Source organism: Hemibagrus wyckioides, linkage group LG01 (assembly GCF_019097595.1).
Source record: "Hemibagrus wyckioides isolate EC202008001 linkage group LG01, SWU_Hwy_1.0, whole genome shotgun sequence".
Classification (NCBI taxonomy): domain Eukaryota; kingdom Metazoa; phylum Chordata; class Actinopteri; order Siluriformes; family Bagridae; genus Hemibagrus; species Hemibagrus wyckioides.
Window position 1 is genome coordinate 18,382,789 of NC_080710.1, and position 144,179 is coordinate 18,526,967.

The 144,179-nt window shown below is 36.7% G+C and overlaps 6 protein-coding genes and 1 long non-coding RNA gene across 13 annotated transcripts; 2 read left to right on the forward strand and 5 right to left on the reverse strand.

Moving 5' to 3' along the window:
* Positions 1-3,446: 3,446 nt before the first annotated feature.
* LOC131345305 (glycoprotein endo-alpha-1,2-mannosidase-like protein) lies at positions 3,447-13,947 on the forward strand. Its single transcript, XM_058378170.1, has 4 exons — positions 3,447-4,517; positions 5,347-5,456; positions 9,930-10,006; positions 10,178-13,947. The coding sequence occupies exons 1-4, from the start codon at positions 4,019-4,021 to the stop codon at positions 10,812-10,814; spliced, it is 1,323 nt and encodes a 440-aa protein (XP_058234153.1). The 5' UTR covers positions 3,447-4,018; the 3' UTR covers positions 10,815-13,947.
* A 1,111-nt stretch (positions 13,948-15,058) lies between these two features.
* On the reverse strand, positions 15,059-19,219 carry yrdc (yrdC N(6)-threonylcarbamoyltransferase domain containing). The gene is made up of 6 exons (XM_058397917.1): positions 19,000-19,219; positions 17,521-17,716; positions 17,318-17,432; positions 17,097-17,216; positions 16,686-16,816; positions 15,059-15,663 (listed from the first exon to the last, which is right to left on the reverse strand). Exons 1-6 carry the CDS (start codon positions 19,142-19,144, stop codon positions 15,597-15,599), a joined length of 774 nt encoding a protein of 257 aa, XP_058253900.1. The 5' UTR covers positions 19,145-19,219; the 3' UTR covers positions 15,059-15,596.
* A 1,253-nt stretch (positions 19,220-20,472) lies between these two features.
* LOC131351110 (uncharacterized) lies at positions 20,473-21,725 on the forward strand. The gene is made up of 4 exons (XR_009204339.1): positions 20,473-20,491; positions 20,563-20,606; positions 21,403-21,513; positions 21,589-21,725. It is a non-coding gene; the product is annotated as an uncharacterized LOC131351110 (long non-coding RNA).
* Positions 21,726-21,788: 63 nt separating this feature from the next.
* Positions 21,789-36,091, reverse strand: mtf1 (metal-regulatory transcription factor 1). Its single transcript, XM_058386320.1, has 11 exons — positions 35,934-36,091; positions 34,077-34,596; positions 29,477-29,715; positions 28,430-28,561; positions 28,136-28,209; positions 27,778-27,911; positions 27,274-27,351; positions 26,746-26,848; positions 26,078-26,646; positions 25,688-25,745; positions 21,789-25,516 (listed from the first exon to the last, which is right to left on the reverse strand). The coding sequence occupies exons 2-11, from the start codon at positions 34,542-34,544 to the stop codon at positions 25,107-25,109; spliced, it is 2,265 nt and encodes a 754-aa protein (XP_058242303.1). The 5' UTR covers positions 34,545-34,596; positions 35,934-36,091; the 3' UTR covers positions 21,789-25,106.
* A 193-nt stretch (positions 36,092-36,284) lies between these two features.
* Positions 36,285-55,582, reverse strand: inpp5b (inositol polyphosphate-5-phosphatase B). Of its 5 annotated transcripts, none has more exons than XM_058386280.1 (23): positions 55,277-55,582; positions 54,077-54,156; positions 53,158-53,255; positions 52,628-52,657; positions 52,033-52,143; positions 48,800-48,916; positions 44,912-44,993; positions 42,933-43,103; positions 42,507-42,608; positions 42,251-42,365; positions 41,923-42,039; positions 41,527-41,714; positions 41,317-41,428; positions 41,090-41,199; positions 40,832-40,967; positions 40,640-40,750; positions 40,371-40,536; positions 39,476-39,711; positions 39,114-39,221; positions 38,789-38,873; positions 38,560-38,687; positions 38,298-38,409; positions 36,285-37,163 (listed from the first exon to the last, which is right to left on the reverse strand). In XM_058386280.1, exons 1-23 carry the CDS (start codon positions 55,331-55,333, stop codon positions 37,054-37,056), a joined length of 2,682 nt encoding a protein of 893 aa, XP_058242263.1. In that variant the 5' UTR covers positions 55,334-55,582; the 3' UTR covers positions 36,285-37,053. The 5 variants fall into 5 exon arrangements, with proteins under 5 accessions (XP_058242263.1, XP_058242254.1, XP_058242271.1 ...); XM_058386271.1 differs by having other exon boundaries at positions 42,933-43,106; positions 55,277-55,581; XM_058386288.1 differs by lacking the exons at positions 52,033-52,143; positions 52,628-52,657; positions 53,158-53,255; positions 54,077-54,156; positions 55,277-55,582 and adding an exon at positions 51,101-51,125 and having other exon boundaries at positions 42,933-43,106.
* Positions 55,583-57,157: 1,575 nt separating this feature from the next.
* LOC131356827 (keratin-associated protein 10-1) lies at positions 57,158-62,061 on the reverse strand. Of its 2 annotated transcripts, none has more exons than XM_058396121.1 (9): positions 61,913-62,061; positions 60,390-60,448; positions 59,833-60,003; positions 59,629-59,654; positions 59,430-59,528; positions 59,108-59,264; positions 58,894-58,973; positions 58,713-58,808; positions 57,158-58,458 (listed from the first exon to the last, which is right to left on the reverse strand). In XM_058396121.1, the coding sequence occupies exons 2-9, from the start codon at positions 60,421-60,423 to the stop codon at positions 58,198-58,200; spliced, it is 924 nt and encodes a 307-aa protein (XP_058252104.1). In that variant the 5' UTR covers positions 60,424-60,448; positions 61,913-62,061; the 3' UTR covers positions 57,158-58,197. The 2 variants fall into 2 exon arrangements, with proteins under 2 accessions (XP_058252104.1, XP_058252050.1); XM_058396067.1 differs by having other exon boundaries at positions 59,833-60,006.
* An 8,202-nt stretch (positions 62,062-70,263) lies between these two features.
* Positions 70,264-79,334, reverse strand: LOC131361425 (ribonuclease ZC3H12A). Of its 2 annotated transcripts, none has more exons than XM_058402513.1 (6): positions 79,177-79,334; positions 78,152-78,586; positions 77,481-77,620; positions 74,032-74,266; positions 73,659-73,765; positions 70,264-73,450 (listed from the first exon to the last, which is right to left on the reverse strand). In XM_058402513.1, the coding sequence occupies exons 2-6, from the start codon at positions 78,490-78,492 to the stop codon at positions 72,456-72,458; spliced, it is 1,818 nt and encodes a 605-aa protein (XP_058258496.1). In that variant the 5' UTR covers positions 78,493-78,586; positions 79,177-79,334; the 3' UTR covers positions 70,264-72,455. The 2 variants fall into 2 exon arrangements, with proteins under 2 accessions (XP_058258496.1, XP_058258487.1); XM_058402504.1 differs by having other exon boundaries at positions 79,058-79,226.
* Between the last annotated feature and the right edge of the window lie 64,845 nt (positions 79,335-144,179).

Here is a 144,179-nt window from a genome sequence, read left to right on the forward strand (position 1 = left end):
CTGTTGCACATCATGGTTCAAATAATGACAAATGACAGAAAATGAATAATTTGATATGCCTAAATGTACTGTTAAAAGGAAATGACTGAAAAAAAAATGTGTTAGGAAATCCAGAGGTGTTTCTTTTACAGGATAAACTAGTCTTTGCAAGGCTATCAATTTAAATGTAAATTTTAAAATAATAATATGAGTATTTCAGTATAAATGTTTTTCACATAATAATAATTAAATTATTATTATTATTATTATTATTATTAGTAGTAATAGTAGTAGTAGTAGCAGTAGTAATAATAATAATAATAATAATAATAATAATAATAATAATAATAATAATAATAATAATAATAATAAAGAGAAAGAAGAAGAAGACGAAGAATCCCTATTATATTGTGTGGAATGACCTTGTGTGGAACTCCAGTGATAATTCGTTTACTTGTTTTTTTGACTCTTTGCTGTATAAAGGAAAAAGGGTCCTCCTATAGCATTTCCCATAACGTCACCTCTTCCTGAATAACTTGTTGGTAAAGAAGAACAAAATAGCTGTCACAAAGCATCAGACCGACAGCATATACAAATAATGGGAGGCATTTAAATCCACAATTTCACAATTGTGTCACATTTGTTTGGATGCCAAGAAATTCCTGCATATACCAGATGAGGAGATGTCCCCTTTTAGATTACTTTTTGCTAATCTTCAGTGTAAAAGACCTATTTCCTACAAAGTACTGATAAGGTGTAGATGAAAGCGGCAGGCATCCTGCACCCTGCACCCTTCCCCCTTTCCAAACTCAAGTAGATCATCAATATTAAACCTGATTTCATCTGCATGTCAATTTATCAAGCCTTTGTTTCCAAGGTGATGCAGCGAAGTAGCACCCAATCAATAAGCCCTAGCTCTACAGCACACACACACGCGCGCGCACGCACACAGGCACCACAGTCATTTTACTGTTTTTGTGCTAACAGCTTTCAAACTAACATGCTAAAACCCATTAAATAGTGGGAAAACGAGGAGTGAAAGACCGATGAGTGTACAACTAACCCAACTTTAACCACAGTGATTTTATCCCTTTTAAATAAAACTACATAATTTACTAAATTTAATGTATTATTAAAACATTTTTACTTATTCCCTCTTACTGATTTAGAGAGATACAGGCAGAGAGCAGTGATTCCTGTGTAAGGCAGTCAGGGACAAATTCTAAGAGAATGGCCTGGGCCCCTCCACCCCCCTCCCCCAGTGTTCCAACAGAATAGTATATACTCACCTTAAGGAGCAATGCCTGTCTTTATTGTATCATCTTCAATTGTAGACAGTGAATTAAATTTTCAGGGAGAAATTTGGCCCTTTGACTCTGAGTAGTTACAATAAGAGTGACTTTGCATGGATACTCTGGGCTAGGAGCTGTCCTTGAATTAGATAGGTAACTAAATACAATTGTGCTACAGAAACCAAATATATACATATATAGAAATTTACTCAGTGTCCATAGATTGTGTGCTCTATATGTCTCTAACTATGGCCCTTGAGGCCAAATCTCACTAAATGCTGCCTATGTTAACATGAGAGGTTGCCTTAGCAAATTCTTATCAAGTTCAGATTATATGCCCAGAGAACATACAAATTACCATGTGGTACGTGGATTTAGAGTAATCATTTTCTGACTTTCATGGACATGTGTGTATATATATATATATATACATGTATATATACATATATAATTAGATTATATATGATTATTGGTCATGAGTCAAGATTTTCACATTTCTCCTAACATGTTGTAAATGAAAGGCAGTGATATGTGCCTTCTTTGTTTTATTGTAGAAAGCCATAGATTATAATGAAATGTTCACATTTAATGAAGGCCTCACTTGTTAGAGCAAGGATTACTAACACTGAAAAAAGGGTAATTTCTCCCAATTGTGTAAAATACTTTACAGCATTCCTCAGAGAGTTATTTAACCATTCTCTATAATGCCATATTAAATATCTTCTATATAGAAACAACTGCATCAATCAAGCACTAACCAAAGACACTTAGCTAGATGAATGGCTGACATTTATTGCCCTATAGTTATAGCACTGTGTGTTAAGTTAATCAGACCTTGATTGTGTTATAACTTTATGACTCCCTTTTCCACTATGCTGTGTGGTTATTGGGAGAGTTCATCCACCTTCTGTAGTGCCATTCTAATAAGTGGACATTTCAAGTACACTCTGTTTGTAGGTTACATTTTTTGTGTGCTTGATCATGTTTTTTTTCCTGAAGTGATGACGCTTACAGTTATGCTACTGCTAATCAGTGCATCTGCAGTGCCTAATGAAGATGCTGAAGCAGGATGACAGACCCTGGAGGCTTTTTTTTCTGCATCTGCTCAAACAAGTATGAGAGAATAATATAGGATCCTGTAGGATCATGCTACCGAAACATTATAACACAGTATAAAATGTGTAGAAAAGGAGAGCACTGGACATCTATTGAATTAGCCAATAATAGCACATTTTTATTGACAACATGAAATAATGAATTTGACACAGAATATTCAAGAAAAGACAAGTTTTGCTTAATTACTTTATTCATTATATGTTCAACAGCTTTATTCTGGTTAGGGTCATGGTGGATACTGAGTGTGATGCATATATACACCCTGAATGGGACATCACAGGGCACATTGCACATGCATTTTCGCACCTATAGGAGCAATTTAACATGGCCAATGCAGGAATGGGAGGAAAGAAGAGAAAATGGAAGAAACCCACATGCAAAACTCAACACAAACTTTTATCCTGGAGCTGTAAAACAGCATCTCTAGCTGCTCAGCCAATGTGCTTTCAGGCATAGAATTTTTTTTTCTTTACAATGGTCTAGGAGTATACTCTATATTCCAATGTATCCCTGATTCCAACACACCAGTCTTGAACCTGAAAAGCAGTGGAGACATACTTGAAGTCCAGTGGTATGTTGAACCTTCTTTAACCTTCAATTTTTTGAAGTTTTATCATTTTGTAGTGTATGTCATAATTAGAAATGTGTATGTCTAAACATAGTATGCACCGCTTAAATTTAGTTTCCAAATGATGGGTCCTAGAGTTAATTTATTAATTCCTTTATTTATTCATTCATTCATCATTAACCGCGTTATCCGGGTAAGTGTCATGGTGCGTGGTGTTACTAACTGACCACATTTCAATGTTTCTTAATTTTGGTCTCTGGATAGGCAATCAATCCATTACACCGACCTCTGCTCTGACAAACATCAGCTCAACCTCCGAACACGTTCTTTCAGCGTTTCCATAGATATAATAGAGTGAGGGATAAAATGTTCCGTGCACATCTTCAGTACATTGCGCTGACCTTTACGTTAAATGAACCGGAGGAAACACCGCCCCCTAGGCGCGCGCACCCTTTTAAAGAAACTTCAGCGGCACGCGGTGAGCGCGCACGGAATATGCAGCGACAGTGAAATGATGTCCAACTGCTAGTGCTGGCAGACTGCTCGGATAATATACTGGGTGGGAAAGCTCTGTATACACAGCCGTTACGCCTCTGTGGTTCAGCTTTGTCATTTATGGTGATCGTTTCTGTGCAGCCAGCACAACACCTTCATTGGAGTGCAGGTTTTACCGGATATGGGACTAAAGTGTGGAGACACAACCTTTGAAATTGTGCTTTGGCTTTAATACTCATCAGAGACCATCACAGTTTAGGTGTTTATTTTTCTTTCTCATATTGAGCTGTTTTGCCTGTGGAAGTAGCCATCAGAGTATTAGCCTCAAGTATGGATCAGCAGTAACGCAATCTTTGAACTATACTCCGCAACCATGTAGAGGTTTTCATTATGCAGTTCTGTTGTGTCCACAGATAGCCTAATGCCCATGTTAAAGTGCTGTTCGGCTGAGCAAGTTTCATCACGCTGATGAGGTCGTTTGTGTTCATTTACGCGTAGTTATCGCCCTCGGAATAAACTGTCGCCTGCTCATTTTCTGATTTTCTTTTCACGTGCTTTTTCTGAAAACATGGCTCGACTACGGAGAAGATCTTGCGTTCTTCTTATTCTCTTCGCGCTCTTCGTGCTTGGGACTCTGATGGGATTAAGGACTCTGAAGCCGAGTGATGGCTTCTCGGATCTGGACGTTTTGCCCATCAAGGGGGCGAAAGTTGACAGGCACGTCGTTGTCAGCGATGTCCTGTCATCGGCCGGTCAGGAACGCGTTGTAGCAAGTAACGCAAAACCAGCCGGCTCAAACCCAACCACTGACAGAGGTGTATCCTACGACGTCCATATATTTTACTACACCTGGTATGGGAACCCGCAGACGGATGAGAGATACTTGCATTGGGACCATGTTCTGGTGCCACACTGGGACCCTAAAATCGCTGCCAGTTATCCGAGAGGAAGGCATGTTCCCCCTGAAGACATCGGCTCGAGTTTTTATCCTGAACTGGGGCCGTATAGCTCCAGGGATCCGGAAGTGCTGGAGTCTCACATGGAGCAAATTAGCACGGCAGGGGCAGGTACCAGTCATCAAGCAACTTAAATCTTTATTCACATTATTCTTTAAGTAAGCATGCTATAGGGCTAAGTCACCATAGCGAGAGTTATGTTATTGGCTATGCACGTTTGCAGAATGCTATTGACTGCATACCGGAAGTTCGGTGTTTTTCTTAATAAGACAGCAACGGGAGGTTCTAAGAACTAGACGGAACTTTTCTAAGAAGTAAACATTTCCCCAGAGTCTTGCCAAAAGAATATTTGTTTATCTGCTCAACAGCTCTCAGTCTTATAGGCTACATGAGGTTTTCTTAATCTTGCATTATTCAAAGAAATTTAGGATTTACGATATAACAAGTTCACCTCATTACCAAACTACGTTCCACTAGCAGTAAAACATTCAGCACCAAATAGTGGACAGCTCCACATTTCTGGCTTTCTAGTATAATATAGAGCATTACTGCGACAAGTCACACAACACCTAATTAACATATTTATCAACACTATTTAAATCACGCTGCTGATGCAAATACAACTAAACTATATTAAAAATATCATTAATACAACACCATTAATATGATCATATTGTTAATCCACAGTCATTATTTTTGATGACATGGTTATAATAATTTAATTTAGGTGCCTTTTGTTTAATTTAGTGGGTCCATGGGTAATGTTTCAGTGCCTGAACACATGCGTAATGGTACTTGTGGGTCCTGTGACACATGAAATATGCCAAAACATTCACAATTAAATCTATTTTAATTACATTTAATTAAAGGAATTTGTAATTACACTTTTTTGGCATGAGTGTTGGTGTGCATTGTAAAGTGAACCTACATTATCTCTAAGGTGTGGTGGTGCTGTCCTGGTATCCTCTGGGTTTGGCTGATGATCATGGGGAGCCTTCTGAAGATTTGGTACCATGGATCCTGGATGCTGCACTAAGGCACAATTTAAAAGTAAGCATGTCATTTTCAATTAGCATGTATAGCTGCATTGTTCACACCTTAATTGCGTGCACATTAGAAAGTACTGTATATGGCAAGAAGTTACTAAAAGTGCTGTGTAATGTGCGTGTGTTTGCATTAGTGGCGTAATGAGTAGTATAGGGGCTGAGGAACTGCTGTGGTTAACTGTTATAGTGATGACTTTCAATAAGCAGATGTTCTCCCTTTCCTCCTGCTATTATATAAAGCCCCTCATCAAACTTTTACCCTTTGTGGTCTGTGGGTTGGGTTACTCTCCTTCGTAATCCTACCCATGTAACATCAGAATTCTCCTGCTAATTAAGAGTGGCTGAAGCAGCTCTTAGAAATAGTAGATTGTAGATGGCATGGTAAAATGTTCAGTCCATCATCAATTATTATGATCACAAGTTCAGTGAATAGTTCACTGAAAAATCTGATGACAATTCTCCCATTTCTAATTTGTCTAAACCTAGCCGAAGGGATTATTTAAGTGCATTTTAGCAGCTAAGAGTTGAATATGAGATGAATAGCAAAAATGTATGTATTTATATATCTGTACATTATTACAAGTGCTATGTATTATTTGCTCATAATGAGCAGCTAGCTAGGCAGCCTAAGAATAACATCTAAGAGTAAATGATGAGAGAGATATGTGTAACAGCAGCTCTCCACCTGAGCCCTATCAATAATGCACAGTGTGTGTTTGCTCAGTGCCTGCTCATTTTAGCACTCCCCATCAACTTGTTGAGACTTTGTGGTCTTTCACTGTAAAGTCAATTGATATATTTCATGGAAAAGATATCTTGATAAGAAATGGCTGTGAGTATGCAAGTAGTCCACAGTTAAAAATTTTGTAAGAAATATTCTATAGGACAAAAGTAAGCAGAGAATTTGTAGTTTAAAATATTCAACAATGAAGCTATATTTCCAAAACAGTAATACACCTAAACATTATTGACACCTAAACTAAGTAAAGCTTTTTTATCTTGAATTATTTTGTAGTATATTCTTACCTCAGACATTGTATTCAGTAATGTGGGAATAGGTTTTATGCTCTTGCCATAAATATTGTGCAGTTGTAAACAATTTGGTTACTCTTTGGTCACATCTCCTAGTTAATTTATGCCTTTTCTTTCAAATAAGAAGAAATCAGAGAATAATGGCATTGTCTCACAGAGCATGATTTATTCATTAGTTAGCTACCTTAATAAAACAAGTGTTAAAGAGACAGCTTGGCCTAAACAAACCATCGGTTGAGCCATTTAATTACTTTGTGCACATTCTGTCAGACTCTGTCAGTTAGATGTTATAAAATATATTTAGCACTTATATGCTAGTTCTTTTGTTTTTGCGATAAACGCGTCATCCTCTAAGTTCAAGATTTAAATACCTGGAAATAAATGCTAATCTAATGTCTCATGATCAACTTTTGATCTCAAATGCAAATGTCTTCAGTGTATAGCAAAAGCAAAAGAATGAGCTTGCCATTCCAATACTTTTGAAGGGCACTATAAGTACAAACTTGACTTTTGCTGCCATCATTGTTTTATATGCCTCACATTTACTAGGTAGGATCTTTTGTTCCGTTGCAGAAAATGTGCCTAATATTATCTGTTAACTACCTTAATAATTATGGTGACTGGTGTACCTAATTGTCCCTAGCTTTCTGTTATGAGCTATGTTTTTAAATATCTCAAATACTGTTAGAATTTATGACTTCAGATTTTTGTGATGTAAGCTTAGTAGAACTTAAAAATGGCTTTTTCTTTTAATCAATCATCAAAAGCCACTCTCAGCATAAAGGCTGAATTTATCTTATAAATCAGAAACATACTACAATTATCTGAAGAAAGTTCAATTTTGATTAAAAATGCTGTGCAAACAATTTTTTTTATTGCAGTCTACTGTTCTTCTTTTATACCTGAAAAAAACATCTGTATGTACAGTGCTATTTATTGCTTGGACTACTTTTTGCCTTGACTTTGCAAGATGGCTAGAGCAATCATTACATTTAACCGAGAATATTACAACAGCACAAAGATATTCTAATACAGAGTAAAATGTCTGGACATGCATGAAGTAGGCTTTACTTTAAAATCATTATACATATAGTCATTTGCCATTATCTACTGATTCAACACCAGGTAAGTGAGTGTAGTTCCACCCCCTCCAAAGTCCCGTACTCATTAATTTAACGTGTCAGACTAAAAATGGTCGTGGCCTGCATCACCTCAATCCATTAGTACCTTTCAGCTGCAGTTTTATGATGACATAAGGGACTTTATATGTCTAATCTGGAAAGCTACAGGGACTGTAAATCATACTCTTATTTCTTTTACTGTATCTGGTTGGCCCCAGAATATCTATTATCTGCATATAAACTGATCTTCCAGTAGCACATACACATTGGCTACATAGACAATAAAGCATTAAAAAAGACACTTTACTCTGGGAGATTCTTTAGGTTGATCTGTAATCTGACATTCATTTCTATTAACAACTATTAACCATTATGGCAATTTTAGACAGACACATTTTTTGGCAGATGGGGAAAATCTGCCAGAGTAAGTTGTGAGAAAAATTAAACTTCAAGACTGTGAGAAGGAAAAATTATGTAAATGGACTGTTGTTTCACTGGTTCTGTGAAATATTGATGTTCATCATGTTAATGGCTATGTTCATTACTTTGCGGAGCTTCTCCCATGCTGTTTCTCTCATGCTGTCTTATTATTATATAATCATATTTTAAGTGATCTAAACCAAGGGTCATCAATCTTATTGGCAGTCTTTTCTCCATCCTTCAGCCACACTAGACCTTTATGATTAAGATTGAAGACCCTGATCTAAACCTATGCTCTTTATTCAGCTGACTCATTGGCCTGGTCTGATGAATCTCAATTTCTACCGAGGCATACAGATGGTAGGGTCCGAATTTGGCACCAACAACATGAATCCACGGACCAACATGCAGGCCTAATGGTATAATTGTAGTAAAATGGTGTACGCATATGTTTTCTTGGCACACTTATTAATACCGGTCAATGTGCAACCCTTTGTGGTCACAATTTACTCATCTTCTAATGACTACTTCCAGCATGATAATGCACTTTGTCTCAAAGCAAAAATCATCTTGTTTCAGGAACCTGACAATTATTCATTCAGTGACATTTCCAGGTAGTGCTCTAAATGTCTGTATATCTAACTGTATTTAAACCCAAAGTCGGTTTAAATTGAGCCTAAAACAAAAGGTGTTTTCTTTTGGTAATCTCACCAGTGGAAATACAAGAAAACATTTATTTAAAAAACACAGATACACAAATACCACCTCTGTCAGCATGGTCTGTAACTTGTGGCTCTGAGAAATCAGCTCCATCACTCAAGAGATGCGTGTGGGACTGTTTGAAAAGCTGTTCACAGGTTAATATTTTTGCATGTACCTGGACACAATAGTTTCTACTGATTTTATGTTTCTATTCCTAAAATATAAAATTTGAGGTTTTTATCTGTATTGTAGGCGGCATGGTGGCTTAGTGGCTTAGTGGTTAGCACGTTTGCCTCACACCTCCAGCATCCAGGGTTTGAGTCTCGCTCCTGCTTACTGTGTGTGGAGTTTGCATGTCCTGGTGCTCCGGTTTCCTCCCACAGTCCAAAGACATGCTACTAGGCTGATTGGAATCTCTAAATTGCCCGTAGTGTGTGAATGAGTGTGTGTGCACCCTGTGATGGGTTGGCACTCCGTCCAGGGTGTTTGATGCTTGATGACGCCTGAGGCACAGGTTCCCTGTGACCCGAGGGTAGATCGGATAAGTGGTACAGACAATGAAATGAATCTATGTTGCACCCACATAAAACTAAAAACCTCCTGTGGTTATCCCAGTCCAGACACTTTTGTATACTTGGCAAAAAAAAGCAAAAACAGCAGCAATAGTGCATATCTCACTTAGAATCTGCTTTGAATACACTATCTGTCCAGTCTGAATAACGTATTCATTTCCAAAAAATTACCTTATAGCTCTTGTTAAAGCTCTTTGTAATACAACACAAAGAACCTGAAAACAAAGCCAAATTCTTAATGGTATAGCTGCATGAGTACATTTGTGCCTGGTGCAAGGCTTTCAGTTTCAATTAAAATTTGAAGAGGTTAAGCCCTTTGTTCAGAAGGAAAGACACATCTTTCTTTGTTAATTCTGAACATTTTGTACAGCTACGATTATGAACATTTCAGATGTGAGGTCTTTTAACTTTACACAGTTTGGTTACCTTGGTGATTTTTGAATGCCTTTTTGAATGTAACTGCACTCACCAAGGACACCAAGCCTGCTGCACGAACATCTAAGCACATTACATTTGCTCTGTGTTTGCTTTTGTATTGAAAGGAAGAAGAATTAATCAGACGATTAAGGAGGTCTTGCAATACATTACTAAAGGAACTTGCTTGCCAGGGTTCACTGTGTACTTTTCCAGGTGGCGTTTCATATCCAGGCCTATAAAGGAAGGACTGATCATAGCTTACACAACAACGTCAAATACATCATCGACAGGTTGGTTTTAATTTTGACATATCTTACATAAATATTTACCTAGTTTGCATTGTACTTTGTAACATTGTGCAAGAAACCATTGACATTTAAAAGTAAAGCATAAAGCATAAAAATGTAACAGTTTGCTCATGTTGGTTACTGGGGTAAATTAAACGCAGTATGTGCATTTAGGTATGGAGATCATGGGGCTTTTTACCGCTTCAGCATCAGCAATGGGAAAGTGCTGCCTCTTTTCTATATCTATGACTCTTACCTGACTCCTACTGAGGCTTGGGCAGAGCTACTAACCTCCACAGGCTCTCACAGTCTGCGTGGAACCCAATACGATGGTGTCTTCATTGCACTCATTGTGGATGAGAAACACAAGCATGACATCCTTGCCGGAGGATTTGATGGGATGTATACATATTTTGCATCCAACGGATTCTCCTATGGCTCTTCTCATCAAAACTGGAAGGGCCTCAAGACCTTTTGTGATGGCAACAATCTGCTCTTTGTGCCAAGTGTGGGCCCTGGCTACATTGACACCAGTATACGGCCCTGGAACAACCACAACACTCGCAACAGAGTGAACGGCAGATATTATGAAACTGGTCTACAAGCAGCATTGACCGTGAGGCCTGAGATAGTTTCCATCACTTCCTTCAACGAGTGGCACGAGGGCACACAGATTGAGAGGGCGGTACCTAAAAAGACCATCAGGCGGGTGTACCTGGACTACCAGCCGCACGAGCCCGATCTCTATCTAGAACTAACCAGGACATGGGTTGAGCAGTTTCGTAAAGAGAAAGAGCGATGGCTTGTTTGACATGGATTTGTTTGAAATAGTTTGGAACAGACCTTTTGTTTTGGTGTAGGATGCTGTATATAGGCATGATAAATAAGAAACTTCAAAACATTTTTACCAGTCACATAAGCCCAGTTAGCTCATCTTTAGTAACTACATTTCCCAGTAACCCTTATGATGAAAAGAATGGCATGGCAAGTTTCAAAAGTGTACCATCTACCTGTTACAGCCCAGAGATCTTTAAAAGAAATAATCTTATTCCAGAATGTTACATATATTATCATTACATGTGCTGAACCTATGTGACCCAGAAAAGAATGCCTTGATGGTCTTTCATACACTGAATGAATAACATTGATCTGCACAAAAAAATGAATTCAAAGCTCACAATTCAAGAACATTTTATTTATGAGCTTATTACTAAACAGCTATTTTATTAGCTGTTTATTTGCAGGAGGATTTGTTGCATTTAGCAAAATGTAAGGACAGACAGGGAACAAAAATCAGCCCTTTAAATTTGCTTTATATTGGCCATCTACATTTGTCCAGAACACTGACTCACTGTGTAAGAACTGTACACCTGCTCATTTATGCAGTCAGACAACCATGTGGCAGAAACACAATGCAAAAAAATAGCACAGGCACAGGTCAAAAGCTCCGGTTTATGTTCACATTAAATATTGGAATGAAGAAAAAGTGGCATGGTTTTTGGTGCTAGATGGGCTGGTTTGAGTATTTCAGAAATGGTTGATCTGGTATTTTCACACACAACAGTCTATAGTTTAAACAGAATTGTGAAAAAAAATAAAATAATACAAAGTTCTGTGGAAATGCCTTGTTGATAAGAGAGGTCAGAGAAAAGTGCTTAAAACTTCTGAAATCACATTTTCTTCTTCATTCATTTTTGCTGTGAACATTAACTAAAGATTTTGAGCTCTATCTGTAAGATTGTTTTTTGCATTGTAGTGCTGCCAAACAAAACAAAATCTGACTAGATAACTGCATGAGCGTGAAGTGTATTTAGATCATTTTTGTATACTTCAGTAATGCCTTTAATAAAGCATTAATGTGATTGGTAAACACTTTCTTCTGACTGCCAAATGATTTTAAAGACACAAAAAGTTAGCAATACAACCAGAAATTCAGAAAGACCCACCAAAATATTTGGTGTACCAATAAGCAGTATGTGTGTGTTGTTTGTAGTAAAGTGCAGAGCAAAGCCATGGAGGTGCTACAAATTTCACTGTAGTATCAAAGGTTCATGAGAATTCCTTTGAACAGCTAATCATCTTTGCTAGCAGAAAAGTAACTTGATATAGTTTAGTCAGTGACGGGCCGCCAGGGCCAGCAAGGCCTTCTCTGCTGGCCTAAACAGCAGTGATCTGAATCACTGACTTTAATATATTTTTCCATGAATTTGTATTAAATTATTCCCAATAGTCTATTCTCTACATTTCATAGCTCTTGGTTGCGCTGCTTCCAGTAGTGTATATTTATGATGAGAGTTTTTACAGTTTTTCATATTTCAGCCAGTGGCTGACATCATGTGTTACCAGGGTGAAACAAATCTGCCTTAATGCCTTCAGAATCTATAGTGCAGGTGCCCGTAGCTTAAAATAAGTGGCAATGAAATTGTTACATTAACCAATCAGATTTCGAGTTTGCGTAACTGGGGCCATCTAGCAGGCATACGATTATGTCAGCAATTTCCCGTCCTTTGACTGGATAATTGGAGTAGTCAGAGGCAGGGAACTGCACAAACTAAGTAAAATATACACTACTCACAAAAAGTTAAGGATATTCGGCTTTCAGATGAAATTTCAGGATGCACCTAAAATGCACTATAACCTTTACAGGTGAACTTAATTTGACCTTCTCTACACTTTTGAATGCACATGTCCAACTGTTCAGTGTTTCAGTACTTTTTGCATAACTTGCTGTTCTTTAACAAGGTGCTTAATGGCAAAATTCACAACTGGTGTTTGATCCATGAATCAACCAATAAATTTTCTGGTTCAATTAGAATTGATATTTAAACAGTTCTCTTCATCATGCTGTTCACATTTTGACATCATGAGACCAAGACCACACCTAACAACTGATCAACAGTACCTCGCCATTGCAAGGCTTCAAACAGGATGTTCTCGGAGGGAAGTGGCCACTGAGCTTAGAGTGTCACAGAGTGTCATCAGCAGGTTGCGACAGAGATACAGAGAGACTGGAAGAGTCACAGAAAGGTATAGAAGTGGACGTCCTTTGGCCACATCCCACGTTGATGGCTGCTTCATTGTGAGCAGTGCCCTGCGGAACCGGATGATGAATGCCACTCAACTCCAGGCACATTTAAGGGAGGTGAGAGGCACCCAAGAGTTACGTCAGATCATTCAAAACCATTTACATCAGCGTGGTCTGCGTGCTAGACGACCTGCAAGGGTACCTGACCACACCACCAGGCACAGGCGTCATCGTCTTGCATGGGCCAAGGAGCATTTATGCTGGACGAGGGAGCAGTGGGCCTCAGTGCTGTTCTATGATGAAAGTCGATTCATGTTGAGCAGAAATGATGGCTGTCAACGATGTTGGAGACGTCAAGGAAAGCGCTATGCATCAGCCACTGTTGTCACCGGACGACAGTCTGGGCAGGTGTGTCTACTCAATACAGAGCTGCCCCACATCTTGTGACTGGTACAGTGACAAGCCAATACTAGCTGAATAACATCATTAATCCAGTCATTGTGCCCCTGCATGAACAACACAGGCCTAATTTCAGTTTCATGGACGACAATGCTCCAGCTCATCGAAGTCGCATCATTAGGGAACGGCTGCTGGAGGCTGGGGTACCTCAAATGGAGTGACCTGCACTTTCTCCAGACCTGAATCTTATAGAAATCCTATGGGATCAGCTGAGTCGCCGTGTAGAGGCTCGTAACCCTGCACCCCGGAACCTCAATGATCTGAGGGCCGCCCTTCAAGAAGAGTGGAATGCCATGCCTCAGCAGACAATAAGTTGACTCATGAACAGCATCGTTGTCAAGCTGTAATTGATGGTCAAGGGCACATGACAAATTATTGAGACATTGACATTTTTTGTTGTGGTATACCCACCACTGTTGTTGGCTTTTCTTTCAATAAATTGTTTGAGATGAGGAAATCACCATGGCATGCTTTACTTAAATGCCCTACTTTCATGATATATCACTGTAGTGTGAACTTTTTACATTTTCCATAAATTTCACCCAAAAGCCAAATATCCTTAACTTTTTGTGAGTAGTGTATATATATTTTAACTCACAATGGCTGACAGAGAAGAAAAAATCAATTTGGTCGCAGACATCCTTACAAATGCATTTTCAAGGCAGACTGTAATAAAATTGACTATTCCTTGTGAGTTGTGAAATACTGTAGCCTAATTTCTTTTTTACTTTGCTTTTTACCGGTTGATTAGTATCTATTGCCGTGGCATCATAATGATGGTATAGAGGTGGATTAATTCAGGAAGGACACCAGTGAAGGCCTAGGTGTGAAATGCACGGCCCACCAATGAGTTTAATAAATTGTCAGACAAAACACTGTAAAATGCACAACACAAACCAACTTTAATTTAAAAAAAACATTTAAAAACTCCTCAGTCTTTTCAGATATCTGAACAAGATTATGGCACCTGCTTTGCTGAACTATTTATTTATTTTTATACTTAGCTGCATCTACCAGCAAAGCTTTTCTTGCACTTTCTCTCCACCACCATTTTGCTATCACTCCATCCCTGTCTACAAGGGAAGAGGCGACATTCAATCCAACCTCTTCTTACGTCCTGCTGAAAGGGAGAACGTTTGGTAAGGACAGTATATTTGATATGTTGTATAGGATTTACTTCCTTGTGCTCTGGAAGACCAGGGCAGTTACCTTCAGATGAAGCAACAAGAAGACTACAAAACAGTGGAAGTAGATTTCAAGGATATCAAGAAATTGCATTTTACAAATCTTTTTAATCTGCACCATCCAATCTAAGCAGTCTTACGACTTCCCATGTAAAGTCAAGGCCATGAGGTGACTAATTTGTGTATTCAGCAAGGAAATGCTCCACTCTCCAGGGAAACAGCCTTTAACCTTTAATCCTTCAATTAATCACAGAAACACACTGTTAGGTTAGTATCTGTCCTTTCCACGTAGCACAGCTTTTATTCCCCCTTAAGTAAAATCAAGGTGAATGTATTGAATCCATAGAGCCAGTTTTCTTCTTCTATAAAATCATTCATAAAGATTGGTACATACATAAAAAATATGATTTTATTTGTATTCATTTTCATTTATATTGTGAAATGGCACCAAAGATCATTTTCAATATAATGCACAGAATTATTGAATCATCTTTGGTCCTCAGTGCAACTTAGTACAACGATAACTGTACCATCAACTTTAAAATAAACCTGTATTTGCATCTTCAAGATATAAATCCACTAACCATTGAAAGTAACAATAAAAAGTTCAAATAAGTCAAAAGGAAAAAAAAACATTAAGTAAAACATTTCCCAATTTTAAAATTAGCACTTTACTGTTAAGTGTTTAACTGAGTGTTCAGTGACCTGTATTTGAAGTCTGAGAAAATGATCACTATATTCCAAGCTAATAAATTGTTTGAGACCCAAAATGTCACCCTTAAACTGTAAAAAAAATCAGACAAGAGAAAGATATCACATAAACAAGACTATTCTAACCATACATATATTTAGCTAACAAATAAATTAAAATCCAGAAAGTTGTTTGTGCGTTTTAGCGGGATAATAGTAGATCACTTCATGTTTATTAATTGGAAGAATCCTCCAGTAACGCATATTTCTTCTCAAGTATAGCAACTGTGGCTAAACAGGCACTGTAAGAAAAGAGGAGATTTTGGGAGAAGGTTTATAAATAACCAAAAGCAACATATAAATATAAATGAGCAGTTATATGAGAAGTTATAGTTGGGAAGGACAAATCATAAATTTATTAGCTACCCGACAGGGCAAGTAAAAATTCCAGCATGATGCACAGTGAAATGTTTTAGTTTTTCCAGAAATCTAATTGATTAGGATAAAATGTTGTAGCTAACATAATGCAACAATGTTTCGTTAGCTAGTTAACCGTGTATAATAAAGGAAATTAATGGGATTTATCACTTGATAAATTCTAATTTAGCACTTTATGTTTGTGTCATCAGTCACATAGTGACATCCAATACGTCGGCTATGAGCTGTGTCTAGCTTCTTCATTTTCTCGCACTACATTTCACTGTGACGAGACAGTAGTGAGTGGAGCAGTTACACCTTCAATGGTTTTCCTGAAAGCTAAATTCGGCATATTTGGCTCGTGTTCGGTATCAAAATGCCGACAAACTGTATTCCTCTGCATCAGTTTTTCTCTTCTTCGATATTTGGGGTTATTTGTAGATTTTTTCAACTTGTGAGAAAACCGTTTTAGTTAAAAATCACTGCAATCTAGTGGCAGGATGTGCTCATTTTGCAGGTCACAAATAGACTTGCATTGTGGGAGATGTATTTTCTGGTTATAGTACACTGTAAAGTAGCATGGTCTTTTTTCAAGTAAATCAAATGCCTTTTAAGCTCTCGCAGGCCACATAAAATCAGATCATGGACTGAGTTTAACACGGGTAAATTAGAGTATTAAGTTTAAACACACTAATTGAAAATAAGTCACATGGTTTAGATATTAACTCTAGGTCTTGATGCTTCACTGGATAACTATAAATAACTATGAAATGATTATGAAGAACTAATAGCCCAGATATGAAATCTGCTTGTCTCAGGCACCCGTGCTGGTGATTTGTCCACCAGTGAGCCTGCTTTTGGTAGCAGTAATAAAGTTACTCTAGATGATTTATGGCAGGATGCTTACCAGCCAGGTCTTATAATGCGATATCTGCCAGGCACTGAGAGGTCCACAACTGTTGAGCCCAGTCGACTTTGATCTGCTATTGGGCCACCGTCCACTACAATGGCTAGTTTTGGCCACAGATCCTCAAACTCCTAGGAAGCAAAATCATAAAAATAAATAAATAAATAATAAAATTATCACCACACGCAACCATACATAGTACAGCATGCAGTTAAATTCCAGGACATGTCTGCATAAAATAAAAACAAACTAAGAATAGAATTACAATAAAAAATACAATTTAACTATACAGGTAGAAAAAATATTGAAAATATAAAAATTATTTATAAATGCGGATGAGTGGCAGATCAGTAAAAAGCAGAACCATGTGAGATTTGCTTAGAAAGTGAAAACAAATGCAGCTTTACTCACATTAACTTCAAGAGTGCTGGACTGTGTACTGATATTTGCACTGGTTAGAGCAAGTGGCTCATCACACAGCTGACACAAGCGTCTCATGAAGTGGTGGTCTGGGATGCGGACACCGACAAGCTATAGGGAGTAACACATCCGAGAGAAAATTAAAAACCCAAAACGTTATCACGTGCACCTGTTAACATTTATTACAGACATAACTGTGACAGTAGACTCACCTTAGTAAATGGATTGAGGTCTGCATTTAGTGTTTCAGACCTTTCAAGAACTAGAGTGACTGGTCCAGGAAGGAGATCATTCAGCAGCTCTTTTTTTACAGTCACTTTACAATACCTTAAAAGCAAAAACAAGCTCAGGATGTTGCAGTAATTTACACATGACAATGGATGCAACATAAAAAAAAAAATCACAGAAAACTCACTTGTATATGTCTTGTACTTCTCCAACACAAATGGCTAAAGGCTTATTGCCATTTCTGCCCTTGATATCATACACCCTCTTGATAGCTTCTGAATTCTGAGCCAGGCAAGCCAGGCCATAGATCGTGTCAGTGGGAACAGCAATGACCTTGCCTTCTTTTAGAGCCTGTAGTGTAGACTGGAGGATTTGTGTTCTATCTGTGTTTGAAAGAAAAAAGGAAAAAAAAAAATTATATATATATGAATTGAACCAGAGAAGCTTGTATAATTTGCATACACCTAGTCTCATAAGTACCATGTGCTGTTTTTTTTGGTGTTTTTTTTACAACTTTGAATAGCTTAACATAACAGCAGATAATTCATGAATATCATAAATATCTCTCTCTCACATAACACATCTGACACGACTAATGAGTTGTGCAATGGTCTGATAAGCTGGCTACACAAAAAAAAAGAAAAGAAAAAAAAAAAAAAAAGACCTAGTCCAGTATCAGTGCCTGACCTCACAAATGCTCTTCTAGTGGAATAGTCAAGTGGAATAGTCTCCTAAACCTTGCAGAAAGCCTTCCCAGAAGAGCTGAAGCTGCTGCAAAGGGCGGGCCAACTCCATATTCATGTGCATGTAAAGGCAGATGTCCCCGTTTTGGAATGACTTGCAGTCTCCACTCTAATCATCCCAAAGGTGTTCTATCAGGTTGAGGTCAGGTGCAGGCCACTCAAGTTCCTCCATTCCTCCTCGCTCATCTATGTCTTTATGGACCTTGTTTTATGCACTGGTGTGCAGTCATGTTGGAACAGGAAGGGGTTCTGTTCCCATAAAGTTGGAAGCATGAAATTGACAAAAATGTCTTGGTATGTTGAAGCATTAAGAGTTCCTTTTACTGGAACTAAGGGGCCAAGCCCAACCCCTGAATTCAATGATTTGGAGGGGTGTCCCAAAACTTTTGGTAATACAGTGCATCTGAGCTGAGTCTCTGCTGTAACTTCATCAACTTTGGCTGTTTCTGCTTTAAGGAAATTAGAAAGACAGTGCCATGTCGTTGAAAATGATTCCTTTTGTTTTAAGCACCAACAACGACATATGGTTGTCATCTCAATATTGCGTCATCTCTTTCTTCTATTAAACGCCACAGTAACTACACGCGAGCGTCCACATGTGACGTCAGCGCGGCACATGACACCTCATTTCTCAAAGGAATAACAGCAAACAACAAAAACACCAGACTCGGTCACACAGAGCAAGGGTTTCAGTATATTTACTGTTTAGGAGTGGACTTTTCCCATTAATTACTGTAGCCAACAGCACGTTATCCTCTTATTTAACCAACAAACCGAGTTATAAAGCGATGACACGCCCATTTAAACGGGTTTAAGGGTATAAACACGTGTGAAATTGAATTATTTACTTATAAAGTTGTTTAATCAGCTGCTTACACACACAAACGTTACCGAAGTTGCATCATGCTCCCGGCTGAACTCACCTGGCGTGTGTCTGCCCTGCGCCGGCGGTAATAAGCGCAGCACTGAGGTCTTCGGCTCCTTACACATGCCTCTGATTCTCACTGGATTATGAAGAGAGAGCTGTGAGGACAAGATCAAGGTGCGAGCAAGTGAACATACATTCATAGACAAACACGTCTCAACAATCTACAGCATGGTCCACAACTCAACCGGGAAGCATGAACTAGCGCGGCATGGAAATTTCAAAATAAAAGTCCTTTCTATATTAAAAGTTTCAAGCGAACGTTTATTAAACTACTACCACCTCATTCATTCAACATATAACTTCATTTGTACACATTTATAAAAAAAAAGAAAAAAAGAAGCAAACTGTAAAGAGTCAAAACTCATTAAATAAACGCAATAAAATCGAAGTATTAAGCAAAATATTATAGACGAGATAAAATAGTTTTTATTTAAATAGTATTTATTTCTTTTCCTGGATAAATTCTTGAAACTTCGTTTCAAATCATTTTACAATTTACTGACACTTTCTTATATACACGCTGCCACCTAGTGGCCGAATCTGGTATTACTACTCCGTCTCGTTGACGTCACACGCACGCACATTGTTTGCAGTTGAGAACGATAAACAATGTCCTTGTTATCGTTTACATTTTCTTTCCAAATCACCATAATAACCTAATAACTAATCATTTTTTCTATACCACAAAATGCATTAAAAACATGAAATATCCGTTATGAACTCACGACAGTCCAGGTGAAAATGTGAAGGTATATTTCAGAGCCTGTGTCTATAGGCAGGACTGCAACGTGATGTTCATATAAATGCTAGCTCCCAAAAGGAGCATTATAGTTTTTAAAAGGTTTTGGTATACGTGCTTATGTATCTATAACGCCTGGCAAGATTTCTTTGTGTCATTTCAAGTGATCAATTTAATACAAATGTACCCAATTAAGTAGTTTTGATGCTAAGGAAACTGCGCGTAATTCAAAGCAGGCTTGCGGTTTTGAATAGAGCCATAAATCATTTCTAAACCTTCAGCAGTCCTAACAGAGGTATGCTGTGGCTGGCCTTGTCGCGTCTTTATGTTAACTAACTTCACAGATTTAAAGTGGACTTTAAGTAACTTTTACTTGCCCTAGAGTTGTGAGCTGCTTGTTTACATGGCTTCCACAACAGCGTCACTGAACCTAATATATATATATATATATATATATATATATATATATATATATATATATATATAAACAAACTTACTTTTAAATGATTTGGTGGAAGAGGGGAAAGACATTAACTTTTCAAAGAGCTCAGAAGTTCCTGGTTAGACATGTTCAGGTTTATAAATAATGACCTGCGATAATAAGGCACTCACTGACAGACTAGCCTTGACACGTGCAGCCGGTTAACTACATCAGGGTGACGTAATTAAAGTTAATTAACTTAGCATAATTATATAATTAAACTCAAGAGTAATTTCTCATTTAGAAGTGGGATGGAGTCGCGTGCAGGTGAGCAACAGGATGTGTTTTTTTTTTTTTAATAACAAACAAACTTTACAAAATGACTTAAATTATTACAGATGAACCAAAAGGCAGAGAGCTGACAGACTCTGCTGAAGTTCAGGTGAGTTCCTCTGTTAACAAGGATATACACTATATTGCTGAAAGTTTTGGGACATCCTCCAAATTAATCCTCCCCTTAGTTCCAGTAAAGGAACTCTTAATGCTTCAGCATACTGAGACATTTTTGACAATTTCCTGCTCCCAACTTTGTGGGACCAGTTTGGGGATGACCCCTTCCTGTTCCAGGCACCAGTGCACAAAGCAAGGACTATAAAGATGAGTGAGTTTGGTGTGGAGGAACGTCAGAGTCCTGACCTCAACTCCATAGAACATCTTTGGGATGAATTTGAGCAGAGCCTCTGAGCCAGACCAAAACTTGGACGTCTGCTTTTACATGCACATGAATGTAATATGGAGATGGCCCGCCCTTTCCAGCTATAACCGCTTCAACTCTTCTGGGAAGGCTTTCCACAAGGTTTAGGAGTGTGTTTATGGGAATTTTTGACCACTTCATTAGAAGTGCATTTGTGAGGTCAGGCACTGATATTGGATGAGAAGGCTCCACTCTAATTCATCCCAAAGGTCAGGACTCCAACTCACTCATCCATGTCTTTATGGCGTTTACTTTGTGCACTGGTGTGCAGTCATGTTGAAACAGGAAGGGGTCATCCCCAAACTGTTCCTGCAAAGTTGGGAGCATGAAACCGTCTAAAACAGCTTGGTATGCTGAAGTATTAAGAGTTCCTTTCACTGGAACTATGGGGCCGGGGCCAAGCCCAACCCCTGAATTCAATGATTTGGTGTCCCAAAACGTTTGGTGATATAGTGTGTACTGAAAGTCTAACTGTATTTTTCAGTTTTCAGATGATGCTGAGGCTTTAGATACAATGGTAGTGTCTGTAGAAGAGAAGATTGCTGTGTGTGATGCAATCCTTCAGGATCTGTTAGCTGTTCAGAGAATTATAAAGGTAACTTATGCCCCAGTCTGTACGAATGTCCTCTGACTGCATGACCCAGCTGACTATTTGAATGTTATTTTGCAGGAAAAAGGTCTTTGTGATGCAGCATTTCAGGAACAAAAGAATCAAGCTGATCTTGCACTATGAATATATTTAAGTTAAAACTTGAACTTTTCTAAACAACTAATAAAATGATGTGAAAGGATGTGCAAATAATGGAGACAAGTCTGTGAAGATTTCGCTGATATATTGCTTAATTTAGTTCAAAAAGTTAGTACTTTGCCATAATACTTTATACAAAACAAGCATATGAGAGCATTTTCACATTATACATTCCTTAAAAATACAGATCCTATATAATTTGTCCTCACACTTTGGGTATCAAAAGCAGTCTGTTGGAAGCATTTTTGTCTCCCCATCTCGCCACCATTGCAATGTTGTTCTGATGGTTTTTTTTTTATTTATTTATTTATTTTACAACCCACTGCATGCTACAATGTTCTGCTTTATCCTTGAACACATTGTGTATAAAGTTCACAATCTGAACAAATTGAGATTTGGGAAGCATGAATTAAATGACAGAGAAATGAAAGATGAACTTGGCCTTTTATTGTAACTGACCTGTTCATAATGTGAAATAACTGATTTCACAATTATATCATAGTTTAGTGATTTGTTGACTCAGTTAATTCCAGCATGGAGGAAAAAAAAGTTCAAACTTTAACCAAAATTAAAAGGGAGAAAAAAACAAAACTGGACAATTACAATTCTTACAACAGAATTGCATTACTACATAAAAGTGGACATTTTTCCCCCTTTGGATAATGTGCATTAATGTTGGGGCACACCAAACTTTCAGTGGAAGGACAACTATTAAAAGATTACAATGCCCATACACAAGTCAATCATATTTAAATAACAAAAAAAAAAAAACTAAATATAGCTGTTGACTACCGTAGGCCTCCATTAGAGACCAGATATTACAGCTCCCAGTAGCAAGGCTCGTGTAGTATATTTACATATTAATTGCAATTTGACAGAGTTGATTTGCGCTAGTGGTAACTTGCATAACAACTAAATACTGAAGCAAGGTGTTCTTTCACTCAGTATTTACAAAGGTAGCTGAAGCTCGGTTGAGGGATCTGGGTTCATAAAATACACGAACATTTATTTTTTTTTTGCATAGATAATTCTACAATGGTTTGGCCAAAATTAGTACTCATTCTGCCTCGACTAAGTTTACAAAACAGTAAGGGAAACAAAAGTATTTATGAGTACAACACAAAATCCTTGATGATTTCAACAGTTCCTGTGTTATTGGACCCCATTTGATTAGTAAGAGCAGCCTTTTCAATACACACACCATTTAAAACTGTACAATCAAATGTTTTCATTCTTCCAAATATAATGTGAACCCTAAAGTCTGTTATAGGATAAACGGTCACATCAACATGCAAAGATCTGAATTTGCATCAATAGCTCTAGGCTCTTCAAAAAACGTAATGAAAAGTCAAACGGTCTGTGTTTGACTGTGACTAATAAGTAGCTGAAAAAATCTCCTTATAAATCAAATTTAAGTGACATCTAGCCAAATTTCTCATTCTTAATGTCATGTAATGAGAAGTATTTTGTCAATTTGTGGCAAAGCAAGTCCTTAAATTTTTTTATTTTTTTTTAAAAAGATGATTTAGCAGCCCAAAAGCTACTCCGTATCAAAACTGTAAGGCAGTTTCCTGAATGTGGGTAATAGAAATACAGTAGCCATTCCATGCCACAGTGCACATGTTTGTGTATTTCCTGTACTAACCCAGGTTCCCCTGCCCCAGAAGAAAGAAAAAAAAATACATTCCAAAATCTACTGCATTGTGAAGTGGTGACGGGTGGGTTGCAAAGGAAATGGGCAGTGCAGTGTCATGTCCTCCACGTCAAACCCAAAGTGTGATTACCCCACATAGTTCTATACAAAAATACAAATACAATCTAAGGGCTTAAACATTTTGTAATTTCAAATACACAACATTTACATTATAATAAACTCATTAAAACCTCTACAGCAGTGGTGTATAAACTGGCTTACTGGTGCAGGGAAGTTAACTAGACGTTCTCTTGATTATCTAAACCTTGGCTTGATAAAGTGCAACAAGCATGTAGTACACAACAGCTCGAGCACTTACAGTTCTGCTGCCATTTTTATGTATTTTCAGGGACAGACTGTATACCTCTGCTTTGATTTTTTTTTTTTTTTTATATCCCTGAGCAGGCCACAACAGTGAGACTTACATGGGTCTAAATAAAGGAAGAAAGGTCAGAGGCTGAAATCAATTCAGTAACAACAAAGCAGCAACAAGGTTGGGCAACTCCAGCTGCATTACCCTGCCTGACCTGCAAACCAAAGGCAAGAAGAGAAAAATTTCTTTCTTTACCTTTGGTGGTTGACTCCACCAAAAAATAACATATGAAGAAAATAACTTGGTCCACCAAGTTAGAGTAGGCTATTTTATCGAAAATATGTACTGCATTGATCTAATGATAGAAATTATTTTAATAAATTAACATCTAAAAATTAAATAAATGTTACAGCCAGCCAACCACAAATAGCTATCATTTACACTTAAAAGCAAGTTATTTCTGTTGACAGAATCTGCTTCAAGATTACATTAGAATCACATTTCATGGGCTACTGTAGTCATTCTAAATAAATTACACATAAAATACTTTTCATATCACATGTTATGTTCTGGATTTGAATGACCGCAGTCTGAAAGGGCTTTACTCTCCATATGCCAATTACGATTACCTGCAGTACATTCTGGTGAATCACATGTGAACATTTTATTTTGTTAATTTCAGTGTGACTGGTCAACAAGTCTAATTTGTCTTGGTGAATAGTTTCTCAGTGCATTGAGTTCTTGTGACTGGCCTGTATATCTGTACCTTATAAAAAATTTCCTATTCTACTCAAAACTAAACTAAGTAACACGATTCATACTAACAAAATGTTACCATCTGAATAATTAAGATTTATAATATTGCTTGTGTTTTGTAAAATTAAAAAAGTTAGTAGATAGTAATTATGATTCTTTGCATTTTTTTTAACCCCAGCCACATGTCCAAATGGTTTTGTTTTTGTCCTTATACTCTTTCCCTGGTATGTTACAGAGACTGTTACAGCAGTCTGAACAGACCATAGCACATCATGAGGATGTCTGGAAGGACTCTTATTATACAGTGCAAACGGTAAAACAACTTCAAAGAAATGGTTACTTACAAAACTCTATTTTCAGTGGGGACATTTCCATAATCTGAAAGTGCACAAATAGCACAGATCTGAAATAATCAGAGTGCATTGTGAGTAAAATACTAGCTAAAGTTTCACGTATTAAGCAGCCCATGTCCGGAAGATCATGTTTTATAGAACAGGAAAGAACAAAGCTGATCATAGATCATCCTTCTTACACTGAGAAGTCTGACACACATGACCCCAGTTTACACAAGATACCCATATGGATCAGACTGAAACTGCATACTGTTAGAAATAATGGTGCCCATTGAAAGAAATAAACGCAAAGAAAAGGCTGAGGGGGTTTGACCCTCAACTTCCCCTAGCTGGTGGTGTTGCTGTTGCCCTCACCCATGGAGAACTCATCAGTGACCATCAGCAGTGCCTCGATGTTGGCGGTGGTTTCAGGGCTAAGCAGGTCCACTACATCCACACTGGCCAGGCTGTCTGAGGGAGCGCTGGATACCAGCGCCTCACTGTGGAAAGTCTGAGTGGAGCCAGATGAAAGCGGAGCGCTCACCTTGGTGGAACAGCACTCTGGAACAGCATGTGTAGCTGAAGGTGTTGGAGGTGGTGGAGAAATGTCTTTAGGCTCCTGCTGTGAGGAGGAAGTGTTCTGACTGGAGCTCCTTTCTTTAGCTGAATCTCTGCAGGCACATTGACACTGGCATGCCTCCTCCTGCTTAATGATGATGACGGGGAGACTAAGGCCAATCTGCTGCACAGGGTTCCCTGAGGCAGAACAAACAACTGACTCATCTCACACACACACACAGGGTGCCTACTTCTCTTCTGCAAGCATGCATTTCCATCCTCATAAAAACCTTATAATGTGGCTTAACACTTGCATAACACCGCAATGCACAAGTAAAACATCAACATCAGATGCACATTTGATCATACCTGAATGTCCTCCTACAGGTATGGCTGTTGTGAAGAAGACCTTTTCCACTTTTGGACCCTAAGTAGAAAGAAGACATGAGAATACTCAGAATAAAATAAATTACCCCCACCCACGGTAGACTTAGATCAGTCAGATCCTATTATTGCAAATGAAGAAAAGAAAAATTGTGATTTTAGTGACTGTAGACAGGTATTTTCCATTATTGTCAGGGTGAAATTCTTAAAGCTTTGAATTTGTGGCACTGTGCATGTTTTTCTGAACTGGAACATGCCAAAATTGTCTATAATAACTGCAAATAAAAACTACATAAAAGGCAGAGAAAAGGCATTGTATAAGCATGTCATGTCAACAGGAATTCCAATTAATCAAAGTCTTGACTTGGTTCTGACCTGCTGTTCAGGATTGTGCTGTGCATTGGCAGCACTGCTGAGAATCCACTGCAGATTCTGGTCAGACATGACAAGGCTGGGCTGCAGGAGGCTTTGCGTGGGTGCGATGGTGATGGTGGGTGTGGGCGCCAGACTGGCACTGCCTGCTAAAGGCACTGTGTGCGTTACTACTGCAGCTGCTCCTGTGCTGATGGCTGATGTAGGACTTGAGACGCTGGCCACTGTCGAGACAGAGACTGGTAAGGAGCTGGAAGGTGCCGTGGGCACCGCTGGGCTGTAGTGTTGGTTGGCAGCAGGCGCAGCTTGAGTGGGCACTTCTGGTGTTTGTAGTGAGGTATGGAGGAAAGAGGGGAAAGTGGTAGACTGTGGAGATGTATGTGTGGAGCTGTTGGTGGATGATGCCTGACAAGAGGTGGACCCAGGCTGTGTGGAGTTCTCTGGAACAGGAGTGGTAAGAGAGCTAGAAGAAGAGGAGGATGAAGGCATCTGAGAGAAGGGTAGGAGAGTGGATGAATCAGCCACTGCAGCCGGTGGTGGAGTCTCTAAACCAAAAGCCTCCACTAGGTTGTCTATAAGGGTAGAAAAAAGGAGTAAGATTATTATTTCATGCTTGAACATATTGTAACATGAGAACCTGTGTAACATATTGTAAATTGAGAGGCACTTACCTGATGAATGAGGGTCATCTTGACTAGCATTGTTTTCAGGGCTCTGTAACATCAACTCGAATATCTTCACAGGAGTGATATTATTCAGATCCAAGTTCTGAGACTGTAATATGGACATAGTGGAGTGTGACATTCACAAAGCACAAAAAACTGATGGAAAATGCTGGCAAGACATTATTACAATAAAACAATTACATTAGTGTTAAGAGGTACATTTAGACATTGACAGTTGGGAGTATGGTAATTTTATTTAATACTTTATTACAGACCAATAATTCAATACTGACAGAAGTTAAAATATCCTCAATTTAGTCAAATGTATCAAGTGTTTATTATGTAAAATAAAAACTGAATAAATATATAGTTATTAAAATAATTTCTAGAAATCTATTACCAATTTCAAGCTTGAAATAGTCTGTTATATTAGCAGATATTTGTTGTTAATTTTAAACATTTATTTCTACAAAGATTTTCATATCTTTACAGAAAAAACTTTATAGAATGGAAAAAAAACTGTCAAGCACTCACATTGTTGAAACTTTCTCGAAACTCAGACTCTGTGGAAAGGAGGCTCAAATCACTGAGGCACAGAGAATGATTTCCATCCTGTAAAAGAACATTCATCAAAACTCATGAAAAACACCAAAGTATTAAATGACATTGTATTTTTTATTTACATATTTTATCTATAAAGAAACATTTTACACTTGGTGAGACTATAACAATCCAAATCATTCTTACAAAAATATTTGGACTTTACTTTCTTTTTGTGCCAACAATGGCCAAAAGATCAAGTGTAGTAAATAATCAAATAAATTATTGTTTGGATCTCAGTTATGTTACTGTGGAAAAATTCCAGCCATTGAAATTAGGCAATATTCATTTTCTAAAGTCTTAACTCATGCACACAGAGTGCTTTTAAAATACATGAAAGAATATCACTGCGTCAAGTGTGCCTTCTGGTGTGGTCAACAAATTTTAAACAAGGAAACTGGAAATTTGCTGACTTCGCAACAAAACCATGTGACCCACCTCTGACAGAGGATGGCTGAGGCTAATTGGGTATGTAGGGCCTTTATCATGGCCCCGAATGTGACTCTTCAGACTGTACTGTGAACTAAACGTCTTCTCACAGCCATCACTAGGGCAGAAAAAAGGCTTCTCTCCTGGTTGGGAAGAAGGCACAGATTATAATAAGGTATTTAACTGCACAAAATATATAGTTTAGTTAGTTTAAAAAATGAATAATTAAAGAAAATGTAACCTAATATTAAGATTGTGACAGATTGACAGGTCAAAAGACCATGAAAAGTATAATTTAGTGAGTGGGCTGATGAGTGGCAGCCCATTTCCCTTATGCAAAGTCAAATGACCAAACACTCTATCTTACCAGTGTGTGTCCGCACATGTGTTTTCAGGTGGTGACTAGCAGCAAAAGCTTTACCACATCCATCATGGTCACACCTGAAGTAATGGTGAAATTTGTATATTGATGACTAGATATATACTTCCTAAGCTCTTGTTTAAATTATGCACACTCGAATGAACAATGTTTATTTCCATCATCTTAGACAGAAAAACCAGACAGACATCAGTCTGCAGGGATATTGCAAAGTGAATGTCAGACAGACATATTTCTTTTACACAGAAGAGTCTGTAAACCCAATGTGACAAAGTAACTCACCGAAACGGCTTCTCTCCTGTGTGAGTACGAATGTGCTTTCTCAGGTCACTGAGAGTGGTAAAGTACTTCGTGCATCCTTCTGATTCACAGTTAAATGTTTTTCCTGTGTGAAGCCGCTGGTGTGCTTTCAGCCTGATGTGAGAAAGTAAGAAGACACAAGATGTTCAACAAAATTAAACAAGTAAATATTGAACACATGATTTCATAGAATGAACTTCTAGAAATTAAAATACTTGATTTAAGACAACAGTTTTAATCTGAAAACTAATCAAATTAATGAAAGATTAAATCAAGTAAATTATGCAAAGTCTTTAGTTCTTTAAAAACAAACAACCAAAAAACCCACTAAACTTTCAATGATGAGCCATATCATTTTTGCACCATGGAACTTCCTAGTGTGAAGTCAGGATAACAAAACTTATTTGGCCACAGCTGTCTGTAGCCTTCTCTGTGACCTTGGCCTCTGTGTTACACAAGATGACTCTCTGACAGTATGAGGCCACCAGAGTCATGTCACCTCCTCTGTCTAAATGTACTACAAGAGAGTTACAACATGCAGCTGTCCCATAGCAAATGTTCTATCCATGATATGAGTCAAGGACACATAAACCCATGCTTAGGGGATTTGATTTTGATTCAGTGTGCCAGGGGGATTTTTTTTTATTGACATAATGCATTTTTGATTTTATTTCCATATCATTTTCATGCATCATGAAATGACCTTCTAAGGTCTGATTTCTGGAGAAATGTGTTCCATGCATGCTCTATTTACGTTTCTACATATTTTAAAGTATGTAACAAACTGTTAATTGACTATGAAAATGAGGTATTATCAGAATCATAATTCTCTGTAGATGAATCTAAAGTGGTACCCTATAGTGCACTAAACAAGTTCTACATGTCAAAAAGATGAAAACTACACTACAACGTGGTGAGCATACATGCTTAATGGCACACTGCCTCTTTGAAACTAGCAATGTTTGGCTACGCAAAACAAACAAACAGGCATTAAAAAGCGTAGAGTTTTTCTCCTGAAATGATCCTCACCTGTATAGCGTGTTGAAGGCTTTTTCACAACCTTGTACATCACACTCAAAAGGTTTTTCTTTAGTATGCACTCGAACATGGATCTTTAGGCTGTAGGAGGTCAGGAAGGCTTTACCACAGCCCTGCTGGTTACAAACAAAGGTGTATTCACCACGGTGTGTTTTCTGATGTGTGCGCAGGTTTCCCGCTGTGCTGTAGGTGCGTGTACAGCCCTCAAAAGTGCACTGGTACCTCTTTACCTGCATAGATACCATTAGGAATATTGTTTAATTTTTTTAAATAAGTTAATATATATATATATATATATATATATATATATATATATATATATATATATATATATATATATATATATATATATATATATATATATATTTAAGTTTATATATATTTAAGTTTATATATATATATATATATATATATATAATCTCTCAGACAAAACTATACTATCTAATCTAATTAAAGTTTGAAAAAAAAATACACAACATTTTTATGGTTTCTTTCACACTGTGCAGACCTTCATGAAGTCAGACACTGGCAAGAACAACAATGGTGGTGATGTAAATCAGCATGAAAGCATGCCAGGCTTTAGCTCCCACAGTAACAACAAAACAGCATACAAACAGCTCTTTAGCTGCTGTCTATGCATAATGTATTACAGATGAGGACACTAATTTGCCTTGATGTCATAGTCTATGACAGGACTTTGAGAATGTTTCAGTTTTCAAATATGATTCACATTTTTAAAATGTTTAATCACTCAAATGCAAAAAAAAGTACATTTATTTTTTAAGATTTTAAGATATTTGAGGATTGAAATACCTACTTTGGGTAACCTGCCACAAGTCTATGCAGTAGTGTGCATATAGCATTATGCTGTACTCCATTACAGTGAACATACACAGTGAAAGGCTTTCAGTCTAACTGAATCACATTAATCACAATGTAAAATCTAGCTAAATTAGTTTACTGATAAATTGCACAATGTTGCCACCTTTTTCTTTATTCAAGAAATAAACATCATAAAATTGTTTTCAAATGTTTTTATGTGATAGGAGTGTATAGTTTAGCACTATTTCCAATGTTCACTATGCTGCAGTATAAAATAATATACTGCACAAATTCCTGCTAAATATTTAACCTAATTAAAAGGAACAGATTTGGCAGCTCTATCCATAGTAGAGGCATCCACTGTTACCACAACTACTAATGTGGATATCCAAGCAAACATGTCTACAGTGCACAAAGAGAAAAACAAGTTTGGTCACTTGTTATCTGTAAAGTGTAACAAGATCTAAAAATAATTGCGCTCACACACATTCCACTTTAACTGTGTTTTATTTAGGCTGCATAGCATTCACATGATGGTGTTCACCTAAAATATACTTCAGTGAAACCTCTTATCTTCCTCTCCTGTTGAATCAAATCAGCTGCATGGGAGCATTCTGGATACCATTTAAAAGTGGCAGGGGATTCAATCTTTTGCATATGAAATGATCGGTAGGCAAGAAAAGCAAGAGGTTTCACACTGTAGGATTTTGCTAAAAACCTTTAGAGCTAAAAACCAATTGAATATAATGGTTTAGCCTACTGTTTGAATGAAACCTAATGGTTGCTTAATATTTCTGACTAGATTAACACATTGTGCAAAGGTCAAACATCCCTATCCTGAAATCATTTAAATGTAAGGTTATATGCTGGTTATTGTTTCAGTGTATTAATAAATAAAACTACAATCAATCATCAATCTTTCAATCTTTTCTAAGGGTTTCTAATTAGTTAATGCAAGGGTACCAACAATTTTGTCCACATGTGTACTTATCTGGTAAGCTAAATCAGATGTGTTCTAGCTCATGGTACAATAACTACTAATAACTATAGTACTAATTGAAATACTGCATGCTCTTACAACAACCCAAAGCAAATCTTGTCATTACAAAGTTATTATTATTATTATTATTATTATTATTATTATTATTATTATTATAAGTGGGTTATAAACAATTTGTAATCTTGCATAAACATGACAGAGCTAAATATTTATTTTAAAGATTTTTGTATCTTTGGCACAAAAAGCTGATGTGGTTTATGTTGTCTAATCTTATTTTATTACAAAAATAAAATGTATAATTAATAAGCCAAATACTGGTCCTTAGGGATAAGGTCAGAATAAACAAATGAGAAAAGACAATCTAGAGTTTAAAGGTTGATGCGATTATGCTAGGCAAATTAAAACTGCACTATGTTTATATTTGTATGGCTAAACACAAAAAATTTCCCTCCATATTCACACCAAGACACCAGAAGCCTGTTTTTCACACCGAATGCAAACCATACAGGGCTTAAAGTGCACTTCATTTCATCATCAGTCATCATTGGTTATTTTAACCTAGAGATTTCCTACACAACTAAGCAGTAATACTCATAAGACTGTATTTTACTACTTCTTTTTGTTAGGAAATCAGATCCTGATACCAAATGTAATGCTTCAGAACACAGCCTCTGTTTTTGTCTGGCCTGGATCAAGCTTTGTATCATTTGTAAATGGGTGGTGAGGTGCAACCCATCTCTGCCTACACAGTGACAGCCTGAGCAAAGCGGCTTGTGTGTTACACAAATCTCATGGGCTGGGAACACAATGCAGCGGCCCATTTGCATGTCCCTGTGATGCAAATAAAAGGTAGGTGCTGATGACATCCACAGCATCAGATACGCTAAAAATACTTAAACATGGTAGTTATCTTCAACAACTCCACAGTTAAGGAAGGTAAATAAATAAATAAATAAATAGATAGTGTATTTTCCACATGTCTAAGAGCAAATGTTAAAGTTCTCTAAAGCGAAAGGAAATTTGCACATTACACACTACCATCAAAATCCATGTCAACGTTCTAATTGTTATAATTATTAGATTCTAACAACGTGATGATCTGTTTTTTTTTGTGTGTGTTTTTTTCTTCAATTTTATAAAACACCATTTTAGTCTGTTTCTCCTTCACGGGGAACACTACACAGCATGTAGACTCAACATTTCTATTCAATGACATCTGTCTTTTTTCTTAGAAGAAACATTTTTCCATATCTGATGTTTTACTGAAAGAAAAGACATCCTGTTTCGGAATATATCTGATCCAAAATGTCCTTGACAAGGAAATGTTTACCAATGTACTATTTGAGTAAATAATCTTTGTCAGTCAGAAAAAGGGAACAGAATGCGGCAGGAAATAACTACTTTGTATGTAGAGAATTTGAATGAGACCTTTATGGTTTTAGGAAATACTTTGATTTTTATACAAAATGAAGACCATTAGCTCATTTCATGTTCCAGTATAAATTTGATTTATTTTCTGAATTTACATCTATAGATCATTTTATAGGCATTGCACTTAACCTTTATAATTTTGTGTTTTGAATATGGCTTTGTCTAATTTTGAATTGTTTGATGCTTTGCAATTTATTGAATTGATTAAAAAAAAGTTGGAGAACCCCTTATTTAGTACATATATAAGAGGGCTAAGTTTACATTTACATTCATGGCATTTGTCAGTCCAAGTTATTAATTAGAGGAGGTCATAAAAACCCCTTTGCTGATGCTTCCAAAAAGAATAAACAAATCTTAATCTCAAGGGAAATGTAGTGCTCTACTGAAAGACGGCTGGTTGATCAGTGCTGCAACTTTGCTCTCAGATTTTAGCTGACTCTGAAAGACAAGAGGGCTGGTAGGGCGGCACCAGCTGTGAGAGCAAGAGATGTTAGGAAAACAATCCATCACACGCAGCCACAGGGAAGTGAGGCCATGTGTGAATGAAACATCTCTCATTCCTAACTTTCTCTGCACGTGTTAAGAAAAAGGTCAATGAATATTAACGGGGTAATCAACAGAGGTTTTCTAAGTTGCAAAATCCAGGACAACTCTGGACACTTGCCTTAAACACTTGCTTGATTTGTTTCATAAAGAATCCAGTCTACGTTAGGAATTAAGGAAAAATAACGTGCAGATTAGTTGCAGGTTTACTTTCCTAATCATGTTTCAGAATACCTGTCAAAGTTGTACTGAAATATGCTAAATAACTTAATTTTCCTTTAACATCCACTTCCTGTTCTGGTACAGTTATTGCATTGAATTGTTATCTCAGCATTGAAATCTGTCTATCAGATGTTTCAGTACAACTAGAGTAGATTTTTTTGTAGTGATTTTGCCACTGATGTAATCAAGGTGTAGCCAGACATCTTACAATGGTGTGGCCGGAAAAGACCTAATGACATCATTGGGATGGCATTTCAGGGTGGGGCAAACATGTGTGTTAACTAGCTAAGCTTGTTTGTTCCTATCTGCTAGACAATAAAAGAAGTAAATTCATAGACAGTGAGATTTACTTCTTGTTCAGTTTTAGATCACATGACCTCAGTAACCACACTGATTACTAGTACTTTTAATGATATCGTCTTACTGTGTAGGGCAGATGGGCGGCCACTATGTTGGCAGTAGCCACCCCTTAGCTATGCTCAGGGCTATAATACAACAAATCTTTGTGAACAACGTGAAAGCAAAGCACTCTGACAAGATTTCTGACACTCTAGTTTGCTTAAAGGTTCGTACCTCTCTCTGCTTGGTCTCTGGGCACTCAGAGTGCAGCGTCAGAGTGGCTCCTTCAATGTTGCGGGGCATGGGAGTGGACCCAGGATTGATAATGAACTGGATCTGATCGGCTGAGATGGTGTGGTGGACATAGCCCTGCGCCATGCTGTCTGGGTCAGCCATGAAGGCCAGCGTCCCCTCCTCATCTCCATCACCATTGGCCAAAAACGCCACACTATCGTCGTCTTGGCCACAGTGGCCATCCTCTTCCCCTTCCTCATCCAGATGTATAGGGTCCTGTTCGATAAGTACAGTGGTGCGATCGTACACCCTTGCCGAAGATGATGAAGGCTTGGCAATCAGCATGTCCTCTTTGTCGGAATCAGCCATTTTGCACTCATCATAGTCCTCTCTGCCCAGTTTGTCGACATCGTCCTCGTCCTCTTCAAAGAACATGTCTGTCTCAGTTTGAGGGCCATTCTCGCCCATGATCCCGACAAAGCTGCTTGGCCCTATACACCGGTCCAAGTGCGTAGGTTGCCTAAAAAACCAACCAGATGTTCACTGATCAATAAAAAGTGAATATAACTGGCTCATGCTTACTTAGCATGCAAATACTTAAAACCCTTAAATGCAGATCTTACAGGAAAATCCAGAAACATAAAAACATGATCTAACCAAGCTAAAAAAAAAATATACATGGCGCATTTTAGAAAACACCACAATTTTGAAATTAGCTCAAGGCGAAAAATGTAAAAACGAATTCAGGAGGCACAAACTGCTTCGAAAACAAACAGTGCGAATGTGTCGGTGTAATGAGAAACCAGCTGAGGGACAGCTTGGACATCCCCGCCATGTTACAGCTGCATAAAAGACTGTAAACAAATAGCAATATTTTGCATTATAAGCATGTTCATGAGTCATGTCCCCTAAAAATAACCAACTGAACACATTCTCTCACACTCGAAAGTTATGGCATAAGTTATGCAGCCAACATTTCTATGAGCATTTCACACTTTACAACTATTATTTAATGCGCACAAAAATATTTTAGAAACTTCACCCAGTTTTAGAGCCGGTTTTTAGTGCTTTCTGGAACTTTCCCTGTGTGTGTCTCTGTGTAGTGACAGCGCTACCGTTTAGCGCTGCTCATTATCTACAACTGCAATGACAGACTAGGTCACTGAAATATTGCTGTCTTGTGTTCCGGGAAAATTAAAAACTTCACTTTGTTTAGTACATGATCACATATAACCCAGGACTGCCAGGTACTTCAACAGTCACAACAACCAGCTCTATATCGGAGCTATAAACCAGCTGCTTAGCTCAACTAGCTAACCTGGTAGCTAAGCTAATATGTATTACAGTGTTGTCATGTTACATTGTGCACGACTGCATAATTCAGCAACACGAACACCACCGACGTTTAAACGCGGCAGGCTGAAATATTTGGACCTCATGAGGGTGCTTAGACAAAAGATAAATATTAGCAAGCTAGCTATTTGCTAATTCTGAGGCTCATTCAGAAACTGATATGATAAGCAGCTAGCTTGTTTTGACAGTGGGTGTGAGCATTAGGACCGCTACCTAGCTAAATTAGCCTGGCTACAGTTTCTGGGACATATGACCCGAGGTAAGATTTTTGCAGCACGCTACTAGAGCAAACAGAACATTACGACAAACCATCATAAGCACACCATTAGTAAGGGCTAGCTAAGTGGCTAACGCTAGCTCTGTAAAGCTCTGAATACTAGGCAGCTGGGTGAGCGGCTAACGACGGGTCAACATGGTGCGAGAACAAGACCAGCCACACAAACAACAAACACCATGCACCTGCGGTAATATACACGTCCAAGAGGAACCGCTACTCAAGCTTACCTGTTTCAAATAGACGCCAAATGCTTGTATAATTGTGTTTACTGGCACTTTCTTCTCTTCCCCTCCCCACCATGATTGAACAACGTCAAATTCCAGTTCCTCATCCCGAAGCATCCTGGGAAGTGAATGTTTAGCGCTCTGCCTCCTCACCACTCAGCACTCAGAGAAGCTTCAACGCCCACTCAAGACATCCACAGAGCTTCTGCCCTGCTTCTTCTTAAAGCTTTTCACATTTTGTGTCCAAGTATGTAACAGTAAATAAATCTTTCAAAATATGGAGATAAAAGCTCCTACATTACAATTAGCACAATTTTCAAAATCAGCACAAAAAACAAAACAGGACACTTATAATTCAGTGCTTCTATTTTTTTTTTTTAATATAAAAATGCTTTGTATTTACATCAAAATACAAACATTTACTCTTTAAATAATGACTTCTATGATCCAGCTGCCTTACAAGAGTGAAATCTACACAAGTTTTGTACTTGCCTCAAATTTACCAAGTCAGCAAAAAAATGTTTGGTGTCCATAACCTGAAATATTGCACTGCAGCTACAACAATGCTGTTATATAGTGTATTGTACAAGCTGTAGACATTGAAGGCAAAAATATGTGACATGGTTTATCTTTCCTAAACTGTTTAAAACTGAGGCTAAGGGATCGGTGTTCCAAATGCGTGTTTAGTTCAACATGTCCTTGGCTGCATGAAGTTGATAAGTAATGAAATAATCTTGATGATGAATTGTTCAGTCACTTTCTAATACTAAGATTCTACATGATTTGGAAGAACTTGAAACCTATGATGAGTTTACATAATGATAAAAAGTGCCATTACTCAGCAATTTTAGCATCATATCTATAATGCAAACTCTGTACCCCAAACATGTCTTGGCTGATTGAATAATTTTGACACAAGTGGAACATGTGCATAAAAACTTATTTTCCCCCAAACCATTACTTTTATAATAAAATAATGTTGTCTTTTAATATGCTCATTAAAATCCTCTAATTCAAATGGCAGCAGTTTAACACAATCAGGATGATAAACAAGTTAGACAAATTATAGCTACAAAACTTTAGTCAAATACTGTGCAGCAAAATAAGTAGATGGTGATGTATATTAGTGTGATTCCTGGACCAGAAAATGCTGGAAAAACTCCTTTGCTTTTCTTTTCTCCAAAATGTCTTGTTTTGTGGGGGACCTTAGCATTAAGGCAGCAAATATTGTGGCTGTAAACAAAACAGAAATAATATATTTTATGTTGTTCAAACACATCAGTTCAATATGAAAGGATTCACACAATGTATGTAAACTTGCAGTTGTCAGTTTCAGGTAGGTAGGTAGATAGATAGATTTTATTAATCCCATGAGGAAAATTCTTGTGTTACAGCAGCTTAGTCAGGTACAAGATACAACACACGCAAAAATATAAAATGTAAAATTATATATAAAGATATATATTGAATATAAGACAAAGAAGGAGAACTTAAATATAGAATACAATAAGTTAAATGTAGTAGTTCAGATATGAAACACAGTTGTTGATTTAACAATATTTACATCACAGTACACCTATGCAATCTGGCAGTAGATGATAAATACGAAGTTCCTTGAGAGTCTAGAAAAAAGTGTTAATGGTTGCAGTAGAGCAATGTGAAAGTGTTGTCACCGGTCACACAGTTACTCCTAGAAAGGGTTTTTTTGTAACTAAAATAACTTGGCTGTAAAAGGTTATAGTTTATTAGTATTTGCAATGCATAGTCTGAGTAAGCAGATGATGTCTAAAGACACACTGTTCAAGCCAATCAATACAGTTACTTAATTTTACAACACGTAACATAGATCAATAGGTCTTAGCAATCTAAAAGGCTTGTATTGGTGCATTGAGAGTAGTATTCTAATGTGCAAATGTGCTTAGATGAGAACATTACATATGCTCGCTGGAGCCCTGATCAGCTAATCATTATTTAAACAATCTCAATTTAATTGAGAACCCATTATAATATTCTTTTAATCTAGCATTCTGCTTTGAACTAAATAGTAAACAATAGTTAGCATTACTGCACTTAGAAAGGTCCATGTTGTTCAGGACAGAGCTCTTGAGTCAGCCATTCATTTATAAAATGAATATAATATAAAAAAAACCAACAACCCACAACTGCATATATTGTATATCCACACACATTTCAGATTTTTGTCTAATGTGTTAATATTTATTTGAAACCACTATATTTAATACACAAACACATGCATCATGTCATGTATACAATTCATGAAAATAATCTTTCAGTTCTGCTTTTCTCCAAAATGGCGATGTTCTAAGAATATAAAGAAAACTAGAAGTGAAATTGTGTTTGACCTACCTAAAATGTTGCTGTCCAGCCGATTGTGTGCAGAGTTTTTCAACAACTCCCGGAGAAATGCCGTTAAATAGTTAAAAACATTTTTATGGCACTGAGGTAACAAAGAAATAATCTAGAAACAGAAAAAAAATAGACTTTAGCTGGAGTAAGTCTTTATGTACAAATTCTAAACACAATCCACAGAATCTCTTTTCAACATATGTGCTCAAAACAATAAAAGCATCTGCATCTACATAGATTATTTTCTTAAAGAGACACAAACCTGTTTACATTGGCTGTTGCTATAACAGCAGTCCAGGCATTGTTGGTACATAGAGTAAGGGATCACTGGTTCAGGAAGGGCATCAAGGAACAGAAGCAGAGCTTCAGCCACAGAGTGATTACTTCCAGCTAGTTATTTAGTCAAGGGTACGTACAAAATATAAGTAAAACATTTGCTACACAGAATTTAATCAAAGATCATCATTATAAGCCAAAGGTGTAAAGGATACGGAGAGTGTCAAGTGAGCCTGTGTCTAAGCAATCCCTGATTTCCTCAAATTCACTGCGTAGTCCTGGCTGCTGAAAGATATCTTCCTTCAGTAGAAACACAGATAGCAACAAGTTACAATCTATTTTCACTAATAGTGTTATAAGCAAAAAAGCAGCATTCAGTTTTCTTTACTAGCCAGCATTGAGTTTTTGCTGAATTTCACCATTCTTTCTTTAATGGACTTGCTGGCAGATATGCAAGCATGTGCTCTCTCTCTCTCTCTCTCTCTCTCTCTCTCTCTCTCTCACATACACTCTCACACACAATAAGGCAGGCATCCTGACCTGTTTGCTGGCATTACGGTAGAGGTGGTCCACCATCATCCATATTTCTTTTGGAATGTCTAAAGCTTTTTCAGTGTCTGGGCTGCTCGTCTCTCTGGGTAATGAGTTCTTTCATAGAAAACACAAAATTATCAATCCAGGGTTACATACAATTACTCTTGACATTCTCCTCATATTTGCATGGCTAGGACAAGAGTGCTTTCACACTCCATCAATCTAATTGTTTACTAACATTCACTAATTTTTTTTTTACTCAAAAAAGTGACAAAGCAGAAAAATAACATTTTTGGGAATTTGGTTAACAGTTTAGGTTTTAAAAAACATTTGGATAAGCTTAGTATGACATGTCCTGTGTAACTCACTAGCTTATGGATGGTTTCCAGAGGCATGTCCTGGATGGGTTCCCTTAACTGGCAGAGCATGTGGATGGGTGAGCCGAAACAGCTTGGCAGGTAGGAGCCAGTAATGGAGATAAAGTAATCTTTGCCCCTCTCCAGGTGCAGCACAAGAATGTCCTCAAGCTGCTGCTGGCCTGAGTTCAACTCCGGAGCAGTAGAACGATTCACAAACACCTCCAGGTCAATGTCCACACTGGCCCCTACAGCCAGAAAAGAAGCTCTAAATCTCTAATAGCCACCACTTCTAATATTTAAGAGCCAGGATTACAGCTTAAAGTTTTAGTAAACTATGGTGTTAGAAGAGAAACATTTTAAATAGCCAAAAACAGATGTATTAAATGGCCTAATAAAACCATAAAGCCCTCCTTACTCATTTTCATAATTAGCTGCCTGCTATTATCCATAATGTAAAGAATTTACTAGCAACTTCCAAAAAAAGAACAATTGTTTTTATCCTCTGGTAGGATAGATGAGTAGACTTGGGGAAGATTACATTATATTTACCGCTGTACACTGGAAAAAAAAACTTTATACAAATAAGTGCCTACTACAATTACTGTAGCCAATTAGATAACTGCTTGTTCTTAATTCGATAGATAGATAGATAGATAGATAGATAGATAGATAGATAGATAGATAGATAGATAGATAGATAGATAGATAGACAGACAGACAGACAGACAGACAGACAGACAGATAGATAGATAGATAGATAGATATACAGAATCTTCACAGAAATGCTCAGCAGTGTCAAAATGTGACAACAAAATCTGAATCTACCATTATTTCAGACCACCATTATATGCAGGAATTACTTTGCAGTTATGAATTATAAACCACAATTGAGAAGTGTGCTTACCTTGGGCCACAAAGCCCTTGGGGGGGTTGGCTGTGAGCCAGGGCTTGCAGTAGGCTGGCTCATCTAGCTTCTGTATGAACTCAAACTGACATGGTACCTGTCCATCATTGTAAAGTGTCAGAGTTTGTGCTTGATGCTGCATGAATTTCACATTGCTAAAGTGGAACTGGAGGAAACATTGGAGGAAGCAAAAAATGTGTTACAGGACAATATTAGGAATATATCCAGAAACTATAAATTCATTACCACTCTCTAGGTTATACTCTTACCACATGCTGTGCCAGAGAAACTGATGGAATGCACTCATTCTCCAGCTTGTCCAGAGACCGCACAATATCCTCAAATGTCCTTTTATAGATTTCTTCATTTACTACTTTGATCTATAAAGCACATTGGTCAATTTTATTCACAACCACAAGTGTCCAAAGAAGACAAACTAAAGGCTAGGTTGCCTCTCTCACCCCTATTTTCAGCAGGGAGCTGACAGGCTTGTGGTCACTGTTTCTCACGTTCATATGACTCTGATAATTCAGCTGGGTTATGTTCTTCCCTCTCCACAGAATACGATCACACCAAGCTGGGACCCGACACTTCTCACTGAGTTTATATATGCACACAGACAGATACACTCACCTAAAGCAGTTTCTCTTGATAAAGGTTATGATAAATACAACAGAAAACACCAACTGATATAAAATCCAGATCAGATGTACTCTTACCTAGAGTCCCATTCGTCTGAGCCAGTATCATACTTGTATGTTGGTTGGAAATTGATCTCACCTTCCATGAAGCCAACAAACACAGCTTCCTCATCCATTTGCCTCTTCAACTAAATCATGCAGGCATGCACACACACACACACACACACACACACACACACACACACACTGAAAACACAACTGAGAATGTGATGTACTCACAAAAGTCTTTAGGCATTATCATTTACCTGATCATGATTGTGAAGTGTTTCAAAATCCCCTTTCAATATCAGATTCTTTACTTCGTCAACCTCAAGGTCACTTAATCGATAATTCAAATCACCAACCCACAGGACAATACTGCAGACAGAACAGAGGAAAGCCATATTATTTACAACCATATCAGGTGTGCTTAAGTGAATCTTAGGCTAAAAATAATTGGTGATGGTGAAAGTTACCTGTGCTTCATGATGGTGAGTGGAGGAAGTGTCAGGTCAAGCTGTCTGAAGAACATCCTGCTGCAAATGTCCTTGTAGTCCTGATTCCTTCTCTCGTACTCCTCTATATGAGCTGCCAGATGGGAGTTGACCACACAGATGTCTGAATTGTGAAATCTGAAGCTAACTGCTACAGCCCCTTTATTACCCTGAAAACATGGATAAAGCTTGATTGAGTACAAACAATACAAAAATTGAATTATGCTATCCTACTGTGGTGTTCTTAAAACCACCTAAACAAACCCAAACCAGTAATGTTATCATATAAAGTCACAATAGCTTTAGACACTTCCGTAGTTTATTGCAGTACATAGACAAGCATGCATACACTAAAGAACTAATCTGTGGTAGCCTCACCATTCTTCCCATGATACCTGTACCTACAGTCTCTGCCTCCACGTCAGAGATGTACTCAGCATGTTCCTTTTTCACATAGAACAGCAGCATGATCCCAACCAGCCGTACCAGCTTTATCTGTAAGACAGGTCAAACGCTCATTTGACACTGAATCAGGAAAGTGGTAGTCTTACTAAACTTTACTCACTTAAAATATTCATTTTTGTTAACGCTGCATATTTTGAAATCGGAATTTAGTTTATTCCAAACAAAATCTTTTTTTTCTTCTGGTGAAATTTAAAAACAGCAAAATTCACTGTCAGATATTTGTCATGGTGAGGGTCCTTACTAAGGCATACTTGGCATCTGGGTGAAGACCATCTGATACAGCCTTCATCCATTCTTGCTCCTTAGGGGTGTCATTAAAGAAAAATGCCTCCTTACTTAGATCAAGTTCTTGGAACCTAGTGAGAAAACTCAATGTAAATTTCCCTTATGAAGGAATCCCTTATGCTACTTATAGTGCACACTCCATATGCCAAATCCTTAGGTTACTTAGAATGAAGTCTTTGTTTTGCCAAAGATTGCAACAGTATAATGCCTACCCTACACAGTAGAGATCAGGAGGTTGAGCAGTCGAGCCCAACCACGTGTGCAAGGACTCCTTCGGTGTCTGCCCATTTACATTGTATGTACCCAGGAAAAAGCTGATGAAATAGCAAAAAAATTTAAAGATTAAAAAAACAAAAAAAAAAAAACAAATAAATACAGCTAAATTATGCACATTTATATATACATATAAATTTAGATATATGCATCAAGAATATTTCTCATGTGACATCTGAAAACAAATTACAAATAAGAAATATTCTTCACAAGCACTTTTTCTATCTGATGTCATGTGACGTCTTCTTTTATTCTGTATTTTAAATTGAAGGTTGTTTAAATTTTCTGCACAGAAAATGGATATTGTCATAAAAGAAAAAAACAAAGTCATGTATCTTCTTTACTGAAACAGATCAAACCCTTACTTGAAGTTTTCAATGTAGGTGTAAGTTTCCTCTTTTTTAAGGAGTTCACACTTGACGAGATTGTCACGCAGGCCAAACTGGGGCATGGTGAGCATCTGGGCTTTGTTGGATACAGTGTGTTGAGATGAGCGAACCAGCTCATTCCTTATTTCTGCTTTCTCTCTCCCCTGGCTGCTGCAGTGTTCAGAAATATGCATTCATCAGTAACAACCCCAAAAGTAACAGGACCTGAACCATATTTAGAGATTTACATCGACATTTATTTATCTGCCAGACACTTTTACCTCAAGTGACCTAGAATAGAGGCAGCATACACAGTTGGGAAATTTCTTTCTGCAATCTATGGTGTCTGAGAATGAGGCCACAGAAGTCAGCTTTAGCTGAATATGATGCACTTTTTCCGGTAAAAAATAATGCATCAGGTGCTGCTGCAGAGCTCATTATGTTGCAGTCATTTTTCACAGGTCAGAGACTTTATTTAATCAATGTTTTTGGAGAATTTATTCATTTATTTATTTTGAAGATATGGTGAATATGTAGTACAAGACTTGTGAATCTGTAGTACAATAACAAACTACTGTTCATAGCAATTTCTGATTTATTTAGTTTACTACAGACAAAATTGCACATTGTTTTGCACTTCTTATGACTTGGAATCTTTTGTCAATTTTTTCTTCAAATTTTGTTCAAAATATTCTGAGAATCAAACTGAACGAAGAATTATTCTTCTTTATGAAGTCAGTATCTTGAATCTAATTGGACTGTGACTACAGATTATCGTTACACCCCTACTAATAACACTGTACTGTCAAATGTAACACAAATCTAAATTTAATAAGAAAGTCAAACACTAAAGCAGCATCATATTTCAGCAGTAAAACTCTGCTATACAATCAGACCAGACACATGGCCTTTAGCCTACAGGTACTTCAATCACAAATGCTCAGCAAACACAAACATTGGAACTAGGGTTGGGCAATAAGATGACGTATTATCTTGGTATGCTTATGGGTGGAGTAGTACTCCCTGTAGTAATTGGTTCTGCTGAAAACTCACTGTTTATAAACCACAGACACTACTTGTGTAAAGTCATACGTTCTCCCAGACCAGTCTTAATCTGAAATATTATGAGTGTCACAGTTATTCAAAAATTTGCTTTGTTTAGCTCATGTATACACAAGTATTAAACAAAGTACATATTACTTATGTTTTTATCTGAATTTCAGTCTTAGGCAATATGGGCTGCCCAAAATGTGACAATATTTTAACATTTTGAACTGCTTTATGGATATTAAGCATTCTGTATAGTTAATATTGTGATTTATACCACAGCACAGTTGAATTCTTAGTTCTGATGTTGATCATTCTTTTGTTTTTTTTAATTCATTTATTTATTTAGCTCTGACAATAGTTTTAACTGCAGGGCAACTTGCGTTTTAATATATTTTCTTTTATATTGCTCATTTACTTGTATGGAAGCTCCACATAATCAAAGCTTAAGAAACCAATAAACAATTTTTTTTAAAAAAAGAACATTTATTTATATAACAAATAAACACACGAATATTGATATAGGAATTTTCTATAAGGACATGCCTATTTAACTTTTATGGAAGGAGTCTCCAGTGTCAGAACTTTGTACTGGTCAGTATGTTTTCTGTCATGAATCTTGAGAATGACTGGTTACAGCTTTTATAATGTACCCAAACTTGTTCTGTGGACATTCAATCACAATACATAACTATAATCATACAAAAAGTTCAATTTGTCACTATTTAATTATACAAATACAACTGATCATTGGCAGATTATGTTAAAAATAATCACCTTCACATCTGGTCACATCACAACACCATGTCATTGATTATTTTCCTTAAAAGAGGACATGCGTCCTTACATAACCTGTGGTGTTTATGGCTGGTCTTTGCCTATACAGTAATTTAACTTGGAATTAGAACTCATCATTTCAAGTTACCCACCTCTCATGGAGACTCTCTCCTCTTATCGTCTCTGTGCTGGAAGTGGCGTGTTTGTTTTCTTTGTGGGCTGTGTTGGATCTGTCTGTAGGAAGGATATTATCATTGATCAGACACAATGTTCAATCTAGCTAGAAAGCACATCAGTCCAGAAGAAATGCTCACAGCCCTTCCTCGTTATGCTTCATAAAGCCCTGAAGTATTGCTTCATAAAGCAATAGTTACACACTGAGAAACACTGGTCTACAGTACATAGCCAACAGTAACACTGAAACTGGGATGACTATCATGAGCTAGATCAAAAGTACACACAAACACTTCATTAAAAACATTCAAAAATGCTACCAAAAACACACAAGGAACAGAACATAAAGGAGGGATCCAAAATTCATATGGTTAATTCATGAGGTGCACCAAATCCTAATTTTAAAATAACAAGCTCTTCGATAATGTCGGACATATTTTTTTTTTTTGGGGATGCATGTCTTCCTCTCCATTCTCGGCATAGTAGCTTCACTTTTGTAGAAGGTGGGACGAGCCAAAACCAGGATCTTCAACACAAAACTCCACAACACGCTTCACTACATTCTGCTCAGCAGCAAAACGCTTACTAACCACAACACCTCTGGCTAAAATGCAAACTATAATGCTGAGACCTACTGGAATACCAGCAGCAAAGGGAATTAAAAACAAACAGCACCAGGAAGTCAAGAGTATTAGAAAGAGTTTCCTACAAGACAAAGTCCACACACAGCAAACCCTCTGTACTAGTTAAAGAAGTCAGTTTTACATGTTATGTGATAGGAGTGACAAGTGAAACCCAAGTGAAGTGCACAAAGGCACTGTTATTTACAACACACCGCCAAAAGTACTTGATCTACACACAGTATATCTGTATATCCCGTTCAGGGAAAACTTTCCTCTGGGGATAAGAGCTGCACAAACACGAGACCTGAGGTAACATTTCTGTAACACAGATAATTCTCATGTGTAGATTTTCGTTTAATCAAAACAAGAACTAAATATCCTAAGTTTTAATCGAAACGTCATCCATTGGATAGACTAAACGCCGGGATTTGAGTACGAAGTCCTGCTAATGCGATGCATATTAATGACTAATTAATTAGTTCCGGAAATCAGTGTAATTAGCTACCTAGCCAATTCGCTAGCACTAAATGGGCTCAAGGTGTAGCTATATTCTCAACAGTGCCTTAGTTTTTCTTTCGTTGTGTATTAGCATACTGTACGAGAAGCTAGTTAGCGAACTAAATTAACGTTTAAGTAAACGCATCGACGCGCTGGCTACAACCATCGTCTTAAAGCAAAAACACGTAAAGAGAATTGTACAATTTGGCGTTCATATGCTTTAAATAGTAACAAGTTCGTTACTACGCAACATTAGGCCCATTTCCTCACCACTGTATCCGCCAGCATCAGACATTTCCTTCTATTCCCATTGGCATCCCGTAGAGGGTAACGACCACAACATACTACCTGCTTCAGCCATAGAGCTGAAGTCTGAGCATGCACTGTGAAGATCAGCAACCGCAGGGATGAGTGAGCACACGGCGCAAATCAGACACGAGCAGTCGATCAACAGAGCAACCGATTTAAAAAAAACCACAACGTAATGACCCTCCACTTGAAGTAGCGGACTGTAAACCCAAGGCGGGGTTTAGACAGTGCGTTTACAGCAAGGGTTTACATTATTATTTGACACATTGTACGAAATACAATTTGGATTGCAGTATTTACAGCTGTCCTGTGAGCCTGCATCGTCCTATACTGTTCATAGATAATGGGCATTGTACCTAAAAAAAGAAGAAGATGAGACTACCAGAAGTTGGTAGACGGCTGTCTTTTGTTGCAGTGGCTCTAAAGACTTTCTAAGACTGCTGACTCCAACTCTTGACAATATTGGCTGCCCACAATCTGACAATATTTGAACGTTTTCATCTCCTTTATGGATTATTTAGTATTCTGAATAGTCAATCTTTTGTATAGCTCAAAGTCAAAGAAGCTTTATTGTCACTTCAACCATATAAAGCTGATGCAGTACACAGTGAAATGAAACAACGTTCCTCCTAGACCAAAGGTGCTACACATAACAAAAACAAAGTACAGGCGACGCAGACAAACATAGAGCTAAACATAGCGATAAAGCTAAACTATACTTAAGGTGCAATCTTTAGAAACTAGACATACAACAGAAGTGCACAGGATGACAAGACAAGACAGTGCAGACAAACAGAACATATAAAGCCGACTCTGCAAAAGAATAGTGCTGACAGTGAGTGCAAATATTAAAAGTTACATGTAAACAGGATCAATGTAAAAGTGTCAAATGTAATGTAAAGTGACATGCGTGCAAACAGGACGATTTTGTGTGTTTGTGTGTGTGCCTGTGTTCAGCACAGTACAGTTCTCTGTTGAGAGCAGTTCTTAGTTGTGTGTGTGTGGTGTGTGTGTGTGTATGCCTCCGTGTCCAGCATGTTCCCTCATTCCCTTGTATGGAAGCTCCACATAATCAAAGCTTAAGAAACCAATAAACATTTTTTTTTTTTTTTAAAGGGCTCTTATATAACAAATTAACACATATGAGTTTTCTGTAAGGACATGTCTATTTAACTTCTATAGAAGGAGTCTCCAGTGTCAGAACTTTGTACTGTTTTCTGTCATGAATCTTGAAAATGAATTGTTACAGCTGTTATAAGGTACCCAAACTTTTTCTCTGGACAAAAAGTTCTTTTACTATGTGATAGCAAAATATGGTTAAATACCTTAAAGTGCAAAGCCAGCTTAAAATAAAAAAGGCACTTTCCTATTATTAATTATTACTAACTAGACATTTGTAAAAAATAAAAAAAGAAAGAAAAATAGTCTGCTATGTTAAACAATAACCTTAACCCCTATAGATGCAAACAGACACATTTATATACATATGGTCATCCCATAAGCATTCATAATATTAAAACAGACAACAGTCTGAAAAAAGGACTAACCTCCATGTAACCTTTATGCTCTCTCTCTCTCTCTCTCTCACACACACACACTCATCTAAATGGCACTGACACTTAACTGAGTTTTTTTGTTTTTTTGATATACCAAACAACTTGGTTAGAAATTCAGATTGTTCAAATACAAATATACTCATACCAAGGTCACTGTGATCATACTGAAACACTACAATGTGGCATGCCCGTATGCTGATCTGGTTTTGTAAGGGAATTTTCACAAAAAAAACTTTCAAGAGGCCAGCTGTGATTAGCAGGAAGTCTAATTTAAATTAAAAACAAACACAGCACCTATTTTCGACTTAGTAACAGCCTCAAGATATACAATGCACAGTTAACATAGTCAAGTGACATACCACATGCCTGTCATCACAGAATAATGTCTCTCACACTATGAATCTCACACAGCTTCCTTTAAACACACAGCCTCTTCTGTCTCTGCCTGAAACTTTACGTAAAAGGACAGACTGGAGCGAAACAATAATGAACTGTAATATTGCCATCACATATGATGCTTACATAATCATAAATCTCACCTTAACTCAAATTGTAAGATATTTCGGTCCTAGCCTCCGGTTCTCTAGCCTTTTACCTACCGGGCTTTTACAAAAACTCTGTTCACTGAAAACACACCTTAAAAACCTGGCTCTACTTCTTCATTTCCGAGTGCTTAATTAGTTATTTTAAAGTCCTCATTTAATATAAAGCCTATCCAGTCTCAAGTAATAAATAAAATTCTGTCAGTGCAGCCTTTTACATGCATGCATTTAAAGGTCTGAATTCAGTTCCCTTTAATATTCATCATGCCTACTATTACAACTATTGTTTTTAAAAAAAATATTTCCACATTATAATTAAATGTGTAAATATCACTTGCCTCTTTTCTTAATCTTCCGTGTTGCACTGGGTGTTAATGATCCAGGCTCTTTAAAGTTTTTCTGGTACTTATTAAGCCAGGCAAACTTTGGTGATGATGGATACTGCTCACAGACATCTAAACATGGAGGGAAAGAACAAAAAGGAAATGAAACAAATAGGTAATGCTTTAGGGTTTAGCTGTGTGAAATATACTGCCATGACAGCACAGCATGACAGCAGGGATGCGGGAAGGGGTTTTACATCGGGGAGTGCCGGAATTTTAAGCAGCATTCATATGGCATGAGCTATGGTGTCCCACCTAAATGACAGTGAAATGCTTATTTCAGATAATCTCAGATAATGCACATAAGGGTTGAGATCGCTCTGACAATGCTTGTTCATCCACAGACAACTACAAAAACTGTTTAGCATGCATCTAGCAGATAATCAAAGTATTTAATTAATATATTTATCTTAATAGACTTACCTAGCCTTTAATGATGCCATATTGTTTTTTTTTATTGTATAGCCTTACAAATAAACTAAGACAAACAGTACAAACATTTAAGAAAATTATAAACAATATACGTTTGTGCAAATGATATTTCCATGCAAGTACATCCCTTATCCCCACTTTTCTAGGTAGAAAATACACTACTCACAGAAAGTTAAGGATATTTGGCTTTTGGGTGAAATTTATGGAAAATGTAAAAAGTTCACACTACAGTGATATTATATCATGAAAGTAGGGCATTGAAGGAGAAGCATGCCATGGTGATTTCCTCATCTCAAACAATTTATTGAAAGAAAAGCCAACAACAGTGGTGGGTATACCACAGCAAAAAATGTCAATGTCTCAATAATTTGTCATGTGCCCTTGATCATCAATTACAGCTTGACAACGATGTCTCATGCTGTTCACGAGTCGACTTATTGTCTGCTGAGGCATGGCATTCCACTCTTCTTGAAGGGTGGCCCTCAGGTCATTGAGGTTCTGGTGTGCAGGGTTACGAGCCTCGACACGGCGAATCAGCTGATCCCATAGGATTTCTATGGGATTCAGGTCTGGAGAAAGTGCAGGCCACTTCATTTGAGGTACCCCAGCCTCCAGCAGCCTCTCACCTCCCTTAAATGTGCCTGGAGTTGAATGGCATTCATCATCCAGTTTTGCAGGGCACTGTTCACAATGAAGCGGTCATCAACGTGGGATGTGGCCAAAGGACGTCCACTTCTATACCTTTCTGTGACTCTTCCAGACTCTCTGTATCTCTGTCGCAACCTGCTGATGACACTCTGTGACACTCTAAGCTCAGTGGCCACTTCCCTCTGAGAACATCCTGTTTAAAGCCTCGCAATGGCGAGGTACTGACGAGGTGTCGTCTTGGTCTCATGATGTCAAAATGTGAACAGCATGATAAAGAGGACTGTTTAAATACCAATTCTAATTGAACCAGAAAATGTATTGGTTGATTCATGGATCAAACACCAGTTGTGAATTTTGCTGTTAAGCACCTTGTTAGAGAACAGCAAGTTATGCAAAAAGTACTGAAACACTGAACAGTTGGACATGTGCATTCAAAAGTGTAGAGAAGGTCAAATTAAGTTCACTTGTAAAGGTTATAGTGCATTTTAGGTGCATCCTGGAATTTCACCCGAAAGCCGAATATCCTTAACTTTTTGTGAGTAGTGTATATTGTGCTGTATTTCTAATTGTATTTTCCCCCATTTAAATGCTGTGGTCAGCCACTTATTAACTATTTAGGGTTGTGAGTTTTGCTGGTGAAGCTTTACTAAGATTGCATAAACTTTGTTCTATTTTTTGTTTAGAAATGTGTGTAGAAATGTGTCTTATATTCAACTTTTAACAATGAGTATTATTAAAATGAGTAAATCAACCAAAAGTGAAGTCTATAGATTATTGATTAAGCAGTTATTAGAATTGTGGTGGAGTCAATTAGCTGATTCTCATTCCTTTCACCATTAAAAAACATGATTTAGAACTACTCATCATTACCACACACTATTACATACACTTTTTTCAGTCAATGGTATATCACAACAGATGCAACAGCAAAAAAGAAGCTAATTCTGAAAAAAATTGCTTAACTTGAATAGTGCTTAAACCCCTTAACAAAACCATCTAAACAATTGTCATTTCCATGTTAAATCTTATATTTGATGCTGTAAGCACAAATGTCTAAAAGTCGAAACTCTGTCAGAAACAGATTGTGCTGTACATCAGCATTTTATGTATTTCAAACATGAAAACACTCGTCGTTTATTATAAACAAATTATGTAACTCAGAAGAACACCACTTACTCTGACTCATTTTTTCATTTCTTTTCTTGCTCTCAAGCATAGAAGACAAGCACTTCCCCTTTTTAGAAATATTCTTCCTGGTGTTTCGTTTCAACCGCAAATTTCTAAAACAGACTGCAATGCTACTGCTGAGCTTGCATGTTTCTAATGTTCTTCCTGGCAATGAAAATATCTGAGTGGGATATCAGTGAGGCATCTGTGACAAAACAAATGTCCCAAAGCCTTGTCGGGTTAATAGCAGAAAAAAAAAAATCACTTTGCTTAAACTTCCTGTTTATTTAGCTTTCTGTTAGTCCAGTTTGCTCTACGTAAAAGAAAAAAAAAACCCCAAAACTAAATGAAACAACAAAAAGCCTGATGTACTTTACATAAAAACAAAAATATAATTTATGATAACTCAGTATACACATGTAGTTATAGTTATATAAGTAGTTATAAAACATCAAACCAATTCTCACCCTTGTTCTTTTCTATTTTGAGTGTTTCACCCCGCTCTTAGTCTCTGGCATGTGTCTTAACACGTGTGTGCTACATTCAGCTGCTGCCTGAGAGTAAGCATTTCCTTTTCACATTCATAAACAGACTTGCACCATTAACCAAGTAAAAAATGTAGCAGATAAACCCTGCCTCACTTCACCAAAAACTGTTTAAACATGACCAAAAGACCATTTAAGCATCATTGCCTTGTGTGAACAATTAATTAATTATTGAGCTGGAAAGAAACTGACACAACCTGGATGAAACCCACATGGATACAGACAATACATGAAACTCCCTAATGTCATAAACCTAAACATGACGTGGAAACACTACTGGCTTCTGAAATAATAACCAACGGTTGCATTTACCAAGGACATAGGAATTGTTGTAAAACGTTGTCCAAATGTCTATTTGTCTGGTTGTCTATCCAAAGATGGAAAGTGAAATCTTACCACACCAGGCTCTGTTGACTTCAGTGAGGAAGAGACGTGTGTGGGAACCGAAAGGCAACTTGAGCTCCATCTCCTCATTAAGGAATGTTACTCTAACTCGAGTATCGGCACCTTAAAGAGTACCAGGAAACAGAATGACACAGTACATTCTTTAAATATGTTCAAATTGGGCAGGACTTGATTTTAACCCTTTTTACAGGTACATTGTCAGAATGGAAATCAACTTATAAAACATTTTCAATCAGTATAAACAAAATGAATCATTTTATTGCCTCAAGTCTGTTACAAAATTTGTCAGGACACTGTAGTCTTTCAGTTTTTACCTCTGTTTGGATAATCTTACAAAAAATTTGAGAGGTTGAAACTAACGTGATCAAATTTGATATGCTTATGACCGGACATTTGGGGAATCAAAACTGCAAATGAAAAACCACAAATTCCTAAAGTCTTTAAGTATAATTTCATGTGAGTCATTCATCACCAGTGTGACAAGACTAAGAAATTAATTGCTGAATGTGGGCACTCCCAATGCAGATGAAAAAAATCCATTTTTTTGGCCTCTGGTAAAAAAGTTAAAACAAACCTGTGTACTTACCCACTACAGCAAGTTCATCAGGAGACGACACTGAAACATATAGACAGAAAGAAGACGCTAAAGCTTGTAAGTGCTAGGACCCTGCATCCGTGAATCACAGACAGCACACAGTTCTTCCATAAATCACAGCAAATTCGTAAATCACAGGCAGGAAACAGTCCACTCTAATTCTGTTACACTAATGTTAATAATGAATCTGTTTGACTGTTTAAAATGTAAGACTCATTTGTAATGAATATCTTTCTGGCACATTCGATACTAAATATTACTCACAAGCAAGTGCCAGTAATACAAACGAGGCTTGCATTCTTAATTCAGGCAGTGAACAAGAGATAAATATATGTTCCCTCATTAACAATCAACACTTAGCCTTGAAATTTGATTGCAGTGTTTGGATAATTAAATATATCTATAAGCATCAGGATTTTAATGCAAAATCCATCAGTGCATCAACAAAATGTAAGAAATTCAGTGGAAGAAACGTCAAAATGTCAGAAAATGTTATTCATAAACAATGTGTTGATGCTTACCTTCAACAACAGAAAAGTCATATGAAATGGGAATGATTTCCTGCAAAGTTACATCATTGCCAGTGATTGCCATCCTTCTATGACTGAACAGAAATAATCTGAAGAAAAAGGAAATAGAGCATATAAACAATGCATATGTACATATACAAATAGCAGATATGCTTTATTCCACTAGTATTATAAACGAATCCAACAGTACAAAATTTCTAATATTAATCTCAAATATTATGCTGACATTGAGGCTCATAATACATGCAGTTTTAATACAGTTTTTAAACATTTTACCTTTTTTATGTAACCTAGACATTATGCAATACTGTCACGGTAACACTGTATGCCTGGGCATAGCTTTCGTTTTAAGAAACAAGGAACAAGAATGTTGTGTAGATTGTGTAATCAGTGTGAAACCAGTCATCAGACAGGAAAGATAATCTTCCATTTTATCCAATGTTTGAATCGCACCAGGTTGAATGAGTCATTACAAGTTATTTTATAGACATGACCCAATCCTTAGAAATCATGACGAGTAGGTGCATGTTTACAGGGTTGTAACCTGGCTTTCATATGAACTTGTCTTTAAAGTGATGTTTTGACAGTTCTATGCCAATGATAACTTTAGTTATCTTGCTAACTTTTGTTAGCCTGCCATAATTTTTGGGTTGCTTTGTGTACATAGGTGGAAATGAGGAAAGCTCAATTAGTACAACAATCATTAAAATCTTATTCACCCATTTAACTGCACTTTTTTATCTTAACTAATGCGGTTTTAAGTCATACTGTTAGAATGCATCTGGATAACAATCTAGTATATAAACAACTTTAACTGACTGTAATTTCAATGAGTGGTAGGAACATGTACCCCGTGCAAGTTATGCCGGTAAGTGTAGCAGTGTGCTCTAAGTGTGGTGTAGAGTCTTACGCATGCTCTTTGCTGCACTCCACAAGCCCCAGAAGTCTGCTTTCTGTACCATTACGCAGCAGTAAAAGACACTGAACAGCCTGGGTAAAGCAGCTAGTTAAGGACATCGTCAGTGTTATGATGTAGAAATGTTAACTGGTTACTACAAAAAAAATAAATAAATACAACAACAACAACCAAGTTTCTGTTGAGACCAATTTTCATACTATCTGTGAACAAAAGTGCTTTTTTAAATAATTAATAAACATTGTAATTAAACATAATTAATTAACCAACGATTTAATAAACATGCTTGTGGTTGTTTACTGGCAAAATTTAGAAGCAAGGCTGAAAACTAAGTATCTACTAATATTTACAAACAGAGATCAGAGTTCAGTTATAAATACTAAGGAACATGCTGTAATTTTAGTTAATCTGCTTTATGTGGACTTTATGTCTAGATTGCATAATCATTAGTCAATGCAGGTCTATTTTAACATTTAACAAATATCAGTATGTGTTAACTGTGTAAATTAGTTAACACTGCTTATAATTCATTCATGATTATGCTTATATTTATTAAAGCAATCAGGCCCCAAGATCCTTATTTCCTACATCTGATAAAGTGCATTATTGATAATCTAGACTACAAGACAACTCTTCAGCTTAACAAACCCTAAGCAATAAAGTGTTGATATTAGTCACAAATCATTAAAGTGCTAAATAAATCTTAATTCAATAATCCTTCGATTAAGTCTAAAAAGTTTTTTTTAGTGCTCAGGCACACTGCTTCACACAGACACATGATCAAGCTTAAACATGAGCGCCTCTGTGAGGAGAACTACAGTAAGACAGCTGCTTTCTGACAGATAGCTGAGACTGGAGAAATACCAAGTGCAGAGGCTTCTTCGACCGAAACCTCCAAATATTGCAACACGGACCTTACCAAACCTAATGCAACATGTAACAAGCGTCTATTTTAGCCTCTACTACTCCTATGTGTATGTTATTATTATTATTATTATTATTATTATTATTATGAGCTGAAAACTCAGGCCTGCGTGTTGCTGAAGTGTCACTTTACTGCTGAACTATTTTTAGAAGTTGTAACTAGTTTCATATCCATAGAGAAACAACTTTAAACAAATAACAGAATTCTTTAGATTGTAAACTTAGCAACTTAGCTAGAAAAAACAAAACCAAAAAAAAAAGCTAGGATACTATAAGACAGTTTTCTCCAACATCCAGAGTCTCTTGAATCGCCACAGACTGATCCATTGCGCTCAGGCTTAGTTAAATTGGACCGTTAGCTAAAAGCGACTAGCTTGCCCAGAGCTGATAACAAACTTAAAAAAAACGTTCAAAACATTGCATTTGCAAATTCTACAACAATGTTTACAAGTTCCGTCGTCGCATAATAAGTGTGAAGCGTTTTAAATAATATGGTCTCACTCGACAGCTAAACATGACTCTGATTTTTCCAGCTGTTGCCCGTCTCCTCTCCCGCTGCTCTGCCACGCAGAGGTTTTACAAGCTGGAGATGACGTCACGCGGACTGCTAAGCCCCCGTTTACTGGCCGCAGCCGAAACGGCAGGCTGCTGTGTAACAAGTGCACTACATAGGGTGCAGAATCTGTTACTTTCCATGCACCAACTGGTGCACTCATATAGGTAGTAGAATACAGCCATAGACTGACGTGGTTCTGTTTGACTTTTTCAAATAATTGAAATGAAAAGGCGTCTAGTTTGGGTTTGACTGCCAGCTAACATGCGTTACAGTACAATTTTATCAAAGCACGTGCTTATAGTACTAGAGCATTTGTGAAATAAGCGAGTTTTTTTTATTTAAGTCATATGTCCTGTGTTAACAGTATTCGGCAGATAACCTTATCCAGAGTGATTACATTTCTCTCATTTATATATCTGCGCAGCTGAGGGCCTTGATCAGGAGCCCATCAGTAGCAGCTTGATGGTCCTGGGGTTGGAACTCACAACCTTTAGAGCAGGTGTCCAACACCTTAACCATTGAGATACCATTGATACAAATTCAAATTGGACATTTATACTTGCCTATAGACATCTACATATATATTTATATATTTATCTTACATATGCACACTGTACATACTGTATCCTTTTGCGACACCATTTCAAAGTTAACCATTGTACTGTATTATATTAGTGTATTATATTTTTGTTTTATATTTAGTTTTTATAAAGCAGTTTTATATTTGTATACATATATATTATACTACTATTTTTTTGTTAATATTTTTATTATATTATTTTTATTTTATTTTTCATATTTATATTTACTGCTATTGATACTACATATATATATTTATATTATATACATATATATATCTATATATACACATATATACACACTCACACACACACACATATATATATATATATATATATATATATATATGTGTGTGTGTGTGTGTGTGAGTGTGTATATATGTGTATATATAGATATATATGTATATAATATAAATATATATATGTAGTATCAATAGCAGTAAATATAAATATATATATATTTGCATATGCATATCTGATCTGACACTTGACTTTCCACACTGTCCACACTTTAAATTTTAAATTTTTCTTTTTTTTTACTCTTTCCTCTTTCTTTTTGTGTAAGACAGTCGTAAAAAGCATTTCACTACATGTCGTACTGTGTATGATTTTGTATGTGACCAATAAAATTTGAATTTGAAAAAACCATTGAGATACCATTGATACATGACTTTTTGAACAATTACATTGAGATCAAAACATCAAAATGCTTAAAATGCAAAGTAATGTTTCCAGTGGCCTATTTGTTGATAGGATGATCAGTAATGCTGATATATTAGTCTTTTAAATATGATCATTTTACCCAATGGGGCAGAGAACACGAAATACGGGGGTGGGGGCAAGTTTGTGTTGGTGAGGGGGGAAAGTCTGGTGGTTAATTTCTAAGGGTCATTAGAATTCTGTCAGTTGATGGAGAGAAGGTAGAGGGACATACAAGGCCTTAGAAATGCTGTACAAACACATTGAAGGGGTGGTAAGTACTAAATTATTTATTTTCAATTATTCATTTATCCTCAACAGTTGCTTTATCCTGCCCATGTTCGTGTGAATCTGGCCAGAAGCCTAGCCTGGAAACACCCTCTATAGGACATTATTACATTATTTTGATTGAATTTTGTTTTTCATTTCCTCTCTGGCACATTTCTTTCCATCTTTTAAATAATTTGTCAGGGTTTTTCTGTTGATGGACTGGTTTAATTCAAACTATACATGAGTCCTTATCAATCAAACATGCAAAGTCAGATTTTTATCAATAATTATTTAATATGTACCAGAAATTGTAGATATGTTTATACAATCTTATAGTGCAATATATGTTAGTTCAAAAATAAATTTTGGTTTTGCGTTTTAGCTAAAAGTCTTCTGCCACACAGCCTTTTTTACATATGCAAGTATTTTTTAGACTACATTTATCTTGCATAAGTATAAAGTGCACATATATTATAAAGTATATATTACATTTTGTTTGGTTGTCAGTTTTGTATGTTGATGACTTCATCAGTGTTCTGTCAAACAGCCTTAATGTGCATGTTCTGAAACATTATTAACAAATATTGTTCTGATTGTTAGGTCTGGATTATCTGCTTTGGTAGGAGAAAGAATGACTGCGTAGCAGGTAATGTGATCCACATTACCCAAACATCGGAAAATAATAGACACCAATCAAAAAGGCCCTAAGTGATTGGATTGTTTGCTGCAAAATAAGCTATGTTGTCATATGCAAATGGTAAAGAAAACATACTAAACTAAGACATACAATTAATATATATTTCTATATAATGAAGTTGTCAACAAATTCAATTACTCTCAATATGCTCCTTTTATCTTAAGCTTTGGATTATACATCATTAAATTATAGTAATTTCCTCATCATGTAGTACATATTTTCAGTTGACAGGCAATTAAATAAATAGCACACAATTCCTCTTCTCTCTCTCTCTCTCTCTCTCTCTCTCTCTCTCACACACACACACACACACACACAAACACACTCACACACACACTGTGTCCCATCAGTGATCAAGAGCTAGTGGTCAGGCTCATTGGACACTTATAATTTAATCTGAAGGTTTGCCGATCATCAGCAACCAGAGGAAGAACGAGGACACCAAGAGTGGCACATGACAGCATGGAGCAATAGTGCCAGAACCGACAATGTTTACTTGGCCATTCATCTTGAGGCAGGAGCTTGTTGTGGTGGTATTACAACACTCTAGAATGCAGTTGGTATTAGTGGAAGCACACACTGTCTCCTTGCTACAGTCTTCGATACAGCTCGCTGTCCAGACCACTACTGTCACAGATTGTGTCTTCTTCAGCTACAAGGAAGATATATGGAGTTAGGAAATGTTATAAAAATGTATTTTTTGTTTGAGAGGTAGCCTGTACAGCAAGCTGACTCTCTAGAACCATTGGTGACATCTCATATCACAATAGGCTAGCTCAATACACATAATTATCCTTTGATTTCATAATTCACAATTTTGTTGGCATGTCTGTGAGCTTTTCTATTTATTTAATTTATCAAACAGTGCATAGAAATATATAGGAAGAGCTTTTTTTCTTTTTTTACCATGCAGAAGTTCTGACCAGGAGAACACAGGCCAACATTAGTGTTGCCTTGATAACAGGTTTCTCCATTACAGGTCATCTTATGGCACTTCTTTCCCTGTTGATTGTGATAATAAAAATACAGTTTATAAGATAAGTCTAATGAAATGATTTGTCTTCTCTAGAGCTGTGTTCTTTCTTACATTGGTTGCCATGGTGGTGGATGCAATGGTAGAAGCCTTAGTGGTGGTGGTGCTGGTGGCAGCGGTTGCTGTAGTAGTCACTGATTGAAAAACAAAATGGTGAAGAACTGAATGATAAGAATTAGGGCTACACATACACATCTATCCACATACACAATATGTTAATAAATGTATATATATAACTTTGTACTAGAAAAAGTGAGAGAAGGAGTACTTATGACAGAAGAGTTGAGTAGGCTGTTGAGAGTGGAGTTGTCACAATTGCTGGTGCAACAGTTAATGGAGCAGTTGTTCTGAGAGGTGTTCGTACAAGCAGTGAGGCAGGTGCTTGTGCACCTCACTGAATATAATGCATCTCCATCTCTTCTCAGCTAATACACCACAGAATATCAATCAGCTCATCCATTAGCATTGCAAAACATCTGCTTTGAAAACCACACACCGTCCATAGTCTGACATGAAAATATTGCAATAAATCTGCAACATTTAACACACCTTCAAACATTACATATAGTTCATATGGTGAGTTCCTATACCTCACAAAAAGGTTCAGAAGCTGAGCAAGTGGTGACATTGGAGCTCATGAATGTACTCTGGCATGCTGAGTAATTGCAAGAGAAGATTCGACAGGATACCTATTGAAAATCAGACAAGATCTGAATAAAAAAAATAGTCTCAGAAAAATCTCCAGTCTGTTATTAAGTTTGAAGCTATTATGCTTCTTCCATTACTCACCATTGCTGAGCTTGTGACATTTGTGCCTACAAAAAAATATACCAAATTAGGAGCTGAAGTTAATGACTTTTCTTAGTGTTATATTGCATAGGATTACATGCTGTTGGTGCCTGCTGTGTAATGGTTATATTTAAGACCATTATTTTATATTTAAACTAATTAATAATCTCATATCTATAACATTTACTTCTGGTGAACACTTACCAAGAGACTGGTTACTGGTTGTAGCATTAGCTGAGGTTAAACTGGTACTGTTTGCAGTCAGATTAGTCAGTAAGGTTGCATTGTTTGCTATAATGTCTGTGGAATTTGTTGAATTTTGTGCACTTGCATACAAAATCAAACTTGCCTGCAATAAAACAAAAAGAAGGAAACCTGCTGGGAAGAGAAAGAGAGAGTCAAGTTGTATTGACCACTATGGAATATATTTTCACAAACCAGTTGGGCTAAGGCCTGGAAAAGCTTATAGAATGATCATTAAATTATGTCAGTTTGACATATAATTACATTTCAAATGAGAACTATTTTAATGAATGCTGGGAATGGTTCTGATACTTTCATCTGTAAACACCCTGAATGTGAAGTTATTAACCTTTGTTACAAAGTGAATATATATTTATGTATACTATTTCCTCTATTATTAATGTCATATATCACATATGATTCTATTTAACCTAGAAAGTCCATGCTCTTACTGTTGTCTTATACAAGGAATATTTATATATGGCATGTTAGGTTATGTTATTTTGGTTTATGTTTACCTTTAGTACAGGGTATTAGTACAGAGCCCTTCATTTTTTTTGATGTGAGCTGTTTTCACCTGTAAACACACAATAACATGGTTTATCTGTGTTACTACTCTAATTTGTTTGCTACAGTGGTTGATTATTCATGTATACATTTATTTTAAGACAGTATAATTTGGTACATGGAAAATGACAAACAACCAATTAATTAAAGGTTTCCTTTCGCAATAATGTCTAATAAATAAACTCTATGTTAGGCAAGTCTAATCATTCTGGAAAAGTCTTTCATGTTGATTAACCTTCTGCCGAACTATGGGCATGTTATTTTAGAGCCTAATTAATCTGTATTATTCCAGGAAACATGCAGTATAACATGTAGCTTTGTTTGAAACCTGCATCAATTTTTATCCTTTTCTTTCTTTTTTTTTCCTGCATTAATTTTTTATCATTGTAATTTTTGTATTCTTAATAGTTTATACTTAATAGTTATTTACATAATTAATAAGTTATTTTGATTGTTATACTTGATAAAAGTATACTTGATAAAATAACAAGTCACTCATAGGTTCATATTTGGAAAGGTACTGGAAGACATCATATTTCCTTAGTTACAAAAATGCTCACTTTCATTGGGACCTGTTGCTCACACACAATTAACAACTTGTTTGTTCTTAAAAAATCCCATGGGTACAAGAGCAAAGCACAGCTTGTTACTCATACCCAAAGGAAATTGCAAAACCTCCTTCAGGAAACTGCTGTGGAAACCACTTCATATGTCAACAGGTCCTCCAAAACAGAACTCTCTCTTTTTCTTTAGCTCTCGGGAACTTATTCTACCTTTTATAGGGGAGCAGATTAATGGAATAATTAATGGAAGCTTCTTGTAATTAATTCATTAATTTATTGATTGATCAATTAATTGTGAGATATGTAATAGAGAGAGATCATCATGTAAAAGAGCTTGACCTGGTCTACTACAGGGTGTGTTAGTCAGTTTTCATTTAGTCTGTATTCAATTTATATTTGCCTAACATGCAAAGGTGCATGAGAATTAGAGGCTGTAGTAGTGCACTACAAATGCCATTATATGCAATACATTATAAATATTTATTATTAATTACAATATAAGATATCCATGGGATGACTGGTGTTTCTTCTTCTTCTCTATCGCATATCACCACAATTACACAGCTGACTGAATAATGATGACTAGGCATTCCTGATTATATAAGAAACCGTTTGGTGAATATATTTCATTATGTTAAACTTTTTTGTTTTAAACTTTAGAAAATAATAAATAATTACATGTAACGAGGTATCTAATTTGGGTTTGCAATTCTTTTAGTCTACTGCCAACATAAAGGTAAAAGCTTGTTATTCCTGTGCCTGCTCTACCACCTGTCTGCAACCATAGCAACACGGTACATTTGGCATTTTAGCATCTTTCAGGGTAATCCCTACGAATCTGAATGCATCCAACACTGTAAAAAATTTGTAATCTTTATAAAACACAATATGTATGGAGAAATTGTACTTACTTTTGCTGAGAATGAAGGATAGTGATGTTTTGCCTGGGGATGGCAGCTGTGGTTGAAGTCAAGTGCCTGGGCTCTCCCCTTGTCTTCCTTGTTGCCCTCCTCTCCCGCCCTCCCTCTCCCCACTTCTGTTGCTACCTTTCTGCTGACATCACAGAGAGGTAGCCTAATGAGTGGAAACTTTTCGTGGCCGGGTGTCCTAATTGTATTTCCAAACAGGAGGGGAGGGACAAAATTTGACCAGCTGCTAGAAGAATTAATCTATTCAGTGAGGCAGAAGGCACTTTTCTACATTAACTATTTTAATGACTAAAATATAGGCAATGTTAATGAAACAGCAGGCCATGATCTGGAATAATATGTAGTAGCAGTCATATTACCAAATGAAATAGCCCAAAAATAATAATAAAAATATTTTTTTCACAATAAAGTCTTTCACAATTCACATCGCAGTTACTGTGCTTATTAAAGGTTTATATTAACCCTCAAGCAAATCCAGTAACTAATCCAATATCTGCTTTGTTAATAGAACTTAAATGATAAGTACTTTCATGGTAAAGGGTTTTGATTTTGTGCTTTATATATACATTAGCCAATAAAGACCAAGAAAAATGTATATAAACAGAAATCTTAAGTCTTATATTTTGGAGTGCAGTCTGTGGAATGTGTTTGGTCTTTGTACTTTCTTCATGCTTTTCACTTTCAGAATCACTCTTTCCCCTATTTCATAATCCATACATATATCTCATGAGTAAATCATAAAAATTATCCCTTTGTAACGATATGCGCTGTGGAATGCAAGGAATAAATCCATCTCCAGTTGCAAACACAGTGCCTTAGGTAACAGAAGTCCCACATTATAATTCACACTCAGATAATAATTTTTAATCTGATGTGTATTACTCTTAAAATAGTGACTAAAAATACAAAAGGTTAAAATGTTTAGAGTATAAAAGACAGACTATTGCAGGTTATTGCCTGACAGTGAAAAATAGCTGGAGAGAAAAAAAATCATACAGCAAATGGAATAATGCAGCTGTTGGGTACATTTTGCATTCAAAATATCTGGTTGTGAATTTTCATGCTACTCTGCTCCATTTCTCTTATTTCCATAAGCAATGCTGGTCATAAACAAATGCAGTGATGTTGTTTCTTACTTTTCATGTAAATCTGTGAAGGTACACTGAATGCAATCGAAACAACAAACAAGCAAATTCAATGGCACTCTGACAATATTAAAAAAAAGAGAAGAAGCTTGTTGTTATTGTTAAAATAAATAAGCTCAAGATTATTCAACAGTGTCCATAGGAACATATGTGGCTTTAAATGCTTTGAGTGTGTAATATACTGTCATTAAAGAAAGATTTTGAACTGCTTGTATCATGTACTGGGGCTTTGTATGTATGTACTAATAATGCTCATTAAGAGTAAACGTTAGAACTGATTTGAATGAGTTAAACTAAAATAAATTTGGAATATGTAGTCAATGTCATAGCATTGTCAGGGATGACTATGTAAAGCTTAAAAGGCCAGATAATCACAAGCTGAACCTGCACCAGCCAGGCCTCTAGAATAAAGCAGCATGGAACAGGTGCAGGACATAACAAATAGAAATCTTTGTTTCCTTTGTGTGAAGACAATGAATGGTATATGATTGCTCTATCTCAAAGGCAAACATTGCAGAGAGGTTGGTGAGACAGTGGCAGAAGAGCTTTCTCCTGGCTTTGTCCCAGAAGACATTGCGCAACCAGACAACGGCATCTGGCTCTACGTAGCTAGTGTAGACTAATGAAGCCCCTGAGAAAGAAGCCTCAGCTCAGTGTATTTACTCTCCTGTTTGTAAGATGACGTTAAACTGTGGCCTTTCTAAACAGCACAGTAACACAAGCATCACAGTCATTTATTTATTCATAAGCTTTTAGACTATCATGTACACTCATTTATCCACACAACATTTACAGCATTTGGCAGACACCCTTAACCAGAAATACTTTGACAGAAGTGCTTTGTAGCCCCATCACAAAAAAATCTTTATGCTAACTTGTATAAACAGTCCACAAGATTAAACTACAAGATTCTACATTATTACTGATGAAAAAGTTGTAATGGTGAGGGTTGCTTTAAATGTGAGAAAGAAATAGCTTAATGATTTATGGCATTTTTACTACCTTATTAGCATATTCAGAATGCAGTTCAATATTGACTGTATAAACAAGTAAACACCAAAAACTAAATCAACCTATTAAAATGCCAGGCTACTCCTTTGTGGTGAGGGTATAGTCAACATGAATGTATATACCTTCTCACGGCTACCTGAAGGCAAACATCACGATGCTATGCAAATAATATTACTAAAGCAAATATTATTGCCAGCCACGATGTCAGTATTAAACTTTCCATGATGAAATCCTCTCGTTTAAACAGAGAATCATGTGTTCAGACAGCCTCAAATAAAATATTTGCTATGGTGATACATGAGAGCATTTCAATTTAAAATCGATAATGATCACTCAGGTAAACAGTCCTTGTTATGTGACTAACTAATAATGATTGCTGAACAGACAGTACCCCATCCACTGTAGTACAGACAGACTGAACTACATATTATTAAATTACAAATAGGGTACATCGAAAAAAAGAAGAAGATCCTATTCATCCTGTGAAAAAGTATTAGTTAGCTACATTAATAGCAAAACTATTACTATGACAATTATATTTTATATTACTATAAAAAAAAATAGAAAACTGAACACAAATTACACATATTCACTTATTCACATATAACAGTTGTTCATAACAGTCATTTTATAATATAAAATATTTTATCTATTTATTTTCCTCTGGTCAAATGTGTGGCTAATTATTATTATTATTATTATTATTATTATTATTATTATTGTTATTGTTATCCTCTACACAGCTAATTCCACTGTATTTCATTCTAATTATTCCTTTAATTGTATTGTATTTTATTGTATTTTTTTAAATTTAATCCCTTTTTTGATTATTTATCAAAATCATTATTCTTTTTAATTCTATTTTTATAATATGGACAGTTGTAAAAGCATTTCACTGCATGTCAGTTTGTGTGTGACTGTTTATGTGACCCCCCAAAATTGACAATTTTTACATAAACAATCCATGCTACAGCGTTTGAGTAACCAAGATGAAATGTGAGCTCATCTGGAAAATCAATTATTGAATTCCCATGAGTTGACTAATGGAAGATTAAAGAGCCTCCATGATCTATATTGTTGTTTTTCAGGGTAGATAGCTCAGAAAGGTACTATTTTGCCCTCTTGTGGCAATTCTCTTGAACAACAAGAGCCGTTGAATAAGAAGAGAATTTTACTAAAAGAACATCTTTGGTCAAATTGTCAGTTCAGAGGAACTTTTCTCCATGCATTCTAATTACATCTTGTTATTTCTTTGCAATAAATGCAAAACTCATGCACTATTCTCAGATGTGGTGGCTTTAGGATTTGACATGCAGTACAGGACCTTACTTCTCCACAATGCACAGTTATTTGGACTTGTGTAAATAGGATCAGAGACCAAAATTAGTATGTGAGGGGACACAACTGCGCCATGCAGCTCAGTGCCTAAGCAGATTATATAGGATTTACAGACATGGTCGTTTTGGCATCAGCAGTCTCAGTCGTAGCAACACATTATCCTGCGCATACGGCAATTGTGTGATTGAAAAATGAACAGAGAGTTTTTATTCCCTTTAGGAATCCTCAACAGTGTACAACATTAGGAATTACAACATCAAGGTTTGACCAAATTTTATATTTATTTTATTTGCTCTTTGATTTAACCTGCTAAATGTGTCATGTTTGGGAAGAACTGATAGCTTTAAAACATTGCATATGTAATTTTAAGAATTTATGTCTTAATTCATCAACTGTTTCCTTGTGGTGAACATTCACCACATCAGCTCTGCTTGACAGATTTTGCAGATAAGTGGCAAGCATGTGGCAATAAAGATACCTCAATATGGTGACGTATGTCCTGTGGTCAGCAGTTGTCTGGACTCTGAAAGGCCTTTTGTACTGTTGGAGGTTTTTCTGGGTGAGCATGGCTTGTTTTGTGTGATTACTTTAAGGTTTACTTTATTACCTTAATGTGTATGTTATGTATTTATGGTTATTTATTCCTACGGAAAATATCTTACTATAAAACAAATCTTTCTCACAGAATATGTTATGTTGGTTGCATTTTAGGTAAACCCATATTGTGCCATACAAGCTGCACCACGGACACCACATGAATCTGAAAGTGAATTTTGCACCCATGAGAAACACTTTACAGGTTTTCTTAATTTATTTTTCATTTTATTTTTACATAGTATACAACATAATTTATTAGTATGTGTTGTTGTTATTGTTGTTATTTCAGAGTGTTTTTTTTTCCATTACCAGTAGCAACAAAATATGTAATGCACTTTTACTGTCACAGAAAGGTGATAAATAGATTGTCATCTATAATAAATACTTTGTACATTTATGCTATGCTCCTACCTGCCCATTAGGGGGCAGGATGGCTACATTACAAATGCCTTTTTCATATTAAAACAACACATTGCACATTACCCCTCTAACAAATACCTGAAAAAAAAAACATTGTAGAATCTGATAGACAACACACCTGGGAGAAGTCACATTATCATGAGCACAGTTGTACCTTACATAAGAGGCTATTGAAAGCTGAGGGAGAGATTCAGGATCTGAAAGCTCAGATTGCCAATCAAAGGGCATCATGGGAAATGCGGTTTATGGAGCTGCAGAAGAGACAGCATGATCTAAGAGATCAGGTATGTGCACTGTTTGTAGTTACTAAATACAGTTGTTAAATTAGACTGGTTATAAACTCACTTTGGAAAGTAAATTTATGCAATTCGTCTATTTTAGCTATACTCTGAGATTGTCACTAGGTCAGGTGCCTTGATCAAAGCAAGTGATTCAACAGAAATGAATGAAAACTTCAGAGATTCAAACTTGGAGAATAGACAAAATTTCGAGGAAAAGAATCGTGGCTGGTCCGGTAAGTTATTTGACAAATTTAACTGACAAATAAATTTGTTTTTCCTCAAGAAGTAGTTTTCTTTAGCTACATTTGGCAGTACTCTTAGCAGTTGCTTACTGTTGCTTGCTGGTTTCTGTAAGGTGGCTTGAACAAAATCCACCAATTGGATTTGAAAATACTGCACAATGTGGCTTACTCAAACAGCTCAACCTGCAGTCAGAGTTCCTTTTGCACAACTTCTGATTCCAAATCTACATCTGCCGCGTCTGTCAGCACAAGGTACAGCAAGCTCTGTTTATCTCACTTCTCAATATGCACTCAAAGGACTAGAAAATTCTGACCTTCTATTGAACTGACAGTGAACTGCATTTTTGTTATTTCATGTTTATGTACATTAGGATTCAGAGCACTGATTTTTTTCTCACCTTAATTTATTTTCCATTATTCACTTTGGGCTCAAGGAGATGTGGCAATCGTCCCCTAAGAGCCTTTGTGCCCCATTCCCCAATGGACCTGCAGATTGGCCATAGGGTCAGAGTTTTGCTGCCTACAGGCCGAATTAGCACCGGAACCCTGCGCTATCTAGGCCAACCACATGGGTCGTCTGACTTCTATTTGGGTGTGGAGCTGGAGCTGGCTGAGAATGTAAAGGAAGTAGGCACCTATCAGGGACAGTGCTACTTTGACTGGTAATAGGCCTTGCATAAATCAATATCTTAGACAAAAACCACCAAGTGATCGGAGAATGATATTTACAAATATTTATTATGAAAATATTCTACCATTCTCAAGTTTTTATTATTTATAACATGACTGTCTCTTTTTTTTCTCTCTAGCAAGCCTGGACATGGTGCGTTTGTGGCATTCAGCAAGCTACTACTGGCCTGGGAGTAGATATATCAGTTACTTCTTTTTTACTTCAACTGCCAGGGCCAATGGGCCAGAGGTACCTTCTTGTGAGCATACGCATACATGCTGATGATTTTCAACAAAGTCACACAGTGAAGTATGATGCAGTATTTGAAATAAATGTTATTGTCCTACAGCTTTTTCCCCTAACGTCCTCTTACAATATCATACCACATCATATGTTTTTGGATTACTGTGTTATTTAATGGTACATGCTGCAAAACTTGTTTTGACAGTGTTAGGACCAAATGCTGAGTTTGAATCAAATGCACAAAACCTAATTGTCTACAATGTCTTTATATACTGTAGCATTAAGATTGCCCTTCACTAGCACTAAGAAGCCTAGCCCAAACCTGTTACAGCATGACAAGGGCTATGTGCAGAAGGTGAGATCCATAAAGACATGCACTGATGTCACATGCCCACATGGCTTCCTCCTTGATTAGGTCTGCTTTGCCAAATGGAGGAAATGATTTGGCAACCCCAGGCAGATCCCCTGAGCCTATGGGTTTGGCTCCTCAGGATGAATCGTGGCCAGAGAATTGTGGATTTGCACTTTGGCAAATACCTGAATGCAAGAGACTCTAGTTCACAGTCTTTGGATGCCCTTAGTAGAAAGCCCTTAGTTCTGAAAATAGTTTGCACTTCATCAAGTGGGTCCGGTGAACTGTTGAATTATGAAAATGTTAACTTTTTTCAGGGACTGCTGGACAATGGCAAATCCCCGTCTACCTAAAGGCAGCCATTGCAATGCATCACAGCACAATGTATGGCATCTCTCACTGGGCTCATAAATTTATTGTGACCTTTGTGAAAGGGAAAGGGCACTTACATCTTTCAAGATTCCCGAAAAGTCTAATATTGGATCACACCTTTTTGTTGGAGTCCATTAAGGCTCCTCCTTCTCTAAAAACTGCTAGCCAACCTCAGCAAAAAGACTGGTGGAACTACATGATTTGGCTATAAGTTAATCTTGTATGTATTAGTGGTCATATATCTTCTAGGGTGCCTTGGGGTTAAACCCACAGGTTCTGGTCATTATACACAATTCTGTAAACCAATCAATTTATGTTGCAGCATTCAATGATGGCAAACCTGCAGAGTGTTCTCTGTTTTGTCAAGTGTGTGTCCTACAATGCAGTGTAGACCAAACAGTGACCATCTAATTCCCAGGACAACTGCCTGGTTTATGTCATCACCAGAGCCTATAAGCATGCTGGTCTGCTAGCCTTGCCAGTCTGCAAGGAATAGCTCCATTTCATGTGCATTAGTCATAGGCATATCTCTCCAGAAGGTACACCACAGCATCCCTGTTTACATTCTCCAGGTTCTGCATGTTTAATGTTGACCCTGCTTGTTACCTAGAACTATAAATAAAATATTAGTAACTGTAGTGCTATGAACATTTGATAAATTCCAAAGCTCCCTGTCATTCAGAACCAGTCTGAACCCAGGAGGAGCTCAGCAAGATCTTTCAAGGGAAAATAACTCTATGACTGCAGTATTTATTGCAAATATTGCATCAAACATTTCTTTGTTTGAAAGACTCTGCATGTGTGCACGTGTGCAAGAAGGTATTCTGCTATCTCCATTGTAGTCTCATTTAGGTGTATGAGAAATTATTTTGTTCATCTGCTGTGGTTTAAACACGATATAAATACATTTTTGTCATGATTCACCTTGCCTTGCACATGCCTGAGGAAAAATAGCATGTTTCAGTGAGAAACAGTGAGGTAAACAAACCATGAGAGAGAGATTTACCCAGAGCTGCTTTTATGCTATTTCTGAGCATATATTTCTGCTCTAACTGGACAACTTAAAACTAGGTAAAGCTTGAGTTTCCTCCAGTGAATTGTCCTCTAAATTAGCATGATGCCTGTGTAATTCCTACAAAAAAAGGCAGAAAGAATATGGTATGCACATAGACTACATACCTCAGAGTCTGATTGCACCAGGATACTGTCAGATGAGACAGGGGCATCTTTTGACATACATGGTTTTACATAACTGACTGAAAAGTAGGCATACAATCTATTCTGAATAGTGTGTTGAGTAATATTTAATTGAACTGGCAGCATAAACATGCATTAAGCAGCAGGTAAATACTTCAATTTGCTTTCTATGTTTTTTTTTTTTTAATTAATCAAGACAGGAGACTGTAAAACAAATTTTAATACAAACACATGCGTGACTGAGAACGTTCACATTATTATGTCAAACAAAGTTGACACATATCACAGGGTCCACTCCTCCTTGCAAAACATTGTCAGCTCCTTTTGATTTCAATTCAATTTTATTTATTTGTATAGTGATTTTTAACAATGAACATTTTGAAATGAACAATGTCTCAAAGCAGCTTCACAGAAATATAAAAAATTGAATACAATTTTAAAAGTTAAAAAAAATAAATATATATTTATCCCTATGTTCTTATATTAATATTGTGCTGGGGTTCTCAGTAGGGTTCAAATTGAATGAAATAATCACTGCAAAACACTTTCTGTGTTTAACACTGTGTTGATCTGGGAGAATGTTTGGCTTATTAATGTATTGAAAAGCTATTTATTGCTGTCTGATCCTCCTGGCAGAGGCAAGCAGGTTTTGTGGTGAAATATTCTGTTACTTACAAACATAATTTATAATGTTCTCACAAGAGCCCCTGAACCACCAGCCACAAAACATCCCCAATGATGCATCAAGTGGTTTTCTGTATATACAGTCTTGCTTTGTCAACCTGCTAGTGGTAATAACCACAAGTTTTTGAGTTTTTTTTTTTTCCCATCACAATAGACAGTATATATAATGTGCATTTTAGTCTTAATGAAGCTTGGTGAAGTTTAGTTACTGCATTTTATGAGACATGCTTTAAGAAACTCCTGTCTTTGAGCTCTTTTTTTTCATCTTTCACAGTCCTTCTCAGTATGTCATTGTACCCATGGGTCTAATTCTGGGCAAATTTTTAACTGTCTCAAACATTTTCTTATGGTAATGGCTTTTTAAGCACATGGAAATTATTGTTGTATTACACAAGACTGGTGTTGGTCTTAAGAGCACAAATCGGTAGTCTCAGTCTTGTCTTGGTCTCGGCCTATGAAGACTTAAAATATTTTCCCACCAACACCCACAAGCCTAACGTCATCTTCATGAACATGTACTTTTTAATGTACCTGTTACAGTACATTTTGCAAATGTATATCTCTTCATATAGAGTTACATAGCACCAATTTCAAGAGACTATATTTGTAAGATGTATTATGTATGTCCTGTGTGCTTATTTGTACAAAATGTTAATACCAAAGTAGATGGGATATTTTGGTGAGAGCAATTTCACATCAGGTTAGGGAAATACTACAACCAGCACACACCTGAGTGTCTCGTCTCAGTCTTGTCATAGACTCAGCCATGTGTGGTGTTGGTCATGTCATGGTCTTGAAAATAAATCTGAGTTCAGGCAACAACTATCTGTCAATTTTGTGTTGAACGTTCACCCATTGTAATTGAGAGTGTAATTGGGGACTGAGATCAAACAAAACATTAAAAAAGCTATCAATAGTGATGGTACATAAGTATATTTTGCAAAAAAAAAAATATTGCTTAAGTAATAGATTATCAGTTTAGTTAGTCTGCTCAGAAATTGGATAGTTTATCCTGATGAATGAAAACGTTGAATTACTGTGTGTAATGCTTAGTTTATCCAATCATTTTGCTCATTTTTATGCAGGGTGTTAATCATCCAATAATTCTATGGCGCAGACAGCAGAACGCTTAGGAAACAGTACAGTGCGACTGAATCTATGTGAGACCAAAGATATTAGAATGTGCAAATTTATTCCACTGTGTTCCTGTATGATTTTCATTTATGGAAGTCTGTTGATAGAAACTCAATTAAAAGTGCAGAGTGTCAAATGTAATGCCCTGTGGCACTGCAAAATTAATGTTAACTAAATGTAATATAAGAATCAATATGAACAATGAAATAATACTTAAGCAAATTAAATGTACTACATTTACTAACTTACTAAAGTATTTGTTTACCCTGGTTAAAGGATAATTGTTTACCCTGTTTATAGAATGACCTACTAGTGATACAATTGAAATAAAAAAATCAATTATTAAAAAAAAAAAAACTTTGGCTGAAGGCAGTTATTGAAATATTATATTTCTGAAAGTCATTTAAGACACAGTGAGCAATGTTAAAACATCTGTGGGTCACAATAATACATCTTTACATACCAAATTCAAAATAATCAAGGATGCAATGTGCATCAACAACAAACATTTAACAATACAAGCATGACTTATCAATACATTTTAACAATACAGCATGATATAAATGCTGTAGTGAGATATAACTTGACTTTCATGTCATACAGTCATCACATTTACTATGTGAGGTGACATTCAGGTATCATTAACCTTAAGACTTCTGGCAAAAGCCAAAACATTCAAAGAAAAAAAATGAAAAACATTGTTAAGAAAGATAGCAATAATACAGTTTCTCAGATTCAGAATTATTCAACATTTAGTCTTGAGCTCAATTTCATATAAGAAAAAAAATATGCTCTGCTCTAATTAAAGCATCTCTTTATCACCAGAGAGCATAGAACAATTAGGACAACTGTCCTTTGGACTTGAGCTTGAGAATCTCTGCTGCAAGTTGTTGGGCATCTTTTAGCTTCGGGAACATTCCCATAACCTTATCCACATGATGAGGATTAAAAATTGCATGGAGTTTCTTCCTTGTCTCTTCTCGCTCTGCCTCAAATGGAACAGTGTTGGGACTGAGCGCTCCTTGGCTGCTCCCATAAACATCAGCGTGCCTGTGGGGTCCAACAGCATGGAGAGGTATGGGTAAACTAAAACCTGTCTGAGTCTGCCGGAGCCACACTGTGTCAGAACACGGTTTTGGTTGGCTGCGATGAAGCCCATTAGGCTGTAAGTAACTGGGAAGGCTGTAATGTTGATTGCTAGATGGCCTATGGAACTGGAGTGCACCATAATCAAAGCAGTTGGGTGGATGCTGGGCAAGAGGGTACTGATGGATGCTTGGTTGGGCAACTGACTCTGAAGAGCAAATGCAAGCAAGAGATGCATCTTTTTTCTCATAAAACCTATTATTATCCCTAGAGCTAATCCTGTATGAATCATCACATCCTTGAGATGTGTCTGAAAGCTGGCTTTCGTAGGAGCCAAGGCCAGAATCTGAGCTAGATGGAGGATTATTGAGGTATGCGGAGTACAGGCTATGCCAGTTTAGAGGAGTGTGGCTAGCTGGGGTGGAGGCCTGGTACTTGGTAGGAACATCATTCCTGTAGTGCTGCATGCTTTCACTGAGTTGGTGTCTGGGTACACAAACAGCAGATTCCAGGGTTAGCTTGTACTCCAGCTCTTGCTCTAAAGAGGGAACGTATGAACTGAAGCCAGACTCATTGTGGCAGGGCCTTTTGAGGGATGCTCCTGATCTTTGACTTTCCTCTGAACAGCATCGGGCAGAACTGGACAGACGGGCATTGTCCCTCAGTTCATCTGCAAGAGAACGCTGCGACTGGCTAGTTCGCTCTGGGTGATAAAACTTGCATTTGATTCCGTATGTGCATTTTTTTCCTAAGAGAGAAAAAGAAGTCCAGCTGAGTCATCATAGACAATAACTCCTCAACTCCACAGCTTGAAGAGTATCTAAGCATAAACCCAAGGGTGGTGTTTATCACACGCTACACAAAGTTATTGATTACCCCTAGTGTTCACCAGTATGTATACTAAAATATTAAATGAAAGAAATCAAGATCTATACTGTTAAAAAATAAGTGCCTACCATATGGACAAAGCTGGCGCTTGGTGTCTGGTAGCAGAGGTTTCTTTCTGAGGAAATTATCCAAGCTTGGACCATGGCGACCAAGAGGGTCATCTGGTGGCATGAACCTGTAGAAACGCACGTGAAAAAGATAATTGAACAGATTTTCATTTTTATCACACATCAGGAATAATTAATAATATTAGATTATAAATAATAGATAATAGATTATAAATAATAATATACCAAATATGGCACTATAATTTACAAGCAATATTTTTCAGAAATCTTCATCAACACATTTAATATTTAAGAATAAGAAGTACAGTGAGGTCTCTGTAAATACACTGAAAACTGGAAAAATAAGAAGGTTTCAAAGATTTTAATCACATACTTGTCATTGACAAAGGAGTACATGAGAAGCCCCTCCTCAATGCAGCGCTTCCATTCAGGTCGTTCACACTGAAGGTCACGGTATGTGTCGTTGGACACAATAATGCCATCCAGTTCATAAGCAAGTTTGACGATGAAGCGATCATCATAGCAGACCACCCGCTTACCTCCCACCCGCCGGGAGGGCGTGAATACAACAATCTTTCTCCTTTCCAGCTCTGCTAGAATGTGCTGATCTGAAAGAAGAATATTCAGTTACTTTTTCTGTACCCATTTAAATCGAACTATCACTGTTTCTGTGTTTGTTTATGTTGGGCATATACAGTGCACAAAGTAATGAAATTGCCAGGTACCTAACATATATTTTTGTTCTCTTCTAAACATTCTGTATGTTTTTTTACTTGAATTTTGTTGGTTGCTGTATAACATTAAAGCTGGAAAATGTTCATGGCATTATTTATCTTGGTTTCATTTTAAAAATATCATAGAAAGCTGCACTTTTAACAGTGATATGCAGACTTTTTATATCTACTGTAACATAAAAACATGGACATCATGACAGGAGTCAAAACAAAACAGATAATAACAACTAAAAGGTTATAAACACAAACAAAACTTAGGTAAGTGCTGCTTTATATAAAGTCAGTAGAGTCTAATGCCTTTTTTTAAAAAATGCATTAGACAATACATGCCATGATATGAGACATATGCTGATACAGGCTTCACAAGGCAGATCTGACACAAGATGATATTCACACGAATAAAAATATAATCCTCATCTCTCTGAAATTCATTTACTGAAATGAGGCAGTGGATTTAGATCCAAATGAAAGCTTCGAAATTATGTAAATAAAAGGCACAAGATATGCATGTATTTGCATAATGTGTTACCAATGTTTTACAAATGTTTTAGTTTTAATGAGATAACAGACAGTCAATGAATTTCATCATAAATGCCCATTCAAATAATCCAGTGCTCAAATGTCCACATTCACTTTAAAGTGAAAAGAGAAAATTTAAAGTGAAAATTGAAAGAGAAAATTTATTTTACTTCCTGTCTAAATGGAGTTCAAGGCGATCTAAATACCAACAAAATAATCCATCCAACCAAAGAAATGACCAGTAAAGCAGTTCTAATGTAATTTATATTCCCAATTTCCGAATACATATCTGTTATGTTTACCTGTCATTATCTAGTTTCTTATCTGGTATCCGTGTCTAACAAGGTTCTTATTTGATCTAACAGTATAAACAAGGCATTACTATTTTTAATCTATCTACATACACTATATTGCCAAAAGTATTCGCTCACCCATCCAAATAATCAGAATCAGGTGTTCCAATCACTTCCATGGCCACAGGTGTATAAAATCAAGCACCTAGGCATGCAGACTGTTTTTACAAACATTTGTGAAAGAATGGGTCGCTCTCAGGAGCTCAGTGAATTCCAGCGTGGAACTGTGATAGGATGCCACCTGTGCAACAAATCCAGTCGTGAAATTTCCTCGCTCCTAAATATTCCACAGTCAACTGTCAGCTGTATTATAAGAACGTGGAAGTGTTTGGGAACGACAGCAACTCAGCCACGAAGTGGTAGGCCACGTAAACTGACGGAGCGGGGTCAGCGGATGCTGAGGCGCATAGTGCGAAGAGGTCGCCGACTTTCTGCAGAGTCAATCGCTACAGACCTCCATGTGGCCTTCAGATTAGCTCAAGAACAGTGCGCAGAGAGCTTCATGGAATGGGTTTCCATGGCCGGGCAGCTGCATCCAAGCCATACATCACCAAGTGCAATGCAAAGCCTCGGATGCAGTGGTGTAAAGCACGCCGCCACTGGACTCTAGAGCAGTGGAGACGCGTTCTCTGGAGTGACGAATCGCGCTTCTCCATCTGGCAATCTGATGGATGAGTCTGGGTTTGGCGGTTGCCAGGAGAACGGTACTTGTCTGACTGCATTGTGCCAAGTGTAAAGTTTGGTGGAGGGGGGATTATGGTGTGGGGTTGTTTTTCAGGAGCTGGGCTTGGCCCCTTAGTTCCAGTGAAAGGAACTCTGAATGCTTCAGCATACCAAGACATTTTGGACAATTCCATGCTCCCCACTTTGTGGGAACAGTTTGGAGCTGGCCCCTTCCTCTTCCAACATGATTGTGCACCAGTGCACAAAGCAAGGTCCATAAAGACATGGATGACAGAGTCTGGTGTGGATGAACTTGACTGGCCTGCACAGAGTCCTGACCTCAACCCGATAGAACACCTTTGGGATGAATTAGAGCGGAGACTGAGAGCCAGGCCTACTTGTCCAACATCAGTGTGTGACCTCACAAATGCGCTTCTGGAAGAATGGTCAAAAATTCCCATAAACACACTCCTAAACCTTGTGGACAGCCTTCCCAGAAGAGTTGAAGCTGTTATAGCTGCAAAGGGTGGACCCACGTCATATTGAACCCTATGGATTAGGAATGGGATGTCACTTAAGTTCATATGCGAGTCAAGGCAGGTGAGCGAATACTTTTGGCAATATAGTGTATGTTTTAAAGCAATGCAAAAAGAGAGACCAATAGTAATATTTGGTGTAGTATGACATTCTGTACAACAGGAAGAAGCCTCACCTAGTACAGTACATTACTGGAGGCAAATTCTGAATGGGATAAGAGTGACAGAAGGAAGTAGAAAAATATTGTTGAACTTCCTGGTAGGGGAATTCCCAAAGCAGCCTTAAGGGAGGTTTATTCTTCCTGATAATAACAGATTGATTTCTATAAGGAAGCAAGTACGCTGTTCTCAGAAATACAAAGTAAAATAAATAACCTTTGTGCTCTACGAGCCTAAATGATAACTGGGCTCATGACTTACAAAATGGAATGCTTACAATGCTTAGTACAGGATCAGGTGCAGCGGTGTGCTTTGAATTGGTAAATGACAGTATTGTCTTAATAATAATATTTATTATAAGCAGTTAAGTTAGGAATTATTTGGGTTTGTGTTTCATGTTCACTTTTTAAATGGCCAAAAAGAAGCTGCAGCCTGAAATGCAGTTTAATATTAATTATAATATTAATTAATCCAACATAACTTCAAAACAGCTAACCAAATAAAAGCATGCTCCTATAATCCTAATAATATAATACGGGCATTAAAATGTAGTTTAGCATTCTCTTTGTTGCAGTAGATTTGAATCTATGATACTAAGATGTGCAGCTAGGTAATAGGTTTGTAACTGGACATGTATCTTCATGCAGAACAATAAAACACATTCATATGCATGTCACTGTGAACATTCATTACAGCAATGCATACCACTCAAGTCTTTAGCAAGCAAGAACAAACCACCAACACATCATCTGAGATACAAAACATGATATGTGTATTTACACTGTAAGTGGTAAGGCCTGGATGTTCACATGCATGTTTCTTTGATGACTCATTTTTCTTAGAAGGGAGTGTCCTTACCTGAAATTGGGACATCTGGCCTTGGCTGCTCTTTTCGCCATGAGGGCACAAAAACTGTGATGTTTCTGTGTCCTCTCTCAAGGAAGTAGTTCACTGCCAGCTCAATTCCACGACATGAAAAAACTTCCTTGTTTCCATGACTTACGATAAACAAGAGAGATAGAGAGAAAGAAAGAAAGAAAGAAAGAAAGAAAGAAAGAAAGAAAGAAAGAAAGAAAGAAAGAAAGAAAGAAAGAAAGAGATAAGATGAGAATTTGAGAGCGGAAATACATTCAAGAGGAATATTTGCATAAAGCTTTTAACTATTTGACTGTACTGCTTGTATAGCCTTTACTTGTACTGACTGTACAGAACTATTTGACTGTACAGCCAAATACACATCTATTTAGTTGTTAAAACTGAAATCTGAAAAGCAGACTACAATTATCTGCTTGCTCTTAAATGTCACACTGTGAAATATGGCATATGGCATACTGTGGACGAACATTTAAAATGACCCTGGAAAAGCCTATATTAAGAAATATTTAAAATATATGATATAGCTTTAGTGTCAGCATAGCAAATTTTTTTTTTGCATCACTTGCCACATGATTTGAACATACTTAAACATAACACATTAAACATAATCAAAATAATTCAATCAAAAGTCTCAACTAATTGTTTCACATTACCCCATAGCCACATTGCTTCCATCAATCACAATGGGTTTTAAGTCACTGTCAGTTTCATCTACTGCTGGTGAGCGCTGAATGTCCCTGTGGAGGTCTTTACTGATGGATCCACCACCCCCTCTGTAGCTAAATCCAGAGATTCCATCATCACTCTCCTGATTCACTGTGGGTGACTCTCTGGCTCCAGAGCGCACCAGTTCCCCCAGTACAGTATTCGTGTCAGTGTCCAAGCCTAGTTTCAGCAGGGCTGTCTGCACCTCTTTTGATGAGTAGCCCAGCTTACGGAAAAAGTCCACTTTCAGCTGGACCTCAGACGTACCATACTGGCAAGCAGGCTGCATTCTTGAGGACTTGGGAGTTCAGTGACAGCAGCACATCAAGACAGCTCCAGCTTCAGTCTCATTGTATATGAGTAGATCCTGCTGTCTTCTGGGTCTGTGAGGTGAACAGCAGGACACAAGGGTCAAAACATTATGTAATATCTGAAGTTGCCACAGCCTGTGAGAAAGGACATACTTCTACTACACGTTTAAGTATCTGTTCTTTCTTGAACCATAAAAGTATTGTCCAAACTGATTTTCTTCATTCTTACGCAGTTATCATATTCTCAGCTCATGTAGAACAGCCAAAGCTAAAAGATGACAGCTCTCATTAGTTTCCATTAAGCCACAGAGCAACGTCACGAATTCCCATCAGGAAATACATACAAGGATAACTGTATGACAATCACTCAATTCGTGAAAAGTAAATAAACACACACTACTTTCACATTATTTAACACATTAATCGTAGGCTTACCTTCCATAAACTAAAAGCTTAGTTAGAAGATGAAATATGAATCCTTCCATAAGTAAGCCAAACATAACTAAATGCATGAACGGCGAAAGCAGTAATATATAGACCTACCGTGTTGATGAATTCATAAAACGCCCATTTCAATCGATTCTTAGTGTATTAGTCTATGCATTTAATCGTAGCAGAGAAACGTTGACTTTAATGGAATATTAACAGCACTAGTCACTCACCACAGGAGATTTACTCGTATTCCCTTCCTGGTAAAGCCATATTGCACTTTATAACCTGCACCTCCTCCCGGAAGTACAGGATGGCCTACCTGTGTCACCTGACGCTGCGGTGTGAGCTACAAAAATCCCCAACTAATACAGGCACAGTTATGTGTTAGCATGATCACGATCATTGCACATTAACATACTGAAAATAAATCATACTGTATGACTATAGTAGGCTGTTTATTAATATTACATACGCGAGGAGAAGCGCGCTCCCTTTCACATGGCACAAGATGTCGCTGTGTCCAGCTGTTCCACTTCCCTTACCACATAAATGTTTAAAAAAGTCCTTACGTTGTGTTTGAGGCTAGCAGCTCTTTAAAAAAAAAAAAATAGATGGTCGTTTTGTTTTATGTGTGTAATATTAGGCAGATGAAAATGGAAAAGAGTTACCATAAGACAATTCAAAACATTAACCCCAGTTTTCTAAACAAGATCAGATACTCTGTTTTTGTTTTTGTTTTTTTGTCACTGACTTATTAAGTTTCTCTGTGTGGATCGATCAGTAGGCAATGTTAAAATCTGAACCCAATTTCAAATTCTCAGTGTGAAACTTTTAATCCACACAGTTGGTTTGTGTTAAAATCAGCGTGTATGCAGTAATTGGCATGTGCAGTTTATGTGGTTCTGCACAGGTGAATATGGGTGAGATCACTAATGTGCCCGGCTTGTTGGGCTGCAGGTTAATGGCGTGTATGGAGTGAAGTTCCGGATCCTGGAGAAACTAATCAGGAGAGGTTGCCAGTCCACTGCACCTTCTGAGCTCTGGTGTCCATGGTCCCAGGTGTCTGCTGCACTGATATTGCTGCAGGGCAATGAGCTAGAGCAAACAGAGATGAGTTCCTCTCACTGACTTCCCCTCTCTCCCTCCTTCCATCTTTCCCACATTTAGCTGCCATGGAAACCCTCCTTGAGGCTCTAAGAATTTACAGAGGGGAGCAGGATGTGTAGAAACCATTACCTTCTAAGCAGGAGTTCAGTGTGACCTGCCCTACTTACCTTGCCATAACAGCTTTTGCTTTTCTCACAGCTGCCATTTGTGTCATAGTTTAAATTGTTTCTTGTCATACTTAAGGTCTAATTGTCCCTACTTCAGAATATCTATCCTGCTGAACTATGTTAAGAAAAGTGATATAAATACTTGTATTAAAATAAAATGACATCTTGTTGAATTGTATTCCAAATGATCTTTTCCAGAATTCGAATGTAGGTGCCCTTCACCGCCCATTCAACTCAGCTTGTGATGATGTGTGGCTATAAATGTCCTTGGGTGTTGCACTAATGAAGCTCATTTTTGCATTTCCTTTCATTCAAGGTCATTTGAGCTATTGAGAAAAATAATTTTTCCATGATCACAGAAAATCTAAAGAAAGAAATAAACACCAAAAAGAAATGAACAGAAATGAGAGAGAGAGAGAGAGACAGTGATTCATGATTTTCAATTTAGCCAGAGTTTGAATTCAGAAGTGATCCCCTCTGTTTAATTACAACAGCTCTGTTCTTTCTGCTACACACACATGCTGACAGACCTTTTAATTGAATACACACCATTAATCTTGGTCATTTCTCACACATTCTGAGTCTATCATACACACTATATGCCTTCCGTTTCTCTGTAAGCCCTACAAATGAACGAATTTTTCTAGAAAATCCATACCTCAAGAAGAAATCACCAAAATGTGCTGCATTCCTGCCCTACTGGGCTGGAGTTTTTGCATTCTTGCTCTATTGTCTTAAATTACCTTTCATCTTTCAGTATTTACTGCATCTCAGTAAATAATTCCTCAGTCTATTTCAGCAGTATAGACTGATATCTAAAATGTTTTTTCTCCTAGTTTTGTGGATACAGTACATTTTTTGTGGCACTGCAATAAAAAGAAGTGATAGTAATGGATTCTGACAATGATGACACAACCTGTTTGTCATCACTGTTTGTCAGACTCGAACAGTTTCTCCTAAGTGCCTTTGCACTGTTCTTATTTGATAAGTCTTTGAAAATAACCAGTTTTGGTGTTGCAAGGGATTTTTTCATAATACCGTGTTTGCAGAAGGAAACTAAATGAACATGACATTTAAAATGTTTCAGAGTAGTTTAGACAGGTTTTTTAAAGAACCTGAGACAGACATTGCAACAAGTACAGTATTTAGTGAATACAGAATATAATGCAATATGATGCTTATACATGACATAGTGGCTCTGGAGTGTATTGTCATGTACAGTAACTGTAGTGCGTGATATAAAATTAGACAGACCAACTAGGCATTAATTAAAATAATCTGGTTTTTTTTAAAGCAAATTAAAACCAATCCACAAATCAAATATTGAATAACTATCATTTCTAAGTATAATTTGAAACATTATTAGATGCCTATACAATACATAAACATTGGGGAAAAAAAACCAGAACAACCTTCAGGGCTCTGTGCAGGCCACTCTAGTTGTTCTACACCAGCCTTGGCAAATCATGTCTTCATGGTTCACTAAGAATAAAGAATAACACTACAGCCTACAGAGGACATCCTATACAATTGTGTGCAGCATCCAATTTTCTAGGAAAGGCACACATATGGGTGTGATGGGGGTGAGCTGTCCACAAACATTTGACCATATAGTATTTGATAAATAAAACAGATGAATGAATTAATAAATAATTATTTATGTCTGTATACTGTCTTTTATTTGTTTTAGACAGTGATTTACCTTACTAATGTCCTTACACTGGACATGACACCTTATGCGGTATACTTTGTTCCATCATTCTTAATGCCTCTTTTACCAGCTGCTTAATATTATCCCCACATGCTTCCATTTATTTTTCAATCTGTTTCAGCATAACTGCAGGTCACCAAACCAAAGTGGTCCATGATTTTTAAAAGGCTGTACAAGGTCTTCAGGTAGTGTCTTCTAATATGCTTGCCTCTTAATCCTATACCTTGCATGTTTCTGTATCAAGCTGACAGAAGCCTTTGCCTGAGCTGTTCATACTTGTGAGAAGTATCTATATCCTGGATAGACTATCTTTCATAGTAGTCAAAATGATGATGCAAATCTAACAAAATTACTTACTGTCTGTGTTTCTTCCAGGTTGTCCAGTTTTTACCAACATCCCAAAAACATTCTGTTTCTTGAACTGGTATCTCTAAATTACTCCTAGATGTGAATGTGTGAATGTCTATCTATCACAGTGCCCAGGGTTTATTCATGCCTAGCACCCAATGTTTGTAAGATGGGCTCTAGATGCACTATGACTCTGATCAGGATAAAGCACTCACTGGAGATGAAAGAAGGAGCATTTTTCTGCAGTTTAACCAGCTATTTACACTCTAAATTATTGAGGCGATGACCTGTGAAGGTTTACTGCAGAAGGAGAAAAAGGAGAGAAGATAGGATTTTGTAAGATAAAATATAATTTTCCCTTATTACTGACAAGTTATTTTAATCACTTTCAGTGAAACTCTCATAAAAGTATTTTATTGCCACATTATTAAAATGGCAAGATTGGATGATGCTTGATCATGCCTCATAATAACAAATTTGAAATTTGTGCTATCACCACTTCTACTACTGTCTGGCATCCAACCAAAATGTATGAGCACCTCACACTTATCAATATAATTGTATGGAACATACAGATATGCTCAGATTTATTTAATGCATTTCCTCATACCTTCTTTTTCCTGGCAGTGAGTGGTGTATGTGTGTGTGTGTGTTCCTTCCAATGCTGAGAAGTTTGCATGCAAAGGTGACAAAAGCACTGATAAGAGAAGTCGCTATGTGTCTTTTTCTTTTTCATTGTTTTGTTTTTGTGTGCTCTATACATGCCAAAGGGCAACATTAACCTATAGAACCACTCAGCTCTCAACTCACTCTGGGTATGCTGTATTCTTGTGGCAGACTTCCACACTCATGTTATGCACACTAAAAAAAAGCTATAAATCTCACAGAGCCACTGAACCCCAACTTCCCACCTCTTATTGAGAGGAAACTGATTTTAAGGTGATAGCTTACTAATTGTGAAAGAATTGTTCATACAATTTCAGTGACATATGAAGATAAGAATGGTGAAATAGACTGGGGAAATATGTAAGTACTATTTCACGTAGTATTTCGGAAGTATACTTGTACCCTTCACATTGCGTTAACATTAACCATTTAATGCTGAACCAAATTTATAAATGTGGGAACCTGTTCTAGTCAAAATAAGTACAGCATGCAGTACAGTATTCCAGTATGACAGTTTTTTAAAGAATAACCTCAGGAACCAAGTCTACATTTTTTAATCATGTAATTTGGCTTTTTTGAGCAGCTATTATTTTTTTGTCTGCATTTTCTAGGCATTTTGCTTTTGTTTGATTAATTTGATATATTTTCGATTGTGCACCATGGTTTCCTCTCATCCTGCTTGCCTTAATTCCACTTACAACACACTATGCTTTATACTCTGGGAGCACTAAGCTCTTTTGTCTTACTAGATCACAATGCTTCATCTGCAGACAGTGATGAGAACAGTATGATAAAAGATTGTTCATAGCTTAGTCTCTAATATGGAAATATCTTGCTTAAGAGAATAAAGAAACACCTGGAAAAACAGGAATGGAGCTCAAAAAAATTAAAGAGCTTGTCTTTCATCATTTAGTTTTCAGCACTGAAACACATGACATCATTTTTTTAACAGTCAGGTAGATGTAGCACATATGTAGTAAATGTATCATGCAGTTATCAAGGTTCATATTATTTAAAACCATGCATCTGCCTCATTTTGACAGAACTCGTTTTTTTTTTTCATATGAATGAGTGCCAGCCACATATAAACCGTATCTCTGGTGCCAGATGCCAGAGGAGCAGTGGGTCTAAGAGGCCTCTGGCCAGGCCAACCTCACTGCAGCACTCAACCATTAGACCTTGGACTCTGTGCTCTTCTGCTTGTAAGCCTGCAGGAGAAATCCTGCTTTTACTCATCAGAGAGAAAGGAGAGGATTTTGTTACCAACACTGGCATCCCAACATTCAGTTCTCTGTTTGTGAGGCATTGTGCATTTTCTTGAATAACTTATACTGACTGTAGTGTGAATGTGGTCCTCACATCTCAGGCTTGCTCACTTGGGTCAGGCTTGCTCACTTGGGATAACATCTAGGACTGTCTGTCTGTTTGTCTGTTTATATGTTTGTTGTTTTCTTATGTCGTTTCTCATGTAAAGCTGCTTTGAGACAATGCTCTTTGTTAAAAGCGCTATACAAATAAAATTGAATTGAATTGAATTGAATTTATTTAAGTAGAGTATTACCTGAGTATTACCTAACATTTGTAGCTGCTAGTAATTTTAATGTACTCTATATGTTACTGTATCACTCTGACACAGTCACATTTCTATGCTAAATTAAAACTATGTTCCCCAGTTTGGTTAACTGTAGTTAAAACAAGAACACTTACACACACACACCAAGCTTAATGACAGACTGCTTTACAGTTGGTTTTTAGTGAGCTCTGAGCCAAGTGAGAAGCCTTGCAGATGTTTTCTAAGCCACAGCAGGTGTATGGAACAGCATGCACACTGGCCAGTGAGGACTCTTGGTTGAATTCTAATTAATCAAGCCTGTCCATGTGGACCGTGGGTCATAATGGCCTACCTGGATTCTCTGCATGTCACATAAGCATGGTGGCCAACAGCAACACACATGCGCGCACACACACACACACACACCACTCTGATGGTGGCCCATGCTCAGTGGAGGTGGCACTGCTCCAAGTTGTTCATTAAAGCTGATATCAGAGAAGTAGAGTAAAACTGGCAGAACCTCCACTGCTGTCTGCTGTTTATTACACAGCAAGAGTATGATAGCTGATATTCTTACTCGTTTAAGGTGTAGGTTGTGTAGTGATTCATATTCTCTTGTCAACAGATATTATTGAGAGAGATAGAGAGAGAGAGAGAGAGAGAGAGAGAGAGAGATGAATGCAGTACTCTAGGTGCACTGAGATCTGTTGCTTCACAAGAAGTTGGCACAAGGCTTCATCTGCAGACAGTGATAGAACAGCATGAAAAAAGATTGCTCATAGCTTACTCACTAAATATGCAAATAGCACACTTAAGAGAATAAAGAAGCACCTGGAAGAACAGGTCTGGGGTTGAAATAACATGAAAAGCTTGGTATTTCCTCATTCAGCTTTCAGCACTGAATCATCAGTGTTGCATATTAGAATGGATATGACATCATTTTCTATTAATGCTCAAATGAAAAAAAAAAATGAATGTAGTAACTATCATACGCAGTTATCAGTATGAATAATATTCAAAACCATGGATGGATTTACAATGTTTAGGGCAGCAAAATGGTACTCGCTGTAATGATTTGGTGTCAGATGCTGAAGATTCTCATAAAAAAGCTCATTGTTTAATCTGTATGCAAATAATCATTAAATATTCTGCCTTATAAAGCATTCAATAGCATTAAAATGGAAGGTCTCACTATAATGTAAAATAATATGAAATAATAAAAAAACAAAACAAAAACAAACAATAAATAAATAAATAAAACAAAGTAAAACAACAACAACATAATAATAATAAAAATAATAATAATAATAATAATATGTAAAAGTACAGATAGATAGATAGATAGATAGATAGATAGATAGATAGATAGATAGATAAACTGTAGATAAGGCTGAATATTATGAATTACTGCAATGATCTGTGTTGGTTTGATTGTATGTTGGCATGTGTTGTTTCCCTTAACCTCTGCCTCATTCTGCCAGAACTCAGCAAGAATGTTTTCTCAGATGAATGAGTGCCAGCCACATATAAACAGTATCTGTGGTGCCAGATGCAAGAGGAGCAGTGGGGCTAAGAGCGATCTGGCCTAGCCAACCTCACTGTAGCACTCAACCATTAGACCTTGGACTCTGTGCTCTTCTACTTGTAAGCCTGCAGCAGAAATCCTGTTCTTTCTCATGGGAGTGAAAGGAGGGGATTTGTGGTACCAGTTTCAGCATTTCAACATTCAGTTCACTTCTCTGCTTAAGAGGTATTGATTTGAGTAATTTCTTGAATTTTTACTGGCTGCAGTGTGAAAGGGGGTCATCGAGTTTATTTAAAGAGTAACACCTAACTTCATGTGACCTTCCATTTTTAGCATGTATTGATGACATTCTAAATAACATTGCTACAAAGAGTACCATTTTGTAGTCAAAGATGAAGAAGCCAGAACAGGTACACTGGATATAGATTTGAGTGATAAAGAGTCATTTCTGAAAATCTCTCCTTTTCTCAGATCACACATCATGGGAACAGGTGAATATGACATTACTGTTACAGCTCCCCTCAGAGAAAAGTGATGATGTGTGCTCTCTTTTCTTGAGAAAGACAGATAACCATTTTGATTAATGCCAATTGTTAGAAATAATAATCCCTCTCAGGCATTATGGACTGTTAATTGACTACACGATGTATGAGGGATTTAGCTAGTTTCAGGTAACTTCACATTATGTTCTACACTAAATCATTTATTAGTGCTAAGGAGTTCTCAATTAAAATTACACACAATTGGCACTGGTTGCTAAGGAAATGCTGTTGCTCCCCTTTCCTGTCAAGTCTCCTGATTTACTGGTCTTAAACAATGCTCTAGGGTGTGCTTTCCTCACTGTTGACCTGAAATCTACGGAAACAATGACTTTCGTTTAACGTCTTATTGCAAGCATGCAGTGAAATACAGTATGTATCTCTCATCTGCCACATGCTGTTTGTAATGTCTCCATTATGTCCTCATTTACTGCCACTGGATATCTCACCTTTACTTGGTAAAAAGATTTTTTCTCTCCATGCCACAAGTCCATGATTGAATTTAGTTTTTCAGTAAAAGATCATTATTGAGGGTCAACAATTAATTATGAGATATGCCAGGACATTTTCATTGGGTATGATTTCCAGTATGGATTTATCAATACCAATAGTGGGGCCACTTCACTACAGTAATCATTAACTTATAACCATACTCATAAAAAAGGACTGATATCTACATCTGATACCAGGTGAGATTATATGTGACGTAAACCTAGGATACATTGTTACTGTAATGAATAGACATCTGAAATCTATTTTATGATTAATGACGGCAATCAAAGCAAATCAAACCGTAAACTGTGTATAAAATTAACCTGATTAAAAATCAACAGGAGATGGTCTTTGATAGTGGCATTGCAGTATATGCTGGCTAAGTGAAAATGACTACAAGCAATGCTAAGTCAGTGATAATCAGACATAACTGACAAAGAAGGAATCCAATGTAGTAAAGACAATAAAATGTACTTTATTTATAGCATTATAGTAGAGTTGTTTCTGAAGAGAAGCTGTAATCTGTTCACTTCTTTTCACTGCGATGCTGCTTGATCCAGTTAATAAAAAACATTAGCCTAGCATATTTGCATGGGCATGTGTGGTTTTCATGGCCTTTACATAAACATGGAAATTAAACAGAGCTAAATAAAATATTCCCTGTCAAGTCTATTTAACACTGACTTATTGTTTGAAAAAGTTTCCTTCCATCAGTGCTACTCTTGTATTATGCTTCATATCATCATCATCATCATCATCATCATCATCATCAAGACCTACCCACTAAAATCACAAAACACTTTTTATATGCTGTGCACTTAAGCCCATATCTATTGGTCATTCAGTGTCACACTGACTCATGTCATGTTTTGTTTTTGGTGAATGGTTTTCAATGGACAAAATAAGCTTAGTGATGAGGGCTGGGAGCAAACAAGCTCATCTCCTTCCTTTGGTTTTTGGTTTCTTCACATCCAATCTGCTGTATTAGTGACCTCTTCAGGTTCAATTAAAAAAAAAATGTAGTGAACAGGAGAATTAGAGGACTAGAGGGTTTAGTAGCTCTTGAACTTTGCACATATTAGCAGGTTCGTTCTTTTTATGTTTTATTAGTATTGTCAAGTACTAAAAAAGCATGCACTCATACTCTGCAAAACAAAATATTGCTGATGCATAAGTTCCAACATCCCAACCATGTGCCATGGTAAAGATTTCTGCACATTTAATGCTGGTACATCCTTTTTTATTCATTCATTCATCTTCAGTAGCTGATGTCTTATTCAGGGTCACAGTCAAACCAGGGCCGATGCCAGGACAAGCAACCAATCCATTGAAGGGCATCACACACACACACACACACACACCATAAATCAATTTAGTATATCCAACCCACATCCATGCATGGTTTTGAAGATGGGAGGTAATTGAAAATCCTAAAGAAAACCCACATAGACAAGGAGTGAACATGCACAGGACCTCAAAATTGGAGGACCCTGTGGTTTTAGGATGGCAATGCTATCTTCTATGCCACTATCTATCCCTCCTTTATGTATTGTTGTCGGGTGCTAAAAAATAGCAGATGCAAAGTAGTGATGAAAGAAACACTGATATTACAACAAGATATAAATAAGCATGCAGGTATATAATGCAGAGGTGTGTTTACCATGCATAAGCAGTCTTATTGTCCCATATGGCAACCCTGGCTGTTTCAATTACAATTTACATGGTAGGAGCATTCCAGCAGTGAGATTGATTTGCCAGTCTAACAATGTCCAATTAAAAAGTGAATGCCTTTATTATTGCTTTATTGGAATGGTAGCACCTGAAAACTTTGGAGAACACAAACCCCACCTTCATTAAATGGTGGTAGTCCATCAGGCGTGAAATGAGTACAACACATATATCAGTCATATTCCCCTGTGGTGTGAATATATTTGTTTAGCAATTACACTTTGATATTTTTTTAATCTCAAAATGTGAGAATACAATATTGGCACATAAGTACCTATCAGAATTCCTTGCTATATAGAGTGTTATAGTAAGGTACGTAATTCGACATCTACATTACACATTAAAACAAAACATAGTTCACTATAGTACGAAGATAAAAAAAACAAAAAAACCCCACATGTTTCTAGGCATTACCATTTTGAACTGCTTAGTCTACAGCATTATGCTGTTTTTTTTTTTTTCCTCCACATTTGGATTCCAAACTTGTATTCAAATGACTGTGGGTGTCTGAGTCTTGTATTATTGCACGTAACAACATGCTTTTTATAGGCTGGTGTGAAATTGAACTTTGCTATCACTGCTGCTTCAAAACTGCGTCTAAATGAAGAGTTATATAAAACATGGCCTGGGGGGTGTGTTGCCATGACCTAGTTAAATCCTTGTGGTAGGTGAGCACCCTTTACTCCACCAGAGACTTCTCAAAACAGACAGCAATGGCAGAATACATTAATACAAATGAAGGACTCTCTGACCTAACTGACAAATCAATGGAAATAAAAATGTGCAGTAACAAATAAAAATCAGGCGTCGCTTCATTTAACCTTTTCTGTAACTGCTACTGAGAGGCCTCCAGAGTTTAACTGTATGTCAAACATGTATACCGACTGCAAACACCTCCCACCATCCACTTTTTAAGCAATAGTTAGTGTAGACCTAATTATTCAGGGTGGAACTATATTCGTGAGTGATAAGTGCTTGACTAACATGAGGATTTTCAGAGCGTTCTCTCTGTCTCTCTCTCTCTCTCTCTTTCTATGCGTGGGCGTCTGCATGTGTAGAATACACTTGTGTGCAGAAAATTTGGACCTGGGCTTTTACAATTTTGCATGCATTTTTATCATCAGTCTCTCTAGTGCAAATGCTGAACAAAATTATCCCTGCTTTCTCATATTACATATTAATATTTGCAGTAACCTTCAGGCCATTAACAAATACTCTTTTTAAATCCTGAATGTGCTGTGTGTATAATATTCTGAATCTGATACTATTCGTCCATTTAACAGACTGTTTGACAAACTGCAGTAACCGATTGTTAAGAACTGAATGTTTCTTTACATTGCTTTGGGTAAAATTATGAATTTAGACAATTGTTTCAAAGCCAATTTGCAGTAAATCAATTGACAATATAAAATGCAAGAAGTATGAATGAACATACTGTATAGTGATCTAGGGGGCTTGTGTTTTTGTTATATGCGTGTGTGTGTGTGTGTGTGTGTGTGGTGCCCTGATGGACTGACATCCCATTGTTCCCTCCTCATGCTTCAGCGTGATCATGACAGGGATAATGCAGTTACTTAAGATGAATTTGAAGGAAATATAAAGTAACCATCACTGTGTTTACCTAATATTTCAGGTCATCACATAACAACAACAGTGCATATGAACTTAAACATAGATATTTTTCATTAGTAACTCTTAGACCTGTCTTTTCAATTCAATTAAATTTTATTTGTGTAGACCTTTGAACAATAGACAGTGTCACAATGTAAAATTTTGAGGAAGAAGCTCATGAATATAAGCATGAGGTTTTTTCTGAATTCATTGTATTGAACTGACGTTTTTAAGTGTTCATTGACAGAGATTAAATGTCTCTTAACTATTGTGATCCAAGGAAGAACATCCATAGCCATCTTTATGGTTTCTATGTGGAACAGTAATCTCATAGTGATCAATAATCATATGGCTGACAATGTGGGCCCATATGTTCATGTGATCCAGACTGATTTTCAGGTGACAAAAACTCCAAACAGAATTAGGGCATCAGGATGGATCAGGCAGGTCTGGAGAACAAAAGGAGACAGAATCACTGGTAAGTTGGGGCTAGCAGGAGTAGCTCGATTGCAAGCAGGGACTGTCAGCATAACTAAAAGGAAGAGACAAAATGTAACACAAACATGTGGGTGCCCTGGGACATAAAGCAGCCAGCCACTCCCTGTCAACAAAGTGTGAGAGTGAGGGCAACATATACCCACTCTATACCCATGAAGCTTCCAGATCTCTGCCATTAAACAAGAAAACAGTTTTATTAACAAAAAGCTTGACCAAACAAATATCTTTTTAGCCTAGCCTTAGACAATGAGACAGTGTCTGAGTCCTGACCACTAACTGGAAAGCTGTTCCATAACTGTGAGGATATGTAAGAAACTTGAATCCCCAACAGATCAAACACAGATATGAGATGTTTTCACTGGGAGAAACATTGTCTAATTTTTTGACCTCATCTATGGCACAACTTGACATTGACAAAAATGAATACAGAAACAGTTCCAACAACAACAACAACAACAAAAACAACAACAACAATAACAACAGCAACAAAACTGTTTATAGACAGTGTCTATTTAGACAGTGTGTTAGAGACAGTCATGATTCTGAGGAATTGTAGTAAAATTCATTTGAAGTTAGACCTGCAGTATAAACACACACACACACACACACACACACACATTTGGTTGACTCAAAACCACACTGTTCACGTTTAAGTATATCAAAATGATTATTGATTTTTAATGAAAGCTCTTTTAGGGCCATGAAATTACTCTAGCACTGTGTGGGCTTGCACACATATTTCCATAAATTCCTTTAAAAGCAAGAACTTAGATGCCATGTCAGTTATCTAAAAAAGCTTTAACATGATTTGTTTAAAAAACAAACAAACAAAAACAACATCATCAACAACAACAACATCAATTAAAAACAAAACAAAAAAATGGTAGACTTAAGTCTACTTTATTTGCCAAAACTTTCCAAAATGTTTGAGACCGCAAGGATAGTGTATACATGAGATGATGCAAGAGGCAGAAACAGAATTGAATGAAAAGAGCCAAAAAATAAATTTTATGTAAAATAAATTGTGTCATAAAAGTGAATATGTAAAATAAAGGTGATCAAGGTTGTTGCAGCAGGACAAACATCTGTCTCTGACTGCTGGAATGCAGACAAGAGTATGAGATGATGCATTATGTGAAGTCTTTGAGGAGTGGTTATGTCTTGTCCCCATGGATCAGGGCTCTGCTGATGGAAATGCAGCCCATTCGGGCCTGCTGTCCAGTGCTTGACTCCCCGGAGGCTTCAGATGGAACTTGGGGGAAATAAGATGCCCGTTGGCTCGGTGTGCCAAGACCAGTGCCAGACTGATTTCATGGCTGGTTTCACACACAGCAGTGATGCATGTTCCCTGATGCTTTGCTGTAATCCAGCAGGGGGCACTCTGAGTCCTGAAATATGCTCTTCGTTATCACATAGAAAATACAGGGTGAGAAAAAAGGATATTTCTCTGTATTTAAATGTGTGTGTCTGAAAGAGATGGAAAGACAGACAGGAAGGAAACAACAGTGAAATGTAGGATGGTCCTTCTCAAACTATTTAAGAAGCTAAGTGATATGAAGTCTCCTGAGAGAGTGGGAACAAACTGACCGCTGTCTGCTTATGCAAATCTACAAAGACATAGTGTCATTTAGTGTAACAGGTTAATGAGCTGGTAGAAAACCTTTCACAACTTGGAACAAGCGGCAGTGATCCATTAAGGAAAATTGGATGGATTAGTCCAATTATCTACACTGGCAATCTCACCATCTATGTCTTCTCTTCATCAATCTTTCAGAATTCCCCCATATGCCCCTGGCAATTGATGCCCTTCTCCTTTCACTACTGTTCAAACCTGGTCTATTGTCTCTGTTCACAACCAGTCAATGAAAAATGGGGGTGGAAATCCTTAAGTTATTGTGCTTTATTATTGTGCCAAAGATGTCTTTTGTCTTATATTTTACTTGAGTATTGTCAAAATGGAATACTTAATTTCATTTTCATTTTTCATTTAGACCTTTAAAGCACTGAATCATATCATGAGTGTAGACTACAAATCAAACAGTTTCTTATCCATCCATTTCAATTTAGCAGTCATTTATGCTCATCAATGGGGAAAAAATCTATCAAGAATCATGCAAAATTATGCCGTGCTTTCACCAACTTATGCACCACAATGTAATTTGTGCTATAGCTGCCTATGTTCATTTGAAGATAGATAAGCCAATGGACTATATTGTTATAAATGTTTCAGTATGTTGGGGTAAGCAAAGACCTGGTGTCTGATTTGTCCACTTAAAGTCATGACCTCCATCTAATTTAAAAAAGCACAGTAAAGCTAAATTAGCAAGCTTTACCAATTTGCTAATAATAACTGCCTATGTTAAAATGTTATCCTGTTTTCTGTTCAAATTTTCCACATTACATTTCCAAAACATTAATATATATATATATATATATATATATATATATATATATATATATATATATATATAAATTAATTAATTTTTTTAAACATTGAACTTATACTTTAATACTATAATTAAAAAAAAACAACCTCCACTTTTAACTGAGGAAGATGTTTGACAGATTATCTATAGTTTCACATAGACATAGTTTTTCAGTTCTTTTGGTGAAAAATATATAAAGACAAAGGCCATTTGACCACCCATTGTCAGTTAATATGAAGTTTTTGGAATCATTCTAAATGCATCTCCAGACAATTCTGAGCCAAATATTGCTCAGTTTCTGCCTCAAGAAAATGTTCTTCTTCACCGTCAGCTGCTTGATTGACTTGCCTTAAATTTAGATTTCAGAAAGCCCCCTAAACGACTGTTAATATTTCATCTTGACTTTCCAAACTTCTGAGTGAGTCATGATAATCAGTACAGCAGGCACGTTTAGATATTTGAAGTGTGTACACAGCCTAAACTTCCATCTCTATCTTTCAGGAGATACTCATCTTCTCGGTTCACCCAAAGACGTTAGAGATAATCTCTGTCTCAAATATCCCCAAAGACCACAAAGGCGTTTTGATCTCACAGAGTCAATGTGTCTGGATGCTTAGTGATGAAATTCAGCTCTGATGATCTATGCTGTTTCTGAGCCTGAAATGGTTGCTCTGATTTTGAAATGATTATGGGACATATTAGAAGAACACATTGTAATATTCTGTAGAACAAGTGAACTGTGAAACAGGTACGGATGATTTTTCACTGCACAATGACATATACTTATTAATAATCATGCATGATATTTTAGAATTCATGACAGAGCCCGTCCTTATCATAGCCATCTATATAAATCTAGAGAACTGTTCATCATTTTCCTCAATAATGTATTCCTGTGATGTTTCTAAGCTCTAAGTGACTCTTCCTTTAACAGACATTTCTCCCTGTGAATGTCCTGATAAGTAATTAACTTCAGTGTGTTGTTTCTAAATTGGGATGCTGATTTGGCTTCAACTCATTTTCTGTTTAGTGTCTTTGTTGTTATAAAGAAAGAACATCAAGTAAAAAGCACATACTTAGTTCTCTATCTGTAAAAGGCACACTTTTCTTCATCTCCCTCAAAGTTTAGTCAGCTTTAGATGAATATTTTCATATCAAAGTGGATTTGTTTGGTGGTACTGTGTGAATGCTGAAACTCATAGGGGGTCCCACAGTGTAGCTCTGCTGCAGCCAAACTTGACTTGACAATCTGACTTTATAAGAACAGTGTAGTACAATTTAAATTTTCTTTTATTGCAAATCAGGGCAACTTTGATAATTTTGGTGCATAATAGAGATCAAATTATCCAGAAAAGGTGTTTATGAGTGTGGCAACTTAACCAGATAATAAGATAATAACCAGAATAAGAATTAAGCAACATAAGCAGAGGATATAAACAAATGTAAGATTCTATATCTTATAGATTGTACTTAATTAAATGAAGACAAACTGCAAGAACTCATTGGATTTAGGAACAAGAGAGAGCAAGAGACCTTGTCAAAAAATTGTTAATCCAATAGTCCTTAAGTTGTAAACAACTGAATAGAAAATAGCCATTGGGTCTAACTAACATATCAACAGAGGCAAACTGTAATGAGTTTAAAATAAAATCCTTCCACCCTTTTCCCAAAAATGTAATAATCCTAAAGGCGTTGCCAACTTGGACTTTCTTGATGTACTTTCCTAAGCCTGCTTACAGTGATGCTTGCTTGACTCGTTCAACACGTTATTTTTGCTTTATGTGAATGATTCACATACTGAAGCAGTGAGCTAACATAGATGTAACATAGATCTGGTGTGTGACATAAGTAACATAAGTATTATATGTATTTTTTCCCCCACCAATTAATACCTTTCAGTTTCCTGATTTTGTTTTTGTTTGATTGAACATTTGCACATTACAATTACATTAAACATCTGTGGGCTGTGGTAGCTTTGTGGTTAAGGCGTCAGACTTTCCAGCTGTTACTGGTGGGCCCCTGAGCAAGACCCTCAACCCTCAATAGCTCTGTCATATAAAATGAGGTAAATATAAGCTGCTCTGGATAAGGATGTCTGCCAGATGCTGCAAATGTTAATTTGAATCTTGCCTCAGAATTAAATCCTGTCTCTGGCTTGCAAAAGCTAACCTACATGGTAGGTTAGATTTGATTAATAATAAAAAGAAAACAACAACATACATACACAGAAAAAAAACCACAACAACAATGCCAATTACAATCCCCAGCCCAAAGCTACTTTTGACATATTATTATTCACACATTTATATACAAATACAAAAATTTTACATTTCAAACAATTACATATTACTTTCAGTGTGGACCCATATTGTATTTTGCAATAGAAAAAACAACAAGGCTGTGTGACAAGAAGCAAATATGGGAAGGCACAGTGGTGCAACAGGTAGTGTTGCCACTTCACAGCTCCAGGGTATCCAGTTTGATTCCAGGCTTGAATTACTATCTTAGTAATTCAACATAGTTTTGTATGTTTTCCTTGCGTATGCATGGATTTTCTGCATGGGGTTCTTCAGTTTCTTGCCACTTCCCCAAAATGCCAGTAGCAATGCTAAAAAAAAATGCTCCTAGATACAAATGTATGTGATTGATGCCCTGTGATGTACTGAATTCCAATCCAGGGTGGGTTCATGCCCAGTATTCCCAGGATAGGCTCCAGATCCATTGTGACTCAAGATCATGAAGTTAAAGAGAATGATGAAGATGAACCTGGAACCATAAATGAAGCCTGGAACAAGTTTGTAAGCTGATCCTGAGAGATCTTGAACAATTATAAATCTATAAATGCATAGAAGTGTTAAGATCACAATAAAAGTTATAACATTCAGAATGTAACATATGATTTCTGATCCACCATTTCACAACCTACACCCTCCATGATTCCCAATATATAAGAACACAGGCTTGTGCAATGTTTCAGCACCTTCTTGCTAGCATAGGCAAGCACATAACTCATAAATGGCGTGCTTAGTTGGGAGTGGACAGTAGTGCATTTTGTCCTGCCTGTGACAATATTCACATACATATACAGCCAATAACTCAATTTGTTTTTTTGCTGAGAGGATTGACTGTTAATCCTGCTGTGTATCCCTCTTAATATTCTTGAATACTGCCAGCCTTATTGACAAACTGCTACATTAGATGACTTCAACATGTATTAATAATGGAAATGATTAGCTAATAGCCTTTGCTTCAGCAAGGGAATTTTGGGATTAGTTTGTGTGAATGAGAATTAATCCCAGACATTCGCTAATACCTGCTCTTGCTCATCCCTGGAGTATAACTGAATCAGCAGTGACAGCTGCACTCTCTAAAGAGGTGAACTAGTGAAACAAAACCGTGTACCAGCAAAGACATTTTACACACCAGAGCACATGACAAAGATCATTATTTAACACTCACTAGTATAATGCTTATTAAGGTCTTTTTGTGGCAGAATGAGTTAGAATCATGTCATATTACACTGAGTCTAGCTGAATACAATCACGACACAGTTGCTCCCTTTAGTCTCGACCTGTATAAACTGCTTCTTAGCTATGCTATTAGTAAGCTACTCCAGGACAGAATTGGGTTGTAATTTCCTGTCAAATTGACATAAAGGTACTGTAGCATTAAACTTATATCATTTGTATTCATTTTTCAGTTTGAGTTGGGTAGTTTTTGATTTCTAGGAAGCCAGACATGACTCATAGTGGTCTGCACTGACCTTATCCAAAACACAGCAAGGTCATTATACCTCTGTTAATTTAAACAACATCAGAAGTTCAGAGTTGACAGATTTTCCTGAAATGATATTTTAAAATGTGATGAAATCAGATTTATTCAGACATATTTGCTGCAAATGATCTGGCTACTTCTGAACCCATTATGTTGAGTCCAAAACCAGTAATTCCCCTCAACATTCCTGACTATCCTTTTTATTCCTGCCTGCTCCACTAAGAACATCACCCCTTTTCATGCGATTTCTCCCCTCTACACACAAACAAAAAAGACCTTACATGAAAAGACAGAATCTGGGTGCCATGACAACAGGAAGAATCAAAATCCAATTATATGATACTTCCTCCCACTTCATTGGTGCGTTGAAGAACTTCCTCTTCTCACACACTTCCTGCAACATCAAAAGAATTTTGACACATTTAAGTCAATCATTCTGACACTTGCATACTGTCGTATAAAATCACATTTATGTTCTAAAATGGAACAAATTGCCAGGTTTGCAATGAACTGGCACAACCGAGCTTGAGCTATTGGGGAACTCCACAAACCTCATGGCACTATAATGCACCATTGGTCACAGCTTGATGCTACACTGCTGCATCATTCTGCCTGCTGTATGATAAAATAGCTTCCAAAATGATCATATTATGCTGCAAACAAAAAAAAAAGTAGAAAAAGATGTGACATCCTCATGAACATCATCAATGCCCTGCATCAATAGTGTAGAAAAAGAAAAACACTATTCAACACTGACACATATTTGAGTCTCATGTTTATTTCACATTTCAGGAATTGCTGAAAAGCTCAGCTGGCATGTCTATGTGGCAATACTCTTTGTCTCAGTCGATGCAGCTGCTCTGGTCCATGCTTTCTGCTGTGCTTCTAGAGCATGGAGAACACAGGCCTGTCATCCATCAACACCCTCCTTCCTCCCTCTCACACGGGTGCTGGCATCAGTGTGGAGCAATGGCAGATTCAGAGGAGGGAGGACAGGAACTCTGTTTTGGAGGAGGAGCAGCGTGAATATGTCAGCCCCAAGAGAAGAGTTCCATACAGGGGGTGCAGGGTGACTCTTTCCTGCTGTGCTCAATGGCTGTGTCTCCAGAGTTAATGTGAGAGTGAACAGCACAAGACTGTCAGACATAATCCCACCCACATACATCCAGGGTAACTGTATAAAGACTCTCAGGGTAACCCAATTACAACTATTTAAATGATTCATTTCATGGTTTATCCAACTGTATCGCACAATTGTTTTTGTGTTTCATAGAAATAAGGTAATGAAAAAAGATTTCCACCTGTCATCTGGACCGTTTATAGTTTATAATAGCAGTTAACGTGCAAATTCTGACAAATCTGATGCATGATACCACACTGGGCGGGACACCACAGGGTGTGTCTACTGATGTAAGCTTTTAAATACCAGATTATTTTTTATAAATATCCTGTGAGGTCACAGAGAAAAAAAGCAAAGTTTTAAAAAATTAAGAGTTAACAATATGATGAAAAAAATGAAAAAGGGAAAGAGGAATATGATGAATACTTAATCAGCCTCTCCATATATGCATTTTAATTTGTATCACTCATTACTAAGTCTTTGCTTTAATGCCCAGATTTTAAGACCATTTCCTGTTTTTTTCATAACCACTGTGTACTTCTGTCTAAGACCCAGGCTCTGTTTTCACATTTACGTGATTATTCGCTCTTTGCTCTAGTCTGTTTTGATCACTGAGTTTGACTTAGACTTACTGGATATTTAACTCTGTGCCTGAATGTTTTTGGCAAATTTTGTTTAATATTTTGGTGAATTTGAATCTCCTGCAGAAAATATGTCCATGGTTTAAAGGGCAAGCTAAGTGAGTGCTAATCTGACTATTCTTACATCTTATTTTTAATATTCCATTCATAATATTATAAATTATAATATATTAAATTCAGTGTTTGAGATAAGCAATGTCTCTGTTTAAGAGGATGTCTCCTTAAATGTCCTCTGTGGACATCTGATAGACTTTAAAGGGATAAGTTATATAAGAAATATGTTTAACATTGGCCTTAAGTAGCATTCCTTTGTTTTTTAATGTATTTACAGCCCAAAAAATACGTCACCATGACATGTGATTACATAAAACTGTCAGCTAGTGATGCTGGACTTATTACTCCTCCTCACCAAATATCATTTCATGTATGTAAGTTCAGGATCTTACATACCATATCTGTTTTTCTTGAATGCACCCTGCATGAGTAACATTCGTGTAATGTCAGAAGTCTGTAGCTCTGTTTGACATCTGAATATAGATGTGCAATATTTCAGTATTAAATCCTCATTGTGTGTTTAGCTTAACTCTAACTTAACTTTCCTTAACTTTTTTGTGAAGTACAGTCCTGGGATAAGAGAGTACAGTCTCTATGATTACCGCAGCAGTTCTTAGAAAAGTACAAATCTACAGTATCCTGGTGAGATTGTCCACAAAAGCAAGGGTCATTCTTAAACTATATTTGTGAAGTGCTTTTATGGCCCATGTGGGACTCTCAACAGCAGCTCCATCCTCAGCTCCTTTATCACTCCACAAAAAATAGCTTTGAAGTACAATGGAAGTCTTGGTAAATCCTTAGCTTTAATTTCCCCCACCATATAAATTATTTTGCATTCATTGGAGATCTTCACCTATTTAGAGTAGTTCTGTTAATGTTGTAGATGTATCTCACCAAGACAACAAGTCATTTTTGCATCCAGCTACGTTTTCTAACACTAAATTGTATGACAACTCTTTCTTGTCATAGTTTTTGAGTTTTTGAATAGAACCAAACAATTCACTTGTCTGCTGTCATGAAACACAGTATCCCTAATTATTCTTCACCATATCCACAAAAGCTAATACTTTGCAAAAAAACGAAAATGATTGTTATTCTTAAGATAATCACAATGTGTATGTTAGAATTCTAGTATTTAATGTAAAATAGGACTGTCAAATATCTGTTGTAGGAAACAAAGAAACAGTATAATTGAATCAAATTTGAAAAACACAAAAAGCCCTTAAAATCTGTGCTGAAACGATTACTACCAGTGCCTTTAAATTGTAAACAGCAAAGAATTTCAAAAAATTACGCAAAGCCCTTGTACTCGTAGATCACCCCCTCATGTGTAATTATTGAAAATATGGGAACTTAGTTGTGGTTTGTCTCTATTAAGAGTGTGGAGTATGTGAAAAGCATACTCAATGGGCTGCAGATGTACTTGTAGCCTACAGGATTTTTTTCCCCTCCTGTGATTCTGCCTCCCACTCATGACCACCCACTTCTCAATACCAGGAATGGAGAAGTGCACTAGCATCCAGTTGGTTGGAGACATGCAGTGTTTATATGGGTTATCATTGAAAAGGTAATACACAAAAAATCAGTTGTCAGTAATTAACTAATCATTTCCGAGCATCTTCGAGCATCACTAACACCATCTAGATTTGAAAGTTATATAGTCCTCATTTGTGTCACACCCATATTTGCAGCCCACAACCTCATCACATGATCTCCTGTCACACACCTGAAAGAGAAGTTTGCTTTTACTGTCAATTAAAAAATGTGTTCTGGTCTGATAAGACTCTTAAGACCTTTTCTTCTAAGACTCTTACAAAATATATTAGAACACGCCTTTCCAGAAGCAGTTTAATTGCACATCAGTGTGGAGGATGCAGTGCTGGGGAAGAACACCAGAAGCTGAAGGGTTGAAACCAATCAAAACCGGAGATGTTTTTTAATTCACACAGTGAAATCAATTAGTGAAAATAATATATGAAACACAAACTCAAGGGAAAAAAAAGAAAATCATAAGAAACTAAACGGAGTCTGTGCACATTTGGTTTGTCTGCTACAGAGGTTTTAATGCAATCTGAGAAGCTGTGTCTGTTCTCTTCATTACAATATGCTTAAATAACTTCCTTACTTTTACAGTGTTAGATTTGTATATTTTATTTAAAAAGATATTCACAAATATCTTGTACTATATACCAGCTTTTGATAAGCTGCATTTGTTTTGTGGCTGCTTTGCACTGTTCTTTTTTTTTTTTTTTTTTTTTTTTTTTTTTTTTTTTTAATGTATTCTTTTCTCCAGTGACAATCCATGATGTTGGTGAACACTGACTCAGAATAACAGTAATAAATTGTGAAATAAATCAAAAGATGCAGTGGAAGGCATAGTTGATAAAATCCTCTGACAATTGAATGATAAATTTGTGGTCCCATGCCTTGTTGTTCTGAGGGTTGCCTGGAGGTTATTGCTGTGTACTTTATCCACTCTTGCCAATTCATCACCCGGGCATGCTAGCGGTCATATTTAAAGAGAGCGAGGCAGAGAGAGAGAGAGAGAGAGAGAGAGAGAGATTGAAGACTAAGGGAGATTTTGCTGAGCCATGAGATATATTTATGGAAGTAAGTACAAGACTCATATTTTGCACACGCTAATAATCTTCAGAAAAATATGCACACGCTATAAAAGTCATTTAGAATGACAATAAATTAATTCTGAATATCTGAGTCTTGCTCTGTTAAAATGCAGCATTTATTTGCAAGGGTATCTTTATGTGCTTGCTGAGTGGAACAGATCATTGTAGTGTATGACACACAATATTTTATATTGAGTATAAAATACTCATTTAAATTTTGCAAAAAAAGTGAACAATCAACAAACCTGCTCTGAGATTTAATCTATAAGGTATTTCCTTCATTTATTGATAGTAAAGTGCTGAAAAAGTAATAGACAAAAGAGCTGTAATAAAAATGTCACCAATACTTATATGGTGAGCATATGAATAATTAATGGATTTGCTTATTTACCCTGTTAGAGTCTTAAAGCTTATTAATCAGTTCTCAAGATTATAACAAGATTTTGTAATCAAATGAAGTAGAATTTAAATCTAGACCCACTAAGGGTCCAGACTTTATTATTGATTCATAAACATACAAGATAATAATGACAAAATATATTTTCGTTTTATTTTCTAGTAAATTTAATAAACAGAATAGACAACAGTAAGTGCTAAATACTAATATTCAATTTATTTTTAGTCATTCTTGTCACAAAGAGCATACAACACAGCTTGGATTTCTGTCTGGAGTTTGTATCTTTTAGTGGAATTATCACTAATTTAATTGAAGGAATAATCAGGTAGCCCCTTAGTTCCTTGAGTATAACAAGTCTTAACATTTTTATGAAGTCATTTAGCACATTTGATTTCAGTCTGTAGAGAGACACATTTTAGCTGTTTCTCCTTGCTGACTGCCACTCTGAGACTGACCTCTTTGCCTAAGGCAAAGATAATCAGATTAAGAACCCAATGCAGCATCAGCCTGCAGAACTCCTAGATAACCATAGGCACTGCACTTCCAGCCCTGACAGGCTTTTCTCATATCTTCCAGCGCTCATAAGGTGTCTACCATAGTCCACGTGATGTGTATGACTCACCTTTCCAATGACTACTCCTAACTCACTGGACTTTATGCTCCTGGAGTTTATGCTCATTAATGGACTGAAAAGAATTTCAGAGCTATTTTTCTGAAAACTATGCTATACATTGATCAGAAGCAAATCCATCCACAGAATGCACACACACACACACACATACACTCAACCAATTTTAGCAATGATGTAAACTGGCTGTATTGTATGTCTAGAGACAAACTATGAATGTGGCAACGCTATTGATTTGGTTTCAGCCATACAAAATTGTCTCAGTTTGCATGGTGGGTGAGAGTGGAAGCTGTTCCATTGCTCCAACATCATGCAAACAGAAGGACAGAAATCTTTCTAATTTGCCATGCCAGAAGTTCTCTCACCCAGAGTGAGAGTGCCAGCAGTGCTGATGGGGGAGACATTAATTAGGCTCAGGCAGCAATGGGCACACTGGGATGGAGGCCTGTATTTGAGTTGCAGCCACATGTCTGTCTCTCCTCTGCCCCTGGGAACCAAAGATGGATGAATATTAACCTTCACACCATCGACCATAATAGTGATGCCATTCCAAAAGACTTTGCATGTGAGTGAGGAATGATTGGACCTTTTTTCCGAGGATATTCTAACAACAACAAGAAAAATGTTCTTAAAACCTTGCAGACAGTGTCTATTTAGACAGTGTTAGAGACAGTCATGATTCTGAGGAATTATAGTAACATTCATTCCAAGTCAGACCTGCAGTATAAACACACACTGCTGTGGAAAACTTTTACACACAATGTGTCTCTATTCACATCTGTCCCTAAGGCATGAAAGTCCTTGTGTGCAAAAATTTGTCAGGAAAAAAAAATTGATAGTTCTGGATGGATCAATTGCACAAACTATTACATCATTCCATCATTCTGAAATCAATTCAGAAGTCTGTAACTTACAGCAAGTCCTCTAGGTTCACACATATTTATGTAAGCTGAAGTGAGAGAGAATAACATTACTTATTCACACCGAGGGACATCTCTGAATAAACCCTGCATTTGGGAAGATACATATCTCAAAGCAGTATAAACTCTGTTGTAATATTTTGGTTCTCATTAGAATTATAATAATATTATATATACACTCCTTTGTCATAGGTAAAACTGGGGAGAAAAGAGTATATAACTCATAATGCTAGAAATGAACAAATACTCCTTTCTTAAAGTTTAGATTTTTTATATGGGTAATCATTATACAAGCTTCATTATGCTTGTAATCAACTCATGTTCATTTCTCCACAAAATGGCACCATTTGTATTTACCAATTTTGTCTCCACATGGAATCAATACTTTAGCTACTGTGTCTTGATTAAAAGTAAGAAGGGTCAGACAAGATGCAATACTCAATACTATATATAAATGAAATTACAATTGAATTAATTTTTTTAGAATGATATCAGCTATATTTAGCTCCGTCATATCACTGTGGTCATCACAGTGTTTAGAAATGTGGTTTGGGAAGTCTATGAAAGAGTAGGAGTATGGGGAAACAACACATTATACAGGCAAAAAAAAAAAAAGCAGTCAACCATATAAAGACAATAAATGACAGAATGCTGTTTAACTTACAGATTTTCATGGCAGGCAGCTTGTCCAAAGTGTTACCTCAACTTGTAGGGTCTTTGTGCTTTCCTTTTTGACTTGCCATCCTTCATTTCTCACCCATCTGTCAGGAGAATCTCAGCAAGCCTTCACAGTGCAGGCTGGCTTTGCCTTGTAAATTTAACATCTTACAGCAAGACTGCAGAGAGTTGTCGTTATACAAAAATAGACACTGTTTTCTTTATCTTTGTTTTTCTTCAGTGCAGCAACAAAAGCTTTGCAAATCAAAACCACAAAAGCTCTACCTTGAAGTTTATTCCACATTTCAAAAATTGGAAGGGTGTTTTTTTAAGGTCCTTTGACAAGAATGCATCATAAGTTACCTTGTTAATGACATTTAGAAGACGAGCCCTGAATAAAGAGTTGTTTAAATCTTCCACAGAAATATACAATCAAACAAAGAAAATGCACGCTTGGTTTGCAGCATATGACTTATTGATTTTACGATTACGAGGGCTGAATCGTTTAATTGCGTCCAAATTCGTGGCTTGTAGCGGTGTATCTGAAAAAAGTCAACTCCCTCTTGACTGTAGGAATGAAAGTTGGTATCCAGCCTACTGAATTCATCTGACTGGAAAATGAAAAGGTTAGCTAGATCAATGCATAATGACTGGGGTAAAAGAATACAGTGCTGCTAGACTGTGCATGCCAAACTGGGATCAATAGAGTGCTGCATTTTAGATCGCAATAGGGGTGGTGGGAGATGGATCAATAACAAACAAATTTTCAGCAACCCAAAAAGCTTGGACTGTATAATTAGGTCACTCACATTGAAAAATCTCTGTGGGAAGTCCATAGCAATCAGTTCCATTTGTGCTGTGCCGAATGAACAAAAACATGCTTTAGACTTTACATATTTACCAGTTTTAATGATAGAATAATCTCCACAAGGCGGACATCAGTCCTATTAATGTTTTCTTTATTTCTTTTTTTTTTATAATTACTTGCATGCTCTCAAAAAATGCTTGGCACTGCCATTATCCCATGGAGGAGGGAACTGACTTGGTGAGTGGCAATAGCCCATTAAAGGCTGCTGAAAGCTTGATGGTGGAGAGAGATTTGCGTGGGTGCGAGTTGTATTTAATGAGGAGTGCAGTCACAGTTAAGGCAGCACAAACTGCAGGAGAGCATTTCCCAGCTGCACAATGCCTGCCAGTGACTCTTTCTCACACAATGAGTTCGAATTCTTTAACAACATTGAGCTAACCAAAGAGTACCTGCTTTTCTAAGTGTCTCCCTTTAGAGAGGAAAGTTGAGAGGACGACACTCAATTTAATGAGAAGAATAACAGCGACATCTTACATTGCACTAGCTCTCTTGGTGGTTCAATGCCACTTCTGAATTTAAGAAATGTCTAAAAAAAAGTGATGAAAGCCGAATGGTACATCTTTCTCTTAGGCATACCTGCAATGGAACCCAAATTATTCATTTAATTTATATATTGTCGTTATGTGAAAAATATTTCAAATGTTCATAATAGTATAGTCCTGAAACTGCATTCATGTTCACATGACATCATGTGAATAATGTTACAGTTACATGTCCTACATGCCAAAAATTGCATGAAAATGAATGAATCATATGAAAAAAATAATCAAGTGAAAGAAATAAGCAAAGGAGAAAAAAATCACATGTCAAAATAAAAACATGTGTATTACATGTGGCAAAAGAATATGTAAAATGTCCACAAACCATATGCGTAGTTTTCATGTGTGAACTGTGTGTTTATGCCCATGTGAAATTCATGTGACTTTTCTACACAGACATTTAAAAGTTTCTCCAAGAACTGTGCTGGTACTGTTAATAAATAAAAAACAGGGATGAGTGAATTTTTCAACAAGGTTTGGTCCCTGACCACCAGATCCACTGTATACTGATCAGTATTGATCATAATAATCAGGAATTCAGCAAAATTTCACTAATCAAATTCAAATGAATGCTGTACATGTGTGTGAGAATATGCAAACGGAAAGAAAAAGCAAGTGCTTCAAGTTCTGTGACTCAATGATGCGGAAACGCATTCGAGATTGTCCAGTGATGACTCCTCTCATGATTAATTTAAGTCAAAATATCTCTGCTGACCTTGACATCATTTTCGGTTTGTGCTGATGCCTGGTGAAGTGGGATCTGAAAGAGCTGACTTGCCTCAGAGCAGATTCTTTATTTCTTTTGAAACCCACTTGTTTTGCTGCTCTTTTGGGAGCCCAATCAATCTACTTTCAGATTCTGGGGTAGCTTGTGAGTGTGCACATGTAGAGGTTTGTTGAGTTGGGGATGAAGGAGAGGTCAGCCTGTTTTCTCTCTCTGCTCTAGAAATGAACTTGACACGTTTGTGGATGTTGGACAGAGGATCGTCCTTTTCAGAAGCATAAATAAAAGCATGTACCTTGTCAGCTATTGTTCATATGGTTATTCAGTAGAAAAAATCAATGATCAATAGAAGTAAATTCTACTCATAATAGGAAAAACTAAATCAAACCAAGAGAAATATATAAAATGCTAAATAGGAACATAAATTAAACAATGGGAATATAGATGAGTTCTTAGGGCTATTTTGCAATAATAATGAATATATTGTCACTATGAAATAAGTTTTTAAGTAAAACTACTTTTTATGTAAGAACAGCATATTTACATCTTAGAAACAACATTATATATGGACACTAATCCTTTTTACATTTGTCTGAGAAAACAAATTTCACCTGCAAGACTTCATCAAAATGGTTTTAAGGCAATGAATTTTTATGAATTTTATGAATATTGTAGTATGTTAATGCTTACAAAACATTTTTAATCTACAAATATTTAAATTGCATTCTTAAGACTAGAATGTTGAATTAATTCGGTAGGAAGCACACATTAGACAGAACTGTGTTATACTCACATAGATAATTTAATTTCAAGGTCTTGCTAGGGCTCAGGAAAACAGACTGCTCTTTTGAAACATATCTGATTCTCACTAATAAAGTTATTTTCTATGACAAAATGATTTCAAATTGCCATTATTTGGCATAATATCTGTAGATAAATAGTCAGCTGAGAGGATATATAGCACTTTCTCTGTAAGTATCTACAACTTCAGTGTTGATAACCAATAATTAAAGTCAATATGCATGAGCAAATTTACAGTAACAGTGACAATTTACAGTAAATTAGCATGTTGAAAAATAGATGAAACAGATGATGTATGCTCAATCTGGAACCATCCTTCACCAAAGCTGTCTCCATTTAGCAGTGTGATCGTTCCCAGGCACAGGTAGCCTGGAGCAGGAATGCATGCATGTTTGTTTTACTGAAGTGGGGACAGGAGGGCTTTGTTTATGGCCCATGTTCAGCAAAGTATTCTATTTTTAATACCATGCAATCACATGCTGAAGAGGCTCTCACTCTTAATCCTCAAGGATTACACCATGTATGACTAGCACCCAAGGCCAAACTGCTTGTCTGAGACAGACAGGAGAAACACACATCTTGCAGCCTGAAGGAGTAGCAGGGAAATTATGGCAGACACATCACAGGATATTTTCACTGTTTCTTGTAACCAATTTCTAAAATCCCTGATGAATTTAAATGTAAGTGGGTGGTGCTGCACAAGATAAAATTCTTTTAGAATAATATATTTTAATATTATATAATATTTAAATTCCAATATTCATGCTTAAATAAAATTTTTAATATGGGCAAATCTAAGGACCTGAGCAACTTTGACAAGGGCCAGATGATTTGACAAGGGCCAGAAGATGGCTAGATGACTGGGTCAGAGCATTTCCAAAAAGAAAAGACTTGTGGGGTGTTTACTGAAAGTACCAAACATGGTCAGAGGAAGGACAACCGATAAACTGCCAACAGTGTCATGGGTACTGAAGGCTCACTGATGTTAGTGAGGAGCAAAGGCTAGTCATGGTGACTCCTGTCCACTGACAATGGGCATATAAACATCAGAATTGGACCATAGAGCAATGGAGGAATTCATGTGGATGTACCACCTTCCTAAAAATTGCTGCAGACCATGTACGCCCCTTCATGGCAACAGTACTCCCTAATGGCAGAGTGGCCTCTTTTAGAAGGACAATGCAAAACTGCAAAAATGGTTCAGGTATGGTTTGAGGACAAACAAGTCCTATCCATGGAGACCTCACCTCACAACTTACGATCTCGAGGAGTGGGAGGAATTATTTCCCTCTTTTTACCAGGTCCCTATGTCCCTGGAGAAATCTTAGTAGAACCAGATTGAGTCTTTGTCATAGACCATAAGCACATCCATCTCCCTCACAGAAAGGGTGCATTGTCTTTGAAGTTCAACACCCTGATCATGGTCCAAGGCTTGATGTGCCTTACCATTCCAATTCAGTGTGTCCTTACCAGCTTATGTGTCATCCAAAATTATATTATCTTGCACACCAGTTGGAACTATCTATTTATAAACTCAATCACTGTTTCCTTTTGTTCAAGTCAATTTCCTGTTTATGTTCCTTTGTTTGCACTATGCAATAATCCCAGCTGCTGTGCTGATCAGTAGAACCTGATCTCATGAAAAAATTGTCAGTCACAAGCAGTAGACTGCCAGATCAGTAACATTGTCTTCATCCATTATGCATTGTACTGTATTTACATTTTTTAAAAGTAATTTTCTGACACTATTTGCCAAAATCGGGCAGCTGCATACTACTGCTTTTTTTTCTTGTAGTTTAATTTATTGACTTTCTTTTCTATACTTTTTTAAAAAAAAAAACATTTCCTCATTGAATTTGCATGCCTGTGTTTCTCATGTTTGCTGTTGTGCATTTTGATTCTTGCAAATGCTTTTGCTGAATTTGAGACTTTGTAGTTTTGAATGTGATGCATTTTTGCGTCTGCTTTTTCAAGAGTAACATCATCTTCTCTCAGCAATCCCTCTAGACTCCACATAATATCTCAAAGCATTTCACTAGATTTCATGGAATATTTTATCTTTTTAATAAGCCATTTCTTGTAATTCTTTGAACTTTAATTTTTAGAACTGAGCTCAGAGTTTCACAAAGGTTATTTGTGGTTAATGCCCTCATATACAGACATAAACATTGGCCCTTTTCGGGTGGGGTGGGGGGGTGTTTAACAATATTTATTGAATGTTTGCAGGTCATGACTGTCCTTTACTCATTCAATCATTCAAAGGAAAAGTGAATACCCATTTAAAAGAATAAACAAGAATATATCTTAAGTAGTTTGCTAGCTAAATATCCTTTCACAATTCCTTGTACGTACACTTATTCTGCTGTAGGTCAAACCCAATGATTTCCATTCAACAATATTATTTCAGTATTTATTTTTCGCCCCTGTACAGGGATTTGAGCTACATAGTGTGACACAAATATGTGGTTCAGTGAACTAAAACCTGACATTTAGTAGAGATAGTACTTTATTCTAGTTTATGTATGCAGTACAAAGCAACAGTGTTAAAGTCAGGAGCAGACCAAGTAAGGAGTTGTTTTTTTAAAAAACAAAATTATACATACTGTATATGCTTCATAGCACCTCTCATATTAGATAAATGCTCACAACAGAACTAAGCAATAATGTACCTGATCCAGATGATCCAGTGAAAATATGTTACTATATTAACTTTAAACAAGCCACTTGTGTGATCACAGTGCTTTCTTAACTTCAGTGTTTTTCTGGTGAGGTCTCACCTCCAAAGCAGCTGGCAAGTTAGCTGTGAACAGAAAGGAGTGCTTGTAAATCATTTTACTTTTAAAGGATTAAACAATACCAATGTGCATTTGTCTTTCACACAGTCATCCACATTACCTGAACTCTCTGTTCACTAATACATCCTCTTTATATTTTATAATAGGACAGAACAATTTTATCTTATCCACACACACTGTGATATGACATAGCAAAAGACCTTTGAAGAACATGGTGTTCGATTGAAGTTCTCTACAAATACAAACAGTGCAGGGTCTCTGTTTCAGTTTTTACTTATTTTATTCCAGATTTATAATTTAGTACCTGAAGTCTATACATAAAAAATGTCTCTGTCTTTGTTTTCTTCTGTTGTCTTAGAGTCAAAGTCAGTGTGTTGAAAATGTACTAGAGGTAGATAGATGAAATAAAATTGCCCATTTTTATTGCTGAACTCCTATGTTAGCACAGCTGTTCAGGTTAGCAAAAAAGAAATAGAAAAAATTGCGAGTATGCTATTAATGTTAATGTGACTTGATTGAATATGATACCCAGTAACATATCTAACGCAATCCAATTTGGAAATCATCACGACTCCTAGTGTGGGAAATCCTGGCTTTGGTCATCATATTTATATTTATAGCATTATTTCAAAGAACTTGTAGGTAAGCATCTATGTTTTATGATCACATTATTATAAACTGTAAGGTCTGGAAGACAAACGGGGCTCGGAACTCACTGGTTCTGTAGAAGAAGCATTATATGTGTCTTTATCAAATAATTGGAGGAATATTTTTGTGTTTAGAAATAAAATAGCTTAGTATGAGTCATTGCAAGAAATATGTTCTGCTTCAACCTTTGCCTTTATTCATGAAGAACCCTCCTGTAATTCACACCCTGCTGCCATTCCTCAGTTATGTTTTTACTGTCAGTCTTTTACTTTCTTATGCCTTTATGATTTAAACCTTTACACTCAAGCAGAGAGCTAAGTTGTTCTGCATTTGTATTTAGTACTGGTAACTGCCTGCACTTATTACAATGTAGACAGCATAAGTTGTGGCATGCATTAACATTATGACAGATCTTAAAGAGTGCTGCTGTATAGAGCACTCCCAGTTCTCCACATTCTACCTACTAATGGCATTGTCAGGTACAAAAATATGATTAATCATTATATCCACTGTTATAATGCTATCCATGCATGAAGTCTATGGCATGCTGGGTTTTTTCCCTCTTTTATCCATTTGTGACCTCATTGACTAAATGCTTACAGCATATAGTAATGTCTAAAACCTCAGCCATAAGTTTTACTGATGCATGTCTTGATGATCTCTTAGTGTGTATCCCTAATGAATGCCATCTTTAAGAATAGTGCAGTAAGACATCTGAATATTTTCTTCATTTTGTCTTTGCTATGATTTATAATCATAACATAAAAATGAAATTTTTATGTTTCACAGAAATAAACACGCCATTTATCTATCTGTTTTGTTTACTGATTGAATAACTGATTGATAGTTTGAGGATATCCTCACTCGCTTACTCATTTTCAGTAACCACATTATCCTGGTCAGGGTCACAGTGAGTCTGGAGCTACTCCTGCGAGCACTGGGCATGAGGTGGGAAAACACCCTGGATTGCAGGCCAATCCATTGCAGGGCACCATGGGCATGTTCATTCACGCACTTGTTTACACCTGGGGCAAATTATTTCGCCAATCTGCAGACCAGCATCTTTTTATAAGATGGGAGTCAAACTCTCGGAGAACATGAAAGCTCTACAAAGACAGTAAAAGCTCTGGGCTGGTTACCCTGGATCTGTGAGATGGCAATGCTGCAACATTGAGCTGCCTATGTATTTTGTCTTCAAACAGAGAGATATCACAATCAAATGAAACTGTATGACATGAAATAATATTAATAATAAGAAAATCCAAGACAGATAACTGTCTCCAATTTATCGACCAGAAGGTTTCCATAACAGTTCCAACTGTGCCATCACAAAACAATGCTTTTGATTCTTTTGCATTGGGAAGTAATGTGATGTGTCTGTAGTAGTCGGTAAGCCTTAACACTTTTCATTGAGAAGTACAAAGCCAGTATTCCACTGATGGTGTATGAGAGTTCCTCATCTCCATGTGCAGGTGGGTTGTGGAGAGGAAGAACTTTAGTAGTAGACTTACCAAAGTTGGTAATCTGAGTCAGTCGCAGCTATGCACTCTGAACCCTGTACCCTCATCCTACTGCAGCATGACCTCTTTTCCTGTCCCTTTGCTCCACCAGACAGGAACTGCTACAACAGACAGCATCGACTGGTGGAAGCTTACCACATAATGAGGTCCCCAAGGGGCAGTGCCCCTTAGCCTCCTCTCCTGTCTTATACACTGAAACCCCCTCTCCATCTCTTCTTTACTTTCCTTTTCTCTCTAAAACATATAAAGGCATGCCCATTCCCTGTGTCTTATTTGTTTAGCTTTTCAGTGTAGCTGCCCACATACTCATAAACATGACAGTAAGTCAAATGTTATGTCTGAAAGTTTATGCAGGCCATAGGTGACATGTACTAAGTAGGCACAGAGGGTTGTTATGAGCATCAGTGCAAAAATGATTACTGACCACATGGCTTTTTTCAGAAATATGCATCTGACTGCTTTTGTGTTAGATAAGCTATGTGATTATTATTATTATTATTATTTTTAATAAAAAATAATATTCATATATTCCTGCAAATAATAAAACTACCGTTTGCCATGAGTAGCATAAAGGTTTGTTGTTTTTCTTTGTAATTGCTTTTTGTGTGTAATGTGGATGGAAAAAATGTATGCCAACACCAGTAAAATGCCCCAAAGTGCATTTAAATTTAATGTCATGTGAAACTTCATCATTCATAAACTAGAAATAAGCTTCTCTGGCCCATACCATATCATAAATGCATAAAGCATACACTGTATGTGATGGGAACTGGATTAAAAAAATGTATTAACGTGTAGTTTGTGAGTGGATTTAAAGTATTCATTACAAAAGTTAGAAAAATAAGCCTGGATCCATCAATACTTCCTAAGAGTTTTTTCTCTGGTGCCCCAGTTGAAGGCATAATAGATTTTAGAGACATTTAGGGGCATTTTAGAAATAATTGCAGTGCATGGTTTTTAATTGTGCAGACCAAACAATTCCCACAAATGGTTGTTCAGATGGAATTAAACTATATTTATTTAACTGTATTTATGGTGATTAAGACAAACAAATCATGCATGCAGTTGTCGCAGTTGCCAGTAAATGTTCAACTTCTACATTCTTATTCTGCTCTGACTTAAATATACACAAGACATTACATTTGTAAACTAAATGGATGTTTTGCATCTATTGGTCGTAATGTGACATAATCAAGTTATAATTGAAGAATTAGAGTAATTAGGAAGCATATCTGATTTAATTAACATGCTAAAAAGAGGCATGAAACCAGGCAGTGGAGAACAAATTGAGAGTGAACAGCTTTGGTTACATCACTTTAGTCACAGCGATCAGCATTGTTTGGTGTGATTCAGAAACCGAGCATTTCGGTTTCTGAACATAAAACAACATGTTTTATGAAAAAATGAATGAATGAATGAATGAATGAATGATCTGCAGTATTTCAATTTGAAGTGAAAGGAGGGTAATTGTATAAAGTCAACAGAATTATTTTAAATAATTCTGATATCAACTATAAATTAATCAGACCATTTTAAAGTCTAATTATTTGTTTACCTTACCTTTGATTGTTTCATGATTTCATAAATCATTAGATAAAACACAACATAAACTTTACATTTATGGATCTCATGCTCTTTATGGATAACTAGACTGAATAGAACCATTTAAGAGTAGTGAAGTATTTAAGATTTAAAATGACCTCATAGGAAACTTGATGCAACTGAAAAGTAATTTATCTTTTATGTTTTGAATTATTTTACTCAGTACCAATAGACTGGAGGCCTGAATGTAATGGGTGAACATGTATCATATCCGTTTGGCAGTTTATAATATCAGATGAGGTTTCAGTGTTTTGTAAAGAAATAAATACTCATTAATTGCCTCTAGAGCCTTAACCTTTGGGAAAAATATGTACTTGAGAAAATGGAAAACAATGTCTTTTGACATTACAACTTCAGACTAAGGCTGTGCGGCACTAATAAATTGGTACTGATGGTATTTAAAGCATATTATTAAGGCTGCATAAAGATGGTGACTATAGAGTATACTCCTGCACCAGTATTATTATAATATGTGGACTAAACAAGTTGTTTATTTTTTATTTTTATATGTGTAATATGGCAGTTTTCAGATATGAAGCAAAAATAAAGACAATGTTTATTAATATGAAAATGCAGCGGTTCTTAGAAACTGCCTCCACTGGGTTGCAGAGGTACAAATTATGGTAGTAGTTTATTTATTGGAAACAATAATACTTACAAAGAGAAGTAATAACTCAGTGAGCAGTATTAATCATTTAGCTCACATCTCACATCTCGTGAGTGAGTGAGTGAGTAAGTGAGGATGATTGACAGTGCTGGTATTTCTACCTCTGGGGGTTTTTCAGTGTTTTCAGGCGATAGGGTTCATATTTAAACAAACAAACAAAAATGAACAAAACAAGGAAAGAAATAAGAAAGAAACAAACATTCTTCTGGCAAGTGTCCAATCTGGATTTATATCTGAATACAGATACAAGCATAGATATTTGGAACACCAAATACAGAGAAAAATAAAGATGAAGATAATTGCACATACTTTAGTATATATTTCTGTATTCTGCAACCTTTTAGTTTCTCATACGTTTCAGTCCTTGACGTCTTCACAGCTACATCCTTCTTTATCTGATACAATATACTGCCCAACTGTATTAGACCATATGTAATGAGTAGAATTGGATGTAAGTGATTGCAACCTACAGTGCTTAGTATTTACTGTTCATAATTAATGTTAGTGCTCCAATCATCTCCTGTTGCCAATATCAGATTTTCCTCATGCTGATTCACCAGAAATACCTATTAAGCATTTTCAGTCAGATGTGTCTCTATAAATACATTAAATCAAAAAATATTTTAAGGTTACATCGCTCATTTAAAAAAATGCACTTTTAGTTATTACAGATTACATGTAAGTGTTTAAAATCATTAATGTTTTCTCTCTCTCTCTCTCTCTCTCTCTCTCTCTCTCTCTCATTTTTTTATGCCATTTCCTTATTTAGCCTCATTCTCTTTCCCATCACCGGGCATACAGTCTTCAGGTAACAGAGCAGTCTATCCCCCTTAAATGATAAATTCTAGTTTGAAGCAGCTAAGTCCATCAAGAAGACTGAGAGAGAGAGGCTGTGGAGGGTGATAAATTAAAGATCTGCCTCTGGGAAAGGGGAAAGAGTAAACATAGACAGGCAGTGGAGTGAGAAGAAGAAGAAGGAGCGAGAAACAAAGGCAAGGTGACTTAATGAGGGAAAGCAACTCAGTCATGACTACCTAATCTGTAGACAGGGGTATCTGTTGGATGGAGCCATACACATAAAATATATTCACATGATTTAAAGCACTGTCAGTCACTATAGGTTTACAGTATTGAGTGTTCATCACTAGTGGATTCCTTGTGGACTTCACCTGTCATAAATGAGAGCGTCAGCAACTAAAATAAAGCATTTTACAGCAACTCTAAAATTCAATAGGGTTCACTTATCAGGTATGCTGAAACAACAGTCTGTAGTGGAATTTATCACTGCTATGTAACACAACCAGAAGCTAATAAATGACTCCATATGATTCACTTCACCTTTACCTAAGCAGGAAATGACAATGGCATGGCAATGGCAGTGATAAATTACTACTAATTAGTACCACTTATGTTAAAAAAATGCACAAGAAGCAATCATACATGATGAAATGCAAAGACAGACAAGAAAATAAATAAATTACTATCAATATATGTCAAATGTCTCACTTTCTCATATTAGACACCAATGTTTAATTTCTGGTTTCTCTGTATTTCTTTTTCAAGCTTTATATGTTACTGATCTTGTGTTGTTGACACCATCACACACCTTAAGTTAACTCGTCTTTATTTGGGGTCAGGGTGCAGGGTCAGCCATGATGCAGTGGGTTGGAGGCCTTGCTCAAGGGCCCAGCGGTGGCAGCTTGGTGGTGCTGGGGCTTGAACCTTGATCTTCCATTCAACGACCCAGAGCCTTAACCACTTGAGCTATAACCGCTCCTTACCATTGTGTCCCTTGTCGCCTTGTTCTGCCTGTATCTGACTCCACTTTGGATGCTGCTCCACCTTTATAATCCACTGAGGACCTCACTTCACCTCCTTGCTCTGATGAGGATCCTTGTTCTGCCAACCCCCACCCCCCAACCCCCCACTTCACAGTGGCTCAAATGCTTCACTCTCATGGTCTGCCTTATATGACACGCCACCTCTGTACGGAAAAAATCTGTCCACTGCACTGCTTTGTAGAGGACGCCACATCTCGCCAGCTAAACCAAGGTTATTGCTCCCAAAAAATCTTGTTGGCTCAAGAGCCCTTATCAGTGACTATAGAGACATCTTGCATGAATGTCCAGGACACCCTCTTTACTGTGTTTTACACTTCAGGAGATAAGCACTGGATACTTGGGATGAAGGTGAGGGTTGTTTTATGTGGGTTTGGGGGTTCTGTCATTTTGTTCATATTTCTGACCTTATTTTCATGTCTTTGGTTGTGTTTCTAGCACTATATGTAAAAACCTATACCTGCCAGTGTGACAATTATGATAACAGTAAGCATGAAATGGCTAGGAAGAAGCTGTTATATTTTGTTTGTTATACATTAATCCCATCATGAAAAATATTGGCTACATTTATCTTAACTCAAGGTATCCTCACAAGTCTAAACTATAATCATAATTACTAAATATGATTTATATATATTATACAGCACTTTAGCTTCATTTACAAAACATTATGTTTTGTACATTTCCTTAGAAACTACTAGTGAGTTATAAATGAAACTCCACAAGCACTGCATACATTTCAATCGTAAAAAAAAAAACTGACCAATGTCACATACTAACAGAGTGTGATTTTAGTGTCATTTTGATTCAATGTGATTTTAAAAGTGAGAAGGTAAGGAAATACAGAATAAGGGAACTTTGTTCTTATCTTCACTTTTCCTCAAAGTATTTTAACCCCCATTTGTTTGTTTTGTGCACATGTGGATATATTCTGTGGAGAGTCTAAGGTAGAAATGAGGATGTGGGGATGTCAGGCTCACAGTTTACCCCAGTCACACAATACATACAGGCCTGCTGTATATGAATTCAATTTTCATTACTCTCAGTAATAAATGCAGGGTGATTCCAGGGAGGCTGCAATGGCAAAAAATAAATCTGATACATGAATAAACCATGTCTCTGGGGAAGTAGGGGTCCTCCTTTGAGAAGAAGATTGACTTCTTCAATAGGCAACACATCAGGTGCGAGAAGCTGAAACTGAACTACAAAGCGTTAGAAATACTTCATTGCCCCCACCATCTGCTTACTCTCCACTAATTCAGGGCCTTTATATAGTAATCTCAACCTGCTGGGGCTTTGAAATAGGAAAAAAGCTTTTCTGTTGCTAACAATCACATACATGCAGTTTGAAATATCTCCCTCCCTCACATATTCATTCACTATTTACTCTATAGATCTTTCTATATACTTACTATTAAGCTTACCAGAAACACACATTTGTGGCCTTTTTTTTTACCGTAAATACAAGAAAAAAACAATGCCTAGTGGGATATCTGATGTTTTAGGTGGAAGTAAGAATAATTTTCTTTGTGTTACTGTCTAATGAATGGATTGCTTGTGCGCCCCCTTTTTAGAGGGACTCTAACACAAACCTTTTAACTTTGTTTACCAGTTAAAACTTGTTCATCTTAGTTTCTTTCTACTGTGTGACTCCCACAGTAGAAGTGGAATCAATGAATCAGTGTAAGTGAGTTGAGGGAAGTGATGGCTCAGAGGTAAAACCCTTGCATTATTGCTCAGCAGGTTATGAGTTCAGCCCCCTGCATTACCAGACGCTCATTGTTGGGTCTTTAAGCAAAATTCAACTTAACCTTCTAAAGCAATAGCCAAATAAATACATGTTGTGTGATATATTTTCTAAATTTATATTACATTATTGTAAATATACAATAATATACATAATAATAACCTGCAAATATATAATAGTAATTTATAATAATTTACAATTATTTACTGCAAGCCAAAACTGTAAGAAACGGACGGATAAGAAATAGACCACTAACAAATATGTGTTGCCATTAGTACTCAACAGACAACATCCAAGAAAATGTTGGAAGAATCTGTTAATTTTGGCACATAGTGCGTAACTATTGTTCATTGGCTGCACATAGGATTTATAGTGCACTATAGGTAGTAATGTAATGAACTACCCAGAGAATTTTCCAGTAATAATTACTGGAAATGTGAAATGTGTTTAAGCATAAAGTCATTAATTAATTATAAATTTATGGATTTTTAAAGAAACATAAATCTGTCTGAAACAAGCAGGTTTGGGAATAAAAAACAATTTTTTAATCTATTGGATGGTGACTTGTGTTATCAGTCATGTAGACACTGAAAATACCATATTGACCTTTCTAATTAATCTAAATCCTATGAGGATTAGAACTGCTCCCTACCATGAAAATCACTTGAGAGAGATTGGTGAGTAAATGTTTCATTTACAAATTGGCCAAAAGGACAAAGCGACTGGTGCATGCCCATTGAAACCTATTTACTATAATACTGAGCTCTCTCCTTCCTGTCCTCCAACAGATGGGTGGACGCCTGTGATCTGTGTAGGCAATTTTGTGCATGGCTGCCACGTTATTTCTTGGTGTGACATCTCATGCTGGCATTCGTCTGTCCTTTGACCTTCAGACCCAGCAGATTTATGATTGTCTGGAGATTCTGAACACATGGTGCCAGGAAAAGCCCAAACCATGCCAAAGGGGAGCACACATGAGTTGGTCAATTAACCATTTAGACATGTTAGCAACACAAGCGAGATAAGTAGCAATCCTTTTCATGTGACTACAACTGCTAGAAAAAAAAGTTAATATATAAATGCATTAAAATAAAGAAATACAAGCAAGGAAAAACAGGACAACAATTTGTCCATGATAATAGTGCAATGGTACCAAGGCTAACTATGCCAGTATATTGTTCTTGTTTGGTTTAGACACTTTTGCAACCGCTATTATGAATTTACAAACTGACAGACATAAACAGACAGAAAAACTACGGAAGTACTGTATGAAGGTGAACAGAATAACGTGCCTCTTGGATTAAAGACCAAATAAGACAGCTTGAGTGTTACTGGTTTGAAGAAAACAGCTTTATTGTCACTTTTATCAAATTTAGCTTCCAAAACAGTCACATTCTTTTTAGCTCCACTTTTTTCCACTAAAGATGAACGTCACTTGCAAATAAAATGTGCCACTCAGCCTTAGCTCAAGACATGACAGCGGGAAGTGTCCTCTCTTCATATCATTCCTTTAAAATACTTTTAATTTTATGTTTAAAATCTGTATGTATATCACAGATACATCTCTTCACATGATTTCTCTGTTTATGTTATCTTGTACAGAAATGTATAATATACTGTAATAGTGAAGGTTAGGGTTGAGTACAGACTCACACCTGATTGTGTTGGGACATGTCAGGGCATTACCATGAAGCTGTCAGGTGTACATGGCCCTGCCCAGGGCTCCTTGTTCTCAGCGCTGTGCTGTTTGTGAAAATATGATTAGAGAAACTGCCGTTCTAGGGCACCTGAGAGTGACGGCTCTCCTCTCATACACTGCAAACTGTCTCTCCCACACTGATTATTTATAGCAGAAAAAGGAGACGGGGGAGGACATTGACTGTGACACCTGTAGAGGCATTTCTTCTTCAGGAAAGGATCAACCCTCATTACCTGGGGAATTGACAGTGCAACCCTTGTCCTCCAGGGAAAGGCCTCAAAATGAACAAATGTGTAATTGAAAAAATGCTTGAAGAGGAAACAGGGCTTTGGCTTTTCAGCCCAGAGAGACGTGAATAGGCTAAGTTATGTCAAACAGCTCTATTATAAAAAAGGCTTGATGAGATGTGACATGAAGGACAACATAAGATGACTAATGGATACTTTTTTTGGTTAAAAATTACTTCTTATCTTCAATGTCAAGCTATTAAAAATTAGGTAGTTGATTTAATTTTTTTATTAGTATTGCATTCATGAAAAGACCATGCTTTCTAAAAGTCTTTCATAAAAGCCAGATGGACATCTTTGATAGTTCCTTTACCGCATATGAATGTAGGAGTTACAGGCCACAGGTTTGAATGTTAGGTTTGCAGAGTCTCTGTAATTTCCTTATAGCTTGTTTTTTTTTAATTTAGGCACACAGTGGCATACCTTCTCCTAACAAATCTGGACTAATTAAGCCACAGTAAGGGAAAGGTGAAGTTGGAGGTCCTAGATCCTTTGAAAGAGTGCTCATGGTCTATGGTGATGCATCAGAGTAGTCCTTGTTATTTTATAAGGTCAACTCAATTATGTGGTGACCTCAGATAATTATTCCATCCATGTTAATAAACACTGGAGGATCCTGCTGACAGCCTAGAGTGGGACCTTGTCACTTGCAATTCAAATTATAGATTGACTCTAAGGTGCAAAACATTGAAGGTAGACAACAGTTAATGATCTGGAGGACGAGATAGACTTATTTTAGAGACTTATTTTTCTTGTCTTCATTCAAAACAAACAGAATAACAAAACTTCCGCTCTCAAATTACTAAGGGAGCTGACACACTTATTTCTTGTTGCTAAAATAAAATCTACTGCCAAGTAATTTATTCCTAACCACCCTTATCCATTTACCATAGATTAAAGTGGTAGTTAGTGTATGAGCTGCATTGAGTGGCATAATAAAAAGAGCGAAAATGAGGACAAATGATCTAGTCTTTTTGTGAATCATGTGTCTAAGGTATAAATCATACATCACTTTACACAGTTATACAATAACCACCAAGCTTGTCTATTTCATTTAAAATGTAGACTCTAGAAAGTGACGAACAGCTACTCTGATTGCTGTTGGTGCTGTGAGCAGCCATGTTGATTTTATGTCTGATTTCATGCTGAACTCAGGTTGAGGAAACTCAACCCTGACTGTTGGTTAGGGGGTTTGCGGGCATGGTGGCTTAGTGGTTAGCACGTTTTCCTCCCATCTCTGTGGTTTGTGGTTTGATTCTTGCCTCTGCCCTATATGCACAGAGCTTGCATGTTCTCTCTGTGCTTATGGGTTTCCTCTGGATACTCCTGTTTCCTCCCCCAGTCCAAAGACAAGCACTGTAGGCTGACTGGCATCTGTAAATTGTCTATAGTATGTGAATGATTGTGCCCTGTGATGGGTTGGCACCCAGCCTTGTGCCAGAGGCAGAAAAATGAAAGTTGCCAATGGCTGGCTGTTTCTATTGCCACTGAGGGATGTGTCGTTTCTCCAGCACTGAAGCACACTACTTAACCTGAATTGCTTCACTTAAAATATCCCTTTGTATTAATCATTTAAATAAGGTTGGATGATGGATGTGCATGAATTATATCTAGTGCTCATTGTTAATGAAAACATAATTGTACATGACAGCTGATGATTTAAATAGCTTGTTGTTCTTTTGCAGTCTATTCATTCTGTTAGACCATTTAGCTGTTCAGATATAATGTCCCCCTGCTGTAAAGTGTGAGGCTGTCAGTTATTGAAAGACTACTGCTAAGACATTTATCAAGAGATGGACATTTGTCAGCCCTAGGCCCCCAGTTGATTTGAGTAATTACATTTTATTTAAAAAAAAAATAAAAATATATATATATATATGAAATCAGTTGCTTTGCAGGCTATAGTGTCTGGCTGCATTATCATTGTGTCAGATAATACCTTTTAGGATTAGGGAAATCACTGCAGTTTTTGATAACTGCCTGCATTTTTATGTCAGATACTGTGTGCTTGGCTCTATTCAGATGTTTTGCCTTTGGTCTGCCTCTATAAGGATTACTGATACTCTAAGATGAAACTCAAGCCCTAAAGACTAACTACTGGTTGGATGTCACTGTATAAATAATACACAAATATCTAGTTCAGACTTCTGAATCTGACTTCTTACACTTCAGAATATGTTCTAAAACACATTTTTAGAAGACACACATATGTTTAGAAGACTCATATGGCAGTCCATCACTAAGGTTTGTGCAAAACATAAATGTAGAAAATTCTTCATATCAAATCGTTATTAGACCATTAAGTGGTATGCTAATCCCTGTTGCTATGGTAATAATTCAATTCAATTCAATTCAATTCAATTCAATTCAATTCAATTTAATACATTTTTGTATAGCGGTTTTAACAAAGAGCATTGTCTCAAAGCAGCTTTACATGAGAAACAACATAAGAAAACAACAAACATAAGCAGACAAACAGTCCTAGATGTTATCCCAAGTGAGCAAGCCTGAGGTGACTGAGGCGACTGTGGCAAGGAAAAACTCCCTTAGATGGTAAGAGGAAGAAACCTTGAGAGGAACCAGACTCAAAAGGGAACCTCATCCTCATTTGGGTGACAGTTGTGTGTTGCAGATACAGCATGTGTAGAATGTATGTATGTATTTAATAATCATATTTGCCAAAGGAAACAAATAATCTTTTGTGTTGTATTCCCCTAGGTAACTAGGATGTCAAATACTTCATTTTTTTATATTAATGCATTATATATTTAATATTTGATAGTTATCTCCATTAATTCTGAAACTTATAGAGAACGAATGCTGCTGGCAGGAGGCTGTTGTCAATTTTGAGACCTGTTCGAGAGGTGTAATATAAATTCATATGTCATTGTGCCATTTTATACAGGAATTCAATTTCTTGCAGTACCTCATTCCTTAGACCTGTGACAGTTAGAGTCAGCTACATATTTCGAAGTTTTTGCATGTATCCAATTATCTGATGAAATATAGAACACCAACAGATCCAGTTGAATCATGTCTTTATGCTGCCTGGCATACATCAGGTTAAGTCAACTCTGATAATTACTGGCTCTATTGTACTAGCTGTGGCTGGCTGTGGAGCCGGTGGAGTAAATGTGTTCGCTATGCTGTCCCTTTATGCTGCACAGACAGAGAGACACTCTTTTGTTTTATTCACAGGCTCACTGACCCTGTCCTCTACAAATCACTGAGTAAAAAAAGAGGTGCAAAGTAAACCTTTATCACGGGAGGGGAAAGTACCTTTTATGATTTGACAAAGGTTCTGCTAATGGGGGTTATCTATCCTGAGCTTTCAAAATGTCACATTTCCAGCCTTGTTCATTTGCATAACCTCTAAAGCATTTCGGTGAGTGTGAGTGCATTGATTTAGTCGACGTCTCGTGAGGCACTTGCCATGTTGACACAGTCGACTCCATCAGTTTTAAGGCACTCCCTAATCCATTAAGTGGACTCTCTAGTAGGTACTTCAGTGGCCTCGCTACAGGCTATTTCCACGGTCCTTCACATTATAGTTCACAGCACATATCAATACATTATCATTGTGCAGCCCGTTAGTGTCCATGAGAAATTAATTAGACTCAGAATTGATTATACTTCAGGAGATGTCCTTGTCTCTGTATCACTACCAGTACAGGATAATGATGAAATTAAACGTTTGTTATCGTCATATGAATCTGACATAGATCTTTTTCAGGCGATTCCGTTCCATGAATAAAAGTCATGTCAGTCAAATGCACTAACAAAATAATGGCTTCATCATCAAATGCCACATTACAAAATAAAATCATATTGTAGGGCAGCTGCATTGTTTTTGTCATGTTAGCAGGCATTCTGCCCTGAAGCAGAATTTAGTGGCAGATACAGTTTTAAAGCACAAATGCTCCATATTCTATTAGCTAAAGCATACAATACATGAGAACAAACAACATTTTTCCATGTTTTTTTTTTTTTTTTGAGAAACACTAGAGGCCAGATACAGCAATTTGCACTCATTTTCAGGTGTAATTAAACAACCTTGTGTGTTGAATTCTGAATTCACAATATAAGTTGTGTTGCATGTAGTAACACACAAAGTAAGCTTCTTTCCCTCATATGTATGCATTTGATGTAAGATTGTACAAGAAATGGGATGTCAGCACAAAAAAGAGTGCAGACATGGGAAATGTGGCTGATTACATATTCTGTTCAACATTCCAAAGTTTTTTGCAATTAGCAGTTTATATATATATACTCTCTCTCTCTCTCTCTCTCTCTCTCTCTCTCTCTCTCTCTCTCTATATATATATATATATATATATATATATATATATATACATATATAAAAATAAATATAATACTGCTTATTCAGTAAGCAGAGATGTAATTAAACACAACATATGTGCATTTGATCTTCATTTAAACAATATTGAAAGATTCAAGTATAACTAAACAATTAAAACCAAAGAAAACTCTTTTTTTTTAAATGATCTGTAAAATGTCATTAAAAAAATCCAAATTCTTGTTGAGGAAAAAGTAAGGACACCCCTACATTTATTTGTACTTAAAATGGATGAAATGACCTACAGGTGTATCACATCAGGTGCAAATTATTAGAACACTGTTCCAGAGCATTTTGAAGGAGGATTGCCTGAGTTAAACCTCAGACATTTAGCTTGGTTTGCTCGTAATTGTTGAAGTGAGAGGTATGAGGTGAGATCCAAAGAGCTCTCTGAGGCCTTCAGAAAGAAGATTGTTGATGCTTATGAGTCTGGTAAGGGATATAAAAAGATCTTAAAAGAATTTGTAATCAGCCATTTCACTGTCTAGAAAATCATTTACAAGTGGAGAACATTTAAAACAACTGCAAACATGGCCAGGTCATGCCATCCAAGAAAATTCACTTCAAGAGCAGACTGCAAGATGCTTAAAGACGTCTCCAAAAACCCTAAAATATTATTACGGGACCTAAAGCAAACTTATGCTACAGTTTAAGTCAAAGTGAATGCATCTACAATCAGAAAGAGACTAAACAACTTTAATTATTATGGGAGGTGTGCAAGAAGGAAACCTTTGCTGTCTAAAAAAATGAGGGCAAGACTGAAGTTTCCCAAAGAACACAGAGACAAAGGCCAAGACTTCTGGAATAATGTACTTCGGACAGACGAGTCTAAAATTGAATTATTTGGACACCATAACATGTTTGGCGTAAAGCAAATACAGCATTTCAGCAAATTAACCTCCTACCAGCTATGAAACATGGAGGTAGAAGTGTTAAGGTTTGGGGAGGCGTTGCTGCAGCAGGACCTGACCAGCTCACCATCATAGAATCCATTATGAATTGTATCAGAAGGTGCTTGAGGAACATGTAAAACCATCTGTCAAAAAAGGCTAAAGCAGAACTGAACTTTGCAATATGACAGTGACCCAAAACATACCAGTAAATCCACCAAGGACTGGCTGAAAAGTAAAAAATGGAGAATTCTGGAATAGCCAAGCCAAAGCCCAGATCTAAATCCTATTGAGATCCATGTGGATACTCATTTTTGTTGATTTCTTTTGTTTAATAAGTGAAAACAAAGTGATAGTTTGTTGTTTACATGCAATTACATTACTTTCATCTACAGGTACAAATTAAAACTAGATCTGAAACTTAATAAAGAACTAAATATTTAATGGGGTGTCTTACACACATGACTGTATATATACACAATGACTGGCACCGCTTGTTAAGATGTGTTCTTAGGCTTCTAATAAATTCATTTTTTATTGCAGAAGCATAATCTCACACTGAAAATTGTAGAAAAATCTAACCCTTAACTCAAGTGAGTTCCACAATTATTGGCACCCCTAACAATTCCTATAAAATAAATGTAACTGAACCATTTTTGTAATTTTTACTGTAGTTTTTAAAGTTGATCAGAGTATCCAGAAACACGACTTCCTGTTTCCCTGGGGTATAAATATGACGTGACACAGAGGCCTATTTCTCTTATCCTCTCTTCAACATGGGAAAGAGAAAGAACACCCCATTCAAGTAAGGCAGATGTGTGTCGACCTTCATAAGTCAGGCAATGGCTACAAGAAAATAGCCACTCGCCTAAACTTGCCCATATCTGCAGTCAGAGGAATCATTAAAAAGTTTTAAACAGCTGGAACAGTGACAAACAAGGCTGGACGAGGACACAACGCACATTGAGGAGGATGGTAAGAGAAAAATCTCCAAAGCTCACTGTTAGAGAACTGCATCAAAGAGTGGCATCTTGGGGTCACAAAGTCTCCATAACAACCATCAGACACTATCTACATGCCAACAAGCTGTTTGGGAGGCATGCAAGGAAAAAGCCTTTTCCCACCTACAGTCACACACGTAAACATCTGGAGTTTGCTAAGCGGTAGTGGGACTTCAACTGGGACCGTGTGCTTTGGTCAAATGAAACTAAGATAGAGCTTTTTTGGCAACAAACACTCTAAGTGGGTCTGACGTAAAACAAAAGATGAGTATGCGGAAAAGCACCTCATGCCCACTGTGAAGTATGGTGGAGGATCTGTGATGCTGTGGGCCTGTTTCTCTTCCAAAGGCCCTGGGAACCTTGTTAGAGTGCATGTCATCATCAACTCTTTGAAATACCAGGACATTTTAAATCAAAACCTGATGGCCTCTATCAGAAATCTGAAGATGGGTCGTCATTGGGTCTTTCAGCAGGATAATGACCCAAAATGTTGGGAAACCTACACAAAAATGATTCAGCAGACACAAAATCAAGCTCATCCATGGCCATCTCAGTCCCCAGACCTCAACTCAATTGAAAACCTGTAGGGTGAGCTGAAGAGGAGAGTGCATAAGAGAGGACCCAGGACTCTGGATGATCTAGAAAGATTGTGCAAAGAGGAATGGTCAAAGATCCCTCTCTCTGTATTCTCCAATCTTGTGAAATGTTATTGGGTTGTACGAAGTATTAACATCAGGGGTGCCAATAATTGTGGCACACATGATTCCATGTAAAAAAAAAATTCTTAATGTGGGTGTCAGGAACAGCTGGACAGTTCCCTGACAGGCCCAGAGAGGGTGCTGGCAGGTGAACCTTGGAAGCCCACTGTGTGTATTTTGTGCCACGCTTTTCCCATTGTTCTCTATCCTGTTGTATCACCTGTTCCCCATTTAACATTTAACCTTAATGTTTAACCCTATAAATAGGGATCCTTGTGTACCTGTCTTTGTCGGTCATTGTTGAATGTTCTGTGTTTCACGTGCTATGTTAGTTTGTTTTAGATTAGTTAGTGCCATGTTGTGTCTATGTGATTAGGTTAGTCTTCCCCATGTCTGTTTACGTCAATAAAGCAGTGCTTCTTGGAATCCCACATATGGGTCCGTCTCCATGGCGTGCCGGTGCATGCCCCGCACAGGGTGGGCGACCAGACTTGACAGAATGACCAACCACTTTTGAAGACCCAGCGGGATTAATTGTACATGTTTTACATTTTTGCTATTTCCGTAAAAACGTTAATAATCAAATTGCATACTATCTGCATAAATAACCTCAACACCTTTACTGATTCTGATGCATGAATCTTTATTTAATAAAAACTTTATTTAACAGATTAATGATTGTTACTGAACTTGTATTTTTAGTCCTATCCCAAGCATTTTGGTGGATGACATACCACTTCACAGCAGCTTTTAAACCGCAATTTTCACTTCATGCAGAGTGCATTTAGTAGACAGTTAAGACACAGTGTGTGTGATGAGAAGACTTAGTAAATTGAATGCTAATGTCAGACTCACTGTGAGCGCATTTTGTGGTGACATTTGTATTTTTGCTGCACCTCCAGATGTACATACATCTGGCCCTAGATGATTAGATGTAGATGAGGTATCACACATGTTTTCCTCACAGCATTTAGGCAACAACAAGTATAAGTACTGCCACTGTTGGGCCCTTAAGCAAGGCCCTTAACCCTTTCTGCTCCAGGTGTGTTGTATCATTGATAGGTGAAGAAAGAATTTGTGCTTACTTTCTCTCATCTGTTATGCATATGTGACAAATAAAGGCTTCATCTCAACATACAAAACATATCAACCAAATTGTTGCAGTCCTTTTATCATGAAACAAAGAAAGATGGAGCTGCACATTTTATATATTGGTTGACATGTTTGTATGTTATATACACAGGAAATTGATATTCATTTTCAAAATAATTCACTTGACTATAAATATAAGAATTTTTTACTTAAATAGGAGCATTTCCAATACTGAGCTATCACCATTTTCTTTGCCTGAGTATTTTTATGACTTTAGACATTATTTGACCTCTTATTAGACACTATCCTACATATACAGTTTAAGGACTTTGAAATGGGTATTAGACATGTTAGTGGATAATTAATGGCTATCCAACAATAATCAGTTTAAAGGTCAAAAGAGTATTTTAGCACATTTTAATGAGAAGGAGTATGGCAGACAGACATTTCAGCAGCTTGGGCTTGCTCTGATAGATGCTCTGAGGTTAGAGAAAGGCTCCTGAATATAAAGGGAGTGCACTACTAGCACAAAGGATGCTGTTAGAGTAAAAAAGTAAAGGGCTGAAATAGAGAAGTAGTGATGCATTTTGATGGGTGAAAAAGAATACCCTAATGTAGCAACATGTAAATTTACTGAAGATATAGTTGTAATAGGTAAAACAGGCCAGAATGCCTAATGAACATAGTTTACATAAATTTTGGGGTAGCACAGGGGGCTATAGATCACTGTCATAAACCATTTTACTAAGTTTGCCCATGCATTTATTTACCCAGAACACAGCACAAGCAGGGGCAAAGAAGCTGTGCCTACAGGTAATCTGTGATAATGGCTTTTCATGGTAGTTCCACTGTGACAAACTTTGAAAATAGTTTAATTGCCAAGCAGTCTCTGGAGTGAAGAAATTACCCAGCATGTCACACCACCCAGTGAGGAGTGTGAAAGAAAGCGAGTATACACCTTAGAGCAAAAGAAAGATGGCCCCACGTGTTGTAAGACATTTTGTAAATAATATTTTTATATAATTTATGCCAAATTTGTACCATTTTTCTGACTGGATGGGAGTTCAAATTGTTGCTTGATATGGTGTTCAGCAGAACCTTGTGGAACAGTGACATGGTATCTTATGAGCATGTGAATGCCCTGCAGAAAGACCTGAGACAGGATAGGTTCAAAACTAACTGAAGGGAGGCTAAGACAATATCAACATCACACATCTGCGTTAAAACCAAGGGACACTCAGATGTGTTAATTTGCTGTTTGTAATATCTTTCTAACATGACCTTAATTAATTGTAAAAACTATAATAATAATAATAATAATAATAAGAAGAAGAAGAAGAAGAAGACACAAGTTCATATAATTTTCTGCCTCCAATATAGCTGTGTTATTACACATACTTGTGCTGTATTATTTTCAACATAAAACGATGTTGTATGATTAAGTATTTTGAAGTGATGTTATAGTCTCAGGTGGTGTTAAAAAAGTGAGCCTTTGTAGGCTGTGACTAAGACGAGACAGAGTAAAATCTTCCACGTTTGCAATGGCAAGGCAAAGACCATTCATGTGATGTCTTAAGACAGGTTTCAAGACCAACACCAGTCTTGAGTACCACAACACTAATGATTTCCTCTCAAAGATGAATGTTAAAATAAAGCTGAAAGGGAAAAAAAAATAAAGATTTACTGAGTATTTTTATTAAATACATAAATAATAAACATAAATAAATAATTCATAAATAAAATATAAACATAATAAGCATATTAAATATGCATATTTATATTAACCATTTTCATAATCCAGAGCTATTTTTGCAGCCATATTTATTAAATGTTTTTACATGACATTTGTAAAAGGTTTAGGTAAGTGTGGTTAATAGAATATTCCTTATAATCATCTTAGTGAACTATATTTGTATTTTTTTTTTAATGAAATGTCAAAGTATATTATTGTTGGACACACTTAATTCTGATGATTTTTTTTTGTTTGTTTGCAATTATCCAGACACAGTTTGTTTGAAAGAATCTGACAGTTTGTTTTTCCAGACCAACAAACATACATAATCATATATAATCAAACAAATGCATTTTTATCAATTAAAATGAAAATTTCAACATATGTGCAAGTTTTCAATAGTTTTTGCAAGAATGTGTGTGAGGGCATGTCTCATTGTGGTTCATAGTAAATAAGTAAAATACAAATAAAATGATCAACCCTTATTGCAACCCAGAGTTTCAAAATAGGAAAACTCATTTCTACTTCACATACTGTAGAATCAGTGTGGTGTGTTGAGAGTAATGCTAATGCACTGCCACAAAAGTGGTTCTTGTTCATGTATACTCAGAGCAGTAAATCGATTGGGTGGTGTAGCATCAGCTTGCATGCGTGAGCGAAGCAGCCCAGGGTGATTCATGGGTGGTTGCATATGCTATGATGAAAATCAATGAGGAATAATAATTGAGAAACAACTGAGTGGATTATGGGGGTTATTAAACCATGCAGAGAGAGAGAGAGAGAGAGACAGACAGACAGACAGACAGACAGAGAGAGAGAGAGAGAGAGAGAGAGAGAGAGAGAGAGAGAGAGAGAGAGAGAGAACCTTGGAGGCAAAGAAAAAATGAGAAACAAAACATAAGCATTACACATTTATGTGAAAGTCAGTGAAAATATTGGTCTAACATTTTGCTTCATGAACATTCCATATACATTTACTTCTAAGCCTTTAATTCCTTGTTGGCTGTCTGATGTTCTGTCCAAAGAAAAATCACATTTGATTTCAGACTTTTTTTTAAAAAGAGTATATAGTACTGTAATTGTACATAATTATACTGTCAGTCTAACACTAAAGCAGATTGTAGACTGGCAGTACAGTTGAGAAAAATATAAATATAAATATAAATTAATACATTATCATCATAAATGGTCTGGTCATGCTATTGCAATATCTAATCAATCAGTTCATCTCCAGTGTGTACAGTGCACCACAGTGACATATTTACATATCACATATTTCAATTAGAGATATTTTTACTCAAATATGTTGATTTTTTATGTAACTGGCTGATTAACATCATTTGGAACTCATTTCTATCGTTTACAGATTTATTTTTAGCCAATTTTAGTTGTAGTATCGCATTAGCAGAAAATTTGTATCCCAAAGCATCCTCCTCATTGTGAAGGGGAGCAGGAGGCTAATTCATTTCCCTTTTTGGTGTATCTTTAGCTGTAACAACATAACTGCGAATTTATTTATATACAAATTTAATTTTGATTTCATTTCTGTTACCTGACTTGGGCCGGTTCACCCACCTTCAGTCTCTTTTGTGTTGAAACTGTCTGATAGTCTTGCATTACATTTTAGACATGCTATATGGCATCAGTAGAGTACTTGTATACAGTAAAGCTGAATATTTTTTCATTGCGAGTTGAAAATTTGAGCATTTATACACAATATTTATTTTATACAATGGTTTTCCTCAAGAAGACATTAATTAATTAATTAATTCTAATGTTGACCAATACTGTTAGGCCTAGAAACTTCTGTAAAAACAAGCATTTATCAAGACTGGGACCCAAGCTGCAGAGTTAGATGTGGTAAAAGTTGTTATGTTGTTAAGAGTTATGAATCAAGTAGCATTCTGTGAGAACAAGCAGAATGAAGTCTGGTTTATCTTTAAGACAACACACTCTAGTGGACCAACACATTGGAAGGATTAACTCAAATTCATTATTATTAAAATACTGTGACTAAAGCACAAACAAATGAGAAATATAATGCACTGCTGCTTAAAAACAAAGCTCTGGGCAGGTGAGGAGTAAGATAGTGGAGAAGACTGCATTGTAATAAACAGCCTGAGGACATTCCTATTTTAATTTTTTTTTCTTTAGCTTGTTTAGTCCATCATTTACAAAACCCTATTCCAATGAAAAGGATGTTTCTGAATGTTTCATTTTTTTTTACTGAACAATTAATGTTGAAAAATAAAATGTGGCTTTATTTGTCACTGACTTAAGCCATAATTCTGAATTCAGTATTCATAAAAACAAATTGTCATGTGTACAATATGCACTATGTAGCATAGATTGAGCTGTGCAGTAAGTACCCGTGCCAACAAAGGTGATAAACAGAAAAAAGGTGAGATAAGGTAAAGGTCATAGTGTGAGGACACAGTTTTTCATCTTAACCATAACAATTCATCTTAGCATTCTCTGTATTGGCCAAATTTGATGGAGCACATTTAAAATACTTTGTGATAGTCTAGCTTAGTTTTCATGGATATACCATAATTTACACATAGCAGCGCAAGTGGCACTATAGGGACAAACCTGTCATCTACCTCCAAATATACATAAACACAATGACAGGTTTAGTATATTTCTTCACCAGTGTTGCAGGCAGGGAATGTTTTATTTTTTCACTATTACCGAATCATTCAGAGAGTGTGGCCGTAAGATACGTGTCCTTTACAGAGCATTAGTGTGAGCTGTAATTATATACATATGCATACAGCAGAGTCATGTGCTGTTTTGTTGAATGATATATATCCAGTCTAGATCTCTAAAATTATATTCTGCTATTCACTAATAATGCAAGGTTTAATATAAACTGAAATGTTTCACTTAACTTATTTTTAAAAATGTTGCCAACAAGTAAATTACATTTTACAACATTTTATTAGTTTGGAGATATTCAGATAAGCAGGAGATATGTTTAGTCTGTAACATATTTGGAAATTACACCATCACTAAATTGTGTGATACATGTCTTTCCTATTACATTTCCTCATGTAGAAATATAAGGACTGCACACAATTCCTACCTGTTCTAATGTCTTATAAACTCATGCCTCCACAATGGTTGCTATAATCATAGGGGAAGTTTTTTTTTAACAAGGGGTTGATGTGATGCTGGATATATATGGGCTTTATTTTTGGCCCAGACTCAGAATGCTGCTCACAAACCTTAAATTGTATCCTACTCCCATGATCCCATTGTTTCCTGTAATGTATGTTCCTTGGCTTCTGTGGGTAGTGAAAGCACCCAGCAGGCTACTGGCCTGGGGCTGCACCTATTCATGAGCAGAAAGTGCTCAAAAAGGGAAGTAAATGCAACATATTCGCCTAAGAGTAGTTCCATCTTGGACTTGGACTGCCCTGGCCAGGAGAGACCTGAACCTCCCATCAAGGCTATTTGTTCAAGCACATTTAGTGGTGGATTCATCAATAACCTTTGAGAATAGCAGCTCAGATATTCACATTGTGCATGCTGGCAAGTGGAGCCAAAACTGGAATAGCAGCCATACTGTATTTCGATTTGCCTGATACCTGTGGTTTTGTCTTCTTCCCCTACATAATTACTGAGACCCTGCTAACTTATAAGGATACTTTATTTAAAACTACATGGTGCTTGTACAATGTATACAGAGATATAACAATACAGATAAAATATGCACCAGTAACAGTTTCTCTGCACCATTAACCTGACTTCACACCAGTGAAAAACAAAACAACAGCAGGCTACCCATTTTATATGGAAGTGGAGGTCAGAGAACTGTGATTTTCAGTGACATTGGCAAGCAAAATATGAAGGCATGGAAAGGGACAAGGGATATGTAAGCTATAATTTACTCAACTTGATGTAAGTTAGGTAGTTGCACTGTAAGAGTAAGTGAATACAGTAGACATATGATGCACAGAACCAGCTGTTATATACAGGGCAAAGAGAGAAAAAGTGGAAGGGGATTATGACGTAATGACTGTACATCTGAAATATGTGGTAAAGAAAAGTATTTCAAATGCAGAGAAAAAGAAGAAAATGTCTCCCAATGTTCTTGGACTATTTTCAGGACTTTTGTATGGTTTTTGAAATGAAATATTTTTTCTGAATCCTGTCACACCTGGTTAATGATATTTCTTCAACACAGTTGAACATGGTACAGCTAAAACCTCTCAAAACAAGCTGATAGACTGTATGTATCTGTGGTGTAATCTATAGTTACCATCCATTGATGGAAAATGTATAAGGAGGTAGTATATGCTGACCAATACTACACTGTGTTTGGGAGATTAGATGGATCCATTTTACTGATTACATACTGAAATTCCCAGTTTGAAGATGCTTGTATCCATAAATATGAGCTGTTATTTAACATAACACTTACTCTGATAGGAATACAAATGGTGGAAAACCAAATTTTATAAATATATTTATATATAAATTAATAACACCTGAACCCACAATTTGGAATAAATGCTAGTATTTATGTGTTCTATAAACACTGTCACAAAGCAGAAACTAAAATGATACAATCTTGATGCAATACTAATACTAACAATTAATAATAATGGCAAAAGCATGCATGTAATGTGAATATAGAAAAGGAAAACACAGAGAGAGACAGAGAGAGACAGAGAGAGAGAGAGAGAGAGAAAGAGAGATTTTCAGGTCTACACATTTTCAGAAGGGCTGTGCTGCAGGTGTTTCAGCATTTGTGTTCAAGTGCACTTGCAAGAGTCTGCAGGGTTTTTTTTTCAGAGGGCAATCTGCAAAGAAAGCTTGACAATTTATCCCACACAAGTAGAAAGGATGTCTTTAGACTTTTTACTATGCAGTGGTGCTATCACCAGGCATTGTTCACTTTCAGACCATAGTGATCAGTAAGAAGTAATCAGAAGACCCTGATGAATGTCTGGATAGAAAATTCTACTTCAAGCTTCTCTTAAAGCAAAGAGCCACCAGGAATTACTGAAAAACATTCATAGTAGTTTGCATGACATTACAGGGTTACAGGGTGTGTCCAGGGATAAACATCTATTTATTGTTCTATCGTAAAAATCAGTTGGATCTATAATAATTCGAACATACTAATTGTGAGAAACCATTGTTTTTTTAATAGTATGAGTATCTTGGTGTGAAACCTTAACAGGGTGAATATAGTCTTACAACTGGCCGAGTTTGACAAGGGTCAGTTGTTAAAGTGCAGTGAATCTTAATAAAATAAATAAATGAATAAATAAATGAATGAATGAATAAATAAATAAATAAATAAATAAATAAAGAAAGAAAGAAAGAAAGAAAGAAAGAAAGAAAGAAAGAAAGAGTACTATTACTACCCCTTTTTCTGTATGCTTTATCTCGACCTTATCCTAAACGTTTGTTGGGCACTTTGAGGACTTGTGTGCTGCTCCTGCTGCATTTTCATTTTTGCTGACAACTGCTCATTAGTGGCATTGATGAGATGATTAGCTAGTTGTAAAGTCCCTGAACATCTGACATTGTGCGCATAACAATCACATGCCATTTCATATTCCACCCTTTGCTCCTTAATCCCTCTGCCGACAGCCGCCAAAAAGATTGTGGGAACTTAATCAGCTTAATTAAGCTTCATTAAACAGTGTTGGATTCAACTACAAAAGACAGAAAACAGGCCTGTTGACAATAGAGAGCAAGAGGCACAAAGGCTTTGGAGGTAAGGGAAGAATAACACGAATAAAGGCAGTAGACTGGAAAGACTGTTAAGAAACAATGGTGAGTAGGAAAGGATAGTGAGAGTAGCTAGAAGGTTAAAAGGCTCACTTGGTAAGAAAATAGAGAATAGAAATCTCTATTTCAAGAGCAAGGACAGAAAATCATGCAAAATGCATAAATCTCCAATTGCTAGCACGTAAGAACGCATTCTTGTGATTTTGAACATCGTTAAGTGTCCGCTTGACATAAGTGTTATTTCAGCGACTGGTGAATATAGTCTTTGCTACCTTTTTCTTGAGTTAGTATATGGTAATATACCAGTGTATTGACTTGTGAAAATGGCATGCTTAGGAGAATTTTTTTTCTACCATGTTTTTAGATAAGAGGACATTTTTCAGAGGTGGAAGTGTTGACTTTATTAAATTTATTTTACCTCACATAAAATAAGTGGTATTTTATTTCCAGTGGTCTACTTTATTAACCAGTCTATTCGATGTATCAAATACAGCCCTCAGATGTACTCAATCGAGAGCCCTGCAGTAGCGCAAATCCACACTGCTAAATGAACTATCATTATGTTACAGGCTTAGGTCCTAATGAAAATACAATTTCTTTTTCAACTGTTCTTATTCTAGCTGGCATAATGGAGCCCCCACTGCTAAAGTTTATGCCAACAGGATCTCAATAGAACAAAATGACTCTGCTTAAGGGCACAACAGCTGTCTCCTACCAGGCATCCAGAAACTGCACAGCTTCAAAAGTCATCATTTCAAATGAAGCTTTCCAGTGCACTCTTAGTAATGTTGTTTTCATCCCAGATACAACATATCAGACACAGAGAATCCTAGTGCAGAGGAAAGGTTTAATTCAAAATCAAACATACAAAAAAATAACACGTACCGAAATAGAAAAATAAAAGTACACTATTCTTCAATTCTATGTTTCATTTATCAGGACCTACATAACAATCATGTGATCCTCACCAACTTCTATAAACCAACAAACAACCTCAGGTATCAACAACAACCTCCTATAAAACAGTATCGTAAAGAACCTTCATGAACACTAGTATTTCTGTTGGAGTTTATCCGTCCCTCATATTTATTGGAGAAATTGTCTTATTGCCTGACCCAATGTTGGCCCAGCTTGAGCTGATGGGCAGATGGCCTCACATTTGCCTCAAGAATATTCTGGTATAAAGGGGTATTTCTTACAGTCTCAAATCAAACTCAAATCATCACCCCTCCACCACCATACTTGACATTTCATATGAGGTGTTTGAGGTTACATCCTCCAAAAATCACCACTTTGGCCTAATCAATACAAAGTTCTAGAACGTTTGTGGTTTGTTCATATGCAATTTTGCAAACCTAAGTCATGCTGCCATATTTCTTTTCAGAGAGAAGGGGCTTTTTTTTTTAAAGCCACCCTTCCATAAAACCCTACTTTTCTAGTCGTTTTCTGATTGTTCAGTCATGAACATAAACATTTAATGTGCTTGCTCTGGTCTGTAGGTCAAATGATGCAGCTCTTGGGTTTTCTTTATATTTCTGAGCATGAACTAAATTTTGATTAAATTTCCTGGGATTCCCACTACAGGGAAGATTGGAAATGGTTTTGAAGGCTTTCCATTTGTAAACAATCCTGTAGAATAGTGAATCCAACTTGTTTGCAGATGGCCTTATAACCCTTCCCAGAATGCTGATCAGCAACTGCTTCTCTGGGGTCATGGCTGATATCTTTCCTTCTTGGCATGATTTAGACACACACCTAACTACTTTAAAAAACTTTATGGCCAAATGATTTGCTGTTATATAGATAGTCACATTTAGCTAGTAATACCTGGCTGCTAATTATTCTTTTAATGATTGTGGATGTAGGAATAATGTATTTATTTTTTAAGCACCAGATTTCTGAATGTTTGTTTACTTTTTGAGAAAAAAAAGTAAAGGTATATTTTGAAATCTCTTGTGTTTTATGGTATTATCTGAGGATATTTGTTAGTCCATTGAAGTAAGTGAGGTCCACCCAGTTGTTATTTAGTGGTGGAGGGTAGACATTCATTTTCTTATTACTGTATCTCAATAAATCAATAAAATATAAGATTATATATACATCTATTTAATATATCTATATGTATTGTATGTCTAAGATTCTGTGAATATTTTGAGGATTTAAGAACAGTACCAGTCACAACCAGTGGCGGGCCGTGCATTTCACACCTAAGCCTTCACTGGTGTCCTTCCTGAATTAATCTACCTTTATATCATCATTATGATGCCATGCAATAGATACTAATCAACCGTTAAATAGCAAAGTAAAAAAGAAATTAGGCTACAGTATTTCACACCTCACAAGGAATAGTCATTTTTATTACAGTCTGCCTTGAAAATGCATTTATAAAGATGTCTGCGCCCAAATCGACTTTGTGATTGTGAGTTAAAATATATGTGTGTATGTATGTATATATATATATATATATATATATATATATATATATATATATATATATATATATATATATATATATATATATATATATGTATATATACAGGGGTTGGACAATGAAACTGAAACACTGGCCAATTTAGTGTTGGTTGGTTAGGTTTCATGGCTAAATTTGACCAGCCTGGTGGCCAATCTTCATTGATTGCACATTCCACCAGTAAGAGCAGAGTATGAAGGTTTTATTAGCAGAGTAGTAGCACAGTTTTGCTTAAAATTTTGCAATGCACACAACATTATGGGTGACATATCAGAGTTCAAAAGAGGACAAATTGTTGGTGCACGTCGCAAGACAGCAAGTCTTTGTGATGTATCAAGAGCCACGGTATCCAGGGTAATGTCAGCATACCACCAAGAAGGACGAACCACATCCAACAGGAGTAACTGTGGACGCAAGAGGAAGCTGTCTGAAAGGGATGTCCGGGTGCTAACCCAGATTGTATCCAAAAAACATAAAACCACAGCTGCCCAACTCACTGCAGAATTAAATGTGCACCTCAACTCTCCTGTTTCCACCAAAACTGTCCGTCGGGAGCTCCACAGGGTCAATGTACATGGCCGGGCTGCTATAGCCAAACCTTTGGTCACTCGTGCCAATGCCAAATGTTGGTTTCAATGGTGCCAGCAGCGAAAATCTTGGGCTGCGGACAATGTGAAACATGTATTGTTCTCTGATGAGTCCACCTTCACTGTCTTTCCCACATCCAGGAGAGTTTCGGTGTGGAGAAGCCCCAAAGAAGCGTACCACCCAGACTGTTGCATGCACAGAGTGAAGCATGGGGGTGAATCAGTGATGGTTTGGGCTGCAATATCATGGCATTCCCTAGGCCCAATACTTGTGCTAGATGGGCGCGTTGGATAATTGGAGTAGTCAGAGGCAGCAAACCGCACAAACTAAATTTTATATATATATATATATATATATATATATATATATATATATATATATATATATATATATATATATATATAATTTAGTTTGTGCGGTTTGCTGCCTCTGACTACTCCAATTATCCAATCAAAGGACGGGAAATTGCTGACGTAAATTTATGCCTGCTAGATGGACGCCAACTCAAAATCTGATTAGTTAATGTAACAATTTCACTGCCACTTATTTTAAGCTACGGGCTTCTGCACTATTGATTCTGAAGGCCTTAAGGCAGATTTGTTTCACCCTGGTAACACATGATGTCAGCCACTGGCTGAAATATGATTGGATAAAAATTCTCATCATAAATATACACTACTGGAAGCAGCGCAACCAAGAGAAAAGCTATGAAATGTAGAGAATAGACTATTGGGAATAATTTAATACACATTCATGGAAAAATATATTAAATATATTAAAATGCAAGTCAGTGATTCAGATCACTGCTGTTTAGGCCAGCAGAGAAGGCCTTGCTGGCCATAACTGGTCTGTTAATTTGTGACCACTACCCCTGTTGCTCCATATAGAGGCTTCAGTTAAATCATAGCTGTACTTCATGTTCATATTGCTACAGCCCACCTTGAATGTGAAAAATGTGAAGTTTTGATCCATGAGATATGTATATCCTGTAAGATGGTGTCTGCTTTACATGGTGTCTAAAAGGACACCACTCATGATTCATTCCTAATATTACATTAATATATCTAAAATTGCTCCCAACAGACATTGCATAGCTTTTTGCAGAACCATGAATTTTCATGGTCAAATATTATGGTTAAAAGAACTTCTTCTTCTTCTTCTTCTTCTTCTTCTTCTTCTTCTTCTTTCGGCTTCAGGGGTCGCCACAGAGAATCATCTCTCATCTCTATGGTTAAAAGAAGTTAACAGAGTTAAAGTTTGCTCTCCTCCTAGTAGAATTTGTGAAAGGATGGTCTTTACATAACACTTACTGCAGCACAGCCATGACGCACAGTCTGAACAAAAACATGCTCATTTTCTTTTTAAACGCTTAATTTGTTTCTGAATCCAACCCATAGGGGATAATATTTATAGTTTAAATGTTGATTGTTTAAAAACCATTGAATATGATTGAAAGCCATAACAACTTTAGCTTCTCTTAGATGAGGAAAATACTATTACACATATAATTTTGACAATGAGAGAATTCCAAAGATGAAATCTAAACATATTCAGGCACAGCTTATATGCCCATATCCATGTAAATTTTCTTCACGCTGACATGTGTGATGACAAATTAACATTTATAATTTATACTACGTAGCAGAACTGCTCTCCCGTGGTGACATTTAGAAAGTTGGTTTATGGGCTTCTTTGATATTTCAAACAGGACCAGATTAAAACACAGCACTTTTGAACATTCAGTCAGTTTATGTGTCATGTCAGAAACAGACACTTTAAAGTAAAAGAAAACACTCATCTTCAATTTATTTATTTTTTAACTCCCTTAAATCCAGTCCATCACTAGGTTGAAAACAGTAAGCCATTCAAGCATTCAAAGAGGGATCTATAATACATAGGATAGATACAAAGGGTCTACTTCAATAGAAATCCCTACTCTCAGAGGGATGCACTGCGTATACATAATAATTGACACAACTGTGCCATTACATTTCACTACACTATGCATAATAATTTCATGTCATGTACACAGAGCCCTGAGAGTACTATGCCCAGGGAGAAATAGAAGAGAAAGAAGAATTAAAGATCACCTACACAGATGATAGCTTCTTACCATTGCCACAATCATGATGAAATATTAATCTATGGCTTCTAACTAATTATAATCCATTGTGAAGCATAGGTGTGGAACAAGTCTGCGTTTTTCATATCCACACATAGACAGGATAACTGTCCTACTGCAGCATAAAAATGTGGATTAAATGTACAAATTGCCAAATGAGAGAAATGTGTAATTAAACTTTGGCATCCTAAATTCCCACAGAAATGTAACCTGGTGAGCTGCAATATTACATACAAGCTTTGCCTGCATACTGACCTTTCTTTGCAATTACAGAATTTACCTCGGTGCCAAATCATCAACCTCTCTATCCCATGCCCCTTCTAGCATTTTAGATTTTCCCTTATCTCTCTATTTTTTTTTTTTTTTTTTACATTTGCATTCTCCTTTTTCTCACCCCTCATAAGCTCCGTCAGTTCACACTAGTCCAGTGGAAAGCTGGACACGCTTCCACTTTCTAAGCCTGGCACATTAAAGTAGCTACATGTAACTTTTAGAGATTTAGGGATTTAGAGATCTATCTGGTAAAAGCAAAAAATTATCTCCTATGATTTTAGTCTCTTCAGTTTTAACAAATTGTAATAGGAAGAGAATTTCAGCTATTAAAAGTGAAAAGTCAAGTTGTAGTTAATTGTCTGAGCAGTTAATGAGAAAAATGCACTAGAAAGCATGTTAAAACTAAAGAGAAAGAAGATAGCATTGAAATATGTCCAAAAACAGCAGGAAGCTAGATTTTATTTATACAGCACCCCCTTTCAGGGTCACTCTACCACTCAAAAACAATACAAAAAAAAAGAAAAGAAAAAACAACAACACTGTGCTGTGGATCCACAGAGCTGCTGAACAGCTATAGGACTGTTTTTTCCCTTAGCTCTCCAAGAGAAACAGGGCAAGGGTGAGGCCTCAACGTTTTTTTTTTGCTTCATGCTGCTTCATTGACTTATGTCTTATGTCCTTGGTGGTACAATCTCCTATGTAGGCTATATTTGTAACACGGAATGAACACAAACAACTGTAGTGTGTTAAATTTATGCATGGTCTGTGTCATTTTGGTGATAAGTACACTCAGATAAGTATGGATCTGAGCAACTACATGGATCATGCAATGCATGGCAATATTATTCTATGGTGCCTCTGAAAATCCATGCTAGCCCTGGAAGCACTGTGAAAACAAACAAACAAACAAACCTGTACTCTAACATCTAGTACCTGGCTAGGATTTGCTTTTTTCACCCCTTTCATTAAGTTGCACATAATTCTGAAGAGTTCTAGGACTAGCCCATATAAAAAGAAAACTTTTAATATTTTTTGGTGAGAGTTGAAGGTAAACTTTGATACTTAGATAGAGATAAAAACACATCTACAAGGGGACAGTAATACTAAAAGAGATTTAGTGTATTATATTAACTTGTTGCACCAAAGCTCACACAGCATCAGAGAACCTAACATCTGAAAAATTATTATTTGCTTTGAAATCAGATCATAAGAAGATATTATCACAGCAAAGGGAATAAGTCTTAATCTAATCTAAATCAAGGTGGGCCTTCTTGTCTGCAGTTATTTAAAACAAAGACTTACTGTACCTCAAAACAAAAATGAAATAATTTTTGTTATTAAACCAGAGATTAGACTGTGAGCTAGAAAAGAGAATTAACTTCTGAGTATGCTTTGGCCCATTCATGTAACAAATTGCTATGATATGCTATAAACATTTTATTATATGCAGTTTGAAATAATTTTCTCATTATGAAGATTACATCTGGTAAGAAATTTAGACCAAGGTCAATGTCAGCGATTAATTCCCAAAGTAATAGCTCAATAATAACTGCTTGATCAGTAACTCAAAATAATATCTTTCTTTGCCCACTATTAAAAATAGTTATTTACATTCCACAAAAAAGTAAGACTTCTCATGACTAAAGTCTGCTACCTGGGACTTATTTGCCATTTCATCAACTTAAAACAGCATATTAAACATACACTATGCAGGCAAAAGTATGTAGATACCTGATTATCCCACCCATATGTGGCCCTTCCACTGACTGTTGCCATAATATTAGAAGCACACAGTCAAGAAGAATATTGATTGTATGCTGTAGCATTACAAATTCCCTTTTCCAGCATGACAGTGTCCCTGTGCACAAAGTAAGTTCCATGAAGCTATGGTTTGGTGAGGTTGGAGTGGAAGAATTCAAGTGGCCTACACAGAGCCCTGACCTCAACCCTACTGAACACCTTTGGGATAAATTGGAATGCGGAATACATGCCAGGACTCCTCACTTGACATTAGTGCCTCTCCTCACGAATGCTCTAGTAGCTAAATGAGCACAAACCCCTATAGCCATGGCCAAAAATCTAGTGGAAAGCCTTTCTATAAAAGTGGAGGTTATTATAACAGCAAAAAGGGGTAAAGGACTAAATCCAGAGTGGAATGTTCAACAAGCACATATAGGTGTGACGGTCAAGTGCTCACAAACCTATGGCCTTATACTATATTAAAATGATTGCAACCCTTCATTATAACAGTTACACAACAGATGCCTTATGCTGCCCAGTGTTGCCATGACACTTTATATTAAGTATTGTACAGTAATAGCATTATGGTTCCATTACTAATAATTGTCTTGATAGCTGATATGGCAGTTTATTGTATGTTTTGTGCATTTTGTTTTGCAAATAATATATGACATTGCAACACATTATAGCTATATGCAGCGCCATAACATTATATGCTGCATGTTAAAAATTGGCGATGCTGCTCTAGTGAAGGGAGCATGAAGGGGATGCCATGAAATCTTTCATAAAATATGTGCTAACATGAGATCAATCAAGGAAAAATACATGTGATGTAAGATGTCATGCCATCAGGCATTATGTGTCTTATAGGTGTGGAGTGAGTGCTAAAGTTATTTGTGTGGTTGTGTACTGTACATACAGCCTTTTTATTTCCGCTGAGAAAGTGTGGTAGCTAAACTGTACTGTATAGCCTACAGCATCCGATTTACTACAGCATACAATGAACCTTTCTTTAACATAACCTGTCCCTATGGACAAGCGGCCACTGACATTTCCAGACATCTGGTGTTTGGCTTGAGGGCTATCCTTTTGAGCTATTTAAAAGTTTCACCTGAATGAAGTGCACAGTTTATAAATGGGTGAATGGGTACCTGACCTTCAGATTTACAAGAAGCCGAAACATGATAACACAGTTGTTCAATCCAAGTTGTTCAATGTTACAGTTATAGTGCCCTCATTGATCTGTATTATTGAATTTTGGCTACCCTAAATTTGACTCCACATAATAAATAGGTTAAAATATTGCATGTTTATAACACCATAATGATTCATGCACTCACACTAGGTTCTCATACATACACAATTTGGATGAAAACTCATCTTACTAGAAGACTCACTAAAATGTCAAATTTAGACAAAAACATAGTTAAATCAATTGGGTCTGTTGTAGAATGAAGGAAAATGGTTGATGGATGTCAGTGCAGAACAGAGATCTATTCTCTGGGTCATTGGTTTTATTGCCCAACAATTTCAAGAGAAATTTAAGAAGCATCAAAAATTATAAGTGTATTATACTTGTATCATTACATCATCAATTTATCA

Coding starts and splice junctions, on each gene's coding strand:
- mtf1 (XM_058386320.1), bottom strand. CDS start 34,544: ATGGGCGAGAATGGCCCTCAAACTGAGACAGACATGTTCTTTGAAGAG. Junction 28,562..29,476: donor GCCTTCAACACGCTATACAG/GTGAGGATCATT, acceptor TTCTCACATCAG/GCTGAAAGCACACCAGCGGC. Junction 25,517..25,687: donor ACCTGTAGGAGGACATTCAG/GTATGATCAAAT, acceptor GTTCTGCCTCAG/GGAACCCTGTGCAGCAGATT.
- LOC131361425 (XM_058402513.1), bottom strand. CDS start 78,492: ATGCAGCCTGCTTGCCAGTATGGTACGTCTGAGGTCCAGCTGAAAGTG. Junction 77,621..78,151: donor GGAAGCAATGTGGCTATGGG/GTAATGTGAAAC, acceptor GTTTATCGTAAG/TCATGGAAACAAGGAAGTTT. Junction 73,451..73,658: donor GCGCCAGCTTTGTCCATATG/GTAGGCACTTAT, acceptor TTTCTCTCTTAG/GAAAAAAATGCACATACGGA.
- LOC131345305 (XM_058378170.1), top strand. CDS start 4,019: ATGGCTCGACTACGGAGAAGATCTTGCGTTCTTCTTATTCTCTTCGCG. Junction 4,518..5,346: donor AATTAGCACGGCAGGGGCAG/GTACCAGTCATC, acceptor ATTATCTCTAAG/GTGTGGTGGTGCTGTCCTGG. Junction 10,007..10,177: donor GTCAAATACATCATCGACAG/GTTGGTTTTAAT, acceptor ATGTGCATTTAG/GTATGGAGATCATGGGGCTT.
- yrdc (XM_058397917.1), bottom strand. CDS start 19,144: ATGAATGTATGTTCACTTGCTCGCACCTTGATCTTGTCCTCACAGCTC. Junction 17,717..18,999: donor GCAGGGCAGACACACGCCAG/GTGAGTTCAGCC, acceptor TTTCAAACACAG/ATAGAACACAAATCCTCCAG. Junction 15,664..16,685: donor CGCATTATAAGACCTGGCTG/GTAAGCATCCTG, acceptor CTTTTCTTACAG/TGCCTGTTTAGCCACAGTTG.
- LOC131356827 (XM_058396067.1), bottom strand. CDS start 60,423: ATGAAGGGCTCTGTACTAATACCCTGTACTAAAG. Junction 60,007..60,389: donor ACTAATACCCTGTACTAAAG/GTAAACATAAAC, acceptor TTCTCTTCCCAG/CAGGTTTCCTTCTTTTTGTT. Junction 58,809..58,893: donor CCACCACCATGGCAACCAAT/GTAAGAAAGAAC, acceptor CACAATCAACAG/GGAAAGAAGTGCCATAAGAT.
- inpp5b (XM_058386271.1), bottom strand. CDS start 55,333: ATGGATCAGTCTGTGGCGATTCAAGAGACTCTGGATGTTGGAGAAAAC. Junction 42,366..42,506: donor CCTGATCTCTACTGTGTAGG/GTAGGCATTATA, acceptor TTTTCTCACTAG/GTTCCAAGAACTTGATCTAA. Junction 39,712..40,370: donor CAAGGGCTTTGTGGCCCAAG/GTAAGCACACTT, acceptor TTCTGGCTGTAG/GGGCCAGTGTGGACATTGAC.